General features: G+C 37.3%; 2 protein-coding genes and 1 long non-coding RNA gene across 6 annotated transcripts; 1 reads left to right on the forward strand and 2 right to left on the reverse strand.

Annotated features, from left to right (window-relative positions):
- Positions 1-14,373: 14,373 nt before the first annotated feature.
- LOC106077408 (proteoglycan 4-like) lies at positions 14,374-16,975 on the reverse strand. The gene is made up of 2 exons (XM_056027573.1): positions 16,970-16,975; positions 14,374-15,807 (listed from the first exon to the last, which is right to left on the reverse strand). Exons 1-2 carry the CDS (start codon positions 16,973-16,975, stop codon positions 14,374-14,376), a joined length of 1,440 nt encoding a protein of 479 aa, XP_055883548.1.
- Positions 16,976-53,223: 36,248 nt separating this feature from the next.
- LOC129925744 (uncharacterized) lies at positions 53,224-84,007 on the reverse strand. Its single transcript, XR_008777470.1, has 4 exons — positions 83,716-84,007; positions 81,256-81,355; positions 59,541-59,698; positions 53,224-53,330 (listed from the first exon to the last, which is right to left on the reverse strand). It is a non-coding gene; the product is annotated as an uncharacterized LOC129925744 (long non-coding RNA).
- LOC106054114 (uncharacterized) lies at positions 74,859-121,302 on the forward strand. Of its 4 annotated transcripts, none has more exons than XM_056026063.1 (10): positions 74,859-75,011; positions 96,495-97,148; positions 98,248-98,329; positions 106,381-106,522; positions 111,204-111,316; positions 112,418-112,520; positions 112,674-112,781; positions 113,578-113,723; positions 115,538-115,678; positions 118,482-121,302. In XM_056026063.1, exons 2-10 carry the CDS (start codon positions 96,505-96,507, stop codon positions 118,623-118,625), a joined length of 1,623 nt encoding a protein of 540 aa, XP_055882038.1. In that variant the 5' UTR covers positions 74,859-75,011; positions 96,495-96,504; the 3' UTR covers positions 118,626-121,302. The 4 variants fall into 4 exon arrangements, with proteins under 4 accessions (XP_055882038.1, XP_055882036.1, XP_055882039.1 ...); XM_056026061.1 differs by lacking the exon at positions 74,859-75,011 and adding an exon at positions 81,351-81,510; XM_056026064.1 differs by lacking the exon at positions 74,859-75,011 and adding an exon at positions 89,786-90,013.
- The last annotated feature ends 594 nt before the right edge of the window (positions 121,303-121,896 follow it).

Here is a 121,896-nt window from a genome sequence, read left to right on the forward strand (position 1 = left end):
CTTGGAGAGACTTATTGTAAGGCTAAACTATTGACAAGCAGTTGCCAAAACATTCACAAGCCTCTGCAATCCTTCTTGTGAATGAGATGTGAGTGCCGCATCATCGGCGAACAGCAGTTACCTAATCAAGATACGCCGTCTCTTCGTTTTGGCTTTAAGGCGTGCCAGGTTAATAACAACAAAGATAATAAAAACAATAACAACACAAGCACTAGTTCAGTAACACTATCAGCAACATATTAGCAATAACAAAGATAACAAAAGAAGCAACTTAACAAAAACAACAGCAACAACACCAGCACAATCAAAAGTTCGTCTCCCAGATTCGTTTGAAACGTTACAACTTGTTGACCAGTATTTCACCCTATCACGTGACATACTTAGACTTAGATCCGCCCTCGACGTTCATTGGGCGGCAAGCTGTCTCCACTGGCCATGTCTGAAGCCTCTTTCATAGGACCTGCCTTAAAAGCAAGACGTAGCCTATAGTTAAAGTATGACAGTGTTTCCCAAACCATGTTCCGCGGAACCCTATTGTTCCGTGAAGCCTAGCTAAGTGTTTCATGAACTACTGGATTAATGAACTAGTAGGGCATCACGTGAATTGACCTCTCTAAAAAAAAATAAAGCAAAGTCTTCTGATTGATACCCAAAATGTGCGAAGTGTTCCGTTTAGGGAAAAGTTTTGGAAACACGGAACTATGAACTAGCCTGCCCGTATTGGGCTGGCAAAGAGAAAATAACCCTATCAAACTTAAGGCCACCATTGTCCTGTTGGACAGAGCCGCAAAGATAAGACTCACTGCAGTAATCAGACAACCAAGCCTTATCTCACAGCGTGACTTGCATTTCCATCTGGTCTTGGGTTGCTCTTATTTCGTCTATTCCTTATCAGTTTGGTTATCCGGAAATACAAGTTACTTTTTTATGTCAATATTATCTCCCTTGTCTCTGTTTTGTACTCAAAAAAAAAAAAATAAAAATAAAAAAAGAAAATGCAAGTCTCTGTTGGAATAATGTAGATCTAGAGCTAGTTCGTGTGTATTAAATTGTGATAAATATAGATGTAGTACGAGGTTTAAACGTGTCTCGAGGTCAGATCATGCGACCCATGGGTCAGTTGATGCAAAGGTCATCTGTTTATATGGTCAACGGTTAACGTGGGTGTCATGTGGCCAGCACAACTAAACTGGACTGGTCGAGTTGTAAGTCGGTATGAATTGACTATAGATTTTGATTGAAAACGAGGGAAATCTTATAGAGCTGCCGATGTGTGTCATTGTACTGTGGACAACAAAAGTTGAAGTAGCCCAAACATGAGAGTTTTTATCTGTCTGTCTAGTAAAAAGTTTGAACACGTTATTTCTCCCACACTCATTCTGTCATCATGTTGAAGCTTTAAACAATTATTTATTGTCCTTAATTAACAAAACATGAATCAATAAAAAAACAATCAACCAATTAGTCAATTGATGTTCTTTCCTTTAGATAAGTTTTTTTTTTTTTTAAAGGATTTTTTATTTTGCTTGTGTTTTTCTTTTTTTTTTTTGCTTTTGTTCCACAGCTTTCAGCCAGGACTGTTTAAATGATCAAATAAAGAACCCGCATACATTATAAGTCAGAACCAAGTGGAAAATCATAGGATTCAAGCCACAGACGCCAGGTTCTCCCGCACATTCAGACCTAATCATTTCAAACTCTGAAGTCTGACAAATGACAAATCTTGAATTATCTATGCTTTAATATATCCAAGAAAACAAATAATAATTATTTAGAATAAAAACAACAACATAAAATATAAATATATTTAAAATATAAGACCAAAAAAAAAAAAAGTCACATCTTTATCTAGCCGTGTCTTAGAGATCTATTTTTAGAAGTCGTTGGCCTGTTTGAACGTTGATGATTGACGCATAGTGTTGTGAAGTGTCCAGGTGTAACGCTGATAGGTCCTTACTAGTTCACGCTCTGGTCAGTGCTGAAATGACGCTATGAAAACTTAACATTGTGTACATATTGTAGTAGAACTTGTACACGAGGGCGCAACACACAACAGCTAGTAAATAGATGCTTTTTTTTTTTACAAAGCTTATATTGACTTACTCTATCTGGTACAATTAGTGTACACGTTATTCAACCCACTTCCCATCCCCGGATCAAGTTGTAACTTTACACTATTATGCATTATACCTAACAAAACAGGAATCAATAAAAAAAATTAGCCAATTTATTGATTAATTATTGGTAAAATATGTGTTAAATATTGAAAAATGGAAATAAATCATACACTATTTAGGGTTAAATGTGGAGTTCTTCTCATAAGATACGCTTTATTTTTCTTCAACTTTTGTTTCTCAAAGCCTCTTTTTAAAGTAACTGTTGGCCAGCTATTTGAGACACTTTAAATATAAGTATAAAAATATTTGTTTTGGCTTGTTGAATATCGTCTGGCTATGTGACTTCGTTCTGGTGTTAATGTTGTCATATTGCCTCGAAAGCTAATCCAATCTCACGTGAAGGTTACGTCAAACAAAGAAGAAATATAACAACATGTTCAATATCATCTTTTCAAATGAAAACAACTTCAATTGTATTACCAGTTATCTACAGGCTAAGGCATTCCTTATCAGTGGTCCTATGTTAGTATATACAAAGTGAAATGCTCCAATCATTAGCAGGCCAGGTGCTGGGCTTGGTGTCATAGGCTATTTGAAAAGTGCCGTGGAGATATATTTTATAGGCAATGCTCTGTCGGCCACAGTATGGAAGATCACACTGGGGATCCTTTGTGCGAGCTTCAAGAAGGAGGTGAAAAGGAAAATTCTATTTGAGTACAAATTTGCTGAGGTGGTCAAATATTGTAATCAAAATGAATTTCAATTTGATAGGACCAATAAACAACCGCATTTACTTTTCAACAACTAATGTCAGATACCCATTGGAGCAGGGTGGACTCAGTGGCGCCCAAGGATCCCGGATACGAGCCCGGGACCCTCGTTCAGAAGCCAAGAGCTTTACCGCTCAGCCACCGCGCCTCCACACATTAGAAACCAAAAAGAAAAACCCTTACTGAAAATAGATGCAGACGGCTAATAAGGTTAACACTATTAACGCACGTCGGATAAAGGTTTTTATGCATCAGAAGTTGTAAACAATGCAGGTCTCTATTGTTTGCAAAGTGATATTAAATAATCCTTGGACAATTATTTATTATTATAGACATTGACACTTCGTTAAGTCTATCCATATTTATACCATTACTGAGCAGACTTGTTTGTCACCAATAGGACTTCTCTATTAGAGTGTCTGGTTACGTGCAACATTAATGACCTGCACAGATCCTAACAAAGAGGACATAGTATTATACTTCTGTTTTTATTGCAAAAAGACTTAATGGAAGTTTTCACTAAATTGTTTCTCTTAATGTGACATAGTTTAAACAAAACACAAATATTTTGGTTTATTCTAAAAGACTTCTACCAATGAAGATATGCCTGAAGAAGATGTTTATATAAAATCAAGGTCACTGACGTGTACATGCGTTTTGGCTGGGAACTAAGACATTGTGTTACCTACTTCTAAGATGCACAGTTCTATTAATCTTTGGCTGATTGCTATCAGTTGATTTAATCATAAAAATGTTTAACTGAAGTGACTTAGGTCTTAGGTCTAATGAGCAGATGTAGATAGATCAAGTTGTTTTTGTTTTTTAAAGCAGTGTACTTTTAACTAATGGAATAATAATTTGCAGTGGCGTAGCTAAGGATTTGGGGTCCCAGGGGGGAGGGGGCTAGACCTCCTTAGGTGCCCCTGGATTTTGACATTCGACATCATGACATGAGATAATGGCATAATATTTAATGTAAAAACAAATTTAGGACACTCATTTGTGTGGGCCCTAGGGGGGATCTTCACATTTGGACCCCCTCCACCCATCCTAGCTACGCCACTGATAATTTGTATGAAAGTTAGAAGATATGAAAAAAATTGCTCCACACGTTTGACCAACAACATAAGAAACTCGTATGCACTAGAGATTGTCATCTTTGGCAGACAGACTATAAATAGCTCGTTAGTATCCGGTGTACAAACTATAAGGACGTGGTGAAATGTTGTTGTCTCAAGGTACATAACTCTGGCTTTTTGTTCACCTGTTTGCACTACAGAATGAAATTGTCTGAGCTCTTCTGATTTAGCTCATTTTAGATTAAATAGAATGGCGTCTGAATAATCCTAACTTCAGTAATCCTAAAGTCCACTTAATCCAAAACCGAAATTATGTGATTTTGTGGAATACAAACACTAGGAAAGAACAATGAATTGGTGTAGCATGTACTAAAAATTACAGTTTGTTTTTCAAATATAGACAGTGCAATGAACAAAACATAACAATCTTCTATGTGGTTCTAAACTCTATAAACTATATTGGTTTAAAAAAAAAGTCTATTAGATTTTTGTGTTGAGGAGAAGGCAACCTCTCTTTTGAAGTCAAATTATCCCAACGCCTCAGAAACAACGTATCCGCTGGGGTCGAGGCCGACTGTTTTACGTAGCGCCACATCGAAGTCTATGTAATGATACGTTGTATTTCATAATTACGTTTATTTTAGTAAAAAATTTCGCTTAATACGAAATATTTGTTAATCCGAATGGGTTTGGATGACTTCCTGGTCGTGCGGTATGCGCCCTGGACTATCATACGGACGTCTCCGTGGTCCGGGTTTATACCCTGTCCGAAACTATCCCCCGTCTTCCTGTGTGTGTGTGTGTGGGGGGGGATTTAGCTAGGTTGTATATTATCTAAAGAATTCGAAGGAACATCCGACATATGTAAAATATTTTACAAACATGTCGGTCAATCGGGAACACTTAAGTTGGATTTAGCGTCCTTGAAAACGTCATGAAATTCCAATATAACAGTCATTACTGATTTATGACAACGGCACCATATTGTACTTTCATATTTCACGCTATGAATATGAATTTATAAATGTGAAAAATCTAGGTGTCTATGTGCATGCATATTTTATATATTTTTTATTCGTTAATATTTGATTTATGGTCACATATATTATGAACATTCTTATCAGATGTGTCTTCTACTTTATGCACGCAGTTCGTGCCTCTCTCAGTATGTACAGCACGCTTGGAAACGTTTTTTTTTTGTCATTGAATGTAATAATGACCTCTGACCCATCGTTCTGTTTTGCGTTACATAATGGGGCCACCTCAGAAGGTTCCGTCTTATCACTGTGTCAACAGAGACTCAGAAGTGACACCGTCAGTTCAACCAAGGTCAAAGGCTTTCCCGCAACACAAGGGTTCTCTTAAAAACAACAATATACAATACCACCAACAACAACAGCGAAAAACAACAACAATAATAATTTAAGAAACAACGACAAATATAATTAAAGAAATATTTTTTTTATCTTGGATTCTGAAAGTGCAAATATTTTTGTAACTTACCTTATTACTTGTTGCTATGTTTGTGATTGCAAGTATTTTTGTTGCGACCCCCTAACACCCACCCCCAGTCAGTAGGAAAATAAAAGCAGTTTTTTTTCATGTTGTCCTTCTGTCCGTTCGTCTGTCATTATGTGACGTATAAAAAAAGTAAAGTTCCCCTTTCAGACCTTGCGATCTATAGGGCAGATGATATAAAGGTCATCTGTTACTTTGGACAACGGTTAACGAGCAAGGTGTCATGTGGCCAACACAACGACCAACAGCGTTTACTTTCCCCAACTTGAGTCCGGTACCCATCAGAATTGGGTGGACTCAAGGGAGCCCTAAAAATCCTGAAATTCAAAATTCCAGTCTTCACTGAGATTCGAACCCAGGACCCCAGGTTCGGAAACTAAGCGCTTAACCACTTAACAATTCTGTAACCGCGCCTTTCACCCCCCTCCCTCTCCCCACTATGTGTGACGTATAGATCTAAAAAAACAACACTAAAACAGCTATTGAAAAGCCTATTTCATAATCTGTTTTTTATTTTAAATAAGTGCAATAGCTACTATTGGACTCCCGACAACAAACATTTTGATTTAAAAAACCACTAATTGTGCATATAGTATGCTCATACATATTGACCATTTTTATATAACATTTATGAAGTAATATTGCACAGTATTACTACACAGTATACCACAGCCGCCATATGCTAGAGGTGTTTTAATATGTTCAGAAACAGTAAACATATTGAACAAGAGCATACATTGATTTATAATTTATTTCTTTTGTCTCTCTTTGAGTCCATTGAATGGTCACGTGGTATAGATTCTTGACTGTCCTCGTCCCCCGCCGTCATGCGGGAGTGTTTTGGGCAAGGTTGTAATAATCTTAAAATGGGAAGTAACATCAGAAACTTGTAAAAACAACAGCAACAAACAACATGTAGCACATTTTATAATGATTTTAACACTGAAGATCAACCATCTGATTCATTCTTGAATACTTTCCTTCGTATGTTTGAATAAAAAACGACTCTTGACAGACGTACAGCCAGGAGCGGAGAATTCGGTCCAAAGAACTCTGAGGGTTTAGTCTGCAAGGACAGTCATAACTTTATATTTCTTTCTTAAATATGTAGAACAAGGGCACGCGTTCTTTTCTTGTATCAACCTGGAGATAAGAAACAGAGGTCGATAGTTTTGAAATAAAGAACTCCACACTTTGTCTTTTCTTTCTTTCATCTTTTTGTTTTATTTCTCCTGATACACTTCCGATTTTAATGTGTCAAAGGATTGGCAGATCTTACACTGGATCTTATGCTAAGGATGATGGGAATGATGAACGTGAAGGACACTGGGTGGTCCAGTTGTTGATCCTCAGCTGACAACAAGGTCAAGGTCAAAGCAAAGACTCACTTTCCAGAATGACATTACCTTGAAGCTGGGAGCTAAACCATTTTCAAAGACGCTTGAGTGGCATGTAACCAATCGGTTGCCTCCTACAATTCTCTATCAATCTTTAACAAATAACTAACTGAAAATGTTTTGTTTTTTTAAAACCTATAGCAATTGCTAATGAATAGATAGATACATACATCCAAACATACATACATACTATTACATACATACATACATACATACATACATACATACTATTACATACATACATACATACATACATACATACATACTATTACATACATACATACATACATACATACATACATACTATTACATACATACATACATACATACATACATCCAAATATACATATATATACTATTACATACATGTCTGTAACTTTCCTAGTCGCTGTTAGTAGTGTAGTAGAAGTGCACCACTTAGCACCTGATTAGTTGTGCACAAAGTTGTTCATTGCACTTTTCGTTTACGCTGCCCTCCCCCCCCCCCATTTAGTGCACAAATTACAGCCCGCACAGCTTTATACGAAAATCCCATTTCCAATAATATCTTAAACCCAGCCATATATTTTTTTACACGCCTTATCTAGACTGCGACATTTTTGAGCATTGTGTTGCATTTAGAGAACATTTTAGGGATTAATTTATTATCTTCTTCCAAGTGTTTCCCGAAAAAAAGCGCTGGTTTTTAGGTCAAGGTCAAAGTTTCCAGAAATTATTATCTAAAACAATGTTTCTCAACCTATGGTATGCGTACTTAAGGCTAAAGAAAAGGGGAGAAAATGAGGGCTCGGGCATGGTAACCTTTTATGTTGGTGTATGTGTGTCGGTTATTTCACTGGAAAATGTTTGATATTGTTTCCGAAATTGAACCTAAACAAATAAGACAAAAAAAAAATGTCAATGGGAATACAGATAAAATGTTTCACTTTAAAGATTTGTTCGTAAAGCTGTCATGGTCGAAAGTGGTAATGGAAATAAAATGAAATGCTTCCAATAGCATGGGTTTCAAATAGTGTTTGATTACAAATCCAACTCCTCGCCTTGACGTGTGGCTCAGATATTAGGCCCCGCGGCACTATTTATTACTAATAGGAGAAGGTGAGTAAGTGGCGTCTAAACCAGAAAGCTTCGGGCAGGAGGAGGTCGTCAGCCTTGGCTGGCTACCCACCCAAGAGAAAGATAACTCTGAATTCAAACCTCTGCTGCCTTGCAGCTATATCCAAACATGGGAAAGGCTTCAGGAGTAGATCCTGAGGGAAAATAAAATGCAGGCGACCCTTAGGCAGCTGGCAGCACACAGTGCTACACCCTGACACAACCTGCGATGAAGCTGATCCTAAACACTTTGTTGTTCCTTTGAGTAAATCAGCTGTGTGTACGAGGGGTGGGGGGCTGATGTGTGGGCGACATCATACCGACCATGGCTAATGCTCAGGCATTCATCTTATTTCCATCCGTAGTCCTTTTTAGACTGAAGAAGGCCATACAAAGCTTTGTAATTTCTTCTTTTAACTTTGAATGTAGATTTATTATTTTTAGTTGTAAAGTCAGGAATCTCTCATTTTTACTTGAAAGGATAAGAATTAATTCTTTTAGTTTTTACAAACTGTTGAATTTAAAAAGGGGAATTCTTTTTACTTGCAATGACATTGAAGTCTTCTTTTTACTTGTAAGGACAAAGATTTCTTCTTTTGGCTCTGAAGGACAATACCAACTATACAAAATAAAGATCTACATTTATACATATATAATGGCCATCAATAAGTAATACTTAAGTATTATTGCGTTACAATGAGTAAATAGCAACAGAATGTCATAACTTAACCAGGCCCAATATTTTCTCTTCGCCTGATTCAAAGTAAGCAGCTGTCATCTTTAGAAAAAATATTTGGAAGAGGACGATTAAAAAAAAAGTTAAATATAATTTACTTTTTCTGAGTTGTGACTGTAAAGACTCAAGTAAATTACACAAGGCCCATATAAGCGTAGAGATCAATACAGATGTGTATTAACTTTCTTTACATAATTGTGCTCTTGAACCCTAAAAGTGTTAAGCTGTTTTAGAATGAGTGCCTATCGAATGTGGATGCCATTCTGATGTTTAGAGGCTAAACCGCCACACGCGTTTTACGGGTTAAGAACATTTTATTTGTGTGTAGCAAGATCACTTAAGACAGGAAAAAACAGTTTCATTTATGCTACTAAGGAGACAACAAGGTATAGAAAACAGTAGACAGCCAATGAGGTGTCTTGATTTTAGACCATTAAACAAAATTGCTCACTTGGTCTCTATCTCATACCCAACTCAGCAAATCTTATGTCACACTTCACTGAAGCAAAGTACTTGACTAAACTTATTCTTTCTTTACAACCAAATACCAGCATTTAGACTTTTCCAATTCAACTATATGCTATTAGTACTTTGACAAAAGGTCATTCATCGACTGTTGGGACAGATACATGGTACACTCACCTACATTATCACGGTTAAAGATATCACTGTTAAAGAGCTTGAGGTATCAACTGATAAGGAGTTATTTATTGTATTGCATCCTCTTAGAGGCAAAAGATTAAGAAAGAGTGCAATATATCATATGGCTAGAAAGACCTGGATGTGACCTACATATTTGGCAACTCGGAACGCAGATGAATACATTTACTGCCGATAGCTGCGTTAGCCAAGAGAAAGAAAAAGAAAGCTCCCCTGTCAGATAGCCCTAGGAAAGATGAATATACATGCACAAACTGTGGCAAACTCTGCCGCTCCAGAATTGGCTTGATCAGTCACTCCAGATTCTGCCCCATCTCAAGACGTAACCAAAGCCAGTGACTCATCTGGGAGCATCCATTGTCTTCCGAGACAGAAGAAGCCATATCCATATCTCTTTCAGCCGCCTGCTGTCAGGTGTTCTCTATGCATTTGAGGGCCAGATGAAGCCTGATTGTGTCTTTAATATTTTAAACTTTGAATTCACCATACGTTACAGTAGTTAAATATTGTGAAAGCTATGTTTAGTTGGGTTTTTTTTTAATTCTAACGTTACAACTAGTGGAGCAAAAGGGCGCCTAAATAGTGGAGCAAAAAAGGAGTATAAGGGCGCCTAACTAATGGAACAAAAGGGCGCCTAAATATTGGAGCAGAATGGCATCTAACTATTAGAGCATAAGAGTGCTTAACTACTAGTGGGGAGCATTACGACACTCTAACTATTGTATCCAATCAGCGCCCAACTAGTGGATCATAAGAACGCGATATAAACTTTGGGCTCTACTTGTTACAGTATGAGGACTGCAGATCATGCAAAAGTAAAATTCTTGTGTCCCGCTCTGACATTTTGCTTTGTAATCACACACCTTCTAATAGCAATCTAAAACGTTTTTCTTTATCTAGACGCAGAACCCCAACAATAATTAAAGCAAATGCCGAAGTCAAAGTTCGAGAAACCCCACCCGAAATTTCGACATAATTTTTCTCAATTCAACTCAAGAGCGACATTCCAGCGACTTTGCGGGGAGGTTTCTTGTACTTCCTGATAGCTCCAGGACATAAGACCCAAATTTATATATACCTGTTATATAGCTATCGGGGTCAGAGGTTATCTCTAAAATGAATTTGTACAGACGTTTATTCAATCTTCTTCCTTTTAAATAACATAATAAAACAAGTTGAACACTTGGTAGTCCCACCCTGATAACATTCTCAGACCTACATTTTTTTTTTGTCATCTGAAGCCTCCAAAAAAATTTGTTTGAATTTGATAAAGAATTTGAAGAGGTCGAACCCAAGCTATGTTTGTACGAGTTTGTATGTCACTATACGGATATGTAAAAACACAAACATGTACAATTAGTTGACTGAACTTGGGATGAAAATAAAAACTTGACTTGTTTTGTTTTTTATCATCTATATCAAAACAAAAGCAACAAAAAACTACTAGGTTTATCGATAAGATATTGCAGTTTGCCTTCAATCCATACACCAGGATTCACAACTCCCCACTACCTGGCCAACCTGCCTCTCTAAATTTCGACACTACCTTCGCAGCCTCACACAATAAATGGCAACGCTATGGCTCACTGGTAACACTGCAATGGTTATCTAGTCACATAAGTGTAATTGTCAAAACAGATGCAGACCCTTGGGACGCCAGTGAGGGCCTACAACGATTCCTGACCAACGTCTTCCCATGGTGCTACAGCTACAGGATGTAAGAGGAATTCTGGTCTCATAGTCTTTATGACTATCTCAAAGACTTGCTGATTCTGTTTCGAACGCATGAAAGTCATTGGCTCTTAAATTACCTGGTGACACGCACATCACTCGATGGTGCAGACGATGTAAAGGTCATCTGTTTCAATGGCCAACTGTTAACTATGGTGTCATGTCTCCAGCACAACGACCAACCGTATTGACTTTTCCCAACTAAATTCAGGTACTCATTAGGTACCCATTAGAGTCGAAACTCAAATTCATAATCGTCACCGAGATTGGAACCCGAAACCCCTCTGTTCGAGATCCAAGTTCTTTGTCATTCAGCCACCAGGCCTCTTTATTATATGAGGACAATAATAATGGAACCACTGTTCATTAATTTATTGGGCAATGGTATGTGTGCGGCTGTATGTGTAGGCTCCCCCTTTCTCCTCCCCACTACTCAGAGGACAAGGTACTTGACCTTAAGCCTTCTTTGAGGTCTAGGCAGTCATTCAGTTCGTTTTTTATTATTGACTCAATCTGGGCCACACATTGATATATATATTGCCTTCTTATCTATCCACAGAGACGTACTTACGTCACCAGACAGAACTTGATGGGCAGCTTTCACAGCGGCACTCCACTATGTCAACAAACAGAGATATCCCAGACAGTCGCAGAGACATGGAGACTAGATATAGTTCTACAATACCACTAGACTATTTGTTATACACTTTTTTTTTGTCAGGGTTTTTTTTTGTTCTAAAGGTTATCCTCGTGGGTTTTTAATTAAATTTTATGTGTAGAACAGAGTCCGGGGAGAGGAAGGGTGATACATATACATTTTTTTTTTTACTACGTTCAATTGAAATAATTACGCTTGGGTTGTTCTTATTCTGGGGTGTGATCTATTTGTATTCCAGCTTTTCTATTCACCTTCACCCTTTAACTAACCCAGTTGGACCGTTGTGGGCACCTCATATGATCTGTTGACTTTCTCTCTCCATTCTTTGCTATCTTTTGCCAGAACTAGAATCTTTTTCATTGATAGGCCTGTCCCTTCCTTGATGTTGTCTTCCCATCGCTTCTTTTGTCTGCCTCTTCTTCTTTTCCCTGGAACTGTTCCCTGTAGGAAGGTCTTTGAGAGCCCTGTGGATCTTTTGATGTGGCCGTTTTTTTTTTTATTACAATAAGTGTTGAAGAAGACAAATAGTTTTGCCATCTGTCATCAGTCAGTTGTCCCGACGCTTGCTTCAAGTTGATGAACACCAACTGTTTCCTTGACCAGTCTCTGCCCCCCCCCACACACACACACATCCCTCTTTACTTGGTGATGTCTTTAAGGTCTCAGAATAAGGTCCGTCGACGCTTTCTTCGCTTTGATTGGAATATTTTGCGTAATACTGAACAAAAATACGAAGGTCAATGCATACCTTAAGGACTTCAATCTATAAGTTATTAATACTTATTTTTAAAAAAAGCAATACCATCCAAGTAAATAATTTAAAAGTACTATAAAGAAAGACAAAACTTATATTGAGTGAAATTACGTCAATTATTTTGAATCAATCATGTAATTCATCTGTAATAGAACTAGGCTCATATTAATACTTCTATTCGATTGGAAATATTTTTAAATTCCATTATTCATGGGCATTGGATTGGTGGGTAGATGCGGTTCTCTAAATCGCCTCTAACGATTTCCCTAGAAAGTTGATGTATATCTTTAGGAAAAAGAATTACTACCTATTTGGCCACACTGTGAAAACTCTAGTTTGACCGTTTTAATTTGTATTGAGTAAAAAAAAATATTTTAATTTGGTTTTAAAGGATTAGAAAACCAATATATCTGTAACAGATTAAGTCTTCGGGTATTTCCTATTCAATAAAGGGTGAAACAATTGTTCAGGAACATTTTTGCACTTGATCTAAAGGCCTATCAAAATAATTGTATATACTTTGACCTAAGTAGATTTATAAACACGCTTAACCAGGATATTTTTCATGGAGAGGGGAATTGTGGCGGGGTAGAAAATTATCCATTTTTTTGTGGGATGGGGAGATAGGGGCGGGGTAAAAAATATGTTCCAATTTTGTTAAAATCTATCATTCATTAATTATCAAAAGTAAAATATTCGTTATTAGCGAAACAGTCATCAGCGTCACGAAGAAGGAACTGTTGTTTATTCATAGACATAAATAGATATAGACTGGAAGTAGGAAGTTATTTTTATTAGGGGGGAGTCAAATATGTTTTATGTACTCTATCTATGTGAAAAAAAAATGGCGGCAATTGAGCTATAAATTCTAGGACTAACATTTCAGCCAATATATAATTATGATCTTTAGTTTTGAAAACTACAAAACTGCCATATTCCCAATATTTTACCTTTGTTTCATAATCATAGACATAGGCAAATATATATAGGTTTGTGATGTGGATCTATGTTTGTTGACATGGCTTCTTTATTAATGTATGGCGGTCGTCTTATCGATTCAAATTGTTAGAATTATTTTAGTCAAAAAAGTCAAAGAAAATGAGCAGAACGTGCTCTAATGTTCGTAGTACGATAGGATAAATTCTAAAGGTTGAAAAAAAATTGAATATTATACACAGTAACTTTAAGTTTCAGTAAGTCAGAATAATTCAGTATCACTGTGACTGTGACTGTCACTAATTTAATATTGATAGATCTAAATCTAATAAATATGACTAATATTTATAATAACTAGGTCTAATACTTTTCATACTTTTAACTACTAACTATTAAACTAGTCAATCTAACATCAATGCATGCAGGCTATAGACTAGATCTAGTATAAGTATAGATTATAGATCTAGTGACAATCTAATTCTAGACTATTTATATACTAACTATAGACTATAGACTAGACTATACAGATTACAATTATAGTTTATAGTATAGTATACTAGTATAGTACTAGTAGTAAGTAGTATTTTTACTATAGTATTTATATAGACTAGATATAAATCTAGTATTTAAAACTATTTATAATTATTTTAATTATGTAAATTTAATAGTAAAAAAAACATGACATATATAAAATCTAGAATTCTAGGGGTATATAGGTTATGGCTGAAAAAACAAACAAACAATAAATACTTGTAATTGTACACTGCTCATAACTGCTGTATAACTCATACAAACTTATCTTTTCCCAAATGTTTCCCATAATCATTTTTACTTTATCGTCCAGTCTTATATATGTCTATGTGTTTATTACAAAAAAAACATTCTAAAAATATTTGACTTGTTATTGATTGGGGTTTTTTTTTTAGTGGTCGTGCGCAAAGGTGCGCAAAGGTTGTAGTGCAGTAGCAAGGGCGTATTTGGAAGCAAAAGCAAGGGCGTATTTGGGAGCAGTAGGATGGAAGTATTTGGGAGCAGTAGGAAGGACGTATTTGGGAGCAGTAGGAATTGTGTATTCGGGAGCAGTAGAAAGGGTGTATATAGGAGCAGTAGGAAGGGCGTATTTGGGAGCAGTAGGAAGGGTGTATTTGGGAGCAGTAAGAAGGGCGTATTTGGGAGCAGTATGAAGGTTGTATTTGGGAGCAGTAGGAAGGGCGTATTCGGTAGCAGTAGGAAGGACGTATTTGGGAGCAGTAGGAAGGGTGTATTTCGGAGCAGTAGGAAGGGCGTATTTGGGAGCAGTAGGAAGGACGTATTTGGGAGCAGTAGGAAGGGTGTATTTGGGAGCAGTAGGAAGGGCATATTTGGGAGCAGTAGGAAGGACGTATTTGGGAGCAGTAGGAAGGACGTACTTGGGAGCAGTATGAAAGACGTATTTGGGAGCAGAAGGAAGGACGTCTTTAGGAGCAGTAGGAAAGGCGTATTTGAGAGCAGTAGGAAGGACGTATTTGTGAACGGTAGGAAGGACGTATTTGGAAGCAGTAGGAAAGACGTATTTGGGAGCAGTAGGAAGGACGTATTTGGGAACAGTAGGAAGAACATATTTGGGAGCAGTAGGAAGGGCGTATTTGGGAGCAGTATGAAGAACATATTTGGGAGCAGTAGTAAAGACGTATTTGGGATCAGTAGGAAGGGCGTATTTGGGAGTAGTAGGAAGGACGTATTTGGGAGCAGTAGGAAAGGCGTATTTGGGAGAAGTAGGAAAGGCGTATTTGGGAGCAGTAGGAAAGGCGTATATGGGAGCTGTAGGAAGGACGTATTTGGGAGCAGTAGGAAAGGCGTATTTGGGAGCAGTAGGAAAGGCGTATTTGGGAGACGTAGGAAAGGCGTGGTTGGGAGACGTTGGAAAGGCGTGGTTGGGAGGAGTAAGAAGGACATATTTGGGAGCAGTAGGAAGGACGTACTTGGGAGCAATAGGAAAGGCGTGGTTGGGAGCAGTAGGAAGGACGTATTTGGGAGCAATAGGAAAGGCGTGGTTGGGAGCAGTATGAAGGGCGTATTTGGGAGCAGTAGGAAGGGCGTATTTGGGAGCAGTAGGAAGGACGTATTTGGGAGCAGTAGGAAGGACGTATTTGGGAGTTATATGAAAAGTGTATTCGGGAGCAGTAGGAAGGACATATTTGGGAGCAGTAGGAAGGGCGTATTTGGGAGCAGTAGGAAAGGCGTGGTTGGGAGCAGTAGGAAGGACGTATTTGGGAGCAGTAGGAAGGGCGTATTTGGGAGCAGTATGAAAGACATATTTGGGAGCAGTAGGAAGGGCGTATGTGAAAATGTAAAAAAAATCGTCACGACTAACGTGCTATAGAATATTTGACACCCTTTACAGTGCAAAGAATAGCAAGCCTATAATAAATAGTACATAGACTACAGATTTGCCTATTCTAGTTACAATAAATGCATATCTTTACATCTGTACTTCAGTGGAAGTACTACTTGTTAAGCTACTACTTTTATACTATTCCAATGATAGGCGTTTAGATCTAGACTTAGAAGACGATGCGCAAAATTTTATTGAACATTAATTTATTAAACTCTTGAATCAATAATGCATGGGCTCTCGCAGGTGGCACATGGTGGTGCACTTGCAGCCCCTTGGATTCTGACTAAATCTACATCTACGTAATAAAAACAAAACAGATCTGGAAGATGTATTTCATTATAAAATATAAAAAATTTGCTAAAATGTGGCTACTCAGAATTCAGCACTCATTTTGTATGTGTACACCACATGGGTCTACAACAAGATTTCATCTGTCTTTACAAAGCTTTTATCAACTCACTTTGTCTATCTGTCTGGCACAAAGTTTGTAGACACTATCTCTATCACACCCAATCTTGGATCAAGCTGAAATTTTGCACAATTATTTCTTTAAGCTGACAAAACAAGAATCAATTTGGTTTTTTAAATTAACCAATTGGTTAATTAACTATTGATAAGTTGAATTAGTCCCCTTTATACTTCGCTTTAAAGTTTGAAGTAACAATAGATAGCTATTAAAAAAACCTTCTATTTTTGTAAGCACTTTTCTGGTATAGTGGTTAGTAGATTGAATTGACGAGGCTAGAGCCCTCGAGTTCGCATTCAGGTTGTTTAACTTTTTTTTTCTTTTTTTTTTAATTAATGCAGTTAATTCTTTCTCCTCCCACACTTTCCCACTTGGTCCTGACAAGGGATAGGATCAAAGCATTTCAAGAAAGCTAAAAGCATGACATTGCGCTAAACAGTTGGTAAAAATATTTTTAATGGCACAGATCTATTCCGAATTTAATTACATGACTGATCCAAGCTAATAATTACAACTAAGCTTAAAATAAGTTTTTTTTTTTTTTTAAGTATTTTTTTGGGAGGGGTGGGGGGTGCTCACTACCAAAACCATAGTTACCAGCTGCTTAGTAAACTATCCTAATTTAGATATTTATTCAATGATAAAAGTGATATAGAAGCTATAGTATACTTGTACCTGCATATTCAACACTACTATAAATAGCTAGAACATAAAATCAATATAAAAGTAGTCCCTTGTTTTTATTCTGCTATACAGTGGCACTAGGGCACAGCGCCTTTGTTATACCATAGTTACGTAGTCCAGATTCCAAGAATAGAAAACGAAAGTAAACATTACTACTCAGGTTTAACTCATTCATAAAAAACGTATCGGTGATCAATACTATTGACTAAAGTTCTAAACCACAACTTAAAAGGTTAGGTTTCACTGTTAGGATTTATGATCCCCAGCGCAAACTATTTTCTGTTGAAGTGTGTGCATACCAACGATCTCTAGAAAGTGTTGACATTGGCTCGATGGTCTCTCTCGGATTTATTTGGTATGGGAGATAAGTTTGATATCTTCTTGGTATGGGAGATAAGTTTGATATCTTCTTGGTATGGGAGATAAGTTTGATATCTTCTTGGTATGGGAGATAAGTTTGATATCTTCTTGGTATGGGAGATAAGTTTGATATCTTCTTGGTATGGGAGATAAGTTTGATATCTTCTTGGTATGGGAGATAAGTTTGATATCTTCTTGGTATGGGAGATAAGTTTGATATCTTCTTGGTATGGGAGATAAGTTTGATATCTTCTTGCTCTTACAATGCAGCAGTTGAAGCAATGTGGTAAATTACCGACACGCCTTTCTTTTTTGAAAAATGTTATCACTCTACAAATAAACTTCGATCTATTTTACTTGAGTAGAGAACAAACATTCTTGTAGCCACGATCATTTAATGGTTGTCGTAAGTCATTTCATAAGTGATTGAACTATTAAAACATGGCGGTTGATAGATAGCTGTAGATCAGGCAGTAGTGTTTAGACACAAAAATAAAATCAAAGACTGGGGATACCAGAATAGAAAAGACACAAATTGAAAGAAACTAGGAGAATGGACTTACAGAAAAGTAAAATAGATAAGGCATGGAGAGACATAGCAGAATAGGCAAGTCACAATTCTACAAGGTAATAGCAGAAGTGACAACAGTGGCTTAACTTGGTGGTCCGGGGGGGGGGGGGGGAGTTGACCCCTTTATGAGCCCCTGCATTTTGACATTTGACATCATGACATGAGATAATAACGTCATATTTAATTCAAAAACAAATTTCGGACACTTATTCGGGGACCCAACTCAAGTGGTGGTCGGGGGGGGGGGTAAATTTGGATCCTCTACCCCCACCCTAGCTACGCCACTGATAGACAAGTCACAAGTCTACAATGTAATAGCAGATAGACAAGCCATTATTCTACAATAAAATATCATAATAGACAAGTCACAATTCTACAATATAAAATATTTTTTTCTTAAATTTTGTTTGTTAGTATTCTTTTTGCATTTTGTACAAGCCGACTTCATGTTTTTGATACCTTTTCACACAGAGTATTATGGGAATCCAAACCTTTTTTTGGTTTTATTATTTAAAATATTTCAGTGGAGTTTAATACTGTTTAGCTTTACAGATTATTATCTTATTGTTTAACTTTACTCTGGGTGCTCCTTATTTTGCTAACCAAATAAAATAATCAAAATTATTCAAGGATAAAGCAGTTTTCTTATTCCATACGCTGGGAAAATTTACACAAGAACTCTATAATATGACTATAGAGTGTGGAAATGTTTGCCTGAATCTACCAGAGAGACTAATGACTTAGACAAGTTTAAACTTCTAATTAACATAAAGGAAACAAAAATTAAAACAGTATACGCAATGGTCGTTTTACTCTTCTTTTGGAAGAAACATCTTAATATAGTGTATACAAGATTATTTAATGTTACAATTAATACAGTAATTTCAGATATTTCTGCCGGTTAAGTTAGTTAATGGCAATCTAATTATTTTAATACCCAGCTACCAAGGAGAGTAACTCGTTCCTACTCTACATTTCTCTCCTCGCCACAGAACGAGACTTTATGGAGGTTAGACTTTACTAGTTCTGGTTTGTCTTACTATTAGCGCCCCATATTCTGTAACTGCCCAGTTTGTATGCAGCAATCTTCAGAGGATTACCCCCCCCCCACCCAAGCTGTTGTAACGTTGTCCCTTTATTTTAGAGATTTAAAGAAGGAAAGACCAAGGTAGCCGCCAGTTCCACTTACCCTTTGACCTAGTCTGCAACAGATGGTGCACTGTGTGAACCCCCGCCGTGCGGCGCCCTTTGCAACCCACCCACTGGCGGCACTTAAATTAAAAAACAAAACAAAATGGAAACAAAAAGAGGTTGAAAAAGGGGGGGGGGGTGGACATAAAGATTACAATGACTTTAAAGATAAGAAGATAAAGTTTTGTATTTCTGATGTCTAGCGATGGTAAAGTCTGATACATGTCTGTGTGTGTGTGTGTGTGTGTGTGTGTGCAAAGGGGGGGGAATACATTTGTGGTAACACCTGGCCTGGACCTATCACCTAAAAGCAGACATAGAGCATTAAAGTTACAATGACACGCACTAGGGGTTATACGTATCGCCTTTGTTCTATCTGTTAAATAGGTCATACCGCTTCCATATACCCATGGATACAATATTCATTTAGTGTTCGGTTTAAGTTTGTAGCTTTTTGTATCCCCTGTTTGAATTACGTAATGACAACAAGTAAAACAAGCGGACTTGACATCCTTCGTACAGAATGCGTGACGAATTCATTTTGTTTAGTGATTTGGTCAAAAATGTAAACTGCAAGAGTCAACACAGGCAGAACGTATTAACCTTGTTCTAATGAATAGAATTGTATGATCATTGCACGAGCTGCTGACTAAAGGGAGGATACTACGGGTGTAAACAAAATGTTGACCTTTGGGAAAAACTAGATCGTAAATTTTGACTCACTGGCCATGAGACTCCAGTTACTCATTCAGTTGCAGGTCTATAGTTCTGAGGCTTAAGGCCGATGTATATGCGATATTCATATGTGTAAACATACGTCAGTGAGGTGTCATTCAAATGTGTGGTGTTATGAATCAGCTGCAATAGGGAGGAGCATTGGATGGGGGATGGGGGGGGTGAGTACATGAGTCCCATTTCAAGAAATGTGAGTAAAGCACTTTTATCTTCAATCGACATTGAAAAACAAAAAACAGCTAAAAAGCTAGTTTCTTGGGTTCCACCTACGAGGCAGAGGCCTACAAATGGTTCATCCATTTGGGCACATTTTCCGTACGCTCCGGAGGCCGAGGCGGTTGCCCCTACCGTCCCCCACTCCGGCCCTGCGAATAGCTTTATTGTCCTATTTCATTGGACAGGCAATAAGAGTAACTAATCTGTTCTTGTCATCTAACAAGTTTTAGTTCCATAAGATGGTAGTTAATTTAATAATATGTTATATAAAAACTCACCATTAACATCTGTTTATTCAATGTATTTAAAATGTTTATTCAATGTATATAAAATGTTTATTCTATGTATTTAAAATGTTTATTCTACAGGTTATTTACAGCAATCTTTATTTCCAAATGTAATATTTAAATTGATTCTACGGTGTCGCGCTACAAATGTTTCATCGCTTGCTACAGTTTGCAGCTCAAAATAATTTCAATAGAATTTACACTCAGTGACTTAGAAACGTATTAAGTAACTAATGGGCAACTAACTATTGACAATGTTTGAAACTGTTTTACACGCTTCTACAAGGTTCGAGATAATCTACATCTTGGCCCAAACCTCTCACAGGACGAAGGGAAATGATAGCGGCGGGATATGAACCCTGGATCATCGAGACAACGACAGTCCAGCGCTCATACCACACGACCAGGCAGCCATACACAGTCCCAAACAAATGCACAACAAAATATTTCAGGGTTTGTTTCCGTTTGTAGCAGCAGCTAATTTCAATATAAAGTCTGAAACTTTCATCCAATTAAACCTATTTAAAAACAAATGGGCAGCTAACTAGTGGTACAAAGGAACAACTTTCACGGATTAAAATAATGTTCAATCTTTTTTCTAATTAGTTACAATATGAGTTCAATTCAGCGTCCTTGGCATTGATTAGTTTATGTACAAATCTCTAATAGTCGAACACAATATGTCCATGCGCTGTATGCTGAGCACAAAAAGAATGACTAGCTAATCGGCCACACTGGGAAAACTCTAGTTTGACCATTATACATTTTTCAAAGTATTAAAAAAAATAATTTAAATTTAGCTAGAGAACTAGTCTAGAGCCACTGGCGGATCCAGGGGGGAGGGGAGGCGGTAGGGGCGATCGCCCCCCCCCCCCACTCGGCCGACCCCCCCCCCCCCCCGAAGGGGGGGAGGTGGACAAATTTTAGATTAGAATTCACACAATTTGTATACGAATTTATTACTTATGTTAATAATATATACTTATTATTTATATTTTTAACAAATTTTTCGATTATTTCCCCCTGTATTATGTTGGCCGATTTGGTGGGGTCGGGAGGAGGCGATGACATCAATCCGCCCCCCCCCCCCCCCCCCCCGATAAACTTTTGAGGGGGGGGGCGGTCCAATTTATATGTAGAAATCACAGCTTGCTAACAGAATCAATTAAATATCTATATGATTAAAACTTGTTATTGATATTTTAACCGATCTTTATATTATGTCGTTCCCCTGTTGACCGATTGGGGAGGGGCGAATACCTCTACTGCCCTTCCCACCTAAACCCTTTGAGTGGGGGCGGCGGTCCTACTTTTATGGACAAATCATAGTTTGTGAACACAATTAGTTAAATATCTATATAATATAAACTACGTATTGATATGTGAATCCATTGTATATTATGTCGCACCACACTCTAATCTCAAATTTTACGATTATTAAATATAAAATGAAAATGGGTTGTACCAGGTGGGAGGCGCGATACATGCAATCGCCCCTCCCCTTTCCAGACAGAGTTTATGTAATTTCACATGAATTTATCATAATTATTTTAAGAAAGACTTTGCTTTGTAAAAGTTAAAATTCAAACGAAATTTTTCAGTACAAAAGTCACGATTGAGATGAGTTCTAAACCAAAACACCAGTTTCCTAGTCGCAGTCGCCTTTTCCAACCTTTGCTCAATCTGATATCTTCTAGTTACATAAATTTGGGACTATAACTCACAATTTACGCTTGAATTTTATTGAATATTATTTATCGAATATTTTTTTCTTCGGCGGCGATCCTCAAAGCTTTAAATATGTGGGGTATCTTATCTTTTCAAGGAACAAATCGGTTTTATTTGCAATGTATTAAGGACCTATAAATTCATATTAGAATAGTTTACAACACTATTCAAAAGGTCCTTTTTTAATAGGGAGCTTTAGGTCAGGAGAATGCGTTTCTTCAGTGAAGATTGTAAGAAAACGCTTTTGACGTCTGGGCTTCGCCCCGAACTCCATTGATTGATAATGAGCTGTAGATGTCAGGAGAATACTTTTCTTCAGTGAAGAATGCCAGAAAACACTTTTGGCGTCGGGGCTTCCCCCGAACTTCACTGATGAATAATGAGCTGTAGATGTCAGGAGAATGGGTTTCTGCAGTGAAGATTGTAAGAAAACGCTTTTGACGTCTGGGCTTCGCCCCGAACTCGATTGATTAATAATGAGCTGTAGATGTCAGGAGAATACTTTTCTTCAGTGAAGAATGCAAAAAAACACTTTTGGCGTCGGGGCTTGGCCCCGAACTCCACTAATGAATAACGAGCTGTAGGCTGTAGATGTCAGGAGAATGTGTTTCTGCAGTGAAGATTGCAAGAAAACGCTTTTATATATATATGCTGTAAGCACGTTTATGCATAGGGCTAGGGTTTACTGGGCGCTAGGGTTAGGGTTTGAAAAAAAAATTGCCCCCCCCCCAACTCCAAAGTTCTGGATCCGCTAGTGTCTAGAGCTATATACCAATACATACTCTAAACCAGGATTTTTTTTTTCATTGGAGAGGGGCTATTGGGGCGGAGTAGAAAATGTTCCATTTTATTTTAAATCTATCACTCATTAGTTATTAGGAGTAAAGTATTTGCTCAGACGAAACAGTTATCAGCTTCATAAGGGAAAAAAACGCATTCTTTTTCATTTTTGTTTATTTTACTTGTTATGAATTGATTCCATTTTATGAAAACTTCCAGTATCCAATGTGCTAAGAACTTCATCATTTGAATGGATCCCCCCTGAACACAGCATGGAATAAAAAATATTTAAAATATAAAGATAAAAAAAAAACTGTTTACAAACTAAAGTTAAGTTCTTATTTAAATTACGAAAACAAATGACAACATTCAAATACAATTTGTCTCCTGTCCACTGTCTGTTGAGCTATAGACTCTAAGAAACCAGATAAAGACGTACTATCATGACACAGCACATTGGCCGATACTCTACATAGAATTTTACTATTAAACTATTAACATCGAATGTAAAAAGCTAATGGTAAGCACTAGCGGATCCAGAACTTTCGTGTGTGTGTGTGGGGGGGGGCGTTTTTTTTTTTAAACCTTAACCCTAACGCCCAGTAAACCCTAACCCTAAGCATAAACGCGCTAAAATAACTAAGATAAATTCGTGTGCAGTTACATAAACTCTGTCGCCATATTTGACTATTCTGTTTTAAAACATCATGTTTTCGTCTGGAAAGCGGAGAGGGCGGTAGAGTGAAAACGTTAATCCTCGCTCCATTTTATAATTTCTGGTAATGATTGCATTTGACATTAAGAATAGGAGGTGCGGCGACTCGATATAAGACTTTAATTTATAGCATATATTATATATTAATTAATTAATTAATTATATTAATGACATATTTATTTCGATTTTATAATGTGGTGATCCGCCAGTGATGGTAAGGGGTCTGTCTCTTATTTATTGATATTAACACCGTTGAAACAATCTTGATGTAATAGTAACATTAATATTCCTTATTCCATATGCTAGGACAAATTCGTGCACTTGCTCCTTTTTCCCCAAGAGATATTAGAGCATGGAACAGGTTGCCTGAATCAGACGGAATCCCAAAAGACAATGACTTGACAGAGTTTAAGTCTCTAATTAACATGCACGACTGGATTAACACATTTATACGCTTAGGACGAAATTATATTCTCTTCTTATGTAATTGAAAAGATAAGATAAGATCATTATGGAGACCGTAACATATGCTAAAACCCAATGCTTTATTTCAATCGTAGGTTCACTGATTTCTGTAAAGGAAGTTTTTACCTCGAGATTATAGGATTTCTTTTCGCTTGCGGAATAATCTACAGCAACACAGTTTATTTCCCTTTATATCAGCAACTCTGCTCATTTGTCATTAAGTGTTGTTAGAAATGAGACTAATTCAAATGTCACTGAATACTATGAACTGTGGGGCTTGAAACTTTCTTCACGCCTATTCAAACAAAACATGACCTCTATGTTTTTAAATCTAGGGCCACTTTATCGTCAAAACATGACATTGAATTATCCCTTTAGGCCACTTTCTAGTCAAAACACGAAGTCTGGGTTTTAAAACTTAGGTCATCTTCTCGTAAAAAAAGCATAAACCCTGGGTTTTTAAACCTAGACTACCTTCACGTCAAAACAAGTTTATTGAACGCTGTCCTTCAGAATGTCCTACGCCTTACCATGACACAGATAGAAAGTACGGCAGACACTGACACAAACCAGTGTTATCCAGATCTTCGTCTAATGAATAATTCCAATTAATTACATGTTAACGAAAGTTAGGGGGCAAGACCGAGCGTTCACTGGTCTGGGAGTCATGAATACGTTGGCATACTTTGGGACATAGTAGAGCAAAGTCCATAGTTTAGCGCCAGGCCCTGTTCGTCCCGAGGTCCATGTAAGTTTCCGACACGCGTGTAACGGATCGTATCGCATAAAGCCAGGGGTGAACTGGCTATATGGGCATTCAGGCAAAAGCCCGGTTGACCGATACCCAAATGGGCTGGTAGGGCTACCAAAAGGGCCGCATGGATGCCACTCTGGTTCGTAATAAATTGTTAAAGGTTATATAACATTCTATTGTAAAATGGACCCTTTGTGCGTTGTGTTAAAAAAAAAATCTTTTACAGGCTCTACACTGCAAGCTAATACAGATTTAATGTAACACATTTTCCGAAATAATGTAATAGCCTACATTTCTACATCCATAGACAGTGCTACTAGTAAGATTCATCCTTTTAGGACATAACTATCAAAAAGCAACATAGGTTTATATTTCTTTAAAAAATATAGATGAATGCGTACAGTTACCGATACATTATCAAACTTAACATGGGGGCGCTGTGGCTGAGTGGTTAAGAGCTTGGCTTCCGCACCTGAGGTCCTGGATTCGAATCTCGTTGAATACTAGGATTTTGAACTTAGGGCACCCCTAAGTCTACCCAACTCTAATGGGTATCTGACTTAAGTTGGGGAAAGTAAAAGCGGTTGGTCGTTGTGCTGGCAACATGACACCCTGCTCGTTAACCGTTGGCCAAAGAAACATATGACCTAAACATCATCTGCGCTATAGACCGCACGGCCTGAAAGGGATACTTTTACTTTTATCAAACTTAACATAATGATTTGATAGGATGCCTATTATAGAATATACAATATGGGCCGCATTGTATAGAAATGCCAGGGCCGATTTTGACCGGATGGAATCACGTCACTGCTAGGATTGGGTCTTATTGGTAAATTTAGTTTTTATTAATAGCCTGATTATTAAGCTTCTCTTTTCCCTTCGCCGTCTCGACCCTCAGGTCCAGATACTGACCCTCAAAATCCAGATAGTGACCCTGAGGTCCAGATAATGACTCTAACTGGAAGTTGGAACTTAAGAGTACGTCGTATTTTTTTTTTGGGGGGGGGGGTGGGAGTGGGGGGGGGATGGCTGGATGGGGTAAAGAGGGAATGGTCACGTGTCTGGTACGAACGACTTCATTACGAGTCTGCGCATGATGTTGAATATGTCATGCCACTTACAACAAGCACACATACATACACATAGCGTCACAGACACATAAGGTATCACATTGTCGCGTCGAAGAAACATCTACATTGGTTGGAAGGTAAGAAGTTATACTTAACAACCTCTACCTCTCCTGGACCTCCTCCCCCACAAATATCTCTCCCCCCCCCTCTTTAGTGTACGATCCTCCACTCAATGCCCTCTTATCTTAGTATTCCATTATGATAGAATTATCCCCACGCTGCATCACACTCCAGAATACTGTAATCTCTGTGCTAAAATGGCCATCTTTGGTAGTGGATAATTCCAGTACTAAATAAGGTTCAGTGTTTTCGTATCATCTCTTCCCCCCCCCCTCAAATCTAGTGTTTATTATTTCTATTCATAATGACGATCATTGCTAAAAATAGAAATTGAAGACGTTTAAATTACGTAATTTTACAGTCGCACGCGCCGTGACTCCCCAAGAGTTAAACAAGGGGCAGATAATCGTCTCTGAGGCAACTGCGTCATGCCACAATGACATAGCAGAATTATTTTGTCAGAAGTTAATGGAGCCTATTTAGAGTTGAAATTTCGGTACCGTATGTTGACTTAAGAGACGGTACCTCTTAATACCTCCCCCCCCCCCCTGAAAAAGCCTGTCACTGGTACAGTTGGTAGCTGCATTGCGACAGAGAACGTTGACTTAGCCAAACCTTTCACGTTTTTTCGTGCCCTCATTATTTCACTACCAAATTGTACATATATAGAATCTGATTCTGACCATTAGACAAAATCTTTCAGTGGTCTGGGACTTGCCTCTAGGAGTGGCGAAGTCAATATGGGAGGTAATCGCAGATTGTAACAGAAGAAAATACTGGGAGAGGGCGTTTTAATTTCATATTATGTTTCGGGTGGGAGTAAGGTCCAGCATGCAATCAGCTGCTGGGTTCACATGCCAAGTTGTTATAGAGCAGGAGTTGATCTTCTACTGAAGTTGAAATAAAGGCTGTACATTATGAAAGAGTTTGGTGTGGGCCTCACTTAGGACTAAACACAATCTTTAGAGTGGAAAAAAGGGGTAACTTGCATCAAATCTCAAACATAGCAAAACTCTATTGCTCTGTCTGCTGTAAGTTTTTACCATGACTGAAGATTTATTAACGAAATCTTAGATTTACTGGTTAGACTAGCAATGCTAGAAACTTTTTGGGTGAAAATATGGAGATGTTACACAGAGTCTGGTGTATCAAAAGGAGATGCATGTTCAAGCTATGCAGGGGAGGAGTCAGCATCTCCTATTAGCAATAAAGAACGAGTCGCAATCCTCTAGAAGTATTGATTTTGAAAAGATACAGATATGTTTTTAAGAAACTGCGCGATTTTATTTTTTCGTTGTTTATTTTTTAATGTTCATTTCGGGCCACCAAAGAGACTTCGATTAGAGCTAATGCCGGCCCTGCAGCGAGATAAAAGAGAAAGAGAGAGCGAAATATAGATAGTTAGATATATAAATATGTCTGTCAGCATGTCTGTCTATGACATACTAAAATATTTTTCATTTCTATACATCTTCGTACGCTACCAGGCTTCATATTTGGATCTGAAGACTTATCTAGACGGGCTATACACCAGTAAACAGTCCGATCTTTTATCAACCTGTTGCCGTCTGATCGCTAGTCATAAACCTAAACGACGTTAATGTTCAACACACACCTGGAGTGAATACATTTCTACTTTGACAAAATTAGGCTAATTAGGCTCAGTTTTGGTCTTCAAACAGTTGTGTGGTGGCTTTTAAAATGAGTTGACAATTGTGTGTGATCATTAAACTGAAAATTATTTTATAATCTGTATTTGAAATCCATAGAGGTGGTGTTAGTTGGGACTTGGTGACCTTCCATCCTGGGGGGGGGGGGGGGGGCTAACCTCACCAACTCTCAAGCACTAATGAGTTTCACATGACTGGATACAGAGAATGCCTGCGGTCCACTAAATGATTACGAAACATTTTTTTTTGTTTCCGGAGACCTGTTGCGATCACAGTACAAATGGACGAGGTTATGGAGTCGGACACTGGAGAAGTATTTTAAAGAGTAACTATCAGTATCAGCTGTTTACCAAGAAACGCATTATCTGTTTTTCAAGTAACAACGGACTTGGAAATATACCCTCAGAAACCATAGATCCGCCTTTTAAAATGTCTTCTTCTTCTTGCTGCTCTTCTACGCTCATTTGCAGTCTGTGCCCAAAAAAATAGCTTGCTGTTTTTTTTAATGTTTTTTTTTCACTACCATACAGAGTCTTGCTTGTGTTGGACTGTAGTATTAGTAGGGATTAAGTCATTAAGATGGGACATTCCTAGTTTACATTATTTTAATTTCAAATTTTGAAAGTAAGCACATAATAAAGTAAACAAAAGGTAATATTTCAGTTGAATTGTATTTCCATTGCAACAGCTTACTGACTTTGTGCTTTTAAAACATGAATTGTCCTGATACTGGCCAGACATCTACTTGATTAAAATGTTGATTTTTGATAGAAAAAGTTCCTTATTACGTCCTAAGCCAGGCCACTTGCAGGATGACAGGGAGTAGGCATAGGGCTGGGTTCGAACTCTGAAGCATTGAGTCCTGAGCGCAAACCACACGACTAGGCAGTAATTTAGACGAGGTACTTCCGACTATTTCTGTACCACCAAAAGGAAGTGAGGTAGTAGGTGGTAAGCAACGTCTTGGCCCATCCGTTTCTGCGCCGCAGTTTTGGCGCTAAGTGTTCAGACGATGATTTAAAAAAAAGATTTTTTTAAAATACACTAAACATTTATGTTAAAGATAATGAAAGACTCTCTCTTAAATTATAGGCGCTTTATGCGAAACATACAGGATGATATCCATCATTTATTTTTAATGCGGATTTTAATATTAAGTGGAAGATAATATATCATAAATTAAATAAACATTTCTTTTTGTGTGAACTAAAAATATATCGATTTTTTAAATTATTTTTCATTTTGTTTTTTGTTACAAAAAAAAAAATTATCCGGGACGAACCAAGGTTGGGTAACAACTTTTAAAAAATATATTGCATCTTTGAACAGCTCATAAATAAGGAGTAAACAGTGCAGCATCCACTATACTGTGGGCAATGGACAGAAGATGTTCTGACGCCCTCTAAAGGTTGCTTTCTCTTAACCAATTTAATATCTATGCAAAGCTCTGTTTGATCTGGCGCCCCTTATCAAAAAGCAAGGCTACAACCTCCTAATGATTCAGTCGCCCCATGGGTATTACAACCTAGAAGAGCGAGCCTTAGGTCTCAAATTTTAGTCTCAATTAATGAACGCATTTAGAAAAAGTAAATGATATTGGACTATGGCCCTTGTAAGTAGGTCTACTTTGCGTTCGGTTTTTGTTTTGTCTTAATTATTAGTCAACAATGCAATATATTAAGGACACAACTGTACCGTATTTGATTAGTGTGTCACTAGGACTCAGGTCGATGACTTCGATATCTGATCAATCCATGGCCATTACACTACTAGAGCCTAGATTTAGAGCTACCTTCGTTTTTTTTTTGTTTTCACTTCAGGAATGCAGGGGCTGCCAAAGATATCACCCACGCTATTTAGCTGGCTACATTGAAACTAGATCTCTATTATTGTTTATATTTATAGTTCGTTTGTGTGATTATAAAATAAAAGAACGCGACCTCTGACCCACATTAAGGGCTCGTAACTCTCCGTACCATCACTCTAAGAGAGATAACTATGCTGTAGTAATTTGTGTGTGCCCTTTGTAGATTCGTTATCAATAAAAAAAAAAATACCCAGATAATGTTTTATCAATAGTGTTTTAAAGGGATATCGCACTGTGACACGTGACACTCAAACGTAACAATAGTGTACCACTTATTGCCCCTGCAGGAAATAAAAACTTCCCTTATGGTCAGTACAACATTAAGTGGAAAATAATTTACATTTTACTCATTATTCATTGAAATATGCAGTCCCTCTAAAGGTTCCACACTGGCATACAATAGGACGCGGCTATTTGTAAGGTGGTCACGTCTGCGGTGGCATGCATAACGGGATGAGGACAGGGTGGGCAGCCGCGCTGGAGTGTAAGGTTCCAAAATGGGTATCAAAACACCAGATAAAAATAGAGTACTACATTCCTGTCGCTATGTATTGTATGTAGTTTATTTATTTATTTTTTATTGTTGAACGAGCTTATGCAAATATGAATTACTTTCATAATTGGGAGATTTCGATGGGGGGGGGGGGGCGGGCCAATAGTCCTTGCTGCTCGGGCACCATGGGTGCTTGGCGCCCTCGGAACACCCCTTTTGCGAGCGTGTGCCCATTTATAGAACGCAGTCCCCCTTGGTGGAAGTGCTCGATAATCTGTTTGTGTATCCTATAGAGCAGACATGTCCATAATACCTACCAAGTAAGGGGGCTGACTTTATACCAAAGGAGGACGGCCCAGCAGAGGTGCCCCTGGAACGCTATAAAGAACAGTTTGCCCTCGCTGATACTTGAGAAGACCTGGACTTAGTGCTCCATTAATTACTGGTAATTTATTATTATTTTTGATTCAAAAAAGGGAAAGTTATCTTCCAATGTGAAGAGATATGGCTAAATATGTAGGATTTTGTCCCCATAGATGATTGTACATGCTATGCTCCCACACCTATTCTCGGATCAAGTTTAATTAAAAATTACACTGTAATTTATTGTTCTTTATAAAACTTGAATTTAAAAAAATAGTTAATTAATTATTGGTACATAATTATTTTGATATGAAAAATGAAAATATGAAAATAAAATGAAAATAATAAATGAAAAACTATCATGGAATCCACATATTGATGAAACTACAAAAAAATCAAACAAAGCATTAGGATTTATTAAAAGAAATTTCTATAAATCAAATAAGAACATAAAACTAAAATGTTACTTAACCTTGGTTAGGCCAATAATAGAATATGCATCCTCCGTTTGGGACCCCTCAACTCAAGAAAACATTAAGAAACTGGAACAGACACAAAATAGAGCAGTGAGATTCATAACAAACGAATATTCACATTTGACTAGAGTAACACCTTTAGTAAAATCACTAAATTTAGAAAGCCTTCAGGACAGAAGGCTCAAAAGTAAAGTAGCAATCATACATAAAACACTGAACCATAATCTTCAAATACAAAAACAAAATTTAATAAAATACTCTGAAAGACACAAAGATAAAGGCACATTCCTCGTCCCATATGCTAGGACAAATTTGTACAAATACTCCTTCTTCCCTAGTGCTATTAGAGCATGGAATGGGTTGCCTGAGCTAGCCAGGAAAACCAGTGACTTGGCAGAATTTAAGTCATTGGTTAATATGCATGACTAAATGCATGACGCGTAGGACGTAATCATCTTCTTTTTTGAAGTAACGTCTGTATTATATAAGATAAGATAAGATAAATACATTCTGTTTATTGAGATATATATATATATATATATATATATATATATATATATATATATATATATTATGGAGTTCTTCCACGTAGATAAGCTTTGTTGTTGTTGCTTTTAAAAAAAATTATTCTCATATATTGCTTGTTACCCATAGATCTAATGAACTAGTGTGTTGAGTACGGACCCATGTCCATGTTTAAGACAAAGACTAAGACTAAAACTACTTTATTGATACTTATAAAATTTCGTTATGATTACAAGTTAAAAGCGATGGACTCTTGTCCTCTATCAGCCCCCCCCCCTGTTTAGAACGACGGCATTGATCTTGAACCCTTTGATGACGACTTCCCACAACCACCTGCACCTGACCACTTGAGAAAGAGAGCAATGACACAGCACTAAGAAGATTACATTCGGTCACATGTTTTAAAAGTTAGATACCTTGAAGATTCACGTGGTCTAATTGTTAATGTTTGTTTGTAAATATCCATTCAAAAAATGGGTCTACTATAGCAAACATGACACCTTCATTGTGCAACCAAGTTTTGTTTTTTTAATTATTATTATCAAAAGCTTTGAGCCAGTGTTTATTATTGTTTTATTTTTAGCCGCGTGACGCACGCTATCCGTAGGCAATCTATTGTTTACAAACAAAGCCGCTAAATATGGTGACAAGGGGAGATGACCCGGAGCTCAGAGTCCTTGTTGCTGAGAGTTCAAAGGGCGAAAATTTACCAGGGTCCATCTCAAGTCCTCGTGACTGGCGCAAGTGTAAACATACAGATGACGAACGCTGTTGATAATGAACATCACCACCACGACATTCCCAACCCACCCATCCGCATTTGTTTCCCCTAGCTACACTACGAGTGCCACACGCTTTGTTGATTTCCTTGTTTCTGTTGACATCATTATGTTGGAGGGCGCCGAAGTTACAGATAAAGTTGTGCGCACGTGTTTTCCCAGAACGTGCAGCACCATCATACAGACAACAGCAACGACAGCATTCACAACAGGTCATCTTACGTCTAGACTTGCACCATTTATCTATACAGATCCTTAAGTGGCTATACCGTGACTGTTTAAAATAATCAATTGTTATGTATATTAGTACAATATTTATTTGGCATAAGACAGAACTTATCATGATAGAAAGGACATCAAAAGTCTATTGACAGCAATTTCAGCTATCCCATAATCTTTACAAAATAATAATAATAATAATAATAATTATTATTATTTATTATTATTATTATGTTAGAAATGAACAAGTAGTCATTCTCTGGCGCTGAAAGGGTCGAGTTTCGCTTAAGAGAAACAGAATTTATCGTAGTCCATTTAACAGTTTCCACTGAGGAATTTTCTGGTGATGTGGCAGGTCTGCAGCAGTACCGCCCTCTGACAGGCAACGAAGATGTTCCTAGAAATGTTAAGGGCCTTGAAGGTGTCTGTGAGGTCAGTTGTTATTATCCCCTCGGTTGATATAACAATGGGGTATATTGTTATTTTGGACAATTTCCATATTGATATGGATCCATTGATATATTAATGGGGTATGTTGTTATTTTATATTATTATTATTATTATTATTATTAAAGATGACGTAACATTCTTTCTCTGGTACTGTCAGGGCACTTCCAATGGTGGATATCCATTAGGGGGAGACTATTCTTGTAGCCTAATCAACTGTGTCCACTAAGGAATGTTCTGGTCTGCAAAAGTACAGCCCTCTGACTGAATCTTTTTTTTTAGGGATGTTTAGGACCAACGGATTTCCTCTTGTTCTCAGCTGCAGAAATTTAATAACGCCTTATTCTCATAGCAAGAAGAATGCATGTCAAAAAAGATTAAAGTAAAAGTGGTTGCAGTCATAGTGACGAATAACTCAATATAAAAAAAAGTAGTATATCTAATTAATTCCATTAAAGATCTTCGTAAAATATCTTCGTGTAAAGTAAATCGTCTTGCAGAGGTTTTTTTTTAGTTGTTACACTAAGGGAGAATTTCGACCATATAGAAAAAAACCAACAATAACAAACAAACTAAAAAAAAATATAAAAATATACAGACAAAAATATTATGTTAGTTGAGACGTTTTGAAAAACCCCTCCTCAAAAAGATTTTACTTATATTTTTGCAGACTTCACAAATGAAATCGGTTAAAAGTTTTAAAAGGTCGATATTAGAAATGATCTCTTATTTTAAATATAAATTGATAACAACAATGGCTCCTTGAAAATTAAAAAAATACGGTATTTGACCCCACCGCTTTTATCATTGTGGGAGGGAATGCCGCACCTGGCATCATGAACCATAGCTACGCCACTGGACGTTTCGAACAAACCCATTGTTTTAGATGCACTAGTCTTCAAGACAAGAATTTGTCGATGGTGAATAATAAAAAATTAATTAATGGATAAAATTCTGTCCAAATTGAGGATATCCCTGTATTTGTACTACGATACAATTAATAATTTATTTTTGAGAGTTCAGTAATAGTATTATGAAGGTTCTGAAGCCGCCTGCAGCCAGGTGCTCTCTTCTATGTTAGTTAAAGCAAAATGGTGCCTATGCTGGTCTTTAAAGCGTTTCCGTGAGTTTCTCTGTTACGTCGACCACTTTTCAGCTCACTAAAAAAAGACTGCCTTTGGCATGCGTTCGTCTCCCAAACGGGATACGTGCCCTGCCCATACTGTCCATACTGGCATTCGCAAGAACATCGCTGTTTGTAGTGTGTTCATGATGGTGCACAAACATCTTCAGGAAGTTTAAATTGCTTTCTGTACAGTACTCATAGCTCATATCCGTATGAGTGGTAGTAACTAGGCAGACAGAGAGATACAGCTGGAGATCCCTTACTAGGGCCGGGGTGGGGGGGGGGTACACATTTGAGACAAAAAAAAAACAAACGCTGCCAAGGACAGACGTAGACGGCAAAAAGAAAATCTAAATCGACGACCTGCGGACAATGGGTATGTCTGCGAGGCAAAATATGTAGGTCGCATCTGGGGATGAGTATCCACATGAATTACTGCACTTCCGACTCGAAGACAAGTCTTATATTCTAAAAATTCATACTTGTCAGATGACTATGTTCCTGTTTAGTACACAATTTTAGGGTAATAAAAAAAAAGGGCGCAGCATACATACCATTAATAAACAAACGTATAAAGTAGATTATGATTCATCTTATTTTTAATATTCACGTGATCTTGTTGTTTGTCTTAGAGTCATTAAATAGATCCTTTATAGGTAGGACTTCTCATTACTGCGCGTTGACGAGACCAACTTATGGTGGTGTGAGAGGCAGAGAGATGCAGTGTCTCCAAGGTCTCTGGAGAAAGAGAAAACACACACAAAAAATGTGTCACGGGGGATTGGAGCACATAGGTAAACAAACATATCAGACTAAACAAAAGAGTAGAGGTAACCAACACAGGAGGGAAGGGTGCAATAGATCAGGGTTTGCAAATGAATATGAAGGATGTAAGCAAGGGAGAGAAAGAAAGTTTTCCGGAAGAAAATCTCAGCTGAGAAAGAAAAACAGATATTTGGTTTGACAAGAGAACATTATTACGTCTGAGACTCTGGTCTATCGTTAGTTCATTCTCTAGAAGTATTCTCTATATTAACATCTAAGGCAAGTTTTACAAAATCTATATGACTAAGAACTTAATTATAAATTATAGATATCACTTAGTTTGGCAGTATTTTTACTTATAATTATAACTTTGTCACTTGTAGTTTAAGGCTACATTAACATTAGATATACACGTGAAAAATAATAAATTATCCAGTCAATACTTAGTGAAAATAGTGATCTAAACTCTAATCCAGTATTTTATAAATAAAATAAATAATATTAATAATCTAAGATCCAGTAGACTTTTAAGTCTAGGCATAGATAAATAGATCCACAATTTCTAAGCTAATCCTAGAACTTTGAAGGCTACATGTAGCTAATAATAATACTACAAATGGCAATGTCTTTGATTCTGAAGATTATGGATGAGTGCAGTGTTTCACATAGCCACGCAAAGCCAAGTGCGACCTGATTATTTTTTCCAAACTGATGCGGACAAATACGTTGTTCACCATGGGTCTTCAGCACCTGTCTTCTACCAGGACTTTCCTCTGGGCCTTACATTTGTGTCCTGTGGTATTCTTGATCAAAAGTGTCCAGTGGGGAATCGGCACCACAGGCACCAATATCCCGTCGACCGTTAGAAAGGATTTATCCAATGGCCAGGCATGGACCGGAGGCTCCTCGCCACAGTAGGCCTACCTGTCTGAAGGTGCCACGATGGCAGCATCCATTACTACGATTGAATTCTGCCATATACAAGACTCCGGTCTTGTGGCCACTCGCTACTAGCTAACCATGGAGAATTTCTTCATATTCTGTTACCACCCACAATGCCTTGCAAGGGATTCTGCCCCAGCTACTGGTCACTGATGACGGCCGTCTGCGAAGAACGGCATGGCGGGCTTGCTGAATTTGTTTGCCTGCCGGGTTTCTTTTTAAGTGGCATCCAGAGTGAGATTTAAAAAAAAATATCGCCCAAGGTAACCCGATGGAAGTCTAGTTCGGTACCATTCACTGGCTTCTCCGCCTCCACTATTGTTTCCACCTAGGCGCCACCCTTAAGGCACGGGAGCAGGAATCCAGGAACTGACTGCAATTATTTTTAGGAGCTGTTTTACGCTTTTCAAAACACCAAGGAAGCAAGTCTAAACGTCGAATTGAGACGCACGAACTCGTGAACACCTAGTTCGAATGATAAATTATACAACAATAATTGATAACAGCAACAACAACAACGAAAACAACAATACCATCGGAGTGTTAGAACTACATGAATACTGAGTACATCAACTGCAGGTTGCCGAATTGTGTCGAGGACACGTTCGTGCATCTGTCCAAATAATGCATGTATGTAAAATATCAGTGCGGAAAAAGTACAAAGTTATGGCTTCCTTCCATTGCGAAGCGACTATTGATCAACCAATGGAAATAAAATGAATGCCTGGGCATCAGCTAGGGTTGGAACGATGTCTTAAAGTTGAACTAGTGTATTGTCAAATTTTATTCTAGAACACTGAATAGAAAAAAATAAAAGCGAACACAATTCGACTTTAATAGCATCGCTGAGTATAAGTGTATAATGTGTATATTGTAGAAATTATTTCTAAAGGTTTGTTCTTTAAAGCTATATTGTCTAGTTATTAGAAGCTCTTCAGAGGTTTAAGTTTAGAATAGGTTAAAAACAAAAAAAAAAGAAGTCCAATTTCACCTTGTCTCTAACAAAACGGGGAAGAAAGTTAACAGAGTTAACGCCCTGATGACCTTTCTGTTTTGAATATATTTGTCATTTTCAATGGGCGCGGTAAACTTATGATTCACATTTTTTTTTTTAAAAGGGGAGAGAATGGGTGAGAGGAGATTGTTTGAAAAAAACAACATCGTGTCAAGAATGCTCTCTGTCAGAAGGTATAGGTTTAAATCTATATCCATGTTAAAGTCAATATTCATCCTTCTGTGCCTCCTTTTCCACGCCTCTTTATTTTATTTTCTATTTAAATTTCAAATGATTATTTATCTCCTGTTTCATTAAAACATCGAAAAATCTATAGAGGTTCGAACAAAGTTCATTCAGGAAGAACTCTAAATAACAAAGAATGCAGCTGCCCATTAATAGTTCAGTGGAAAACACAATTTATTACATTACTCATGAGTCAGGGCCGGCCTTATGCGATTGGAGGCCCTAGGCGAAATGAATAGGGTGGTTCCAAAAACAAAAAATTAAGACTGAAAAATACGCAATGAATTTGAAAACTTCCTGTATCTATATATAAATCAACAAGTAAGCTGAATTCATATAATACCGATAGTACGATTGTGATTCATGGACGATTCATGATCACGTGACTAGAAATAACGTTTCAACATTTCGTCGAAAGGAAGAAACAAAGGTCTTCTAACATATATATTCTAACAAGCAGATCTAAACATTCGCGAATAAACCTTGAATTCTAGTAGAGACTTCGAGCTAGGCTAGTAGAGACTTAGAGCCAGGCTAGTAGAGACTTAGAGCCAGGCTAGTAGAGACTTAGAGCTAGGCTAGTAGAGACTTCGAGCCAGGCTAGTAGAGACTTCGAGCTAGGCTAGTATAGACTTAGAGCTAGGCTAGTATAGACTTAGAGCTAGGCTAGTAGAGACTTAGAGCCAGGCTAGTAGAGACTTAGAGCTAGGCTAGTAGAGACTTAGAGCCAGGCTAGTAGAGACTTAGAGCTAGGCTAGTAGAGACTTAGAGCTAGGCTAGTAGAGACTTAGAGCTAGGCTAGTAGAGACTTAGAGCCAGGCTAGTAGAGACTTAGAGCCAGGCTAGTAGAGACTTAGAGCCAGGCTAGTAGAGACTTAGAACCAGGCTAGTAGAGACTTAGAGCTAGGCTAGTAGAGACTTAGAGCTAGGCTAGTAGAGACTTAGAGCTAGGCTAGTAGAGTTCTGCTATGTTTGAGATTTTATCCATGTTAGGCAATTTTTTTTCTCTAGAAAATAATTTTGAGAAAGAGAGAGAGAGAGATACTGACTGATTGACCAAGAGATCTCATCAACTGAAGTAAGGATTCGAATTAATTTTTTTTTTTATTTCTTTTTTGCAACTCACTCTGTCTGTCTGTCTGTCTGGTACAAAGGTTAAACACGTTATTTCTGCCATAACCTTTCTCGGATCAAGTTGAAACCAATTATTCTTGTATTTAACAAAACATGATTCAATAAAAAAAAACAATTAGTTAAATAATTGGTAATTAATTATTTTGTTATCGAATAAAGGAAAGAACTTGTACTTGACTGATGTGGGGGTATATGTTAAATCAGTAACCGTTATAGGTCGCCGAACTAAAGGACATTTGAAACAAACAATACATAACTATACAATCTTCTATAGTCTATAGTCATAAACACCTCACTGGTAGATTGGTTTAAAGGTTTGAAACTAACAATAGATAGTTAAGAAACCTTCTAGTTTCATATGCACTTTCATTGTTAGTGTATTGGCTTGAGGAGGTTTGAAGAGGCTTGAGGAAGCTTGAGGAGGCTTTAGGAGGCTTGAGCCCTCGAGTTCGAATTCAAGTCGTAGAACATTTTTTTTTGTGTTTTTATAAAATACATTTACATAGCTACCAGGGCCGGTCCTACAGAATGCGAGGGGCCCAGTATGGGTATGGATAAAGATAATAAGTAAAATTAAGATTTTGTATTAGAAAAAAAATCCGTCTTAGCTTTACATTTTATTCATACTTTACTAGATACAAAATCACGGTCAAATTAACCTGAGTGTCGTGCGCATCTTGTTTGGTATTTTGATGTCGTGCGCATCTTGTTTGGTATTGTCTTTTGAGCACCATAAGGTTTTATTAGTTCTGTTCCTAAGGATGCCCTATATTGGTGTCATTGTTCTCTTGTTGTGCCTTGAGATGAGTCTCTTTGTGTGTCTCTTGTTGTGTCTTGAGATGAGTCTCTTTGTGTGTCTCTTGTTGTGCCTTGAGATGAGTCTCTTTGTGTGTCTCTTGTCGTGCCTTGAGATGAGTCTCTTGGTGTGTCTCTTGTCGTGCCTTGAGATGAGTCTCTTTGTGTGTCTCTTGTCGTGCCTTGAGATGAGTCTCTTTGTGTGTCTCTTGTTGTGCCTTGAGATGAGTCTCTTTGTGTGTCTCTTGTTGTGCCTTGAGAGTGATTTATCTGTGTGGTGTTCTTCCCCAGTAGTGGGGACGCAGGCTTGGGACTCTGCTGGAGTCGAGTCTGAGTTGTAGGCTTGGTATTTGACTATTGCCCGTGGCGTTGGGTCGGGCGTTGTGAGCCCTGATCGACTATGGCACTGAGATTAAGGTGTGCTATAGTTCCCTTGAATGTAATTTGTAATTGCTTTGTAAATGCTATTGGTATTCATTCGTAATGTATGTGTGACAGGTGGGGAAATGTGATGTGTGTTTGGCGCGTTTTATGTCTAGGGGATGATTATTTTTTAAAGCTATCACATCCCAACCTATCAGCATATGAATCGGGAGCAGACACGCAACGAGACAAGCAATGAGAGATAGATACAAAAGTTAAAATAAAGAATATTTATTTACATAAATATACATATAAGGATAAAAAGGGGTAGGGTTTGCATCTATCTCTAGTATATTCTATGTTTAATCATCACTCTTGCATTTAATAAGAGAGTATGTCACTTTGGCCTCTGACTTAGCTGGTTGTCCTGTTGATGTCGCAGCTGGCTGTGTCCTGGCTTGAGGTTCTGCAGCTGGAGGTGGCGCTCTAGCGGATAGAGGGAAGCCGGTGATATAGTTCTTGTGGAGTCTCAATCCTCAAAATCTAATATCCGTAGTGGGCACAGTAGGGCGGGTGGCCGGCTACCGTGGGCACAAGGTTACTGCGGGCAGAGCGGATCTGCCGTGGGCAGTGTAGTTGACAGGAAATGTCCAGTGAGTTGCAGAGGGTTGGCGTAGCTATGACGTCTCACACAGATCTGAATCTATAGGGACGTCGCGCCTAATAGCTTGACAGGTGGGCTGTCGAATAGGCGGGCAATGCCGATAGCACCAAGTGGTAGAGTTGAGTAGATCTCAGTAGGCAAGTGCAGTGCTGAATAGCACTAAGCACAGATGCTGGCAAATAGATCGTTGATTAAATAAATAAATAGGCAGGACAGTGAGCTAGTGCAGTGCTGAATAGCACTAAGCACAAATGCGGGTAAATAGATCGTTGATCCAATAAATAAATAGGCAAGTGCAGCGCTGAATAGCACTAAGCACAACTGCAGGTAAATAGATCGTTGATCCAATAACTAGGCAATAGGTGATTCTTGGTAGCAACTAGGCAAGTGCAGCGCTGATTAGCACTAAGCACCTAGATAGGCCAGTAGGCAAATAGGCAGACACCTGAGGGAGGCGGCGGATAAATAAAGACAAGTTAGGACATGTCTCTCATACATCTTATCGATGCCCTCGACTGAGGTGCATTCGTCAGATTAGTAAAATTGCTTCAGAGCACAAAAGGGGAGATGATGACAAATGGGATTTGGAAAATAGATGGATGATAGTAGCACTATCAAAATGTACATAAAAGGGGAAATAATAACATAAAATGTACCTGGAAGGGGAAATAATAATCTCAAATGAACAACACAGGTGGATAGAGAAAGAAAAAGGGGGGGGGGGTTGAATTGGGCGGTGGTCGGCGACCCAGATGATTGTTCACATATGACCGTGGGTCGAGAACAATGGAGCGCGCTTGAATGGTGTGTCCGTTCAAGCGGCGCAACTCTCATTAGGGTAAAATGAGTAAAGGGGAGATAATTCAATACAGGGGAGATAACTCATATCTCCTTTCTAAGCGCAGTATTAAGGCGATAGTAAAATCATCAAGGCGATCAACCGAGATAAAGGAAATAAAATAAGGTGTACAAATATATACACGGTTGCATCAACGATCAATTGAGCAACGTAGCATTAATAGATTAATGCAATACTAAAATATATACATAGCACATGTTTATGTTTTCTACTTACGCCAGTGAGAAATACACAATGCACTAATTAAATATAAATGAACTAAGCAAAATACACATGATAATATCCAATGGAAATATACACAGAGTAATTAAGATGGAACTTGTGATTAAGTTCGGCTTACCACCAGGTATTCCTCTAGGAGAAAGAATAAGTGATATAGTCCAGACTCGATAGCTCAGCTCGAATGAGAAAGAGAGGGTGATTTGAGTTGGTTTACTATATATATATGCCTGAAAAGTGTGGGCGGACACCGGAAATGTCCTAGGCTAAGAATTATCTTACACGTGGGTGAAATCCGACAAGAGCCGCACCTTGGAGTATCACGCGGTGTGTTGACCAGGGTAATCTCTTAGATCAAAGAGAGACGTGAGGAAAGGGGGGGGGGAGGATTAGCTTGCATTCAAACCAAGGTGGTGTCAACCGCGGCTGTCAGACATCCTGTCGATAAGATCAAGGTCTGAGCGTATCTTTGCCCCCGGTCAAGGGAAGATAAATGAAAGGACTGGCCTAATTTTCTCCAAGGTGGTGGACTAAGTCTAGCCTGGTAGAGAGGAAAAGGTGTGGCGGGTGAATGATTTAGGGGTTGGATGGGGAAATAATTAAAATAAAATAAATAAATAAATAATGAAAAATAATAATTAATGCTGTGATAATTTAGAGTGGCTCTGACAGCGAGTTTTTGACTTGTCACAGTATGCCTAATAATATCATATATATCATTAACCCATTAAACCTTTGTTGTTATATACAATATTGTTATTCACTAGTATACGTTAATATTTTGTTTATTCGTTCCTGGATATTTATTGCATAAATTGATTGCTATACTGTTAAGGGAGCCCAGGCAGACGAGCCAAGGCTGAATTACAACCCCGGCATAAAGTTAATAAACACTTCTTCAGGTGGGGAGCCCGGCGAAGTACATCATACCCTAGATGAGCCCGGGGACAAAACCCACCTGACACTAATAACCATCTACAGTAGATGGTAGTTTTCCAACAAAAAGCCGATAAGCATTCAGATCTACCTTTTAGATTTACTATCGATTAGCTAAATTTCGCTTTTGATTTTTCTTTGTCAGAGATCGAGATAGATTTAGAGCTATATTTATATGCCAGTAACTACTAACGTAAATTAAGTACTTGAACTTTCTGTTATGGTTAACATTCGCCTTATTATTATATGCCGTTTTTTTTTCAATCGCGAGTAGGATTGGAGTTTTCCATATTGAATGACACCCCGAGATGATAATTCTGTCTTTTTTTTTTTTTTTTTGGAGATTTTTATGAGTTTTCAGAAGATGTTAAAAATTTCAGGAGATTTTCATGACTTTTTCGTATATTTTGCAATTTAAGGAGATTTCCAGCAGCTCTTGGAAAATCAGGAGTCTGCAGGAACCTTTGTAATGATAAGTTAAAATGGTTTAATTTAATAATTTACACCTAGAATTAGTGTGGGGCCTATGAAATTGCGGAGCCCACTGCGGCCGCATAGGTTGCAGTGGCCTAAGGCCGGTCCTGATAGCTACTATGGTAACCATCACCCAGACACCAACCCCCCTTTCTTTATTTCTTTCGTTATTAAACTGAGAAACCCAAGAAGACAGGTTCTGTACCTAAACAATTTTGTTGATGTGGGCGGGAGAGGGATGAGGGAAAGTAAAAGTGATACTTTAATTTAGGGCCGACAAGTATGTGTGCCTGTGTGCGTTGTGTCCGGTGGGGGGGGGGGGCGTTATAAAACGGATCGTTCCAATTCAAGTCAAACGTTTATGTCAGAGAACACAACGATGCGCAGGAGGTTCAAGAGAAAGAGAGGGAGAGAGAGAGATTCAGAGAGAGAGACGGGAAGAGAGAGAGAAAGAGAGAGATATAGAGAGAGATAGAGAGAGAGAAAGAGAGAGATAGAGAGAGAGAAAGAGAGAGTTAAGAGAAAAAGAGAGAGTGAGAAAGTGAGAGAGAGAGAAAAAGAGATAGAGAGAAAGAGAGAGAGAGAGAGAGACAAAGACTAAAGAGAAAGAAAGCGGGTTCCAATTCAGTATAACAGATACTTGATATCACTGTCTAAAAAGTTTATTAGAAGGAGGATCGCTGAAGTGGAGCTTGTTTAATGGATAAAAAAAATGGAATGGATGTTTTGTCCAGAATAAAAAAATATAGAGAGCCTGGGAACAAATCAACGGGCGTAGCCGGTGTGTAATGCTAGTATAATAATAATTTACAGAAGTTCATGTGATGTCAGAATGACATTACATGTCATATTAGCGCCATTCCCAGCCATTAGCCTGGACAGACAGGACGCGTGTCATAAATGACGTCATGTGTCAACGCACTGACATCTCAGTATGCTGTCATGCCATGTCTTGTTAAAAATTTTGAAGCAATGACTCGTGTCGGTTCACACAAGATTTTTCAACCGTCTTTCTCAATTCCTGTCTTTTGTCTTGGATAGAACCTCTTTCAATGGCAGACCCGACCATTCTTTTAAGTTGACTTCCCATCGCTTTCTTTGTCTGCCTCTTCTTTCTTTTTTCTGATACTGTTCCTTGAAGGAAGGTCTTTGCGAGCCGTGAAGACCATGTAATATGTCCATAAAGCTTTAGTTTGTGATTTTTAGCAGGTCATCGTGGGGTCCAATTGTTACATAACCCTGTCTTTAATGTCTTCGTTTTTTATGCGGTCTTTGAATGTGATACCTAAGATCTTTCTGTAGCTTCACAATTCCATTGCTAGGATCTTTCTATAGCATCACAATTCCATTGCTAGGATCTTTCTGTAGCATCACAATTCCATTGCTAGGATCTTTCTGTAGCATCACAATTCCACTGCTAGGATCTTTCTGTAGCATCACAATTCCATTGCTAAGATCTTTCTGTAGCATCACAATTTCATTGCTAGGATCTTTCTGTAGCATCACAATTCCATTGCTAGGATCTTTCTGTAGCATCACAATTCCATTGCTAGGATCTTTCTGTAGCATCACAATTCCATTGCTAAGATCTTTCTGTAGCATCACAATTCCATTGCTAGGATCTTTCTGTAGCATCACAATTCCATTGCTAGGATCTTTCTGTAGCATCACAATCCCATTGCTAGGATCTTTCTGTAGCATCACAATTTCATTGCTAGGATATTTCTGTAGCATCACAAATTTCATCGCTAGGATCTTTCTGTAGCATCACAAATTTCATCGCTAGGATCTTTCTGTAGCATCACAATTTCATTGCTAGGATCTTTCTGTAGCATCACAAATTTCATCGCTAGGATCCTCCTCTTCTCCTTAGAATTCATCAAACTACTTTTACAAAATTCTCTCCTTAGCACTGATTTATTCATAGATGACGGTCGTTCTCGTGGCTGCTGACACCTAGTTAGGTTGAAACCTGAGTTTCAAGCACACATTTGAAACACTTTAAAAAAAAAACAAAAAACAAAAAAAAAAAAAACCCAGACACTAAATCGTCCCCTGAATAGTTTGTCCTACATCTTCTGCTGAGGTTTGTATGTTTCTTTTTTGTTGCTTCATCAGCATGTACAAAAAAAAAAAGACTGTGAGGGTGTGAATCAACTGTTATGGGGAAAGGGGTGAAACTGTAGCAAATGGAAGGAAAGGGTTCAATGCTAAAATAAAAAAAAAAAGTAAAAATATAGTCTAAATAATATTTGCGTTAAAATATTTCTCAGTGTGTTTGATGGCTTTTTTTTTTCAAAAGGTTTTACGCCAAAATATTTCGAAACCAACATTTCATGGATAACCTTTTTTTTTTACCCTTTACGCCCCTGCATCGAGTTTACGATCAGACATGACAGAATGAACTCATGACCTAGACGAGAGGTCACTCTAACTTTCTCAACCATCGGCGCCGGTATTTCTTTTTTTGAAATGTCTTTTATAAAGAATGGACACGTTTTGACAGACTGAAGACACATCAAAGGAAAGACAAAGTAATAATCGATGCCGTGAATAGATGGGACTGGGAGTAAAATTAGCGATCTCGATATTTGTGAACGATACTAGCATTTGCAGACGTCAATTTGAAATTGCTCGCCTGACATGCAATGATCTGATTTCTTTGATTAATTTTTTGAAATCACATATTTACCACTTGATTCCTTGAATACATCCTTCAATATAAAAATTTCGGGAAATTTTTAGAGAAAAAAAAAACAACAGACAAAATAAAATTAAAAAAAAAACATGCAAAGAAGAAAAATACTTGTTTAAAAAAAAAAAAGCTCATTTAAAGGAAACATTCGCTATTTACTGCCATTTATCTTAAGATACATAAAACTAAATCAATTAATTACTACTTATTGATTAATTAATTGGTTAATGTTTGGATTGATTCGAGCGTTGTCTTCGACTATGAATAATTGTGCAAAATTTCAACTTGATCCCAGAATGGAAAATGAGACAAAAAACGTAATGAGGGGAATAAATCCGTATATACATCCAAATCACTCACCAAAGAGCACTTATCCTCCTTATATAATTAATTAGTTAACTAATTAGCTAATTAATCTTTTGTCGAGTCGAACTTGCATCATGGCTTTAATCAGTTCTTTGAGCTTCTCAGTTTCAAGATTTATGTTAAGTTTACTGATTTGTATTAATCATTGAATTTGAATGAACTATTGTGTTTGGCTCTATGAAGTGAAGCACGTTTTCTCTTGTGCTGAGATTTCAACTCAAATTTGTTCTATTTCGATACAGAGTTCTATTAGTTCTTCACCAAAGTTCTAGAATAGCATTCAATTGGATCTTGGGTCATCAGATATAAACTCTGGAAATATCACGACGTTTTCGATTTAAGAGATAATTGTTTTTAGCGTCAACTATGTGACGATTTTATGTTTAAGATTGCGTTGACAGTACAATGCTTCTTTTCAATGGCACAAACAAAATCGCTTGGCGGGGAAATATAAAATGATGAAAACACACTGAATAGACTTCTGTATTTTATTTTTCTTGAATGAAGTCCATCAAATACAAAAATGCAATTACTTCACCTCTTTGTTTGATTGGTTCACAGCTAATTAGCACGATAATACTATGTGACTCAGGATCGTGTCAAGAATGAAGCAGAATGAGGTCAAAGTTAACTCGCTAGATCCATCCATGACATTCACCAATAAAAAAACATTGCAAAATATATCAATATATATATAACCAATCATATAACACCAATCATATATTCTCAAATTCTCGTGTTAAAACGTTTTCTAGTGACTCATGACCTTTGTGGCTGCTTGATCGAGTCTCATGCGCTTCAGTCGACGTAAAGGTCCCGAGTTCGAACCTTGCCTGCTGCCTCCCCCCCCCCCCCCCCGGATCTTCCAGTAGGAGGTTAGGGTTTAAGATAAGAACGTAACAATCGTCATTTCTGGTGAAAAACCTGAAACGTCTTCTTTATGAGGGGCCCAAGTTCAAACCCTGCCCAGTGCCAATCCCTGCCCTCTAGCAGTAGGCTAGGGTTTGTTTTGAGTCCTTTCTGAAGAAAAGTTTGCAACATAAAACAAATAAAGAGCGCGTTTAAATTGTAGAATACACACATGTGAGTGAAAGCATTGCGGCTCGGAGACACCCCCGCCACACAAGATATAACATTGTTTACAAATTTATTTTTTTTAATGACATATTCATGTATCAATAGAGTTTAAAACAAAGACTTGACGTCAGGGATTTGACTGCATACATTTAATTCAGATGACATTAAGATGATTCTTAGTTATCTGCTGTTCAGTTGTCATGCTACAATGACTAACTCCTCAAGTTAATAGCTGTCTTTTGTTGTGTAAGTCTTGGTCAAAGTTTAGTTGGTACGGAATGATCTTCCCATTGAAACACTTCAAACTAAGCCATTGACTTTCTGCTTACCCGTTCGCTACCTTCAACCAATCAAAAAACCGCGCCTATTTTTAGCACTACTACATCCGGTAGAAAAAAAAAGAAATTTTCTAGAAAGTCTATAAATCCGGGACACAACTTCTCTAGGTGACAATAACAAAAGATTTTGTTATCTATCTATCTATCTATCTATCTATCTATCTATCTATCTATCTATCTATCTATCTATCTATCTATCTATCTATCTATCTATCTATCTATCTGTCTGTCTTTCTGTCTGTCTGCGTGGTCGAGATGCTAAGTATGCTTGAACTTGGTATGTCTTGGCTACCTATGAAGGGGGTTCGAGGTTTGACTTCGTCAGAGTTGTGTTTACTGAGCGCCTAAAGGTAGCACGGTAAACCCAGGTACCCCCTCCCCCCGCTGGTCCACAAACTAGATAGAACCAGAGCGCTCTGAACATGCTCTAAGCATGAAAGTAGCGCTATATAAAAACTATAAATTTCTATATATCTTTCTATTTATCTATCTATCTATCTATTTATCTACCTATTAGTGAGGCTGTGTGTGTGTGCGTTAGTGTGAATAGATTCATACAAATCATGCAATTCAATAACAAAGACATTCGGTTTTCCTGTCAATATAAAAGTGAGTTCTACTTTTTTTTACATGATTTATTTCTGACAAAAATAAACCCATCATGATTTGTCATGTGGTAATCAGTTGGCCTCCTCGTGTACTCTTTAGTCCAGGGTTCGTATCCACTCTCCATCACTGTCGCGTGCGACTGACAAAAAGCCTCCAATGTGCCGCTGCTTGGAGACTCCTTGCAGACGTGAAGGTTTAAAAGAATCAGTTGAAGCAAAATTTGAAGACTGGGAAAGAAAGTCAACCAGTCCTGCATTCAGTACGTACAAGAAGATTTTTTTTTATTTATTTATCTTACACACAAAAGCATGATATGGTTAGACATTTTTCAAACTTAGGGAATTCCAGAGTGGACTATTTTCAAACTCATGTCATGTGATGAATCAAACAGCTGACTTTTTAAAAATTTTGTTTTGTCTACAAATATTAGTAACCTATTAAAGTTGGGTAGACTCTGGGAAACCAGTAAAAAAAAAGTAGTAGAGTAAATTATTTTAATTACATAAAGAGACTCAACCAAGGCGGAAGAAGGACTATTAGAGAGAGAGAAAGAGGGAGAGAGAGAAGGAGAGAGAAGGAGAGAGAAGGAGAGAGAGAGAGAGAGAGAGAGAGAAAGAGTGGGTGAATTTGTAGACTACTGCAACAGCTCTTGACACTGGATGCTCTAACTTTGGGCATTTCTGGTCTGATGGATAATTATTTCCAGAAAGAAGCACAAATGATCTTCAAAGGCAGTTCATTAAAACCAATACACGTTCGGGCCACGACGCCTTCGTCAACTACATGCAAATTAAGAAGGTCAACAAGTTAATTAAAAATAGTTGAATCTTTTTTGTCTGAGATTAGTCTTGCTGTTGATCATCAAGTCAGAAATGAAATGCTGGAAACACAAAGAGAGAGAGAGAGAGAGAGAGAAAGAGAGAGAGAGAGAGAGAGAGAGAGAGAAAGAGAGAGAGAGAGAAAGCGAGATGGACAAAATATGAAGATAAAGAAAAGAGCGAAACGATGAAAGAAGAGAGAAAGAGAGAAAAAGAGCGAGACAAAAGAAATGGGGTGGATAGAAAAGAGAGATTAACGATTGAGCAACTTAGAGACATTGAGATAGAAATAGAGAGAAAAGAGAGAAAATCGAAAAAGAGAGTCAGTGAACGAAGAAGAAAAAGATACAGAATATAATAGACAACGAAGAAAAAAAAAGTAACCAAAAAGAGCCCAAACCATGGTTTGACAGGAACAGGATCACCGCTTCAAACACCCAGGCCACCACTATCTGTGGAAATACACTAAAACGTAATGACGCTATTCTGATTGTGTTATTCAAGTCTGACACCCTGAGAAAAGAACTCACTTAACTCAAGGATCTAGAGACTTACCCGTGTCGACACGAAGGTCTCTTGTCGAGGCGTAAACTTATCAACCATTGGTGGATTTAAAGTAACAAACAGCTTGACTCTTAGGCCACCATTTGAGCGCTAAATGAAGAGCGTGAAATTAGAAAAAAAAAGGGGGGGGCGGGTATGTTTGTGCGCGCGTGGTAGCTGTTTGTCTTAAGATAAGTTTAAAGTAGCCGTGGAAACATATTGTCAAACTCCATGACACACACACAAAGTTTATTACTAAACTTTCGCTTGTTTTACTGGGGGTTTTCCTCTTTGGGCTTGTTACTTTCGTTGCTGTCTGCTGTTGTGGGCTTTTAATTTAGAGAGCTTTCCTTGTCTTTGTGAAGTCTTCATGGAAAAAAGACATAATTTTAATGTACAAACCATGATTTTAAATCAAATGATTTTATTTTCTATTCCATGCTGTTCAACAGGTCAACATTTTGTAGACAAAGATTGACCAATTATTTGTTGTCCTTTTCATTCAAATAAAACCACAGTTTACAAATTCCCTTTCCTCCAGATCTGAGTGTCCTCGTGTTATGGAGACTGTGTGTGTGTGTGTAGGTTTCACTTTCAAAGTACCATTCTATATTATTACTAAATTGTGTAATATTTATTGCATTTAATCTCAAGATGAGTTTGTCTCTATTGTAATAAAAGTTATTTATAATATTATTCACATAGAAGCTAATCAAGTTATTTCAAGTTTTTATAAGTTGAGATATAATACGCCTACAACGGTTTAGTTGTTTACCAGCAGTTGGGTGCTACAAGTCAACGACCGTCAACAGCACCTAGATAAACTGAAGTTGATACTCTCCACCGGATATTACATCATTGTAATTTAAAATGCTTGCAGCCGCCTACAAGACACCTGCAGTCACGTGACCTAAACCCAATAGCCTCTATGTGGTGATATATGTTTTGTCAACACAAACTCCAGCTGAGCAGCTACAGTTTCGACACGGCTTCTCAATCTCCAGTGTTCCCCAGAGATCACATGATCAACAAATTGATTTAGTTGACATCCAACGATAGAGATTTGGTTGGGGGGGGGGAGAGTTGGAAACAAAAGACGTAGATATAGTGGTAGTATTTGTGAATGTCTTGCACATCGGCCCAGTCCTTCTATATGTTCTGCTAAATGACCTACTATATTTGTTGCACTATTTCCTTTAATATATGGTGCACAAGATAGGTGCATTATTATTATTATTATATATTATTAAAGGTTAAGTTCCCCCTTTCAGAACTTGAGATCTGTAAGGCAGACAGATGATGTAAAGGTCATCTCTATCTGTGGCCCACGGTTGTAGAGGGTGTCATGTGGGCAGCACTGAGACCAACCGCCTTTACTTTTCCTCAACTAATGTACCCATTATAGTTTGCTGGACTCAGAAGCGCCATAAAGATCCCGAAGGCCGTCTTCATGATTCGACTCCGGGATCCCCTGTTCGAAAACCAAGCGCTTTCCCACTCAGCTACCAAACTTCCTATTACTATTATTATTTTACATGTTTATACCATACCTAGAATTCGCGTGGCCTCAACCAGGAAACGCCCTTAATGGAACAGGATTGGCGAATGAGATGTATCGAAACTGAACTCTCAGTAGTTCACACTGTGAACCATGGGATGCAATGCATGCTTTGGACTGGTATCCGAGACTCAGCTGGAATGACTGACTTCTCTGAATAAAAACAAAAAATCCGAAGGTTGACCACGCAAAGGATTGCAACGGAGTCAATTGTAGGGTAATTTTTGATATTTTCCACCAAGATTTCAACACGATTTTGAGAGAACTAGGCAACAATTAAAAAGAAAAAACAAAAGAAAAAAAATACTTTTTAAAAGAGAACAAAGCTTATAGGATATGGATAAGTTTTAGACTTTGTATGGATCAGTCATGTATTTTAATTTGTAATACATCTAGACCAACAATAATAAGTCTGTGCGATTAGAAATATTTTTACCATTTGTTTATGTTTAGTGTAATTTCATGCTTTTAGCTACAGGAAAAAACGCAATGATCCAATCTGGACCTAATGGAAAGGGGTGGGGAGAACGAATGGGGTATCTGGGTGATCACTTTTGAATGCATTCTTTTCTTAACCGTTGAACAATCTGAATTCGAACTCGAGAGCTAAAGCCTCTTCAGTCTCCTCAAGTTAATACACTAACCACTATGTCAGGGAAGTGCTTTCGAAAATAGTAGGTTTTATAGTTATCTAGTGGGAGAAATAAGGTGTACAAACTTTATACTAAACAGACAGGCAAACAGGCGAAGTGAGTTGATACAAGCTTTGTAAGAACAAAATATACTTGGGTTTGAATTCGCCAAACTTTTGGGCGGAATCCAAGCGCACATCCTCCACAACCCATTTCTCTGAACTAGGTTCAGGTTTTTATAAAAATGAACACAGTCTCCAGTTGTACAATGTTCGAATCACACTGGGTCAATAGTACACAATAAAATGAACAAAATAATTCAGACGACATTGCGCAATGTTCCACAGGTGTTACAAGGCTCTCTAAATATAGATTTTCAATGCAGTTATATATGCATATATAACTCAGTGAAGGCGACCTGGACACTAAGCTTAGTAGAAGAATTGATATGTGGGTTTGAAGCTAGAAGTAGATGTCAAACCCTAGACATTGACAATTCAAAGAGTGGTCTCTTTATTAGCATGTCTGTAGAGGTCTAGAGTTACGTTGTTGTAAAAGCCATCTGTTTCTGTAACATTTTATGAGTGGATTCCCCGATGACTTTGACTTTCCCTCAAGAGATTCAAGAGTACAGTAGAGTTGAATAAACTTATTGTTGTCTTCAAAAATACTGAACTAAGATTTCCTGTCTACACAGAGGCGCGGTGGTTGAGTGGCAAAGGGCTTGGATTCCAAACCGAGGGGTTCTGAGTTCGAATCAATGTGATTTTAAATTTTGGGATCTTTAGACGCCTCTTGAGTCCACCTAGATCTAATGGGTACCTGACATAAGTTGGGGAAAAGTAAAGGCGGTTAGTCGTTTTGATGGAAGCATGACACCCTCGTTAGCCATGGGCCACAGAGAGATATAAACTTTGCATCATCTGCCCCATAAATTGCAAGGTCTGAATTGGGAACGTACTACTTTTGCTATACTGGGAATGGAACTTGAAATCCTGAGCTTTTTATTTCTAGTATGCATTGTTGTGGTGGCACCTTTGCTGCATTTTCACATATTATAATACTTATAACTAAATGAGAAATCGAACTGAATGTGGTTGAATGTAATTGCATAATTTAGAGATACTAATGTTAAATACTACAGACCAGCATAGCTCTATCTAGTCCAAACAGATAGATTGTTCCAACCAAGATGGACAATGGACTAAAGGACAACAAAACTGAACTTCTTTGTAACACCTTCCGGACAATACGATCAGACACTTGTCATTGTTACCAACATTGTTGTGTTAGTTTGTTATCATTAAGCGCCGCCTATGTAACACATCCATCTACTATATCTAATTATCTCACCCGTCTCATTATTTTTTTCAACATTAAAATCGTTTCGGTAGATGTTAAGTCAAGACTAGAAAGTGATAAGGAATATTGAATGGGGAGTAAGGGCAGGTGATGTTTTAATTAACTGAAGGTTAGGGTTATCACCCTTGCGTTCAATGACACGTTTACCAACCAAACACAACGAGGTCCCCACTCACACACAAACACACGTATACACTTGAGACATTTTACCTACATCTATCTATCTATCTATCTATCTATCTATCTATCTATCTATCTATCTATCTATCTATCTATCTATCTGTCTGTCTGTCTGTCTGTCTGTCTGTCTGTCTATGTATCTATGTATCTATGTATCTATCTATCAATCTATCAGTCAGTCTGTCTGTCTGTCTGTCTGTCTATCTATCTATCTATCTATCTATCTATCTATCTATCTATCTATCTATCTATCTATCTATCTATCTATCTATCTATCTATCTATCTATCTATCTATCTATCTATCTATCTATCTGTCTGTCTGTCTATCTGTCTGTCTGTCTGTCTGTCTGTCTATCTGTCAATCGATCAATCAATCAATCTATCTATCTGCTGTCTGTCTTTTGCGCTGCCCCCCCCCCTCCTCTATCTCTCTCTCTCTCTCTCCAACCGTCTCTGATATTTAAGTTAATAGATCGTCTACATGTTTAGTGTTGTCCAACCAAACAGACTCAACTTTCTGCTTCAGTTCTAGACGTGGGACTCTCCTGTCTGGAACTAATCATATCACACTCAGAACTAAACATATCACACTCATAACTAAACATATCACACTCATAACTAAGAAGAAATGTAAACTTATTTTGTTTTCATTTCTCTAATAGCTAACAAAAATAAATTAAAATAAAAATGATTTGATGTTTACATTTACCTACTTTTACCTGCTCTAGATTGGATATCCTGGAACAAAGTGCAACCAGTGTCTCTACATACTTTCACGAGTTGGTGTGTCTGTGTTTGTGTAAGGGCTTGGATGAGGGATAACTAGAATTAGAAAGTCATGGGGAACATGAGTCTTGAAAAATGAGAAAACAAAATCTGAATTCAATTGTATATTTATATTTATATTGGTGATACAAATACAAAATAACTATGTCTTGGATATTGTGAAAGTCTCTATAGAGTCTCTCCTTAACAGATGTTTAAGTAATGGATTATCAATATCTAAAACACATTTATTTTGTTCAAATTTTGGTTAATCGCTAGGTTTACAAAGAATGAAATCTTTCAATATTTGTGGTACTCGTGAGAGCTAGAAATGAGTAATGATACATTATAAAAATGAAAGTTTTTTTGTTTTTTTTTGTCTTTATTTTAAAGAAAATTTTATCAGAAAATAAGTATCATCATCATCATCATTATCATCCAACTCCATTTGAGTGAGGGCTGGAGAGGCTCAAATCTTCTCTTACAAAAGCCCTGGACAGAAACCCTGCCGTTTTACGGTAGAGCATACATGTCACCATACAGGTCGAGAATTTTTGGTTTCCCAGACCTGTCGAGGCGCAATTCAGGGGGAAAAAGTATCAGTATCAGAGTAACCAGTTGCGTTAGTTAATACATTTTCAATTAAAACATATTAAGTAAATAAGCATAAATTATATCCACATCTGCGTTCGCGTAGTCATGTGACACACTGCACTCATCCTCTGGCTCGAAGACATTATATCCACACATTGTAAGTGTAGCCAGGTGTGCATGTCTTTCAGCACACCAAAGGTGATTATAGTTACTTGTAGAGCGTACCTTTAGGCACTTATGTGTGTGAAGGTTACGCTATACAAAAATAATTTATAAAAATATTTCCGAAATCGCACTAATTTATTATTATTTGTCAAGATCGATTAAAAATTAATTACATGATTGATTCAAAATAATTGATGTAGTTTCACTCAATATATCCTTCCTTTTATATTAAGTTCCTTTTTTAAATTATTCTTGTTTGTTGTTGTTTTATTATTGGTTGTATTGGCGGCCATTGTATAATCATATAGTGTTTCCCTATGACAATGATTGTAGTTAATGATCGTGGTTCGCCACTTGATCAATACAAGCGAAGTTGTCCTTTCAGCTGGAGTCAATCAAATGCAAAGTGATTCAGCTGCGTTTGAAAGGTATAATTACCTTGACCTGAGTCAATAGAACACACTTCAATGTCACTAGTACTCATTTTTTCCCTAACATTTGAAAGACCACAAATTCGAAAATGTCCAAACTTTCAAATATCTAGGAAGTACAACTGATTTTAAAAAAATGACCTACTATGAGAAATAAAGGAAAGAATAGCAGGAGGCAACAGAGCATTTTATAGCACCCCTTAATTTACTTAAGAGCAAAACAATATGAAGGAATACCAAGAAAATGATCTACAAAAGCATAATAAGACCAGTAGTACTGTACGCAAGTGAGACCCGAATTCTCGTTAAAGATCACCGAAAATGTACTAAATACTATGGGACGAAAAATTCTTAGGAAAATCTACGGTGCTATACAGTACTTAAAAAAATAGGTGCCGATACTCAGTGATGGATTGCCTAACTTTTAACAACTAATACATTAATAATAAACGTTAAAACACACACACAAAATGTAATTTTTCCCCACATTGAAAAAAGGTGCGGTACGCCGTACAGTTGCGCACCGTCACAAAAAAAGCACTGGTGCTATACAAGATGAAACGGGGTAGAGGACATACACTAACCCTGAGATGTATCAATTGTATGAAGACCCACCGATGATGACTGAAATAAAAAAGAACAGACTACGTTGGGCAGGTCACCTTGAAAGAATGTCAGATAACGGAAGAGCGAAAATTTTATACAGCCAAAAAACAAAAGGAAGGCGACCCAAAGGCAGACCCCGAATGCGATGCATTAAAGATGTGAAGGAAGATCTACAACAGCCTGGAGTTAGGGCGCGGAGACGAAAGGCCCAGGAGAGATCTGAATCTCTATGAGCTGTGGCGCCACTGGGAATTCATGGATGATTCCTTACACTTGGAAGATATTTGTGGCACTTTCTTTGCTAATATCATTTGAAGCCCCTTCAGCCATGTTCATTGCAACATGTTCACATTTGCGACTGTTAGGAAGAAGTGTTATTTCCTCTAGACCAAAGTGAGTTATGTATTAGTGATGTTTCGAGCTTCGGTTTTTACAAAGCTTATATCAACTCACTCTGCCTGTCTGTCTGGTAAAAAAGTTTGCGCACGTTATTACCCCCACACCCATTCTCGGATCAAGTTGAAATTTTAAAAATTATTTATTGTACATAACAAAACATGAGCCAATTTTTTTGAAAATTAACCAATTAATCAATTATTTATTGGTAACTAATTATTTTGTTTAATGTCGAATATGGGAAATAACTTCTACATTTTTTAAAGATATAGTTATAAGTGCGGATTTCTTCCCTTAGATAAGCCCCAAGGTAACCCTTTAAAGACTAGCTTAGGCACCAACTTTCTTTAACTGACATAGAATAGAGCACATGGGTGCAGGCGGCTTCGGAACAAGACAGCTGGAGATCACCTACAGAGGCCGCGGGATACACATTTGAGGCCAAAGGCAAATCCACTGCCGAGGAGAGACGTAGACGGCGAAAAGAAAGTTTAAATCGACGAGCGGCGGACAATGGTTATGCCTGTACTGGATGTGGCAAAGTATGTAGGTCGAAGCTGGTAATTACAGCATTCCTCATTAATCTTCGAACTCGACCACAAGAAGATATGCTCGACTACGATGCAAATGGTATCGAGCCGGAATAGAAGAAGTCGATACCTTTACTCTAAATTTCTTAGAAGGTATCAACACTGTTCTTTTCTTTCTTTTGGGGTTTTTAAGCGTCATGACAGCCCTAACCTGGAACCCCAAATAACATGTCAAGCCGGACTTGGGCTTTCACAGGCTTATTATGTCGCAATGTGAATGCATAAACTTTAACTGGCATGTCTATGCCAACATTTTGGAACGAATATTACCGATAACACAAGCATTGTCGATGAGCTTGTAAATATGTCAAATCAAGGACATTGACTTGTGTTTTATTTTCTTTACCTGGGTTTTATTTTAGTATATACTTCAAACAACATATTTCCCTTTCTTTGCATTAAAAAAGAAATGAAATGCAAAGTTTGTCGTTGGTCACTAAGTAGCTTTGTTTTGTCGTTTCACTCGGCTCTACTAGCTGGCAGTGACATCATTACTAGCTGCCAGTGACACGGTCACCCTGGGCCTGGAAGAGCTATTGACACTGTCTCGCACACTGACATGTGTGACGCAGGGTCAAAGAACAACAAAATGTCTGGAATGTGCGCGCTGTCGAAATGTCACTTATGACTCTCGTGTACTTTCACTAGGGAGGTAATTCAACGCCGGGTCACCAGAAGATTATTTAAAAAAAAAGGAAATGGGGGACTTCGTAATCTCCCTTGGCAAAACGTTTTTTTTTTCCTCGTTTAATCACAGCAAACATGAAAGTTAGTTTAGTCCGAAATGTTTTCGATCTTTATCGCCATAAATAGTTTTATAGAAAAAAAAGACCTGTCCGCCTACCTACATTAGTAGAAGTCCTGTCTGTTCCTTGTACTCACCTGCTGAAGCGTTCATCTGCTACCCTACATCGTCTGCTACAAAGATCGTCTGCTACAAAGATCGGCTGCTAAATAGTTTGTTATCAATACAGTTTACCAATAAATGTATTTAATTATATTTCTTTAGTCAGACACCAAGATTTAAAAAAAAAAAACGTTTTCGTTGATTTGTTTCAATCAGTAGAAGATTACATGGGCCAAAACCACATAAGACAAAACAGTATGTTCCATGTCTTCGCAACGATTAAGGTTTACGTTGTTCGGAAATTGATTTTATTGACTTTTAACCTTCTTCATATTTCAAAGGGAAAAAAAAAGTTTAAGGATTCGTATTGGAAATGTATTTAAGTACAGAATTATTATTACTATTATTGTTTACTGTATATTAAAAGATCTAATTTAAAAAAAAAATAGATATTATGAGATTCTCGAGGATCACATTGAACTTTCTGCGCGTAACGGTACAAGGGAAAAAAAAAAAAAGTAAGACGAAGAGATGGAACGGCAGCCTCAAGGAATAGACGGGCCTGGTCGGATTGGAACCCTCCGCTTTTCTCCGCCCGTCCCTGTTTGGGACGTAATAATCTTCATTCCTGGAGGAACCCTCGAAACATGAGGAACAAAAAGCTCTAATTTGGGCGAAGATACTGAGATGAAAGGAGATAGATGGTAGATAGTTCTTAGGTGGTGCCTCAAACGGTCTAACACTCTAACGGACTGGCAATGGTATAGTTTTTAGATATGTCAAAAAAAAAAAGTAAAAATAAAATAAAATAAAAAAATCAACAAGATACAATTAAACAAACAAAAAATGCTTTTGAATAGCGCAACTTTTATACTTGCATGCCCAGAGAGTTACAGTGCAATCTCTTTTGTGGACCAGGGGGAGGTCGGAGTGTCTGGGAGATGGTTTTCTTGCTGCCTTTTACAAACACAACTCTATTGGAGTTCGGTATTCTAACCTGAGCCCCTTGATAGATTGCCAAGCGATTTTACCACTCAGCCACACTTCTCGTGTCGGTCCATATGTGCAGCAGACTAGGCGTATACTATTTACTATTGCTAAATACTAAAAAAAAATTGGACCCTGTTTTCTGAATGCAAATTCGGTTGTTTCAGAAGTTTAACTTTTTTTAAACGGGAAAAATATCTGAGAACAAAACAAAACAAGCAAAACGTAAAAAAAGAAAAAAAAATACCCACTTTAAAAATAAAAGCATGCTTATATAAGGGGAAGAACCTTTAAACACCGCCATATATCAACACTTCAGGAATAAGCTCCCTTGCTTCTATATAAAGTAAAATTAATTAATTACTACAAATGGATGAATTAATTGGTTTATTTTTATATTGATTCATGTATTGTCATCAACTATTTATAATTATGCAAAATTTTAACTTGATCCGAGCGTGGTGAGTGGGTGAAAAAACAAACGTGCACACAACGTAATGAGGTAAACAGCTCCATATATACAGTCACATCTTTCAAATAATTGACATTTATTTCCCTTATTGGAAACCAAACAAAATAATTTATTATCAATAATTAATTAAAGACTCGGTTATTGTATTTTTGATTCATGTTTTGTTAAATACAATAAATAAGTGATGTATTCAACTTGACCCGAGAGTGGGTGTGGGAGAAATAACGTGTACAAACATTGTACCAGACAAAGTTGATAAAGACATTGATGTTTTTCTTGGCTTAAGTATGGACGTCACCCTAGCAGATGTTATAAGACAACTATACCTTCAGAACCTGAGAGGCCGTGTGTGGGTGGCAACAGTAACATATACCTTCAAATCAAAGAAACTTGCAGATTCAAAGGTTCTGAAAATGTTTGAACGAATGCGGACACCTCACTTAAGGGGCGACGTGACCGAATGCTTAAGCGCTTAGCTGCTGAGCTGAAGGTCGTAGGTTCGAGATATGATGAGCTCCGGGTGTCTAGAATGTTGTTAGAGGACGTGGACGTCTTTTTGATAAGGTTTGATGGACGTTCTGATGGTCAAGATAAACCCTCGTTAATTCTATCTCTACACAATTTGAAGAAAGTGGCTCGTAAAAAAGGAGAAGGGGTGAGCTATGAAACCTCTTTCTCTTTTCTTGAATGTCTGTAGGGCTAGGTTTGGAAAACACATTTTTAAGGTAAAAGCATTATACTAAGTGGGTATCTCTCTCATTTATCTATCTATCTATCTATCTATCTATCTATCTATCTATCTATCTATCTATCTATCTATCTATCTATCTATCTATCTATCTATCTATCTATCTATCTATCTATCTATCTATCTATCTATCTATCTATCTATCTATCTATCTATTTATGCATCTATCTATCTATCTATCTATCTATCTATCTATCTATCTATCTATCTATCTATCTATCTATCTATCTATCTATCTATCTATCTATCTATCTATCTCACAAGTACATTAAATACATTAAATATATTTTGCGATAAAATAAGAGGATTAAATAAGAACTAATGATTTGTTTATGATCATTAAAATAAAGGTAAAATGTATATTCATATCTCCTCCTCAAGCAAGTTAGGGTATGAAGTTGTTTGGTTTTGTTTGAAGTTGGGATACAAACCCTGCATCCTCGTAGCGTTAGTACGACAAGTGTGACGATGAGAATGTATTTCTTCATTTTCTTCATGTATCCAACTTTTTGCTGCTGAGCTGAAAGTTCTTTTCCAGTCTTGTGTTCGTCTCGGCATCTCAGCGCTTTCAAACAGATGAGCTTGTTTCCTTAATAGAAGATGGGGAAGTTCATTAACAAACGATGTTCTAAATCTAAAGTCAAATGAAAAACCAAATGATGATCTCTTGGTGTCATTGAAATTTTGTATTATAAACCCTGCTTTGAATCGCCCAAGCAACTACCCCCCCCCCCTCCCCAATTGCTCCAAAACCCATCAAGGTCTGCTGACAGTTTGAGAGTCTAGTTGACTGGACAAACAGCACCTATTCAGACATCTTGCCAACAGCTGTTTAAATAAATGAACCCCCCTCCCCCCGCCCCACCTCAGCTCTTTTATTTTTATCCTCTCGTTATATGCACATGAGCTCCCAGTGGCTTTACGTAAGAGGGTGTCCAGGGTGGGGCGCCACAAGTACAGCACTGGCGGATGACTTAACAAGCTTCGATAAAAAGCGAATAAATAAATAAAATAGTCATTCTAAAAAGTATATTGATCTAGTAAACTCCTTCGGTCCGTTTGACTTCTCTTAGGGCACTCCCTCAGTTTTGTAAAAATAAAATTGTATTGTGTCGACTAATAAGTGTGAAAAAAAAAAGGGGGGGGGAAGGAGATGTTTTGCAAATTCTCACGAGCTAACTGTTGGGGGTTGCTGGGATTGTTCACACCTAATTGGGTCTTCTGGAAAATCATAGTTTGTATTTGTGCATGTCCTGGAGCCTTTGGATAAAATATACCTAACCCGCCCAAAAATAAAGAAGGCAATCTTATTCTCCGCTTACCTCAGTTAGACCATATAGTTCTATACTATGTCCATCCAATCTAATCGAGAGAGAGAGAGAGAGAGACAGAGAGAGAGAGAGAAACTCAAGATACAAATTACACTGAAAACTAACTTGGGACCAAACCAATGTATCATATCTATATTATAAAGTAGAATGTGAGGGGTATGTATGTATGTATGTATGTATGTATGTTACTTATAGACATCAAAACCGCTTGACCAATCTTGATAAAACTAGGCAGGAATGTTCCTTGGGTACCAACTTAGACCGTAGTGTATGTATTGTAGCCCTAAAACAAACTTAAGACCCTCAAAAAAAATAAAGTTGTCCGACTCTATTACAGCTATAGCATTTTATGGATCTAGGCCATGTCTACAATGTTGACATAAGAAAAGATAGAAAGGATTTAGACCTAGATCTAATTTTAAGAAATACACTTTGCGCAGATAGTTTTTTACTTTAACACGTGAAAATTCAAAAGAAGATCCATTGATTTCATTATGTAATAAAATTAACCTTCAATTTTGTGTTTCAAAAGCATTTTTTACATAAATTAGTTCCTGATATCTGTGACTACAGATTTCCTGACGAACATTCTTTCATTAGACAATACCTTAACTATATTCATTCATGAATCGCGTACTAAATATTAATTCGTTTAATTGTTTACTTTATAATCCCATCCCTAGATCTAAAACTCTAATCCAACTCTAAGATGATAAAACTTCTCTTTGCACAGATAGTTCTATACTTTAACACATAAATATATTAATTAAAGTCCATTCATTTCATATTTTGATCAAATAAACATTCAAATTAGGTTTTCTAAAGCTACATTCGTTTACGAAAGCTGCGAAGCCGAGTTGAGATAGGCCTAGATCTATATTCATTCATGAATCGCGTACTAAAAATTATTTCGTTTGATTGTTCACTTTATAATCCCATTTATTTAACAAAGCTATCGCTCTTTTCGTTTTTAATAAATAAGAATGTATCGACTTCGCGTAAACCCATTTTCGCAAAACTAATTTTATTTTCGTAGCGAAAGAGAAATAACGTGAAAGGATCATTAGCTACGTTTAACATACATCTAAATCCAATCCACTAGATTATTCAAAAGCAAATGTTTTAATTTAAAAAAAAATGGATTTAAGCCTATTACCTATTTTTACATTGATACATTCGCTTTACTTATTACATTATTATTTCGTTTAATTGTTTACAAAACACTCTCAGTGACTATATCGAAAGTAATGCGCAAATAAAGACCCGCGGGTCGCGGGTAACATATGTCTAGTCTATATTATAAAGTAGAATGTGAGGGGTATGTATGTATGTATGTATGTATGTATGTATGTTACTTATAGACATCAAAACCGCTTGACCAATCTTGATAAAACTAGGCAGGAATGTTCCTTGGGTACCAACTTAGACCGTAGTGTATGTATTGTAGCCCTAAAACAAACTTAAGACCCTCAAAAAAAATAAAGTTGTCCGACTCTATTAAAGCTATAGTATTTTATGGATCTAGGCCAGTGGTCTTCAACCTTTTTTGGCCTACCGCCCCCTTTTCGAAATTTTTCTTTACAAAAATTCGCCAGCGCCCCCCTCTAAGAAAAACAGTTATAAAGAAGCGTGAGAAGGCAAATTTGAACAAAATATCATCTATTTATTAATTTTTATGCTGTCAATAACACTTATCCCGCTTGGGAGACGACCGCGTGCCAAAGGCGATTGTTGTGAACTCCTTGGCCTATGACTGATAAGCTTTGAGGAGGACTGAGTTACAGAGGTGCCCCCCTACCCCGTGAGCGCTATAAAGATGTATTCAGGCGCCATTTCGCTCTCAATGGCATAGAGGAAAGTACCTGGCAGTATTCTCTGTCAGCAGATAGCCTCTGAGAGAAACAGTTCGAGAGCACTTACAAGAACTGCGGGACAAACATTTGATACTCAAAGAAAAGCCAGCATACAACGGCTTTGTCTGCATAAAATTCGGGAAAATATGTAGGTCGCAGTTGGGTTTGCTTAGTTATGTGAAACACTGGACTCTTCGGAATTAAAGGCAAAAACAGGCAATATTATCATTATGCAAAAATTATGGCAAATAATTTGCAGTGATTACACACAAAAATTAATTGTAAAGACTTTCTTTCAAATCCTAAGAATAGTCTCCGCTAAAATTTTGGAATATTAGGGCCTACTGTTTTTAGGTTTAATTGTAAATTTAGTTTTACTTTTTAATATAAATATTATTATTGCTGAATTCAATACAAAATGAAATTAAGCTATTGGTAACCTTGTGCCTGCAGTCTGACAATATTAGAAATTTCAAGCTTTAAGTTAGCCAAAGCAAGGCGAAGGTCTCCTCTAGTGGGTACATCCAGTCTCTTTCTTTGCTTATTCATTAACTTTGTTACGCACTAAATTTAGGTTACCCATGTATGTTGAAAAGCTAAAACATAATTCCGATTTCGACCACAGTTTTGGAAATTTACTGAAACATTTAAATGCAGCCACATCTCTGTTGTGCCTCCAGGGGCGTAGCTAGGAATTTCCATCGTTTTGGGTCCAAGGGGCTTGACATCTTTGGGGGCCGCTGCATTTTGCTAATATTTAATTAAATTAATTTAAAAAGCACTAATTTGGGCCCCCCTTAAATGGGTGCCCGGGGGATTTTCAATTTCCCCCTCCCCCCCTAGCTACGCCACTGTGTGCCTCCTATGTTTACATTCTTTTTACTGAAGACATAGTTTTGTAAATCTATTTTTTCATGCAACTCAATTTGAAAGTCAGTAACAGATGTTTAATAATTGTCATTTATAATCATCTGAAAATGCCATCAAAGTAGAACTTACTTTTTTTCTAGTGGCAATTCACTAAATCTCAAGGAAATATTACATGACATCCCAGTGAGTTTTCGTAAAATTATTTAATCAATGTTTTTTGTTTTTAAAAAGTTAAATTATTCTATTAAATGTTACCTTTAATGTTTTTTGCAATTAATATTTTAATATCAATATATTAACATATCTAGATATAATCTAAAAGGCGTATTACCTAGTTTGTTGATCAAATCTTAAACGTTTATACGCGCAAGATCCAAGGACAATAAATACTCTCCGATCACAGTAAAAGAAGTAAGAATTTAAAAATAGAAAAAATTAAATTAGAAGCAAGTTAACTATAATTTGTCTATATTCAGTTTCCCAGCTTTAATGTTGAAGAATTTTTAAATTTGTTCTGTTTCAGAGCACCTTTAGTTTCTTCTTTCCGCCTTTATGCCCAGCGCCCCCTTACCGCCCCATTTTGTGCCCAGCGCCCCCCTACCGCCCCTTTGGCTCTCAGCGCCCCCCAAAATCTCGAAAACGCCCCCTAGGGGGCGATATCGCCCCCGTTGAAGACCACTGATCTAGGCCATGTCTACAATGTTGACATGAGAAAAGATAGAAAGGATTTAGACCTAGATCTAATTTTAAGAAATACACTTTGCGCAGATAGTTTTTTACTTTGACACATGAAAAGACAAAAGAAGATCCATTGATTTCATTATATAATAAAATTAACCTTCAATTTTGTGTTTCAAAAGCATTTTTTACATTAATTAGTTCCTTATATCTGTGACTACAGATTTCCTGACGAACATTCTTTCATTAGACAATGAATCGCGTGCTAAAAATTAATTCGTTCAATTGTTTACTTTATAATCCCATCCCTAGATCTAAAACTCTAATTCAACTCTAAGATGATAAAACTTCTCTTCGCACAGATAGTTTTATACTTTAACACATAAATATATTAATTAAAGTCCATTCATTTCATATTTTGATCAAATAAACATTCAAATTTGGTTTTCTAAAGCTACATTCGTTTACGAAAGCTGCGAAGCCGAGTTGAGATAGGCCTAGATCTATATTCATTCATGAATCGCGTACTAAAAATTATTTCGTTTGATTGTTCACTTTATAATCCCATTCATTTAACAAAGCTATCGCTCTTTTCGTTTTTAATAGATATGAATGTATCGGCTTCGGGTAATCCCATTTTCGCAAACCTAATTTTATTTTCGTAGCGAAAGAGAAAAAACTTGAAAGGATCATTAGTTAAGTTTAACATATATCTAAATCCAATCCACTAGATTAGTAAACACAAACTTAGACCCGCAGGCCGCGGGTAATGTCTGGCGAACATCCTTTCATTAGACATTACCAAATGGTTACACATTGACAGTGATTAACACATCTCTCTACAGAGTCTATTCCTAGGCCTAGGTCTAAAACTCTTATTGAACTCTAAGATGATAAAACTTCTTTTCGCAAAGATAGTTTTATGCTTTAACACATAAACATACTAATTATTGTCCATTCATTTCATATTTTAATCAAATTAACATTCAAATTTGTTTTTCTAAAGCATTTTTAATACATTCGTTTGCTGTTTGCTAAATAAAGCAAATGTTTTAATTTAAACAAATGGATTTAAGCCTATTAGCTATTCTGATTTGATAGCTTCATTCACACTATTTTTACATTGACACATTCGCTTTACTTATTACATTATTATTTCGTTTAATTGTTTACAAAACACTCTCAGTGACTATATAGACAGTAATGCGCAAATAAAGACCCGCGGGTCGCGGGTAACATATGTCTAGTATATATATAAATAATAAAAAAAAATAATAACAAAATGTAATATCTCAATAACATGTATAATAGCAATTTATTAATGTTGTTGTAATAATGAATTATACTTTTTGTAATTCGTTTTTCAGTTTTTTATGTATGTCTGTCTTCAAGATGGTGTCCCGACATGTTCGTAATAATCTTGTAGGTCTCAGTAGGCCTACAGTGTCAGTAGGGTGAAAAATGAAACACATAATTTATAGTTCAAAGTAAATGAATTTGCTTATGATTCTAAAAGATTAATCATGCTGTGGACACTTCAATCTTTTATTTAAAAAAACAACTCTCTATAGTGATTCATGTATACTTATAGCATGCTCATTGTGCTATGGTCCAATCACTTTTGAGGACCAGTGGGGGGAAAGGTTTCTGGGAGGTGGTTTCCGTGCCGGCTTAAGACACATCTTACGACTAATCAATTCTGCTTTAGCTTATCAACTACAAGCATGGAGTGGTGATAACAACAGGAATATTCCGAGAAAGCTAAGATTAATATTATCAAAGCAAAAGGGATTTTTCTTTATGCCACAAAAGGTTCATCGCTTTATAGAGTGATAGATTTACGGTCTATGGGAGATAACTCTATAAAAATAAATGTTTGCAAGAAAGCTGCAGTTACGTACCCTGTGCTTAATTTATTATATTTCTATTATAGTTGTGAAAATGGCTGAAAAGTTTTTTTACGTCTATAAATCAGTTGCAGTGGTTCTCAAAACCTTTTTTTTTATGGCTCTGTGACCTTAGTGCTCTATAGGAGGCTCATAGAACGCTCCTTCATGGGCATACGCTGGCACGATTACGTTAGAAATAACAATGTCCTAATGAAAGCCGGTGAGGACAGTATAGAAGAACTACTCACAGGTCGGCAGATGCTCTGGGTATTATTAAGGGACATGGCCGAATGCCGAAGACCATCTTTCTTGTTGTGTTTTTCTTGTGAGATTAAAGCATGACGACGTTTGCCTCTAGGATGTGCTAAAAGGCGTCAGTTTGCCCTGACATTTTTACCCCCCTCCCCACCCTTTTCCCCCTTGTAACTAATAAAACTCAATATATATTTTTTAGGCAAGGTTTTTAGATTTTTAAACTTGTGTTGCTACCTGTTATTACATTTACAAATTATTTCAGACCCCTCCCCCTTCTTTTACAAATCGTAACATTTATTTTACTCCCCTCCCCCTCCTATGAGTTGTTACTTTATATCCGCACGTTCTGCAAATGAGATCTCACAAAGACAGCCGATTTGTTCAAATTATAATATCCTTGGTGTTTTAAGAAATAAACACAATTGAAGAAGTTTTCTAAATTCCACATACACATTTATAGTTTTATAAAAATGTCGATTTAAAAACATATTTCATGAACATTGCGAATAAAAAGACATTTTTACAAGGCTTATATCAACTCTGTCTGTTTGTATGGTAAATAGTTTGTATGGTAAATAGTTTGTATGGTAAATAGTTTGTATGGTAAATAGTTTGTATGGTAAATAGTTTGTATGGTAAATAGTTTGTACGCGTTATTTCTCCCACATCCAATCTCGGATTTAGTTGAAATTTTGCACAATTATTTCTTACACCTGGCAACACAAGAATCAATAACAAAAATTGGCCAATTAGTTAATTAACTATTGTTGTTTTTTTTTTTGGTCTCTTGAACAAGGGAAATAAATCATAATTGACAGATGTGGTTGTATAACTTGAATTACTCCCCTTAAGGAATCTTGAGCCCTGCGTAAACATTTTTTATGCATTTATAAAAAGATCATGTAAATTCACCAAGATACCCCCCTCCCTTCTTACCTCCCCCTTTCCCAACTGGTCCAGACAAGTGATAGGATCATAGCGCATTGAGAAAGTTAAAAGCTAGAAAACAATTGGTCAAAATATTTCTATGGCACAGATTTATTATGTCTTGTTCAGTTTCTCATGTGACTGATCCAAACTAATTGATACAGCAATTGCTCTTTAATATAACCTTTTTTTTTCCTTTTCTTTTTTTAAAGTGTTTTATATGTTGTTGTTGTTGTTTGTTTGTTTGCTGTTGGTAAATTTCACCGCTATGGTTTTAATCTTAAGAACGGCTTAACGTAAATTTGTGCCCTAGTTAATTAGGTAAGAACAGATGAAATGTTCGTATTTTATTGTCTACAGCAAGTGGGAAAATTAGGGATTATCAGTGAGTCAGTCCTTCGGGCCAAGAATTTTATACTGTAGAAGATATTCCATTATCATTTCCACATAGCAATCATTCGAAAGAAAGAAACTTTTCATTGACCCAGGATTCTATTATATGGCACTTTTTTGGTAAAAGAGAGTATACCACAGACAACCTTAAATCTACTGCTACGAAAAATTCTTAGGAAAATCTATGGTGCTAGACAAAATGAAACGGGGTGGAGGACACGCACTAAGAATGAGATATATCAATTGTATGAAGACCCACCGATAGAAAAAAAAGTACCCTTTCAGATCATGTCAAGGTCATCTGTATTTGCGGCCCACGGTTAACGAGGGTGTCATGTGGAATGCAAAACGACCAACCGCCTTTACTTTTCCCCAACTAATGTCAGGTAGGCCTACCCATTAGAGCTGGGTGGACTCAGGGGCGCCCAAATATTCAGAAATTTAAAATCCCAGTCTTCACCAGGATTCGAACCCGGGACCTCTGTCCAGAAGCCAAGTGTTTTACCACTTAACCCTAACCCTAACCCTACCTCCGATAGTGACAAAAATAATTTAAAAAAAAGAACAGACTACGTTTAGCAGGTCACCTTGAAAGAGGAGCGACAGTTGTATACCAAAATGGCAGGTGACCCAAAGGCAGACCTTAAATACGATGGATTGATAATGTGGAGGCAGATCTACAACAGCTTGAAGTAAGGGCGTGGAGACGAAAGGCTCAGGAGAGTTCTCAATGGACAGATGTGTTGAAGCAGGCCAGATCCCTCCATGAGATGTAGCGCCACTGGGATGTAGAGTTGGATTATAACATCATCTTAGAAGACCAACGGTGTATCCAGGTAGGGGTGCGGTTCAACCATCCATTTTCAAAATACAGTGTCACAATCTCACATATTGATCTATTTTTCAACCAGCTTCAGTCAAATAAAATAAATATACGAAACTTACAACAGCATGAGAAAAACTTAGCAAAGTCCATTCATCTAATTTCATGGGCGTAGCGAGGAATGGGATGAGATTATGAGATTGATCTTTTATCCAGTATTATAGAACTTATTCTATGATACAAAAACTTTACTTCTGTTATGGAGTGTATGTGTGTGTTTCCAGAGTAGCAACAATGAAAAGGGTCTGTGGTGTTTTTAGTTGGTTAAACTGGAGAGTTTCTGATGAAACCATGAACTGGTCTGTCATCATGAATGTTACTATGTCTCGAGTGTCATGTCCAAGAGACGTCAGAAACGTGTTTTGTTACATCTTTAGTTCAATGCTACAACAAAGCTCAAGATCAACTCAAGTTTTTTCTCCTACACCCAATCTCGGATCAAGCTAAAATTTAACAAAATAATTTCTTGTACCTGACAAAACAAGACTTAGACTTAGGTCCTCCCGCGCCGTTCGGCGCATTGGGCGGCAAGCTGTCTCCACAAAGATCTGTCATTGACAATGTTTGAAATCTCCTCCCACCTGGTGTCCACTGCTCTGATGTCCTCCCTGAAGGTGTGGCGCCAGGTAATACGAGGACGTGCATGTTTGCATCCTCGTATTGACCGAGTCAGAAACCCCATTGACAACGAAAAACATGCTGAGAATTACTCCCTTAGAGCACGTGAGAGGAAGCGAGCAGTGAGTCTTAAGGTTGCCTTGTCCCCGTACAAGGACAGCCTCTGTGTCGTACATGAACCAGTATTCTCTCTATCTATAGCTTGTCCCAATCGTCCTTCGTGCAGAACTCTGCATTCATAAAGAATGTGGTCTATTGTTTCATCGTCCTCCATGCAATGGCGACACCGTGTGTCGTAGTTCTCCTTCCATCGTCCGAGGTAAGTACCAATTGGACAATGGCCGACCCGGAACTGGGCTAGGACTGCCTGTTCCGCACGATTAAGTTGCCACCATGCATCCCTTCTGTCTGGTCTCCTCATTGCCCGATAAAGCTCACGCCCCTTGTCCGAAGAATCCCAGCCGTCGTGCCAAAGTGTCAACATGCGCTGGTTGACTAGGGATCGTACACTTTCATATGAGTACGGTTCATCATTTTCGAGCGCCGTTGCGACCGCGGTTTTCGCGAGCTGGTCAGCCAAATCGTGGCTGACCACCCCACAATGGGCGGGCACCCATTGCAAAGTAACGTTCACGCCGAATCGTAGGAGACGCCCTCCGACCGTTAGGACGTCCCATACCCTTCTAGCACCTTCATCCAGCCGTTCTATGGCCTCCAGTGCGGCCACCGAGTCCGTGAAAAGAACTATGTCGTGCGCTGACGAGGTCCCGTTTCGTACCATCGTAGCCACCCAGTCCAGTGCTTGGAACATTGCTTCGAGTTCAGCCTCGAGGCTGCTTTTCTGCTGACAGGATCCACTGAGCTCGTCACTTTCGGGATTGCCAGAGAGTCGAACTACCGCTCCGTACCCAGCTTTCACAGTTCCCTCGAGCGTCCGCACAGAACCGTCTGTGTAGATGGTGGTTACTCCGGCTGGATATGATGCGATAGTCTCTCTGGCTGCTTGTAGTAGCCGTGTGGTTGGACTCTGCTTCGTCACCACTGGGTCAAGTAGGCTCTTCCGTATCGTCGGCATGCCGAGAGCCTCCATCGGGAAGATAGAACCGGACGGGGAAAGAGCAGCCCGCTCCACCGGCAGATTCGCCTCTCTGACCAGCCCGCGTGCCACATGCATGAAACAAGGCCGGTTTTTGAGGCGTCTCCTACCCTCCCAGTTGTCGACCAGACTTCTGAGTGGGCATCCATCTTCCAGCCGCATATATCTCTCGTGAGCTAGTATGACGGCTCGTTCTCTGCGCAATTTCAACGGTGGGATGTTTGCCATAATCTCGCCAGCGGCAATTGGCGTTGTCCTAAAGGTTCCACAGATTAGTCTTAAGGTTTGGTTCTGAACAGAGTCTAGGCCTGCTAAGGTCGTTTGCGAGGCCCAGACCTGAACAGGAAGACTGTAGTCCATGTGAGAGCGTACTGCACCCATGTACAGTCCTCTCAGCACGTCAGCTCTCGCTCCCCACTTCGTTCCAGCTAGTTTCTTTACGATATTCAACTTCTCGGAAGCTGTTTCTTTTACCTGCTGGATATGATCGCACATAGTCAGTTTCTGATCGAGAATTACTCCAAGGTACTTGGGCTTTTTATCCCATTCCAGAATCTTGCCATCCATTCTAAGCTCGACAGGTTCCTCCAATATATCACGGCCCAGCGTAAACCATGAGTAAACCGACTTCGAGTGGTTTACCTCAAGGTTCCACATTCTGGCGTAGCAGGATATAGTTGTTAATGCCTGCTGGAGAGTGTCAATGAGTTGTTGACGGTCTCTCCCTGACTCCCACAACACGATATCATCTGCAAACAACAGCTTCTGACATTTCAAAAGAGCCGGCAAGTCGTTGATAAAGACCAAAAACAGCGTACAGCTGAGTGCCGATCCCTGCGGCACCCCCTGCTCAAGTAGAAGTTTCCTCGACAAGTGCTTACCAACACGAGTCTGTACCGTTCTTTCCGTGAGGAAATTTTGGATCCACCTAAGCATATATGAACCGGCACCTAAGTTCATCAGTTTCAACAACAAGCCGGGCCTCCATACTCTGTCGTAGGCCTGCTTGAGATCGATAAATACCGCTAGCGTCGACTGACCAGGTCGATTTGTGTTGCCCCACTGGAAGCCATCCGCCACTTTCTGCATGAATAACGTCACTTGATCGATCGCATTTCGTTGCCTCCTGAACCCGCCCTGTTCAGGAGCAATGAGACCCTTCGTTTCTAGAAACCATGTGAGCCTTCTGTTGACCATGCGTTCGGCCGCCTTCCCGACGTTGGACGTCAACGAGACGGGTCGGTAGCTTTCTGCACGATCTGGGATTTTCCCCTTTTTGAGCAGGGGAACAATCGTTGCCACTCGCCAAGCCTTGGGGAAATCCCCCTTAGTCCAAGTACGATTGATCAAATCCAACAGTTTCCTTCTGCCTATGGGACCGAGATGTTTCAGCATTTCGTTGCTGATCCCATCTGGCCCCGGTGCCTTGCGCAACTTGCACTTCCGAAGTGCAATGTCTAGCTCTCCGTAGGTAAAAGAGTTGATGAATGTGCTCGTCTCATCCTCACCATAGACATATCTGCGTTTCGCTTTCGCCTTCCTGATGCTGTCTAGAGCTTTCGACACTTCGCTCCTCTCACCCGTCCTAGAGATGGCCGCAAAGGCATGGTTTAGAGCGTCCGACCGTTTAGAGTCAGTGACCACCAAGCCTTGAGCCGTTTGCAGGGGCGCAGCTGCTTTTGGTTCTTTCGCCCTGGTTAGGTTATTGAGAAGTTTCCATGCCTGTCGTCCGTCCGCAAGATCCAGGTTAGCACATGTCTTCGCCCACTTCTGTCTCGTACCCTCCGCAATGGCTTCCTTTACCTCCGCCGTTAGCTTGTTGTAAGCTCTTCTGGTTTCATCGGTTTTTCGACGACTATGCTGCCTGCGTGCAGCCCGCCTTAGTCGGATTAGGCGTGCCAGTGCGGGAGACCAAAAGTGACTAAACTTGCGCCCCCCGTAGGACCTCGGGATAGCTTTTCGAGCAGCACCTAAGATGGCTTCGACAAAGAGTCCGTAAGTCCGGTTAATGCAATCTGCTTGGATATCCAATCCGTCCAGAGCTACATCCGATGCACTCCTAAACAGATCCCAGTTAGCACGTTTATACACCCATTTTGGTTCTGTATATGGGGTACTCACGCTGAGCTTTCCGAGTTCGATTGTGACCAAGACCGGCAGATGATCACTCCCGACGTCGTTGAGCACGTCCACTCTTGACTGTGACCTTAAGTCAGTTGACACCAGGGACAAGTCTGGCCGCGACATACCCCCATGCCCGGTGTGCAGAAAGGTCGGGGGGCTGTCTTTGCCCTGCAAAACAACCAGATTTGTTTCGTCACATATCTCAAGTAGTCGGCGCCCTCGGATATCAGAGTCCGCGCATCCCCACACTGGGGACTTAACGTTAAAATCACCCGCAACGATCATCCTTGTACCAAAAGGCTCTTGCAGTTTGAATTGCAACTCAGACTTAGGTGGATTGTATAGGTTTACGCATGTGAATCGCTGACCATGTTTGTACACCTCCACTGTTAATGTGTCAGTCCCACCGGGTCCCGCAGGGGCGCTGGATTCCACTACTCGGGCTGTAAGCGTATTACGTACGAACGTTACAAGTACCTGGCACCTCGAGCAGGAACACCGGTAGGCTGTGAAGCCGTAAAGAAGAGGTGGCCCCTCGTCTGAGCGTAAAGTCTCTTGGCACAATAGGACATCTGTCTCGTATTGCTCTGCTATCGTATAGACCTCGATCCGTTTCAGCGAGAACTGCCGATTCAGATTGAGGTGGATAATCCGTAGCTGTTTGCTTCGGTCGTAACCGGGTGGGGGGGCACCACTCCCCCCTGCCTTGCCTCCTGGTGCGTTCACCTTTCGGGTTCTGGTGAATGAGGGTGTACCACGTCCTCTAGCCTTGCCTCCTAGTACGGTCACCTTTCGGGTTTTCGTGGGGGGCACAACTCCCCCGTTTGTGCGTGAGGCCATCGTGGCGCTCTGGGCTAGTGGGCTGGGCTCGGGCGTCGTACCCGAGGGATGCTGGCCACCTGTCTCACATCCTATGGTATTGCCGGTCTTTTGGTGGGGCACGACTCCACCGTATGTGCTTGAGGCCATCGTGGCGCTCTGTGTTAGTGGGCTGGGCCCGGGCGTCGTACCCGAGGGATGCTGGCCACCTGTCTCACATCCAGAGGAAACCGTTTCCTCCCGCGTTTTCTTGTCCGATAGTAGCACATTTTTCGACCACAAACCTATCGTTGCCGTTGTGTGGTCGGAGCCTGTTAGACCGGTAATGCTCATACCCGCGTTTTCGACACTTGACTTTTGCATAGATAGAGAGAAATTTTGCCCCGGGGGGGCGGACTGGTTGCATGTAAGACACATAGGCTGTCCCAATCGTTGAGACAGTAGCTGAATGTCTTGGACTGGTGTCCAAGACCGCTGAACCCATTGTCGGCACTGCGAGCTTGCCCTCGAGAGAGGGGAAATTTTGGAGACCGTCTCTTTCAACGTTCGTTACCAATGCCGTCGGCGTGGCGGCTTAGTGCGATGCCGGTGTCTCCGGAAACACTGGCCCCGAGGTCCCCCAACGTTTATGGCGCGCCGTATCGTAGCACGCTGGGCTCCGATCTTTTCACCCCCGTACTCAGCCTTGTGAGCCGAATACAGTGGTTACTAAGTTAGCCATGCTCCTCCACTCGGTGGGAGGCGGAGACGTGTGGCTGTTTTATTTTACATTGATCACCTGGCCTTTAAAACCTGTAATCAAAAACCAGTTCCACTTGGCCACCCCCACATGGGGTGTTCACGCGACAACCACGATGAGGTGGGATCTGGAATTGCCGCGTCGTATTGACCTCCATGTCATCGCAACTTTTGGTATGCGTAATTCATTTTGTCTCAGAACATGTCCCGCAAACCTCATGCGACGCTCTGTCACAACCTCACTAAGTGTTCGACTCCCAGTTCGACAAAACAATAATAAATTTTTAAAAAGTAACAAAATAGAAATCATCTCAAACGCAATAGGTGCCTACGAGTTACAGAAAGTTACGTCAAATTGTACGATAGACTTACACTAAATATGTTAATCCTTATAAGTCTTTCATCTTTAAAAGCCAGTGACATGAGATGACTGATATTGATATGCATAATGTAAATTGTGGGGTCGCGGGGTCCATTAGGAGCAATCTGTCAAATCACCCTAAGGCCAGCCCTATCTATTTCAATCTGTGAATATTGTTAATAAAAAGATATATATTGAGTTTTTGTTTATAGAAGAAGTCTGTTCAAATTTATTTCCATTATTTTTTCATTAAGAATTAAATACGCCTATATTGCCCTATATCGTTCTAGTTTTACTAGCTGTTTGGAGCTTTAAACCTAGACTCTAGGACAGCGGTTCTCAACCTTTTAAGCTCGGCGACCCCTTTTTAAAATATACCACTCTTTCGCGACCCCCCCCCCCCCCATAGACACAAACAGCAATAGAAGAATAGACAATAACAATCCTTATTTTTGATGGTCTTAGGCGACCCCTGGCAAATCGTCAATCGACCCCCATGGGGGTAGCGATTCACAGGTTGAGAACCCCTGCTCTAGGACCAGCCATTAACACCTTCGAAGTACTGACTAGCTGTAATGGACAATCATAGCGTAAATTTAGACTGTCTAGAAATATGTACATAGAAAAAAAAATAAAGAAAATTAAATAACTCCACCCTCCCGCCAGAAAAAAAAAATCATGGCTACGACAATAGAACTGACGTTTTATCACAAGATGTAAGAATTCTAGAAATAATTTGTTTTTTTTTTTTAGAGTTGTAAAGGGATTTCACCAGGGTATTTTGTTAGCAAATAAAATAAACACAGTTACGCACCTTATGTCACCAAAGCCATGGGGGAAAAAAGGGGGCGGTAAGGATGAACATGAATGACTGATAGCACGGCGGGTGCACAGTGGGCCTTTGTCAATGTGGGGGGAGAACTCGGTGGCTTAACACAGTGACAGTGCGTGACACACGTCTGCTGTGATCAGAAGAAATGGAAAAGGGCATTCAAATTGGGACTCACTGGAGGCCTAAAATGCCTCTGTTAAACCGTAGACCTACTTTGGATACAACCTAGTAGACGGTAAGCTATGTAGATCTATGTAGACCTAGACATCTAGCCATGCTATTTACAAACACTGACAGTCTCGCTCTGGCTCTCTATTAATAAACTTAAGATTTATTCTATATCAAATCTGATCTAGATTCTAGTAAACTAGTAGATGTAAGAGTGCTTTGGGTTTAATTATAAACAAACAATATAGATATGAGATTGATTCTAGATTTAGATCTTATCTAGATTCTAGGAATATAGATCTAGATCTATGTAGAATCCATTGTAATCTAGAATCTACAATAAAATACATAACCTCTAGATAGTCTAAGAAGTGTCTTGACTGCTGTAAATAATAAAGATTTACATTTCTAACATACACTGATTATTCACTGATAGTTCTAGATTTAGATATCTAAACATGTAGGTAAATTGTAGACTTGATCTAGATCAGATATATTCCTAGATCTATTATCTACCTTCTAGACTCTGCATGACGATCTATGTATTTAACACTATACAACTTCATTTACTCATTGAAAAGATGAAAGCGTTGCAGATTAGTCCATACATAATACTATGGGCTAATGAATTTTTGACCCAGAGAGCTCAGAGGGTTAGGGTAAACAATGTTATATCTAATGAACGCATAGTTAACACAGGGGCGCCCCAGGGGGCTGTAACATCGCCATTGTGGTTCATTTTGTACACCAATGATTTTCAATCCGATAGTTCTTGTTGCTCCTTCACAAAATTCGCTGATGATGCGGCTCTTCTTGCCCTGCTCTCAGAGAGCTCAGACGTAAATGAGTATTTCAAAGAACTAGAACACATTGAGGAATACTGTAAAGATAATTTTTTATTATTAAATGTAAAAAAAACCAAAGAAATGATAATCGATTTTCGTAGGGAAAAGAAGGAAAATGATATTGTTTCTGTAGCTGGAGAGACTATTGAAATTGTGCAAACCTTTAAATACCTTGGTACTATCCTAGACAATAAACTAAATTTTACTGCAAATACTGATTATATCAGCAAAAAAGGGCAGCAAAGATTACGACTACTAAGAAAACTGTCCTCGTTTAATGTTAGCGAAAAGGCCTTGGCTATGTTTTATTACGCTCACATCTGCAATATTTTAAGTTTCAATATCACTGCCTGGTATGGCAATCTGAGCATTAAAAATAAAAATAAACTTAATAGAATCCTAAATGCTGCTGGCAAAATCATTGGCAAAAAACAAACCCAATTTGGGCAGTTGTTTGAGACAAACATCTATAAAAAAGCTAACAAGGTCCTCGAAATAAAGAATCACCCTTTGTGTCAGGATTTTGTGATTTTACCATCACAAAAGAGATACAAGACACCGATAGCAAAGACAAACAGACACAAACACTCTTTTGTTCCCCTGGCAATCAAATCATTAAATAAGAACAATCTGGTATAAACTTTGTCACATGTAAATTATGAGTGCGTCTGGTGTGAATGTACACTTTGGTTTCTTATAGTTATAATGTTTTTTGTTTGGTGTAATGCACAAATTGTAAGACAAATTTCCTTACGGATAATAAAGATTATTATTATTATTATTATGTTAGAAATGAACGAGTAGTCATTCTCTGGCGCTGCCAGGGTCGAGTTTCGCTAAAGAGAAACAAAATTCATCGTAGTCCCTTTAACAGTTTCCACTGAGGAATTTTCTGGTGATGTGGCAGGTCTGCAGCAGTACCGCCTTCTGACAGGCAACGAAGATGTTCCTAGGAATGTTAAGGGCCTTGAAGGTGTCTGTGAGGTCAGTTGTTATTATCCCCTCGGTTGATATAACAATGGGGTATATTGTTATTTTGGACAATTTCCATAGACGCTTAATCTCCAAGCCTAGGTTCCCATATTTTCTTTGTTTTTCTATCTCAGTTTTTCTTAAATTATGAGACAGTGGTACGGCGATATCGATAATGGTAGCGGTTTTTTCTTTTTTATCGATGAACAGCAGATCCGGGCGATTGAAATCTACCGTTTTGTCGGTCAGAATAGGCCTATCCCAGTACAGCAGATGTTCAGTAGACTCGAGAACCTCTTGCGGAGAGTATTTATAATAAGGGGGAGTGTCCTTACCGATCAATTTGTACGTCAAAGCCAGGTGTTGGTGTATTAACTTTGCAACTTGGTTATGGCGACCTAGGTAGGCTGATTCTGATAGGGCTGGACATCCTGCCATAATGTGTTCAATCGACTCGCCCACATTTCCACATTTTCGGCATTTGTCGACAACATTGAGTTTCAGGATATGCTTCTCGTAATTTTTTGTCCTGATTACTCTGTCCTGTATTGCTGTAACAAAGCCTTCTGTTTCAGGGTAGAGATGACCTGCTTTGAGCCATGTTAAGGAAGCAGCCTTGTCGATGTTGTCCCCATGTAATGAAGCCGGAAATTTTCCGTGGAGTGTTTTTTCTTCCCATTGGCGAATCTCATGCCCTACGTCGTCCAAACCGATATTGACATCAGCATTGTGTAGGTTCAGAGGGGTTGCATCGGAGTCGTATTTCCGTAGGAAGGAAACTAATTTATTGCTGGAGGCGAGCAGTTTTGATCGTATTTTTAAAACTTGCATCTTACACAATTTGAAGATGTTCTGCAATCCACGACCCCCATCCTTCCTGGGCAGGTATAACCTTATGGTGGAGGACTTGGGGTGTAGACATCGAAACTTGGTTAGTAATTTTCTAGTGAGTCTGTCAATGTCATGTAGGTCGGTGTCAGTCCATTTGATCACATCGAACGTGTAAAGCAGCACAGGGACGGCCCAGCTGTTAATTGCAGTGATGAGATTACTGCCAGACAGTTTGGTGTTGAGGATTTTATTAACTCTTTGCCTATATTTGCCAAGAAAGTCCTCTTTTAATTTCTTATGGTTTATCTTGGCATTCTGGTTTATTCCAAGATATTTATAAATAGAGGCGGAGTTCAATTCCTCGATGCCTTCAAATTCAATGTTGGTGTTCGTTGCCTTGCCCTTTTTAATGCTTATGATGCCACACTTATCCAGGCCAAAAGACATACAGATATCGTCACTAAAGCATTTTACCGTTTTGATTAAGGTGTGTAATTTTTGCTCGGTTTCTGCATATAGCTTTAGATCATCCATGTATAATAAGTGGGACACACATTTTGTACATTTAGTGTCAACCCTAAAACCGTTTGTAGAGTCTTGGAGTAATGTAGATAGAGGATTAATCGCTAGGCAGAACCAGAGTGGAGATAGTGAGTCACCCTGGTATATACCTCTTCTTATGTGCACAGAACCTAGTTTATCACGATTTAGGTGCAGGTTTATCTTCCAATTATCCATACAGACTATATATATATATATATATATATATATATATATATATATATATATATATATATATATATATATATATATATATATATATATATATATATATATATATTTATAGCCAATACATAAAAAAACAGCACTTTTCAAATGTAAAATAATAGATATAGGACCTACTTATAATTAAAAAATGTAGTTTTTCTCTTCAATATATGTATATTGAATATATGCACAGTTATATTACGCAATTGGATTTCTGTATTTTTCAAAGTGTGTAGGGGCCTCCAACAAAATCCTACACAGGGCCTCTACTAATCTAAATCGGTCGATGTTTCTAACATCGCGAAATTCGCTACGGATTTTTAACAACAATGTCCTGTTAAAGGCTCATTAGGTTCTGTTCACAATTGTAACTAGAAGAAATAACAAATAGGCTCTCCATTCTTTGTGTAGTTAGATAGTCGCTCACTGTCTATAAGGGAACAAATCTCGCCGAAAGTATAACCTATTATAGTTACTGGTAGAACACTTTTACATTATATCAGAAATGTGTTACGGTGTAAACTCTTTAGGAAAAACAAAGTTTATAAAAAGTGAGGCGAGGCTCAATCACCAATCACAATGTTTTATTGTAACACATTGTCAATATAAAAGTTTACTTAATCAATCTCTTTAACTAATCCAACTCTTGTATTGAAAGTTTCATCACTAAATAATGTGTAAATACACCCATATTCTCTACATAATGATAAAGCTTCTCTTTGAGTCTAAAGATTAATGAAGAGTGGAGTGTTTGACGTGGTCACGTGGTTGTGCAGTCTGCCACATCCAGTGCAGACATAACCGTTGTCCGATATATACCCTCTTCCGCCGTCTACGACTGTCCTCGGCACTGGATTTTTTTTTTGGGCCTCAAATATGTATTCTGCGGCTTATGTAAGTGATCTCCAACTGTCTCGTTCCGAAGCCGCCTGCAACCAGGAGCTCTCCTCTAGGTCAGTTAAAACAATTTGGTGCCTAGGCTGATCTCTAAAGCGTTTCTTGGCAACGCTGTTATGCCAAGCATTTTTCAGGTCACAAAAGACTGTCTTTGGTTCACGTACTTCATACGGGATACGTGCCCTGCCTACTGTCCATACCGGAACTCGCAAGAACATCGCTATTTTATAGTGCAGCCTTGCCAACATTTCTAATCTTCCATGCACTAAGGCTCCATACTGGGATTAATCCCTTACAGCATGGTCCAGGTATCTGGCAGTGTTTTGTAAGGTCTGCTTGTCTCCGTAAAAAGCGAGACCCCGCATGCATCAGTTCTATCTGTTCAAAGACTAGTCGTACCTTCGAATGTGTTTCTGAGCAGCGTGCAGTCTTTGAGGATGTGTTCTACTGTCTCGTCTTTTGTGTGACAGTGTCGACATCTGGGATCTTGATTCTCTCGGATCCTAGCGAAGTAGGCTCCTATTGGACAGTGTCGACATCTGGGATCGTGATTCTCTCGGATCCTAGTGAAGTAGGCTCCTATTGGACAGTGTCGACATCTGGGATCGTGATTCTCTCGGATCCTAGCGAAGTAGGCTCCTATTGGACAGTGTCGACATCTGGGATCGTGATTCTCTCGGATCCTAGCGAAGTAGGCTCCTATTGGACAGTGTCGACATCTGGGATCGTGATTCTCTCGGATCCTAGTGAAGTAGGCTCCTATTGGACAGTGTCGACATCAGGGATTGTGATTCTCTCGGATCCTAGTGAAGTAGGCTCCTATTGGACAGTGTCGACATCTGGGATCGTGATTCTCTCGGATCCTAGTGAAGTAGGCTCCTATTGGACAGTGTCGACATCTGGGATCGTGATTCTCTCGGATCCTAGTGAAGTAGGCTCCTATTGGACAGTGTCGACATCTGGGATCTTGATTCTCTCGGATCCTAGTGAAGTAGGCTCCTATCGGACAGTGTCCAGTGCGGAATCCTTTCTGTCTAGCTGCCTCCATTCGTTTTTTCTGTTTGGGCGTTTGAGAACTTTCCAATCCTCGCTTTTGCACTCTCGTATGTTTGAGGCTTCTCTGGTGGGTCTAAAAGCATTCCTAGCTTCGCCAAACTGTCGGCCCTCTCGTTTCCTCTGATTCCACATTGCATCACCATACGTACCTGATATTTCCTTACGAGGCTCTCTACGCACGCCATTGTTTTTGCTATTTGGTAGGCCACGTCTTTGAACTCTCGACAGCAATTGAGTCTGTAAAGAGAGTTAGCCAGAATTCGTTCTGCATTGGACTTCTCTCGTTGATCCCTCTGTATAAACCTTGATGGTATCTTTCGGGTATTGCGCTTATGGTTATAACCTTTGCGTTTACGTTTAGATTCTAGATCTAGATCACAACTAGATCTTAAAGGGTTCTACGTGTAGGCTAATAAAGGTACCAATAACTAATTTCTTATACAATGCCCGTGGCCTAATTAGTAAAATCATTATCTTATCTTATATATTACAGACGTTACTTCAGGTTGTAGGCTATAATTGAGGTATTGTATTTTAAAATATTTTTCTTGTTTAAATTTCTCTTGTTTCCAATGGATCTCACACAGTTGTGATGTGTGGTTGATAGGCCACCAAAACCACTTGGTTACGGTTTGGTCACTAAAGAATGAGACTCGAGCTCGAATCCCGACTCAAGCAAGAGTTGCGTTTGCTGAGAGCCTAAAGGCAGCATGGAAGCCTTCTCCCAGATAGCCCCCTACCCCCTACCCCCACTGGTCCACAAAAGAGATAGAACCATAGCGCACTGAGCATGCTATAAGCATGAAGGATACCCTATATATCATCTTATACTATCATCTTTTTACATGTCTAGGTGTATGCCTTTATAATAAAGGGGAGAGAGACGATTTAGAAGCACCGCAGATTCACAATAATCTCCCTTGTCTTTATGGCATTTATTACCTTTTTATCCAGCGAAAAAATTGCCAGCGATTTCATTTTTGTGCGGCTCTCTGGTGCACTGTAGCGCACGGTGCTTGAACAGAGTCAAAGTCTTTTTTTCCTATTAAAAACAAAACAAAACAAAATACAACTATGCCCAGCAAACAATAGAGAACAACATTAAGTAAGATACCGTAACTCACCCGATACGACTTGGTAGTTGGCCTGTGCCCTCATAATGGATATTATAAATTATCTTTGGGTCTTATTTACAAGGTAGGTTCATGTAAACACAAAAATCTAAATCTAAAAATCTAAATCATAAAGAACTAGAGTCGATATCTAGAATTTATTGAATGGAGCTAGTCTAGATCTATAATCCTAGGTCTAGATCTAGACTAGATGATAGATCTAAATATCTATATCATAGTATATCAATACTTTAGATATACTGGTGATTTGTACACTTGATAGTTTTATTCGATAATTTAAATTTTATTTAGACTATGATTTTATAGATCCAGTTTTCATTTTTTAAAGGGCTATATATAAGGCTTGTTTTCGAGCCCGAAGATTAGTGAGAATACAGTATTTCCCGTGGCTGTGCAGCCCCAGCTGTGACCTACATATTTTGCCACATCCAGGGCAAGCATAACCATTGTCCGCAGGTGGTCGATTTAGATTTTCTTTTCGTCGTCTGCGTTTGTCCTCGGCAGCAGATTTCCTTTTTGGTCTGAAATGTGTATCCCGCGGCCTTCGTGAGTGACCTCCAGCTGTCTCGTTCCGACGCCGCATGCAGCCAGGTGCTCTATTCTATGTCAGCCTAGGAAAGGGCTCTATTACAATCAGAAAAGGAAGAGAAGTGAAGAAATATGGGGGCGTTGTAATGGAATCTATAGAAACACGTAAAAAAGAAAGGAGTAATATTAGGATTGACTTTGAAATAGAGAGTCGAAATAAAACATGTAAAGAAGGCCATAGTGTAAGATTACTGGTTCGTCAAGTTAACATTAACAATTACTTTTGTGAAGAACTTAGAGCAGTGGTTCCCAAACTTTTTCCTTAAGGGAACACTTCGCCCATTTAGAGTATTTAGCGGGACACTTTGATTAGTTCACGTGGGACCTACTTGTTAATTATTCCAGTAATTCGCGGAACACTAGAGAAACACTTTCTTAGAGATTTGATTTTACATTGTTATAAAGTGCACAGACATTAGTGTATAGTTGATTCAAATCCTTATCACTTCTGAACACCGGATATACTAAACATCTTGCTTTTTATCCATTGGCCTCCACCTGTAAAGATCTCTACTAGATATTTAGATCTGAGTAGATCTGAGGTTTACCAGACGTCCGGCAAAAGGAGGGTATGTCCTCCCTTTTTTTGGGATCGCGTCCTTCATCCATCGGGCATCGGACTAAAATGTGAAAATGTCAGCTCTATGCATGTTTTTAAAAATGCTATTTAGCCAAGAATCGAACTCAATCCTGTCATTTTTATAGGTTTTCAACACATAAACACCCTAATTAATAGCAGAAGGATAGCAATGCTACTTTGACATAATTAGCTGCTAGTATTTCAGAGCTGTTCAACTAGCTGTGCAGAGTTTGTTTCTTTTGCAGTCCCGTGAATAATGCTTAAGTCTCAATATATATATATATATATATATATATATATATATATATATATATATATATATGTATGTATATAGTGGAAGTGAGTTTGTATATATATATATAATATATAGTGGAAGTGAGTTTGTCGAACGCCCACTCCCCTAATTTAAGAGTGAGGCTCCATGTGGTCGCACAATCTATACTACCGTTAATCCGGGCCATGATACCAATGCCTAATGGGTGGTAAACCCCCACTGCCCACCTGCAATGCTGTTGAACCGGCCCTATGAAACTGGAGCCGTTAGTTGACTAAGCGACACTTGGCGTCTCTTCACTTGTGCAGTGTTTTGCACTAACGAGTCAATAGAAAGAAGGTGAAGATTCGTTAAGTCGGGAGTCATCTATGGGAGAATGTTTGTTGAGGTGGGAGGACTCGATCTTAGCATTCTATAATTAAAACAGGAGAGAGAGAGAGGGAGAGAGAGAGAGAGAGGTTGTGAGTATATGAACACAAAAGAACGAAGTTACATATAGGTATAAGGTTTTAATATAGCCAGCATTTCTAAAACGAGGTAACAAAGGAAGTTTTAGTTTTCATGCAAACTACTAAGCGGCCCCCTTGAGTCTGTTTTTTTTTTAATTCGGAAAACATGATGACTTATTTATATTGCAGTTACATTTGTTTTAGATTTTTTTTTTTTGAGAGTTGTCAAAAGCGACCGATTACAGTTTTCATTATTAATATAAAACTAAACCTATCTCTGGAGCTTAGAATGTGATGGAACTACGAACTATCAATAACGACAGTCTTATCTCTGGAGAATGTGATGGAACTATTAACTATCAATAACCACAGTCATACCTCTGGAGAATGTGATGGAACTATGAACTGTCAATAACCACAATCCTATCTCTGGAGAATGTGATGGAACTACGAACTATCAATAACCACAATCCTATCTCTGGAGAATGTGATGGAACTATGAACTGTCAATAACCACAATCCTATCTCTGGAGAATGTGATGGAACTACGAACTATCAATAACCACAATCCTATCTCTTGAGAATGTGATGGAACTACGAACTATCAATAACCACAATCCTATCTCTGGAGAATGTGATGGAACTACGAACTATCAATAACCACAATCCTATCTCTGGAGAATGTGATGGAACTACGAACTATCAATAACCACAATCCTATCTCTGGAGAATGTGATGGAACTACGAACTATCAATAACCACAATCCTATCTCTGGAGAATGTGATGGAACTACGAACTATCAATAACCACAATCCTATCTCTGGAGAATGTGATGGAACTACAAACTATCAATAACCACAATCCTATCTCTGGAGAATGTGATGGAACTACAAACTATCAATAACCACAATCCTATCTCTGGAGAATGTGATGGAACTACAAACTATCAATAACCACAATCCTATCTCTGGAGAATGTGATGGAACTACGAACTATCAATAACCACAATCCTATCTCTGGATCTCTGAATGTGATGGAACTACAAACTCTCAATAACCACAATCCTATCTCTGGAGAATGTGATGGAACTACGAACTCTCAATAACCACAATCCTATCTCTGGAGAATGTGATGGAACTACGAACTATCAATAATCACAATCCTATCTCTGGAGAATGTGATGGAACTACGAACTCTCAATAACCACAATCTTATCTCTGGAGAATGTGATGGAACTACAAACTATCAATAATCACAATCCTATCTCTGGAGAATGTGATGGAACTACGAACTATCAATAACCACAATCCTATCTCTGGAGAATGTGATGGAACTACGAACTATCAATAACCACAATCCTATCTCTGGAGAATGTGATGGAACTACAAACTATCAATAATCACAATCCTATCTCTGGAGAATGTGATGGAACTACGAACTATCAATAACCACAATCCTATCTCTGGAGAATGTGATGGAACTACAAACTATCAATAATCACAATCCTATCTCTGGAGAATGTGATGGAACTACGAACTATCAATAATCACAATCCTATCTCTGGAGAAGGTGATGGAACTACGAACTATCAATAACCACAATCTTATCTCTGGATCTCTTTATGTGATGGAACTATAAACTATCAATAACAACAATCCTATCTACCTTCAGACAAGTTTTGATGTATAAAATGGACTGATTACACGAAACTAATAGTGGCTTTTTCCCTTTTCGGTGGCCGCTTAGAAAAAAAGGGATCATTTAATCTCCTGAGCACGCTAGGTTTACAAGGGAAGAGAGGTGGGTGCACTATCAACAATAGAATATTCGTAATACAATATTAAAAGGTGGGCATGCAAAGGAGGTGGGGGGGGGGGCATGTCTCTCCTCATCCTACTGTTTGCACAGCCTCGTTGTGGGTGGTCCAGAAATTTTGGTTGCATCATTCAAGAAGTTTGATAAACATATCAGACGTTTCTTCTTGTTCTTGCTGTATGGTTGATTAATTCAAACATAAATGTATGGTGTTGATTTAATTCAAACATAAATCCTAACCTTATTAAAAAACAATATGACAAAAGGAGTTTGTGTTTCACACAAATTCAAAGGCGGAACTCAATGTCCGCCCTTGGATCCGCGTTTAGCAGACAGACTCGTTTTAAAGCATATTAATACTGAGTCTTCCTTTTATTGTAATAACACCAAGACTTGACACAGAGCTTCTTTTGTTTTGGATCTAATTTTTTTTGTTTCTACTTTAGAGATCTAGCTTAGAACAAAAGAATATTTCTGAATGATGACTGTCTGGTTGTGTGATATGCGCTCTGGGCTGTTCTCTTAAACGTCTCCTGTTAGAACCCTACCTGACCCCATTCCTGCAGAGGTGTGGGCTACGACGTAACCATCTGAAGTATTAATGGTCATGTTTCGATTGATACAAGAATGTCGCGACGAAATAGTCAAGAAATTTTTGAAGATCGAGGACAAGATGTTTAACTAGATCTATTCTGCATCTTCATATATGGCTCTATAGCCTAACTAATATTGGGAATTGGGAAGCATAATGAAACACAAGTGTCCGTCATTTGCTCTGCAAGAATTTTCTCTTACACTGAGATGTTTCTTTAGAAAATAATCTATTTCTGCTAGACACAACAGTTTAAAAAAAAAGGGGTAGCTGGTCAAAAGCGTAATTCTAGAGTAGCGGGGGGGGGGGGGGCACCAATAAAATATACTCGGCTATAAAAAAATAATATAATAGTCTGTCTTATTTTTTTTCTACTAACGCCTTTATAAGCTGTAGGCTACTACACTGGTAAGAACGATATTTATATATATCGTATGATGGATCATACGATACCTAAAATTATCTATTATTAAACATTGGCTGAAACGAGCAATCTGCTTAACCTTTGCCTCGTTTTCAAAAAGAGATTGATAAATAAATATTAAAGCACTTCATTAAAGCAACAAACACGGACTATTAACACACTTTTCCAAAACAAAAAGATTATTCGTAGAAAATGTTTTTATCTAGTTGTGTGTTCTCAAATAAAAAAAATGATCTCCTTCTTTCATCAGCAACTCACTTCCGTAGTATAAGTGACCCCCGCTTTATAGAGAAAAGTAAATGTCGTTTAGTTTTAAATAGTAAAATGGTTGTGCTATATTTTATGAAATGTATTTCTTTAACAGAAATATATGGACTTGAATGCAAAAGAAATTACATACACATATTTCTAAAAAAAAACGTCTGATATTACACAATTAAGTCTATTATAAGCATAACACGAGTGTTATATCCGGTCTCTCCAATAATCAGGTTGTCTTATCAATACGTGCCGTGGCTGGACAGACAATGTGAATCTCGACGGCTAGACTTTGAATGAAGCCTTCTGGCACTTGACATGTTTGCATACACGAAGGCTTTCACCATGTCAGGTCAGAGAAGATGTATTCCAGACGCAACGCAAGCCCATTATAATAGTGAATATTTCAAATTTGTAGAGACGTCTGCAAAATGAATAACACGTTGAGAGAGTGGCCCTGGGTGGCAGGCTGGATGCAAGCACTTCAAATTAACTGCACACTTGGTTTTATACATTCCTCACAAATAAGAAGCTACGCTCTGACTAGTTAAAACTATACTTTCTTCAGTAGTTTTTATTCCAGGCGAGAGAAAGGTGTTCGGATTTTTGAAAAGACAGTGAAATCTGTTGATGTTGAGAACTATACACTGTTAGTTGGCTACTTCACATGTTCAATTTGTGTATTTATCAGGGGCGCGGTGTTGTCGTTAGCTATCTAGGAAGTGTAATCCAATCTTCTCAGTTGAGATCCAAATAGTAGAAGGGTCAAAGAGTAGAAGGGTTAAAAGTAGAATGGTCAAATAGTAAAAGGGTCAAAGCTAAATAGAGTCTAAAAGTATAAGAGAAGACTCAGACAGTAGAAGAGTCAACAAGAGTAGAAGCGTGAAAGAGAGAGAGTCCAAGAGCTTAAGTCATTAAGGCAGCTCTCTGTTTTTTTTTTTTTTTAAAGTTTTAGGCGGATTTGAAATGTGTTCAGAAACAAAGCTCTGAAATTCTATGATTTCGATTTTATTTTCACTATGATATATAACAATTTTTGATATTTTGGTTACAATATGCTTAATTGACAGGGTTTCCAGATCGAGGGGTCATTCATTTGAACCCAGGTCAAGACTTTTAATGATTAACTTTTGGATTTTCAGATCGACCCTGAGTCCAACCAAACCTAATGGACTTCCCTCATTAGTTGAGATAGTAAAAGGCGTTTGATCGTTGTGTTGACCACATGCCACCCTCGTTAATCGTTAGCTATATAAATAGATGGGCTTTACATCATCTGCACCTATCCACTGCAAAGGTGTGAAAGGGGCGCTTTACTTTTTCTTTAAACTTAAATGGCATGGAAAGCTTCACGTATCCGTATCTATACAGGACCTGCCTTAGGCACTGGCGCCTATTGCGTTTCAGTTGCTTCCTTTGCTTGTTGTATAAGAAATGTTAATATAATGATTTAAGTTGTAATACAGTGGCGTAGCTAGGGTAGAAGATGAGGGGGGAGAATTTGAAAATCCCCCCGGACCCCACTTGAGGGGACCAAAAAATGAGTGTTTTTTTACATTAAAAATTAAATAATTTTACGCAAAATGCAGGGGCCCCCAAAGAGGTCGAGCCACCTTAAACGACGGAAAATTCATATCTACGCCCCTGAAATAATAATAGTTGTTATTGTAAAATAAATAGTAAAGGGGCCTCGCAAGCATCCATTAAATTAGGTCCCTCAATTCGTAAGGCCGGCCCTCTATCAATATATTCCTCTGGAATTATTTTGTGTATACATACAACACATGCTATTTTTCGGCGCTGCCTTTCTTTCTGGAGAGATCGCAGACAAAAAAGGTGTGGCACTCAAGTAACAAGATCTAGTCATTCCGTCACATGTCAGAACCACATTACTGTATTGTGTGTGCCTACAGAAGTTACTGTAAATGTATTTCTGCTCCTACAAGATCTGTAGTATCACAGTGTCTGTCAATGCTTGTAACATTCCATGCAAGTTGGCTCTTTTCATGTCAGATTAAGCCGTTGCCTCTTCCAGCTTCACGGGCGTTTTGTTTCACATGTCTAGCCCTGTGTTTACCTGGCCAATGCATTAGGCATTCTGAGTAAAGATAAGTCACGCTCTGAAACATGCCGAGTTGGTTGAATATTTCCATCATTGGCACGTACTTGTGTTATGAAGCATTCACCGGTGCATAGATTCAACCTTTCTATTTCAGTTGCATTGTCATGAAATGTTAAGTTAAGAACAATAAGGTGCCACTAGGAACTGAAAACATTAATATTACCCTACAGCTCAAAGTTTTAATAAATGTATGACCTATAGAAACTACCAATAGCTATGAAAGCTATTTTTATATGTATTTCGCTGGCACAGTGGTTAGTGTGTCGGTCCTCGAGTTCAATTGTAAAAGCAATCATGGTAACATTTACACAGGTACTACTTTTGTTTTTCTTCTCTTCCTCCCCCCTTTTCTCATAACGCACCGAGAACGCTAAAAGATGAAAACAAAAACAATTGGTACATATATTTTGTATGGTCTAGATCTGTTACAAATTTAATGACATGACTGATCCAAACTTAATGATAGAATCACACTTCATGTAAGCTTTTAAAAATAAATGTTTTATATTTTGGTTTTGAAAATTATGTTGCTGTCAAGGCTAGCTTCCAACTTTTAAATTGTGTAACCGTCAGAAATATACAACGTGGCAACATTTCATTTAAACTATCTGAAATTGCGCCACCTAATACTTTTGATCTTACTTCCTTTCTTTAATTTAACTTACATGAAAACAAAATATATTTCTATATTCACTTGTTCAACTTTCTTTCCATAAATGTTTATAAACTTAGTTTCTTGGAACATACGAGACATTTTTGTTTCGGACATGGGCTAGGCGCATCTATAATAAACTCTTATAAAATTTTATCACAGTAGACGTGAAATGAAATATCACACGTGAATGAAGTTACTAGAAAGTTGCTTGCTTAAAGTAAAAGGGGGCTATGATCTTTATGAACTAACTAGAATCCTCCATTACTGAATGAAGAGGAGTCGCTTTGAAATGTATTTAATGTCTTTAAGTTTTATATTCTGTAAGATTTGATCTTGGCGGGAAATTACTAATCGTCTGGCACACTGCTTCCCCCTCTCCCCCTGTACACAACTTTAACGTCTCTCAGCGCTCGCTGGTCCGTAGGTAAAAACCAAAATCTTCTCGCCACTGACGTCGCGACTTTCCTTCCGATGTGGTGAGGGGAGAGGAACCAACGTCCAGCACCCCCGAGCGCCACCTTCTCCGACACAGGCAATAAATATTTGTATGTCTGATCGATGGCGCGGCGTGGCTGTGGTGTGGATGAAGGGGGCGGTGAGTCGAGTGGGTACCACTGATGCGATACTAAAATTTTGTGTTGGTTCTAAAAGTTGCGTGTTTTTCCTGATGTTCAAATTGATTCGCTATTTGCTTTCTTTACAAATATTCATTGATTTCATTGTTTATACTGAATTGAATATGTTATAGACTTTTATTCTAGAACGTGAACTGTTAGTAGCCCGTTAACGAGTTATTAACTACGATGTAGGTAGGTTGATTACTTTATTCTTAGGTATTGTTTATACTAACATTACGGAAGTATCGTTTAAGTTGTTTACTTTTACAGATAACTAATTTGTAATCTTACTTTTTAAAATGTAAACTTCTATGAAAAAAACAAAAAAACCCAACGACTTGTTAATCTGAAGATGATTTTTAAAAAATATATAGCTTTGCCTTCGTCACAAATCTGTGTTGAAATATTTCTTCATCTATATTCTTAATTTGTGGATGTAATTTCTAGTAATTTTGTTCTAAATTTGATTTAATTTTTCACTTTGAGGAATGTAATGGGCTTTTAAGGGAAAAAATCAGCTGATGGAAATCTCTAAAAAAAATTAATAAGGATTGTCTTCAATCCGTGTGGTTCAGAATCAGTCTAGTATTTTATATGACTGCACAGTCTTAGATGTTATCAACATATGACTCAGTTAAACTCATTAAATTCGCTGATGATACTGCCATAGTCGGTCTTATTTCAGGAGACGAAACTCAGTATCGAAGCTCGATAGAAGAGTTTACAAACTGGTGCACCGACAACTTTCTAGAACTGAATGTAACAAAAACTAAAGAACTTATAATAGATTTTAGAAAGAAAAAACAAACTATACGTGAACTGCAAATAAACACTACATCTATAGAACAAGTAAAGGCATATAAATATCTAGGCGTTATCATCAACAACAAGCTTTCATGGGAAGACCACCTTGGAACTCTGACAAACAAAACAGCCCAGTGACTCTTTTTTCTATACAAACTCAACAGTTTTAAATTAAACAAGAAGATCCTTGAGACATTTTACGGCGCAACTGTACAAAATCTGCTAACATACGGAATAAGTTGTTGGCAAGGCAACGCCTCATCTAAACTGTTGCAACGCCTAGAAAACATCATTAAAAAAGCATCAAAAATTACACTCACAACATTACCACATTTAAAGGAACTTTTTGAACAAACGTGCCTAAGAAAAATCGAAAAAATCTTGGAAGACAACGGCCACCCGCTCCATCAGAACTACGCCAGGTCGTCGCGAAGTGGGCGACTGCTGTCAATCAAAACAAGAACGGAGCGGTACAAAAACTCGTTCGTACCTCACTCGGTCAGACTCTATCACCGCCACTCATTCATCAGGGAACATGAAATGCACCAAGATACCTGTGTGTAGTCGCTGAATGAACTCTTCATGTTGTCTGTTGTATTTATGTGTATGTTTCTGTTGTGTTGTCTTTATATGAGAAACGAGTCCTTGTAATCACAACAAATTTCCGTAAGGATCAATAAAGCAGTCTTAGTCTTAGTCTTAGTCTATATTCCGCCACTTCTTATGCAGACATAACCGTTGTCTACTGGAAGCTATTTAAGTTCTCTTTTAAGCATGTCTTGTATTTCCCGTGGTTATTGTAAGAGATCACCAGCTGTACATTTCGGAAGCCGCCTGCTGTCAGGTGCTCTCCTCCATGCCAGTTAAAGCAAACTGGCGCCTTAACTGGTCTTTTGAAGCTTTTTCGGGAGAGAGGGGGGAGGCATCTTTGTTACGCGTTTACCATACCATGCTAGTCCACAGACACTTTTGGTCAAAGTATTCAAGGAGCTTTAATTGTTTTCCTTATATTATATAGATCTCTCAAGAAATGTGGTTAGTGTACAGAGAGTGGCGAGAAGAGCCCTGGGATAATATCGAAGACACTTTTAATTATCTTAAAACACGTTAGGAGATCAACTCTCTTTCCTGTCAGTAAACTCATAAATACAAACTTTTGATCCACTTGATAGCTGAGGACGTTTTGTGGCCCTCTGTTTAACTACTTACCATAATCTCGCATCGGGGTAGCGGAAGTCGGTTTCTGCTTTATCGCACCTATCATAACTTTATGAAATAACTCACCTCTCACTAAAGGTGAGCTCTCCCAGGTGCTCACTCTGACGCGAATATTTCGCTGGCACGCTGCCAAATCGTATTCCGAAAACTGACGAGAGTGCTTGACCCATGCATTAAGAACCAAGTTTGTATGACACTCACCGCTGACGAGATCAAGATGTGAGCGGAAAGTGAAGTGTCGACTTGATGATGGCCCCCTTGGGTTATCTCTTAGTGGAGGCCGTACAGTTTAAACGAACCACATTTTGTATATGGTTACAAAGTAGAAACTAGATGTTTCTTAATAGTTAGAGAAGTGGCGGCGCTTCGATGGGGACTTGGAGGATTGTTTCTTCCAACTTGAAACAAAATCTAGTTTTCTTTCTATGTTTATTTTCCCCATTTTATATTGTAATACATTTCTTTAAATAATTCGATTGCACCCACCACTATCTCCCCCTCACCACCCTTGGCTAATTTACCATACAAAAAGGGTGGAGCTGCCGAGATGTCTTCATAAGAAATTTGATCTACTAGACTTGGAATTATAGGTGTTAAGCAGCCAGGATGTCAGGCAACGCCATGCATAGCTGAGATTTCTGACGATAGTAGTCCGCACATAGAGAGAAGAAAACTCGTTAGCATATTGTAGCCAAATATAAAAACAAGCAAAATATAAAAATCTTTAAAAAAAACAATAACAAACAATAACTTATCTAGAGGGAAGAACTCCGCACTTACAACTATATCTCTCAATAATTTAGATGTTATTTCCCTTATTCGATATCAAACAAAATAATTATTTACCAATAATTAATTGACTAATTTGCTAATTTCCTGATAGATTCATGTTTGGTTAGGTGCAATAAATAAGTGTTTGAAGTTTCCATTTGATTCGAGAATAGGTGTGTGAGGAATAACGTGTACACTTTTCTAAGGGAATCAAACCATACATATTCAGTCTTACTACTGAATGATTGATTTTCCTGTTCGGTATCAAACAAATTTATAAATTACCACTAAATAATTACTAATTGGTTAATTTTTGTTTTATTGTTTTAGCCAATGTGCCACGTTTCAAACTTGATCTGAAAATTGGTGTGGGAGAAACAACATGTACAAACATTTTACCAGACGGACGGACAGACAGACAGACATAGCGAGTTGATATAAGCCTTGTAACTAGTCCTCATTAAGGAAGAAAAATGGTTCTCTTATTGTTATTTAAAATGAATCTACTATATTGTCTAGTCATAGAGCTACTTTTTATTTCGCTTTCTCACATGCAAAGCTACCAAATAATACTAATGATTTTTTAAAAAATATATTTAAAAGTAATTATTACAAAAAATACTGCAATAACTGCAGAGGATCACACTTGTGAACATTGCGAATCTGCTCTGCCATTTGAAATTAACATAAAAATGATCATGCAAATAAGGGACACGTGTTTCATCAATATAGAAATAGTTTTTATCCCCAATGTCTACAGTACATCGATGCATGCAATTAAGAAGTTTGCAGCTAAGCGGGTTCCACTGTATTATCAAATAGTTTTTATTTTCTTTCTCATATTCAATGCATTTAAAAACACAACTATAATGTTTCAAATGTCCTTCGTATATTCTCTGCTTTTCATATATATATATATATATATATATATATATATATATATATATATATATATATATATATATATATTAATTGCTTTGTATTTCTTTGTGGAATAATCTATTTCAGTTTTCATCATAAAAAAATCTCTCCTGTTTGGATCACGTGATTATGATGTAAGAAACATTATGATAAATTAACAGTCTGGTTCTTTTTTGACTTGTCTCCTTAAGTTTTTTTTTTCCTTTGGAACATGAGTGGTGCTGTCATGTCGTGATGAGCTCCTATGTCTAGGTGTCCACATCCAGGTGCTGACACTCGGCTTTAGAATTTGATGCTATCAATGTGGGGATCTCATCTGCACCGTTTCATTGTTTTAGTTGTAAAATGCTAGTCAATCGGAGACCGAGCATGCTGGGAAGCATGATGAAACACAAGTGTCCGTCATTTTATTTTCTCTATCAAAATGCCCTCTTACATTGAGGTGTTTCTTTGAAAAGTGGGAAATTTCTGCTAGACACAACAGCTTAAACTTTCTGCTAGAAACAACATCTTATACTTTCTGCTAGACACAACAGCCTAAACTTTCTGCTACACACAACAGCTTAAACACCCTCTTTAAAAAAAGTGTTAAATCACGCTTCCCCCCCCCTATAAAAAATTATTTAAACCGCGGTATTTTTGGATTATGATAATCTGCAAACCTGGAAATGAAATATAATTTAAAATTCCTTTATGATCTTAACTTGCCCCTAATGGCTGCCTCAGCAAACAAAAGTTACACTCGAGGCAGGTTTCGAATTCGAGTCCCTTTCGTTGGCAGTCACACGGTTTCTGCCACTCAGCCATTTCTTTTTTTCCCGGTAGTCAATGTGAGTTGAGAAGGGTGTGGGTGCGCCATAGTGTTCTCCAACCTTAGCTCATAGGCGGTTATACCAATGAACAATTATAACTTTGTACATGTAGTCTGCATAGAGAACATTTTCTTGTCATTTTAAAGTGGCCTTTTTTGTGGTTCTTAGAAGTAGTTTTCAAATATATATATATTTGAAGTCGAAGATGAGCAAGTTTCTCATTTCCTCTATTTAAGATATATATCTTATATTATAACTATATAAGTTATCGCTTATTCTCAATTATGTCTAGAGGTGCATTATAGCGTTAAGATTCCATCGTTGCAATGGAAGCAAAAACAAAATCGCCTATAGATTACTTTTTCCTGTCCTCGCCTTGATGTTTATATCATTCCTTACAATGTCCTGTATATGTTACGCGCTATGAGCACCGCGAACACCGCTGTCATCAATGCTTTTGGTTCTACATTTAGAACATAAAGGAAGGAGTGGGGTCTGGGGGGGAGGTGAGGGCTCTACTTTTACCTACTTCATGATCTCTAGCTGCTGCGCATGTCTTCCACAAGTTTTATACACAAACTGCAACTGTTTGTGTCGAATGTTGATATTTTAAAATTGTTTCGTTCACGTATTTCATGTTTAAACTCTTTCTATAATCCACGATTATCAACCAGCTCATTATGAACTCATTATTTCTAATTGCACTTCAGACACCTGGAACGAATTTGACTGAAGTGGTTCTCATGTCATTAGACTACTTGCGTCTTTGGCGGGTGCAGACAAGAAACACATTTTTTTCTTTTATATAGCTGGTAGTCGAAGACGAGCACTGTTCACATTTCCTATAAACTCTAAGATGGCTATGGGGTCTAATCCTCGCTAAAAAAAAGCCAGCTACATAAATACATAGCAAGGATAGGATGAGTCTTCATTCTGCCAAGTCATTGGTTTTCCTGATTGACTCAGGCAATCCAACTCAGGCAACCCATTCCATGCTCTTATAGGGAGAAGGAGCATTTTTATAAATTGTCCTAGCATATGGGACAAGAAATGTGCCTTTATCTTTGTGTCTTTCTGAGTATTTTATTAGGTTTTGTTTTTGTATCTGAAGATTATGGTTCAGTGTTTTATGTATAATTGCTAGTTTACTTTTGAGTCTTCTATACTAAAGGCTTCCGAAATTAATGTTTTTACAAGTTACTCTAATCAAATGTGAATATTCGTTTGTTATGAATCTCACTGCACTATTTTGTGTCTGTTTCAGTTTTTAAAAATGTTTTTTTAGAGTTGTAGGGTCCCGAATTATATGTGCATATTCTATTATTGGCCTAACCAAGGTTAAATAACATTTTAGTTTATGTTATTATTTAGCTTGTAGAAATGTCTTTAATTTATTCGTTAGTTACTTCGTTACATGTTGTGGTCAATGCGTTACAAAAAGTGGTCACTATGATACGATCTGGTCACTCCCTGATATTGGTACATTAATGCATAATTCAATGTTGTCACTGTGTGGTCTTAGTTATATTCTTTATCACTATGGAAGATGATGTGGTGGCTGTCTGACCTGGTGCGCTTAGTGTCTGATGCGAAAAGAGGAGGTCACTGCTAAAAACAATTACTATTTTTTCAAGAAAAGTTTGTAGCTGCTGGTCGCCTAATGAAGCACTTGGCTGTCATATCAAAAGCGCTCTAGTTTGAATTCTATTGAATGCGGGGATTTTTCAGTTTTAAATTTCGATATGCCTTGGTTCCTTGGTCATTTCTAAGGATGTTGACTAGTGTTCAAATTTGTGGGTTACCTCTGTAGTACCGGTCAGGAGGCGCGATGGCTGAGTGGTAAAGCGCTTGGCTTCCGAACCGAGGTTTCCGGGTTCGAATCTTGATGAAGACTGAGATTTTGAATTTCGGGATTTTAGGGCGCCTTCGAGTCCACCCAGCTCCAATGGGTACCTGACACTAGTAAAGGCGGTTGATCGTTGTTCTGGCCACATAACAGCCTCGTTAACCGTGGGTCTCAGAAACATACATCATCTGCCCCATAGAACGTAAGGTCTGAAAGGAAACTTTACTTTTTTACCGGTCAGTAGTGTAGACGGAATAGCTACATATTTTTAATTATTTTATTTTGTGTGTGTGTTTTCTAGATGTCAAGCTATGGCCAAGAGAAAAACAAGTCCAGCAGAGGCAGACGCTTCCAAAGCTAGCCACAGGTCAACTAATCAAGTAGGAGCGTCAGGTGACACGGAACCCACATCACCACCATCGAATTCCCAAAGCGTCAGCAACTTAAAAAGTAAATCGGAAAAATCTGTTTCAGAGGATTCGTCCCACAAGTTTTCAAGTCTTACAGTATATTCTTTTCTAATCTTACTTTTGGCTATGGTAACTTTGTATTACCTGCCAACCATCAACATCGTCTTTAATTCATACTTATATACTGAGGACAGCTTGAATGGCGGCTGGAGGCCGGCCTCGCAGGAGATTTTGGAAAAATACGACACTGACATTTGCAACATTCAGCGACTGTCAGTCAGCAGCCTGAGCCCCGCTAATTTTGAAAAAGAGTTCCGCTTCAAAAAACCTGTCTTAGTTACGTTTCCAAATGGGCTCAAGGATTGGACAGACCCTGACCTGTGGTCAAGGCAAGGGCTACTTAAGGCCTACAGCAACTGGACATTACATTCCGGACAATCGCTAGAAATTGTTAGAGCGGGCGGGAACGCCAAGCACAGAACTTCCTTCTCAGAGTTTGTCGACAGTCTGCTTGCGGAAACAAACAAAACAACGAATGAACCACTGTAAGTTGAATTAGGCTAGTACGAGCTGATTCAGTTGTACGAATAGGCTTGTGCGATATAATTAAATTGTGTGAATAGGATTGTGCCTAGTTAGATCTAATTGAGTTGTATAAATAAGCTATTGCGATCCTTATTAAGTTGTATGAATAGGCTACTGCGATGTAATTAAATTGAGTTCTATGAAGAGGCTAAACTTTTTAACATTAGCGTTAGCGAAAAAAAAAACATAACAATGCTTTTAGCTTTCTCAATACACAGTGATGCTATCACTTATCTAGACCAGTTGGGAAAATTTGGGGGAGGGGGGGGGGGGAAAGAAATGTGTGGGTGGATTTTACGTAATCATTTTCAAGCATTTATTTAAAAAAAGGTGGGGGGCAGGGCAGAGCTTCGACCTGAATTCGAACTTAAGACTTAAGCCGACATCCAAACCACTCTGCTAGTGAGGTATGTATGAAAATAGAAGATTGTACCTATAGTTATCTATTGTTTGTTTCAAACTTACTTAAAAAGGCGACCCATAAAGGGGACTAATTCAGCTTATACTAACACCTCAGTCTATTTCTTTCCCTTGTACGAGATAAAATAAATAAATTTTATAAAGCGCTAATTTCATGCTTATAGCAAGCTCAGAGCGCTTTGGTCCAATCTCATTTGTGGACTTGTGGGGGGGGGGGGAGGGAGTATCTGGGAGAAGGTTTTTCCGTGCTGCCTTTAGGCGCTGAGTAAACACAACTCAGATCGAATCGGTGTTGAACCTCGAGCCCCCTTCCTAGGTAGCGGAGGCAAGCCAAGTTCAAGCGTACTGAGCCTCTCGACCACGCTTGCCAAACAGAATAATTAATAACCAATAGTTAATTAACCAATTTTTTTTTAAATTGATTCTGGTGTTGCGAGGTAAAAGAAATAATTTTGGAAAGCTTGATTCGAGATTGGTAGAAATAACGTCTACCAACTGTTTACCAGACAGAAAGACAAAGTGAATTGATATTAGCTTTGTAAAAAGTTTTCTATTAACTTTCTGCCTCCGGGTAGATTGAGAAAAACATGTTTACTTTTTAACTCTAACGTATTAAAATGTATGCTGATTCGCTTGCAGACATTATGGCTTTGATCGTCGGTTCTATTATGACACAGATCTGCCAAAGTCTCTTCGCTTACCCAGATATTTCCAGAGCAACGTAAGTATGCACTATATTTGGTGAGGATTTCTGTTTTGCTGAAGTGCCAATATTTGTTGATGAGTTTATATTTCTGATTTTGTTTCAATATATTGTTTATCTTTCCTTTTTATATCTTATAATGGCACAAACAGAATCACTTGCCGGGGAAATATAAAACTACTGAAATATAGTGAAGAAACCTCTAGACTTTTTTTTTCTATATTGTAATAACTGACGGGAGGCAACTCAACGAGACATAGATGTTTATTTACACGCAGACATGACAAACACATAGGACATCTGTCTTGAACACAGCATCTGCATATCGGTTCTAGACTTGGGCGGAAATCGTTCTCTCTTCTCTCTAATGTCAACATCCTTCCTAGTCTAGTGTCTAATAGTGCGCCCCTTCTGCACTATCTTGGATAGCGGTGTGCATGGCAAGGTTATAACACTATTTTTTAATAAACTTCTTCAAAACTTAAATTCAATTATTTATAATACAGTATTACTTGCTTTTGTTCTACGCTTATAAACGTTTGTTTACCGTAAATTAAAACCGGATAATCACATTTGTTGGCGAAGTGACTAGGGCGGCATAGGCGACAACGAATAGGGTGGCCCCCAAATGAAATTGAAAATAAAAAAATAAGATTGAGAAATATGCAAGGAGTTAAAAACCATCCTGTATCTATATCAAAATCAACAAAGAAGTTACATTCATATAGCGCCGATAACACAGTGCATTGCATGAACCACTCATGATCATTAGACTGGAAATAACTTTTCACCAAAAAGAAGAAACAAATGTCTTCTAGCATATGTAGTCTAAGTTGGCTGCCTAGTTTGCCTATTCCTAAGGCCGGCCTTGCCGGATCTTACCAATCGAAATGCAAACAAAGAGATTAACGTGATTTTAATTGATCATGTAAATCCCACAATTACTGTTAACCTTAGTTCAGTAAAAAAAAAATAGAAACAAAAAAATATATATATAAAAACTAAATAATAATAAAAAAATTCTATAGATTTGAAACTTCATCATGTTTGTCGATCTCTTCACGTACAGCAGATGTAATAGGTATCATTTAAATTTTGGTTCCATTGAACCAAACTTCACGATTTCCTACAATCGTGCTTTAAAAATGAAATTAACCAATTCTTGTTAGAGATCTCCACAACAAATGTGATTATCCGGTTTTAATTTACGGCATAAACAAACGTTTAGAATCCTAGAACAAAAGCAAACGATTACGTGTCGGTTTTCCTCAGGAAGTTTGCTTTATTGAAAACAAAAAAAAAACCTTGACCAAATTTTTTTTTTACCGTGGACACTGTAGCTATCAATGTATACGCTACAGTGAAAGAAAACAGAAAAGGAGATGGTCAATGGCCAGATATTTTTAGCGACACGTGATTATCTCAATTGTCTGTCCAGAAAAGAAAACCGCTTGCGTAGATCACGAGCTTAAATTATGGACATTGTCTCACTTATTGATTGTGTTTACTTTTTATGTTATTTTGTTAAATTGGGTATACTTTTATAATTGAATTCGGTAAATACTAGTTTAATAATTGTAAAAAAAAAATATAACTATAGATTGATTCATACAATAGGGATATATATTTTGCTTATTTTAGATGTTCGAATTTTCCTTCAGATTCTGAAGATAATTACATCTTATCCCGAACCTGGGACCTTTGAGACCACCGAACGACAGTCCATACCGCATACCAGACGACCATGCAGCCATCTAAGAAGGCAGAGAAATAATGTTTATTAAGATTGGAATGACGATCCAATGGAATTGGCTGGTGGAATTTGTAGTTTCAAAAGTGAAATCTGATGACCCAATATCCTATGTATGCATGAGATCCTGGTTTAGCTGAAGTGCCTAGTGCTATTAGAGCATTGATTAACATGCATTACCACATTGACTTAGTGGCAGGCGTTGGTCGGACATCATTGTCTTATTTTTTTAAGTAGCTTCATTGTTTTATAGGATAAGAAATAACATAATTTTCTTTAGGAAATAAAATATTTTATCATCCAAGTAGAAATCGTGAAAATTTTGAATTAATTTGATAATCAATTCACACTAGAAGATTTAATATGAAGCTTACAACTTATAAAATGAATAGTCTAATTTTTTTTGGACCATGAAGCAAGCCTGTCTCTTCAATACATAGGTTTGCAAACCGAAAGTTCAAGAATGGACTCCTATCGGAACGGAATTGTTTTTCTTTCATTATACTACTCTTCTGTGTACAAACTCGAAGCTTCGAAAAGTCAACGTATAAATAAACTTCCTGTTTACACTTCCCTTGGGACCTTGACGCGTACACCACGTGACAGAGCTGGTAATCCAAACAAACACAGCATAATTTATGTATTTAGCAAAACAATCGATCGTCTTTCTGTTACCCATTAACCAAATTAGTATCAATGCCACATCAGACTTTTTCTTTTGTGAAATCTTAGTTTTTAAAGAACAGACTAGCCTGAGTGTGCACTTGATCTGCTAAAGGTCAGGTGACCAGCTGAAACCCAGTGTACTTGTCGTGTCACACAGCTCAACAAGATTTCAAGGGGTGTGCTCAATGACAATCTAGCCCAGGCTCTACCTGGACATGCACCAAACGGTAGAGCTTGTGAAGTAGCGTTGTGTCAAAGCGGAAGAGCTCTTGTGTGGTTGTTGAACTTGGGTCCTGGATCCTGTCATCGTGGCTTTGGCTATGTAGATCAGTGACTTCCTGTTGAGACAGTGTTGTCAAATCTAGTTGACTTTCCACCCCCTCCGTTTTTATTTGATCTTCGACACTGGATCCAAGCGTGTTGCTTGTACATTACACTGGCAATCCATTGATCCACGCTATTTAAGTTTGAAAATTGCAATATATTTTGAGTTTACATGGATGTTAATATGGGCTTGACTGTAATTTAAATAGTCTAATGACAATTTAATGATTGCTTTTGGTAGTGAGGGACAAGGCGCCCTTGTATAGGAATCGTTTAGTGTGGAACAAGTATAAGGATGTTATGGAGTGTGTGTGTTTCCTTGGTGATGATGAAGAAAGGGAGCATTCATTGTTAGTCTTTTAGAATTAAGCAAGATAAGCGGCACTCTCATACGCCATGTTAAGAACGGGAGACGACTCCAGGGTTCTAGAGTGTAAGGGCCTGTTTTTTTGTGTAGTGAGCTAGATTTTATATATGTATATGAAATATCAGTTTACATCATTGCTAAAGTCAACTACATTTATTTCATTTCATCTCAATGTGTATTTTCTATATAGTAATAAACGATATATTCAGTTTTGCTTAAAAAAAAAAAAAGCAAAGCTTTGTTCAAGTTACTTCAAGTTCTATAATTAAAAATGTAATACGCCTACATCGGTTTGATTACGCTAGCAGCATAGTTTAGTCTTTGACCGAGTATCAATAAAATACTGATGCTTTTTTAAAAAAACTAAATCTAATTATTAACTAAACGGAATAAGACTTTCTCCCCTAAAAATCCTAACAGTCGTTACCTTTACCTGTTATGTTTGTGAACGAGAGGACCTCTCCAGGGCAATGGTTATGTTTGTGAACGAGAGGACCTCTCCAGGGCAATGGTTATGTTTGTGAACGAGAGGACCTCTCCAGGGCAATGGTTTGCCTTTATAACCACAAGAGGAAACACTCTTTAAGAAGGCCCCTTTAAGGTTTACGAGAGGAAGGAGATCAACCATGACTTTGTAATATTCAATATCTAGCTAGTTTTACACATTTTCTCTTGATTTATAATTTGATTATTAAATTGAGTAAACTATAAGGATTATGAGAAATGAATCACTTAGTTAAACTAAGCTAAAGCCCTGATTTACAAGGAAAATCTTTCCGCTATTTGTACGTTTCCAGAAGAACTTGGAACAGTAACAATACTTTAAATCCATCGTATAACGTTGATTTTAGAAATAAAAGATAAAACTTCTCATGAAGATGATATATGTAGATTGATCTCATAGCTTTTCACGTTGTGTTTTTATTCTTTGTTCAAATCTACATTACATTCACAAACATTCTGGGGGGGGGGGGGGGAGGTTCCAGAATTTGTTAATTAGTCATTGCCTTGTACGTGGCTATTTCCTTACGGTGATCAAAGGGACAGAACTTATAGGACCTGTAGTACAAGAAATGTTTTGTCCTTGAGAGATTCATAAGAAGATGAACTTTCTCATGGTCTTGAGAGATTAATAAAAAGATGAACTTTCTCATGGTCTTGAGAGATTAATAAAAAGATGAACTTTCTCATGGTCTTGAGAGATTCATAAGAAGATGAACTTTCTCATGGTCTTGAGAGATTAATAAAAAGATGAACTTTCTCATGGTCTTGAGAGATTAATGAAAAGATGAACTTTCTCATTGTCTTGAGAGATTAATAAAAAGATGAACTTTCTCATTGTCTTGAGAGATTAATAAAAAGATGAACTTTCTCATTGTCTTGAGAGATTAATAAAAAGATGAACTTTCTCATTGTAAACATGTATTTCCCGGAACCATCGGTATGGAACACATTTCACTCCCCTTTTTTCTCTTTTTTATTTGTCTCTCCTCCCGCTGATCTTTACGTATCACTTTCTTTCTCACCATTCTTTCTCTTCATTTCTCTCTTTCTCTTCATTTCTCTCTTTCTCTTCATTTCTCTCTTTCTCTTCATTTCTCTTCATTTAACAGTGTCGACTGAGACATTTTCTGAGATAAGTGCAGGTCTGCAGCAGTGCCGCTCTCAATCTTACCATAAATGTTCCGGGTCACGAAGAAGCCTACGATGTCAGTTGTCACCATCATCTCGGCTGATATCACCATTGGGACTATTTCAATGTATCATTAGAAGAAGCAAATAGTTGTAGTTATTAGAATGTCAGCCCATCGGAGTAAGTCTCCGGCTATTCCAGAAATAAGCTTCTCAGTACATATACACAAATGGTGATCGTTTTTCTGTTCAGAACAGGTGTTTATAAAAATGTGTTGATTGCGAAATACAAGTAGATCCTACATCTCTTTCATCTCTCTCTCTCTCTTTCTCTCTCTCTCTCTCTCTCTCTGTTTCTCTCTCTGTATATATAATTCTCTCTTCTATGATACATAGGCCTACATAATGGCGCGTAATTATTTTCGCGTTGATTCGGTGACAAGCTTGAAGTTAGGGTTCACATTCATGGCATTTCCCCTCTGCCTGGCTGTAATTTCCCTCCTATATCACATTTCGAAATGTCACTGTTAGAAGGAGGATTTTGATAGGGCGTACTGTACCTTAACAGGAGGTGGGGGGGAGCATTTTGTTCAGTAATATCGTTAACATGTAGAATGGCTCATCGTTGCTTGTCTGATATATATATTTCGTCGATTGTCTGATATATATATTTCGTCGATTGTCTGATATATATATTTCGTCGATTGTTTGATATATATATTTCGTCGATTGTCTGATATATATATTTCGTCGATTGTCTGATATAGATATTTCGTCGATTGTTTGATATATATATTTCGTCGATTGTCTGATATATATATTTCGTCGATTGTCTTATATATATATTTCGTCGATTGTCTGATATATATATTTCGTCGATTGTTTGATATATATATTTCGTCGATTGTCTGATATATATATTTCGTCGATTGTCTGATATATATATTTCGTCGATTGTTTGATATATATATTTCGTCGATTGTCTGGTATATATATTTCGTCGATTGTCTGATATATATATTTCGTCCATTGTTTGATATAGAGCTATGATAACAAACTGAAGGTCCTAAGTTTAGAGCGATTGGGGTTATTGGCTAATTGGCTAATATACATACAGGCACTCTAGAAGACTTTGTTTGGTTAATTAAAGATGATTGAACACTGGACTGGCCACGTAATAAATTTTTTAAATGTTAGATTTCATAAATAGCATAATATAGTCTAACTAACTTTGGAAATCGTTACGTTTAGCATTAATGTCTTTAGTTTTAACATGGTCAATTTCTCTCTGTCTCAGTCTCTCTATCTCTCTAGTCTCTTTGTCTCTCTAGTTTATCTGTCTCTCTAGTCCCTCTCTCTATATATTCTCTCGGTCTCTCTAGTCTCTTTGTCTCTCTAGTGAGTCTTGTCTATCTGTCTCTCTAGTCCCCCCCCCCTTCTCTCTCTCTCTCTCTCTCTGTCTCAATTTGTAGTCCTTTGCCAAACTAATATCTTACTTTGGTCTAAGTTCGAGGCCCTTCTTGAAGACGGTCGTTGACTTATAGCACCAAACTGCTGTTAGACAACTAAACCGATGTAGGCGTAATTTTTCTTAACTTGTAAAACTTGAAATAACTTTTTTTTTTGCGTAATACTAATTATAACTTGTATTATAATATAGACAAAATCAACTTGATAATGAATGAAAATAAATGTAGTAGACTTTAGTAATGATATAAATGGTATTTTGGACGAAATCTAACTCACTACAAAAGCACGTCTTTTCAGTCTGGCGTTCTGGAATCGTCTCCCCTACCTAAGACCGCTGACGACAGTGCCGTTTATCTTGCATCATTCACTACCATTCCCTAACCTCTTCCTACCGTCGCAATAGAAACACACACACACACACTCCGTAGCAGCCCTTTTCAATAAAAGTATTTGTAAATGGTATAAAGTTTTGAGGATCACTGATTTTAGTAACAAATTTCAATGTTATATAATTTAAATAAATATATATATATAAATATAAATGCGCTTAAACCATACGACCAGACAGTGATGTAGATAGAATGCAGTGGGACTGTGAATGATAAGCAGCTCAAATAGCTGCCATAAAAATATCACAAAGACGACACTTACGACACTCTCACATATTAGTGACATATCGTGGAGGGTTTCTTTTATCATACATCGTAATTATATCCCATATCATTTAGGAAAGTATTAATAAATTATGAAGTTGTCTCCATGTCGTCTACATGTATTGATTCTATTCTATATCAAGTTGTTGAAGCATCTTTCATGTGTTTTTGTTGGTTTGGAGAAAACATTATGCTTTCTGTCTAGAGTAGAGAGACTATTCTGTGTTTTTATAGAAGTGAAAGAAACTTGATTTCAGCTACAATCTATGAGAAATATCTAGAACTTTATTTTTTTTTCTTTTATTATTAGTTCCTCCAGGAATGAAGATGATTATGCCCTAGCCCAAATCTCACATAGGAGAAAAGGGGTTAAATATTTAATTTTTAAACAAAATGTTCGTTTCAAGAAGACAAAATGTAGCTGGTAAAATTTAATTTCCATAAGCGCTTTTAGTTGTTAAGATTAACGGACAGATTGACAGAAATAACACACAGATTTATAGCGGATTTTTTTAAACCTTTTCCTGGACCCCTAAATACATCCCTTAACTCACCAAACTCATGCTAATAATTTACTTTTATGCCCTTTGAATCAAATACAATTTCTTTGTTGCATTATTTAGAGGCTATATCTAGGATAAAAAAGTAAAGTAAAGTTCCCCTTTCAGACCTTGTGGTCTTTAGGGCAGATGATGTAAAGGTCATCTGTTTCTGTGGCCTACGGTTAACGAGGGTGTCATGTGGCTAGCACAATGACCATCCGCCTTTTCTTTTCCCTAACTAATGTCAGGTACCCATTAGAGCTGGGTAGACTCAGAGGCGCCCGAAGATCCCGAAATTAAAAATCTCAGTCTTCACCAGGATTCGAACACGGAAGCCAAGCGCTTTACCGCTTAGCCATGGCACCTCCCAGGCCTATAATAATCAAAGATCTATAATAATCAAAGAAAAATACATAGGCGTATTTAGGCCTAATAGCTGTTTAAATATGTTTCTAAATTAGGCACAAAATACATTTCTTTTTAATTTCTACTTTTCTACATAAATTTTTTTTTTTGCTAAACTTCGTCAATAAAACCCCTCCCTCCCACCTTTTTTTTTTTGGGTGAATCCTTTAAATTTGTTCCGTTGTGATTGAAAATGTTTTTATTATACGTAAATTCAATGTGTGGACTATTTAATCATAACTTTTCATATTTTCTTATAGTACTTGGAAGATGACAGCATCTTCTTCCTGGGCTCATCTCTAACTGGAGTTGTCTTTCACAAGCACTCAGACACATGGAATGCGGTGGCCTATGGGAAAAAACGTTGGTTTCTATATCCGCCTTCCAGGACACCACCAGGGGGTAAGTTTAAGTGGGCTTTGAAAATAAAGTGGGGGAGGGAAAGGCAGCGAGGTGGGATGGGGTTATAAAAAAAACAACAGAACGAATATTTCTGTTTCACATCAATTTTCTAGTAAGTGAGATTCAAAATGTTTTTTTTAGATATCATGACCAGAGCTGTTCATGCTTTCATTCAAGTTATTTCCACTTTTGTTGGTTTAATTGTTTTGTTTGCTTTAGAAGTTCCTTCATAAATGAAAATTATTACATCCTATTCCAAACAACCTGCATGATGGCAGGGGATAGAAGCAGGTAGGATTTAATATCGAGACCATCAAGACGACAGTCCAAAGGGCAAACCCCATGAAAAAGCTGGAACTTGTTGTTCAATTTATTGAAAATTAAAAGTAAAGTATCTCTTTCAAACAAGCAATCTATATCTTATCTTATCTTATCTTATATAATACAGACGTTACTTCAAAAAAGAAGATGATTACGTCCTACGCGTCATGCATTTAGTCATGCATATTAACCAATGACTTAAATTCTGCCAAGTCACTGGTTTTCCTGGCTAGCTCAGGCAACCCATTCCATGCTCTAATAGCACTAGGGAAGAAGGAGTATTTGTACAAATTTGTCCTAGCATATGGGACGAGGAATGTGCCTTTATCTTTGTGTCTTTCAGAGTATTTTATTAAATTTTGTTTTTGTATTTGAAGATTATGATTCAGTGTTTTATGTATGATTGCTACTTTACTTTTGAGCCTTCTGTCCTGAAGGCTTTCTAAATTTAGTGATTTTACTAAAGGTGTTACTCTAGTCAAATGTGAATATTCGTTTGTTATGAATCTCACTGCTCTATTTTGTGTCTGTTCCAGTTTCTTAATGTTTTCTTGAGTTGAGGGGTCCCAAACGGAGGATGCATATTCTATTATTGGCCTAACCAAGGTTAAGTAACATTTTAGTTTTATGTTCTTATTTGATTTATAGAAATTTCTTTTAATAAATCCTAATGCTTTGTTTGATTTTTTTGTAGTTTCATCAATATGTGGATTCCATGATAGTTTTTCATTTATTATAACACCTAGGTATTTTGCGTTTTTAGTCTGTGATACTGGTTTGCCATGAATAAGATAAGTGGAATTAATTTGTTTTACTTCTTTTGTTACTCTTAACAACTGACATTTTTCTGGGTGGAAAGACATGCTCCAATTTGATTCCCATTTCTGTAATTCATCTAATTCTCTTTGTAAAATATCTGTGTCTTGTGTTGTTTTTATTGTTCTATATATTATGCAATCGTCTGCAAATAATCTGACTTTTGTTCCTGAACTAATGCAATTTGGTAAATCATTTATGTAAATTAAAAATAGTAGTGGACCCAAGACTGTACCTTGAGGTACACCTGAGTTTACTGTTATCGGTGTTGATTTAGAGCCATTTATTATTACAGTTTGTTCTCTCCCTATCAGAAAGTCTTTAATCCACTGATGCAGTGGACCATTAATGCCGAAATATTTTAATTTTTTAAGCAAACTATGGTGGTGAACTTTGTCAAAAGCCTTAGAAAAATCTAGTAAGATAGCATCTATTAGTTCACTATTATCTAAACCTTTTGAAAAATCATCAATTAGTCCTATTAGTTGTGTTTCACATGATCTATATTTCCTAAAGCCATGTTGGTATGGTGTGAGCACATTATGTTTGTCTAAGTGGTTTATGATGTTGCTACATATTATGTGTTCTAGGATTTTACATGTGATGCTGGTAAGTGATACTGGTCTGTAGTTCCCTGGGTCAGATTTTTCTCCTTTTTTAAATAGGGGGGTGACATTAGCTTCTTTCCAGTCCTTTGGTACTCTGCCCTGGTTAAGTGAAGCCTGAAAGAGTATTTTGAACACTGGGGCTAGCTCATTACTTAGTTCTTTGAGTAATCTAGCTGGAATACCATCAGGTCCAGAAGCTTTATTTGGTTTGGTGTTGGCTAATAGTTTTTGAATTCCATTTTCTTGTACTACTATATCTTCTATGTTGTCTACTTGGTTCAAATTCAGTAATATGTCTTTGTCTCCTGGGGCTGAGAATGCTGATGCAAAGTATTTGTTTAGAATGTTTGCTTTAGTTTCATTATCATTATGTATTATGTTATGTTCATCTTTTAATGGCGCTACGCCTGTTGTTTCCATTTTCTTAGACTTAATGTATGACCATAGGTTTTTGTTGTTATCTTTAGATATTACATTGTTTATGTATTCACTCTGCAGCTGTCTGCTTACTTTTTGGGTTAAGTGTTTAATTTTTATATACTTTTTGTAAACTCTTTCTGCATTAGTTTCTTTAAATTTTCTATAGAGGTTTTCCTTCTGTTTACAAAGCTTCTTTAGTCTATTATTAAACCAGCATTTATTTATTTTGTTTGATGTGTATTTAGTTGGTATATGATTTTCTATAATGCTTTTAAGATGGTTTTTAATGAAATTCCAGAGGTCATCGACTGGTTGGTTAATGTCTTTTTCTAATAAGAATGTTTGTTGAAAGTTTAGTGCAGCTTGGTGTAGTTGTGTTAAGTTACATTTATTCCAGAGTAAGATTTTTCTTTTAGGTTTTGTATTGGCTACTGCTTTTATCTGACTGTGTATTTTTATGATCTCATGGTCTGATAGACCAGGGATAATTTCATAATCAACTACTAATCCAGGTCTGTTGGTTAAGAAGAGATCTAATGTGTTGTTTAATCTAGTTGGCTTTTTAATGATTTGATCTAAACTTAGGTTGTGTAAAGTTTCTATGAAAAGCTCATTTATGTCCTTAAGGTTTTGGTGTTTATCTATGGTTAGTGTTTTCCAATTTATATCAGGTAGGTTGAAATCACCCATAATCCAAAAAACTGCATTTTTATTTGTCTCTTTAAGTGTAGTAATCTGATTACATAGTTCCTGCATGTATTCTAAACTAGAATTTGGTGGTCTGTAAATGCTGCCTATTATTAGGGATGTTGAGGTGGTATTAATTTTACAAAATGTTGATTCTACATTTTTTGAGTTAGGTAAGGTAATTTCTTCTGCTATAAGAGTGTTTTTTATTGCTAAAAGAACTCCTCCATGATTATCAGCCCTATCTTTTCTAAAAATTTCATAATTACTATTGAAAATTTCTGCATTATAAATTTCAGGATGCAGCCAAGTTTCTGTTCCTGCAATTATGTCTGGTTTCTCACATTCTAATAAAATTTCTAAGCCTGCTGTTTTGTTCCTAATGCTTTGAAAATTTATAACTAAGGTTTTAAGGTATTTTGGTATTACTTCTTTAGTAGGTTTGTTTAGTGAGGCTGTTGTATTAATTTTAGTAGATTTAGGTTTAACAGGAGTGGATCTGGCTAGTGGTTGGTGAGTTTGGTTCGGGATGGTGTTTAGGATGTTGTATGGGTTAGAAGTGTCCGCATCAAAGAAATCAAACAGTCCTGATGTAAACTGAGGTAACCCACACGGTACACAGTGCCATGATGCGTCTTTGTTGCCTAAGGCATAATACACAGGTGTATTCATATGGAGACATGATGCATGGTACCATTCACCATTCATCGCAGGTGTCACATTGAATGGCTTTCTGTTTCAGGGTGCATATTTTTTTGCAGATGTTGCATCTATCTTTAGATCTAGGCCCTGGATTTGACTCTACATCTCCTGCTATTAATATTAACAGTGATAGGTATTTATTTCTGCTGTGTCTGATTGAGAACTTCCATTTGTGATGGGTAATCTTCTTTAATGTTATAGATGTGTATGTTAGGTTATTTTTGAAGTTGCATTGTTCTAAAGTGTGATGATTGATTATGACTGTTGTTTCCTTTTTAAGTTTAGTGTTGACAAAGGTAGATCTAGTTCTGTGTTCAGCTAGTGTGCATTTAGTGATTATTAGGATAAATAGCCAAAGCAATTTCATGATGACTGTTCTTGATTTTAGTTTTTAAAGGAGTCTAGTCTAAATCTAGTTTAAGGTTTACAATGCCTAAGTTAAGTCTAAATCTAAAGTGAAAGCTAGTTTACAATGACAATTAAATCAAATCAAATGGTTTATTAAATTCAAAATGTGGACCTAGACTAGATAGATATCTAGATTCTAGATCTAATTCTAGATCAATATATTTATGTGTATAACTAACTACATAGAATATTACTATTAGTTATTATTAGTAGTATTAGTAGATGATTTGTAGATCTAAAGCCTTAATTAAAGTCTAAGTCTAACACTAGACAGACTAGATCTAAAATCTAAGGATATAATAATAAATATAGACTAGATCTAGATCTAATAAATTATAAGGATTAGTGAGACAAAATAGTCCTAAGCTAAGAATTGTTAATTTGAATTAATTAGTGGAAAAAATGCTGAATTAAGTTAAATATATAATTTAAAGATATTAGTTTATTAGTTAAATAGCTTTTGTAATGAATTTGGTTTGATTTAATACAACAAAACGAAAAATTTAACTCATCTCTGATTACAGTAAACAGGGAGCAGCCATCTTGCCAAGAGCGCGTAACATAAGGAAGATGATTTGAAGCTAATACATTTCTTTGACCAATAAGGGTGTCATGCAGCTACCACAATGACCAACCAATTATATTTTCCCCAACTAATGTGCTATGTTATTCAGTTTATTGAAAACTTGTGCATATATTACCTACATTTGATTCTAAAGGTGTTTACCATGGATTCACCCTGTTGGACTGGTTCCATCATGTGTATCCTGAGCTAACAGAGGAAGAAAAACCTATAGAATGTGTTCAGCAAGGTGGAGAAATATTATATTTGGTATGTGCTCTCTTGAATGAATCCACCACTTAAAATATTTTTTTATTGTTAAATGCTATAAAGTAATGATTTCACCCACATGCAACATGATTCTTTCCAACTAAGGCTTAAGGTGCACAGTAATTCTTAAAATGTAATACTGAACCACAATAACAGCCAAATTAGGAACTGACATATAGCAGTGGAATAGAAAATAGTAATTAAAAAAACATTATTTGTTTCAATTAGTTGAAATAAGTGTGGGAGCCTAAAAACACCCTTATTTTATTCCGCTTTTGATGGACAATAACTTCGAGTTGGAAATATTTTTAAGATTGATTTTGAGCATGTTTGACCAATTTCTTTTCCTTCATTTACATTTCATGATATGGAATAGGACAGGGGAAGCAATTGGTTTGGTGTTGTCATCCAGCATAGTAAAAAAAAAAATTCCCCTTTCCTACCTTGCGATCTATTGAGCAGATGATGTTAAGGTCACCTGTTCTTTGGCCAACAGTAAATGAGCAGGGTGTAATTTGACCAGCACAACGTCCAACTGCCTTTACTTCCAATTAATAAATATACATAACAGCAAGTAGTTCTTGAGCAAAACAGTACCATCATTTTATCTCAGCTCTAGGCTTCTTATTTATAAAGTTATAGTGAATGGTATGAAAGTTTAGAATCTCTGATTTAAGTTACGCAATTTCAAGCAGCACCAATATATGTATATATATATGTCTATGTGAGTGTGACATGCAGAAGATACTTTTCTACTCGTTTTGTTTTAGCAAGTTTTGGACATTCCTTCTGAAATGAACATTATTTTGCCCTGCCCTAAACCTCCTAGGAGTATGGGGGAGATGATGGTGGGCAGTGTTCAAACTCCTGACCATTGTGATGAGACTCCGATGTACATATCATTCAGCCAGGCAATCATCTTTCTTTATAGTTTCTAATATTTAAAAGGGAAAAATTAGATTCACAATTAGCTTTTTTATTTTTGAAAAAAAAAAACATTCATTATCCATTTTCTTGATTTGATCCTAAATATTTTATGTTTTTCTCATTACTTATTTCACATCAATTGCTGAACATTTTTTTTATTCTATTCTGCTTCAGCCAGAAGGCATGTATCATGCAACTTTAAATCTTGGTGATACAATTGCACTGGCCATTCAGAAGAAAAATGCAACTACAGAAATTGAAAAATTGTCATACGAAGGTAGGTAATCATTTTGGCTTTACTCTTTCATTGCATGATTTTTATGTACAAAACATTTTAGATTTGTAATTAATGGGACTACAAAATGCTAAATTTTAATGCATGTAATCATGTGTAGTTTAGTATTAAGTAACTAAAAAAATTTTTCTATAGCCACTAGGCTAAACAACTTGATGTCTGAAATTTCTGAAGATGATTCAGACAAGGCCATCAACATGAAACTGCGTGAGATTTATGAAAGAACATTAGAACTATATCCAGGTATATAACATTGTATAAGTCTATATCCAGTCTAAATAATATTGTATAAGTATATATCCAGTCTAAATAACATTGTATAAGTATATATCCAGTCTAAATAACATTGTATAAGTATATATCCAGTCTAAATAACATTGTATAAGTATATATCCAGGCTAGATAACATTGTACAAGTCAATCAATTTGACAGTTTTGAAAGAGCATTAAAGATACTGGCTTCTATTTTTATAATAAATTATTAGCAATCATATAATAAAGATTCTATTTGTAGCATTATTGTTGTGATGATTATATGGTGAGGTTATTTTTAGCACCATAATAAATATGATTATCACCAATAATACATTTATACTGTCTAATATATAGTGGAACATGGTAGCAGTGTATTAAAGGATGGGTAAATGTGATGAAACATGTAGCTTGATTTAAGTGGATGAAAATTTTGTTTTATTTGAATTATCCAGATTCTGGTATAAAAACTTCGAATTAACCAATTTTTTTATAAAGACAAAAATGAGAAAAAAAATTAAAAGAAATGAATTTGATTTAAGTTGAATTTGAATTTATGCAAATTCAAATTAGCTGAATTCCACTATTCTTATTTTTTTAGGCTGTTTTTTCTTTTTTTTTTTAAAAATCATCACTAGTTTTTACTTTTTACTTCACTGTCTTTGGACGTATGTGTTGCATTAACAGTCTCATCATAGGATGTAATTTTATTATAATAAAATAAGGTATAATAAGGTTATAACCAATTCAGCACTTATAATTTGTTATATCAACTGCTTTCTTGCAGACAATGCTGAAGCCCACCATAAGCTTGGTCTCGCCCTGTTCAACATGGGTTTGTATCGGGATGCCTTACCCCAGTTCATGAAAGCTATCAAGCTGGATCCTTATTTTGTTTTAGCCTACATACACATGGCTAAATCATTAGCTAAGGTAACTTTGTAAGAATGATATTACATCAGCTGTATGTAAAAAAAATAATTCTTAAACTCATTACAATAAAATAATGCACCTGTTACATCAGGATAGCTGCTTGGCCTTGGTCAAGTGGTATGTGCTCTAGAATGTTATCTCGATTGTGCTGAGTTTGAACCCTGCCCAATTGCCATCCCTCCTCATCCTGTGGAAGAAGAATTGAGCTAGGACATAATTAATAATCTTTAATTCTGAAAAGACTTCTGAAACGTATAAAGCAAACAAAACAACTCTTTTGTAAGAAGTATTAAATAAAATTATATTCTATTAGATCAACAAATTTTCTAACAAAATATTGATAAAGGGATACTCTTTTACAACTTAAATATAAACACCAATTTTATGTTTCTTTTTACCAGTAGGCCCCTAATATTTAAAAAAATTTTTTTTGAATGTTATCCAGAGCAGAATATAAAGATAAGTATAAATCTTTTCAGTGAGGCTGTTAGAGGGGGGGGGGGGGGCTTACACAGATTATTTCTCTCATGGTAATTTTTTCTTTTTATCTGGCACAATCATTGGCCTCCTTCAGTCGTAGAACGACTATGGTTCATCTCAAAGCACACTTCCTCATGTGGCTGTGGAGCCCTATTTTGGAGAGACACTCCCGTCCACAGATAGCGCAGGTTAAGGTGGCTTTTACTTCGTTGGTAGAGGACCTGGCCGTTTTTCAGATTGTACGTTTTTCTTCCTGAGCTGAGACCCATGTACTTTCACTGTCCATAGCTTTCTTGGTCACTGTCTCTCTCCATCTGTTGTGGTCTAGAGCTATGTCTTCCCAATTGTCAGTATTGATGTTCACTGATTTGAGGTCACGTTTTATTACATCTATGTACGGGAGGTGGGGGCGACCAGTTTTTCTTGTGCCAGTCGCGAGTTGACCATAGAGGATGACTTTTGGGATGCGCTTGTCCTCCATCCAGCGAACATGTCCAAGCCAGCGCAAGCGGTGTTGTCTGAGAGCTGTAAAGATGCTGGGAATACCTGATCGCGCAAGGATCTCAGTATTGCACACTTTTTCTTTCCATGTGACATTCAAGATCCTACAGAGACATCTCAAATGGAATGAGTTCAGTTTTCTCTCTTGCATTGCGTAGGTGGTCCATGATTCACTGCCATACAGCAGTGTACTCATAACGCATGCCTTGTAGACTTCCATTTTGGTCACCGTAGTTAGCTTATGGTTTTCCCAAACTCTTGGCCTGAGTCTAGCGAAGGTCGAGGCAGCCTTCCCTATGCGTTTTTTTATCTCCTCTTCTAGAGATAGGTCATCTGTAATTGTGGATCCCAGATAGCAGAATTCGTTTACGGCGTCCAGCTTGTTATCGTCAATGAGGATGGAGGGTGGTGCTGTAGTAGATGGCACAATAATCTTTGGTTAATATTATTTTACAAAGAATAACAGAAAACTCTTTTTGTAATCTCTAAATTTTTGCTTACTATTTTTCCTTGGCATTGTCTGCAAATGAGCTTACAGCTCAGCAGCAAAAGCTGGCTAGAAAAAGAATTGTGTTATTATGTATTAGCCTTTTTTTTTCTAAAATTATTAAATTTTTTACTATCTTGTGTCATAAAATTTCTTTCATTGTTGAAAATTATGCTTTTTTTAAATAATAAAATAAATTTTGTCATTAGAAATCATTTAATCATTTGAAAATAATCTAATTTAATTATTGCATGAAATAACTTCAAAGTTAATTAATATTGAGGCTGCACTGTTTGTCTTTGGTAAATTTTAAATTAAAAAGTATTTCACCATCTTCATGTTTCAGCTTCGTGATTATGTAAAAGCAGATGTTGTCTTTCAAAAAGCTATTGAAATATCACCAAATCTTTGGGACAACTATAAAGAATATGGAGAATTCCTTTTGCAGCAAGGACGGCCTGCACATGCACTTCCTATTTATAAAAAGGTAGAGAAAGGGTCCACAAAGCCACCATCTTTTTTGAGTCCGATGGCTTTAATTCCACTGATACTTAGAAATCTTCTTATCTTCTATCTTATATAATACAGACGTTACTTCAAAAAAGAAGATGATGACGTCCTACGCGTCATGCATTTAGTCATGCATATTAACCAACGACTTAAATTCTGCCAAGTCACTGGTTTTCCTGGCTAGCTCAGGCAACCCATTCCATGCTCTAATAGCACTAGGGAAGAAGGAGTATTTGTACAAATTTATCCTAGCAAATGGGCGAGGAATGTGCCTTTATCTTTGTGTATTTCAGAGTATTTTATTAAATTTTGTTTTTGTATTTGAAGATTATGATTCAGTGTTTTATGTATAATTGCTACTTTACTTTTGAGTCTTCTGTCCTGAAGGCTTTCTAAATTTAGTGATTTTACTAAGGGTGTTACTCTAGTCTAATATGAATATTCATTTGTAATGAATCTCACTGCTCTATTTTGTGTATGTTCCAGTTTCTTAATGTTTTCTTGAGTTGAGTGGTCCCAAACGGAGGATGCATATTCTATTATTGGCCTAACCAATATGAATAGAAGGTGACCGGTCACTTCATCCCCGGTCACTTCATCCCCGGTCATTTCATCCCCGGTCACTTCATCCCCGGTCACTTCATCCCTGGTCATTTCATCCCCTGGTCACTTCATCCCCAGGTCACTTCATTCCCGGTCATTTCATCCCTAATTAAATATTTAAATATAAATATAATTATGTAGAATGCTTTTTGACATTTTATGACTTATTACTAATACGTTTATAGAGTTTCCTCTTCCAGTTTCTTTTCTTAATGAGAAATCTTATTGTAAATCTGGGTGTGTACTTAGCTATAGCGCTTCTATTGGATGTGGGGGTTGTAATATCATAATATTATCCGGATCGAAGGCCAAGTAAAAAATCATTTGAGAGATAGAAGTGCGATTAGAATAATTATGATCATGCCGCTGATAACATATCATCAAAGACCAAGTTGTGGTGCAAGTAGTGGAAATCTTTTGAGAGATAGAAGTGCGATTACAATAATTATGACCGTGCCACTGATAACTTATCAATAAAGGCCAAGGTGTGGTGCAAGTAGTGGGAATCTTTTGAGAGATAGAAGTGCGATTACAATAATTATGACCATGCCGCTGATAACTTATCATCAAAGGCCAAGGTGTGGTGAAAGTACGACCATGTTTCAATTTATTTTATTTTTCAATCGCTCTTTCTTGAAAATGGGTGCGTCATTTTTAGCCTTTAAATAAGGTTTTATTTTTTTTCTAATAAAAGTGGAGTTCACCCATCCTCGTGATATCATGTCGCCTGTATAAGTTTTGCTTTAATTCCTTTTAAACATTAACGTGTTACAATTTTGTCATTTAAATAAAAAATGAATACATTAAATATTCCTCATTTCATGATTTTTTAAATTACAATTTGTTAGATAAAAATGATCAGATGATGAAAATATCAGGGGATGAAATGACTGGGGATGAATGACCAGGGGATGAAATGACCGGGGATGAAGTGACTGGGGGATGAAGTGACCAGGGGATGAAATGACCGGGGATGAAGTGACCGGGGGATGAAGTGACCAGGGGATGAAGTGACCAGGGGATGAAATGACCGGGGATGAAGTGACCGGGGATGAAATGACCGGGGATGAAGTGACCGGGGATGAAATGACCGGGAACCGAATAGAAGATATTGATTAGAACTTGTTTCTTTTGAAGGTAGATTTTTGAGTTGGGAAATTTTCTCACAATAAAGAAGACAATATAAAGTCTCATGTTTTTCTGGTGTTTAACTATAAGTGGGTAAATACTATTATAAACTTTTTACATGAGAATAATTAAATAAAAAAAATATATTATGGGTTGAAGAATAACTATTATAAATTAAGAAGCATATTTAAACAGGACTTATTTTGGAAAAACTGTGGGCAATTCCTTAATTTATTGTTTCACACTAAATATTGTGGTTTTCTAATATGTAGCTACTATAGACCACAAGGTCTGAAAGGGGAACTTTCTTTTTATATTTATGTTTTAATCAATTTTTCTGTTTAGTTGGGGGGGGGGGTGGAATTACCCCCCTCTCCACACCTTTGAACCCCAACCCTCTAGTAAGGAGGAAGTCTGATTTTTTTATGCAGAATAAATAGTTTGTTAGCAAAATTATTTCAATATCTAGATGTTATGTTCTACTTAGTTGATATTTTTAACCACTATGTATTGGCCAATCATGTCACACTGCACTTGTATGTCAAGTTAAATCATTAGTAAATATAAAATAAGGAGAGTTTTCAGTACCTGGTGCCTTTAGTCTATCACTTCCATTCCTTTTTTTCTACCAAAAACCTGACTTGTAAAATATGATAGTGAAATAGAGCAACAGTTTTTACTTAATCCCAAAGGTTAATTTTAAAATGTCTATTCTCTGGCATGATTTTGTCATAATTATTTAAAGAAAGACCTTGCTTTGGAAAATTTAGAATTCATAATAAACTTTTAAGTATAAGAAGAACGAATAAGATGAGGTGCTCCTGGATCTGCCAGTGGGGTCAGAATATGTGTGTCTTTATACATAGTGTTAGGATTTACTGGGGTTAGGGTTTGGAAAAAATTCCCCTCTCTCCAATGAGTATACTTTAAATAAACCATGATACCTGTGCATTTTTCTTTTGATTCTATTTTTTTTTAACTCAGAATTTTCATGAATTTAATATAAATTTAATATAAACAATTTTAATTGATTAATTACACATTTTCAGGGCACTGAACTGATGCCTGAGTTGACACCATTCTGGCATTATTACAAACATTGCCAACAGCAAGTAGGTGATATTGAAGGAGCCAAGCAGTCTGAGCAAATCATTGTAAAATTACAGAAACAAGAAGAAACACAAGACTCATGATCTAGATCAGAGGCTCCCTCTGCTGTCCAAGAATTCTAACATCAACAAAATCAAGTTTCATTATATTCAAATATGATTATAAGATGTTTTTTTTAACAGTAGAGAAAATAATTACCTAAAAATTTCCGGGATAATAGTTGTCTCTATTGAGATGTCTGCTGAAAGTGTTGAAAAATATTTACACTATGAAATAGTTTCAATCTTATCAATTGAATCAATTAAAAAGATGACTGGCTCTCAGGCTAGTGAATGCAGTTTTGTTTAAGAAAAATGTAAATATTTATTGTGCTCACTAACTTGATTACATTGAAGATTATACCTACATTCTGTTTTCAGGTCTAAATAGTAGGGCATTATGTTAAATTGTCATTTGCTTCATTAAATTATTGAAAACATTTACATAGAAAAGAGATTGTGATATTAAAAGTAATTCCTATAATGTTTTTGAATGGTGCTTTATATAATGGTTACAGCTGTGGGTATCAATGTTGGGATCTAAATTTGTTGTTATTATTGTTTCTTCAAGAGAAAAAATTACAACCTATCTCTTGAGATGTTTGTTTGTTTGTAAAATGTTTCGGATGTTCCTACAGAGTTGAAGATAATTTATGTCCTAGTCCAAATCTCCTGCAGGACAACAGGGGACAGCAGCCAGCAGGGTATGAATCCGGGACCATTGAAACAGCTGAACAACAGTCCAGTGGTTGTACAGCATGACCAATTATTAATATTCAGGAGCAGAAGATATATTGCTAATTGTATCCATTCTGAAAGCATGAATTTTAAGGCTGTACTCTTACATACTGTATTTACGTCTTGTTTTTTTTTTTTTAAATATGGTCACAATGTTGGACAAAAACTTATTCTGCTATGTTGTTTGAATTGATGCTAAAAAGAAATCCATTACGAATGTACATTTAAAAATATAATTTTAATGCACATTTTAAAAAATGACATAAGATACTCATTTAACCAAATAAGACAAATAACTTATATTTCCTATTTGGTAAGGGAAAGCTTTTTTTTTTATAAGCTTTACAATGGTAGGCTTATATATTTCTAAATTGTAAAAGCCTGCATTAGAGTGAATGTCTTATTTCCGCTAACCATTCCTAATTAAATCTATTACTTCTGTGATGTTTTTTTGGACTGAAAATGGGTGAAAAGGAGGAGGGGGGGGGGGAACTAAATTATGGGGTAAGGTTGAAGTAAATCATTTTACAACTTAACCATCTCCAACTTACATTTTAACCTTTTTTTGTGTGTTGTATATTTCCTTTTTTTTTTATTTTCAAAAAATTGTGCTTCACTTTTGTGAAGTTATACTATTCTATCTAGACATTTAAAACGATTGCTTAAGTTTTACATGTTATTTTCTTAATTACACATTCCATATACGTATGTTTTCTGTAAAGATTTTATGCTTTTAGCACACACATAAATTTTTAGCATTCGCTTTTATTCCAATATCTGTTTTATTAATGGGGTAGCATTGTAATGGACATTTGTAGCAGCTTTTTTTTTTTCTAAAAGAAAATAATTTAAAAAATTGTAAAATTTATATGTATATAGCCATTAGCCTGAAATGATTGGGACCTGAAAAACATAATTATAAAATACAATATGTAATTACATAACTGGTACAGGATGAAGTAATAAGCACAGTTTATTGTATTTCCTCTCTCTGAAATCAATTCTGTGTATAAAGTGCATGTCAAGAGAGCCAAATGTTTCTTATAAAGTAGTCAGAGTAGTTTTCTAGATTACTGTATCAGATTTTAAAATACCAGTATCATACTGTTGCAGCCATGCAATTTATTGCCGCACATCACGGAATAATCTTAACATACCCTTCCTGGAACTATTTTACACAAATTTCCAGGCGTTTCTTATTTATTAAAACAGTATTCAAGTTAAGTTATTTTTATATGTGGGGGTGATATAATTTTGCTTCTAAAGAGAAGTCTTCTCTTCAACAAAACAATGTACAGACTTTTCTAAACCAAGAGAGTTTAGAACCACATAGAACATTATTCTGTTTTGTTCCTTACACTGTCTAACTTTGAAACGTACTGTAATTTTTATAATTTTTAGTAGGGCCTACATAATACACTTATTCAATGTTCTTTCTTAGTTTTTTTAAATTCCTTAAAACATTCTAATTTTTGTTTCGGATTAAGCGAACTTTTGGATTACTGAAGTCCTGATTATCAGGACTCCACTATATATATTTAAGACCTACCACTGTAGATTTCAATTTTTTTATTTATAATGCGTTTTTTTAATTAAAATTGCTTTTTTACCCTATTATGCTAATTAGCTGGGCTTTTTTTTTTTTCAATATTTTTTGCTAACGGTACCAATCCAATATGATCTCAAACATGCCAGATCTATTTCATATTACTTTAAGCTTTGAAATAGTGTATAAATATTCTCCCCAAAATCTGCTTCTTAATTTACATATGTATCTCTTTTATGAGACCAAATGTATTGCCATAATTATCAGTACATTGTAAGTTATTATTGTTCTCATATTTTAATGTTTAAAAAAAATGTTTTGCTCCATTTAGGAAACAAAAAACGATTTCTAAATCAGAGGCTGGATGAATTTTTTTTTTTTAAATATATAAAAAGTTTATATATCCATAATGGCAAAATAAATTGAGAATTGAATTTTCCTAGTTGTTTGTCTTTTTTTTTTTATCCCACTTTTTCTGTTTAGTTGTTTTAGTAAATTGTTTATTTTAAATTCAGTGCTTCCATTATTTTTTTTGGCCTATTAAAAACTCATATAAGTTTATTGTAATTATAATTCTTAAATACATTTATTTACAAACAATTTTTTATTAGATTTTACTTCACAGAATTCATGTTGGCTAAAAGTTTTCTTCTAAAAATATAACAATATAACACTAAGTAAAAATCCATTGAAAATATTTTATTAAATACACACATATAGGCCTATATATATATAATATATATATATATATATATATATATATATATATATATATATATATATATATATATATATATATATATATATATATATATATATATATAATAAGGCTTTTTTTCTGAATTCTAGATTAATGAGAAATATATATCAAATTTATAATTAACTAATAATATGTTTGTATTTAATTTTTTTAATTATAGTATTTTTTTATTTTTTTTACACTACAATGTGGGTTAAATTGTTGATAATTTGTACAAAACATTTAACACACTTTTTTTTATGAGTTTTCATTGCTCTATTTAATTGATGTTG

The sequence above is a fragment of the Biomphalaria glabrata genome, chromosome 4 (genome assembly GCF_947242115.1).
Source record: "Biomphalaria glabrata chromosome 4, xgBioGlab47.1, whole genome shotgun sequence".
NCBI classification, from domain to species: domain Eukaryota; kingdom Metazoa; phylum Mollusca; class Gastropoda; family Planorbidae; genus Biomphalaria; species Biomphalaria glabrata.

Coding starts and splice junctions, on each gene's coding strand:
- LOC106054114 (XM_056026061.1), top strand. CDS start 81,473: ATGGATATTATAAATTATCTTTGGGTCTTATTTACAAG. Junction 98,330..106,380: donor CCAGATATTTCCAGAGCAAC/GTAAGTATGCAC, acceptor ATTTTCTTATAG/TACTTGGAAGATGACAGCAT. Junction 111,317..112,417: donor GTGGAGAAATATTATATTTG/GTATGTGCTCTC, acceptor ATTCTGCTTCAG/CCAGAAGGCATGTATCATGC.